The sequence below is a fragment of the Hibiscus syriacus genome, unplaced genomic scaffold (genome assembly GCF_006381635.1).
Source record: "Hibiscus syriacus cultivar Baekdansim isolate YM2019G1 unplaced genomic scaffold, ASM638163v2 tig00111098_pilon, whole genome shotgun sequence".
NCBI lineage: Eukaryota > Viridiplantae > Streptophyta > Magnoliopsida > Malvales > Malvaceae > Hibiscus > Hibiscus syriacus.
In genome coordinates this window covers 1098398-1200568 of record NW_024062983.1, presented here as the reverse complement: position 1 = coordinate 1200568, position 102171 = coordinate 1098398, and the positions used below count along the sequence as shown (strand labels likewise).

The window sequence follows — 102171 nt, the reverse complement described above, 5'->3', positions numbered from 1 at the left end:
TGTAGCGTGTTCGTTCATGTTCGTTCATTTAAATGATAAATGAATATAAACGAACGAACATAAACGAACGGATGTAAACGAACATAATAAACGAACACAAAAGAATGAACATAAACGAACACAATAAATGAACATAAACTACAACAACAATAATCACATAAAATTCATTAGTATAAGTTGTAACTTTATAGTTAATTTGTATTTAATTGTTTTGGGTTTTTTATTTGTATTTAAAATTAATTGAATTTTAAAATATTAATGGGTATCAGATTAAAATTTATTGGGTCTTAATATTTTAAATGAGTATAGAGAGATTGTGTTAAACATAAACGAACGAACATAAATGAATATAAGTGAACAAACATATTATCGAATGTTCACGAATGTAAATGAACGATTGAGTCCTATGTTCGTGTTCGTTCATTTAATTAAACGAACAAAAAATCTTTTTCGTATTCATCCGTTTAATAAATAAACGAACTTCCCGCCGAACGGTTCGTTGAACGTTCGGTTCATTTACATGCCTAACAATGACACATATTCAATAGTAAAGAGAGTGTTATTCTCTTTAGAGATCTCGAGTCAAAACAATTACGTTATCTGTATGTGTATGTCATTAATAACTAATAAAGATTTTAAACATATATTTTTTATAATTATTATAGACTATTCAAAAAAAATATTAATCTTAAAATATAATTATTGTAGCCATTTAATGATGTGATATTCTTTTGATTAATATAGAGTGTTTACATGTGGTAGTATCTGTTTTAAAACTCTTAACAATTTAATAATAAACGCTCAAATACCTTGCAATTTCTAGTGTTCAAATTTAAGAATAATAATAATTTCTTTAATTACTGAAGTAACTTGACTCGTACTAGTATAATATTTTTATTAGATTATTTATTAACCAACGAAGAAAAGTTAATTTAATGTAAACGAATGTGATTGACTCGTTAGGATTACTTATCCTTTAATTAAATCAGATTAACTCGATGGACGAGATAGTAGTGCAGAACAGTTATCAAAACTATTTATAAAAATATATAACACACATATAACGTTATTTTAATTAAATAATATCATCAGATTTATGAATATTATATGTGTTTGTTTATTTAATAAAATTATATAATTTATAGATTAAAATCCGAGGCGATGAGAAATAAGAACCATCACAATAACGACAAGAAACGATAGCATCGAAAAAGACATTGTGGACGACGAATTAATTTTGCTTTGCCGCAACAAATAAAAAGTAAAATGGGTCAATATTTTAACAAAACACCACGATTAATTAATAATGGTAAGTGGGATAAAGACCTTAACCCTAGTACGTAAGCACGTATGAAATTTAATAATTACGTGCTTCTCACTCTTACTCAAATTCCCACCATTCACCTATTAATCAAATAATTTAGGGTAAACTATACTGGTGACCACTAAACTATAATTCTTTTTCGTGTTTTGATTCAATCAATCAGACCACCTAACTATTTAAATAATTCAATCAAGTCACTAGCCGTTAATTTTTAATAGAGGTGATAATGTGACAGTTAATAAAATTGGAGTAATTATATATTTGGTCCTTGATATTCAGACATTCTATTTATTTAGTCACTATTTTAATAAAATAAAATTAACACTCCATATTGGAGGTGTCATGTGTTACTATATGATTAGAGAGTGAATTTCATTAATCTTAATATTTTAATTAAATAAATTTTTCTATCAATCAGGTGATGGTATGTGTCACCACTTCTGTAAAGAGAAAACATATTAAACTTACAAGGGAGCTTGGGGGATTCAATCTAGGGATCTTAAGGAGTCCCTAAATAGGCCTTTACCACTATGTCAAACTACCTATTTGGTTCAAAATTGCATAACATTTTATACACACAAAACATTTTATACACACTCGCATACACACACTATGGTAAGACATAAAAATGAAAATGAGTTTAAAATTTTATTTTTAATTTTATTTTTTTTATTTTATTATTTGGATTCTCTAAATAATTTTAGTATAATTTATATATTATTATTTAAAAATAATTTTAGAAAATAATTTAAATAAAATATTAAACTCATTTTTATTTTTAAGTTTTACATTAACTATAATTTAATATATATTTATATATAATATAAAATATAATTTACTTGTTAGATTTGTTTTAATATATATGTGTGAAATAACCTTAAACACAATATATAAAAAGTTGTGCAATTGTAAACCAAATAAATAGTTTGGCTTAGTGGAAAAGGCTTGTCTAGGGACTCCGGTACCTAGTTTGAATACCACCCCAAGCTCCCTTCTAAAATTAATATTTTTGTGACACATATCACCACCTGATTGGTGGGGCAAATAATTTAACTAAAATATTAAAATTAATTAAATTCAGCTTCCAATCATACAATGACATGCAACACCTTTGGATTTGAGGATTACATTTATTTAATTAAATTAAAATAATGACTAAATTAATATAATGTGTGAATATTAAGGACCAAATATAAAATTATGCCAATTTTATTAACTACCACATCATCAACTTCGTTAAAATTAACAGTAAGTGGTTTGATTGAACCATTTAAATTGTTGGGTGATATGATTGATCGAATTGAAACGTCAGTGGTCAAAATGAAAAGAGGCTATAATTTAGTGATCACCCCTGTAGTTTACCCTCCTTATTGAAGACGACAAACAATTGGTAAATTTTTAATAACCTAATTGAATTATAAAAATAAATTAGATGTGTAGATCAAATTGTACTTTATATAATTGCTGATGCAATTAAATTATAGACGAAGTTATCAAAATGTAATTAATTTTTATATAATTGTTTTTATAAATGAATAATGACATAAATTACAGTGATTTTTCACATGGCACGAGGTGGGGTATTATTGACACCAATCAACCAAAGTTTATTGTCTTAGGCAAGCTTAGTGGGGTGCATAAATGGTACAACGTGACACTGTCCAAATTTGTAATTTGATTTGTCACGATCCTGAAAATAGCCTTTGAAAATAAATAAATAAATAACTATAAAAAGAAAAGGTTTTTCTTTTGAATGAGATGACAGGCTGAGCAATAAGGTTGTAGGGAGGTGCACTAGGCAACCATGCGCTCTCGTTAGTAAAGGCCCCGCGATTACGACTATCATGTTCCTTAATGTCATTTAACTTTTGTTTTCCTTTCGAAGGAATTTGGTAAAATTATATAAATGATAATCAAATTCTGTTATATTTTTTTAAAATTAAACTTTTAAAAATTATAAGATAAATATTAAATTTATAACCCAAAGATAATGTGCAATTTGATTATAAGCAATTCCTACTACGTGAGATCATTAATAAAAAAATTACATTTCTTTTTTAATTTTAAAAATATAAAATTTAATTTTTAATTACAATTAAAAGACTAAATGAAAAATTATTTATTAATTTAATATATTATATGATCTCTTTAATAATAGTTACGATAATTACTATCATGATCCTCGTTTTGTAATTATATGTAAACTTTAATATTTATTTTAAGAATTTTAAAAGTTTAATACTTAAATAATTATTTTTTAATAGTCTAATTGATTACACTATAATATTTGTTCATAACTCTTTTAATATATTGACAAGACGTACCTGTTCAAATTTATAATATCTAGGAATAATTATATTTTCATTTATGCTAAAAACATTTGATAGATTTAAAAATATAATACTTGAATAATTATTTTAATATAATTTAATGATTATTTTATACGATTTATTCAAATGAAATTTATAAAGGAGAAAAAGGAAAATAAATCATAATAATATTTTTGGGTTGGTTTGTTCGGCCACTTGAGCCAGTTAAATCAAGTACCTTCCGTGCATAACCCAACCAAAACGTCTTTATAGTGAAATGTCCCTTGGGCATGTTTCAGTTATCGAACGTAATAAAGTAATATCTTATAATCGAGTAACAAATGTCTTCATTAGCTTATTATTTATTACACTGAAATGAATTGCATATCATTATTATTTGTTAGGAATGAAAGAGATACGATATGCGATTATGAGAGGTAGATAAGATACGCAAACTTGATTAAAATATTATTATAATGATAATTATAAGATCATAAAAATATGTTTTTCCCCCAGTTAAATTGTATTCTATTTGATTAATTTGTAATGTCAATAAAAAATACTAAACAGTGTAAAATAAAATTTTATTATCAATTCCAAAAAAAAAACAATAAAAAGAATTGCAACATATGCTAAAATCAAACCAACCATTCGTACCAAAACTTTTAATATATTTTTTAAGTTCACATCCCCTAACATAAATTTCTACGTCAGTCCATGTTACCGTTATGGCAACATTGAGAAGCTAAAATTGGACATACCTCCCTTTAAAGCGTACAAAAATCAAGTACAATTTTACAATAAAACATAGTTAGCCAAGTCTTCAATAGCTTATTTCCAGCTTTACATTGTCATTCCCCACTAAGAAATAATACTAAAAAATGATAAATAAAACTCAAACTAATTACGAGAAATTGGAACAAAAGAAGAGGAGTTTATCCCTCCAATGATACTATTGACTAAATAAATAGCCCACTTTAGGTGACGTCCCTTTTATTAATCTGAATTTAGAAGTGATTATGGTAAAATATAAGCATCAGATTGTTTGTTTATTGGAGATACTGCAGCACTCAACTCGTATTTTTGGTTAAAGCCAGCATATGCAAATATAATTAAACAATGATCAACACACTTTCTTTTCCTCTTTCTCATGGTAATTTTCTTTCTTCCTCTTTTAAATACCGATCAACGATTATTTTTTTACCGATCGTGATTCTCCGCTTAAATTAGAAAAGTGTATTAATTTTTAAATTTAGATAACATAAAGTGGAGATAAGAAAATGTTTTGTTGCGTCAGAAGTCTACATTGGTTCAATCACCCCCACTCTGATAGATTATTTTTTCTCGAATGCTCCTTTTTCTTTCTTGGGCTATAGGCTTTTCCGCCAATAAAATAATTATACTCCCCACAACACAAACTCTCTTTCTGATGTAAGCATAATTGGATCCCCAAATGATTATCCACAACACAAGTGGCATCCCCTGTTCTCTGTATGTGCGCCTGCAATCATGCATGTCCATAACCTATGTATCACTTCTATAATTGCACAAATTTAGATGTATTTGCCATACTAGATACACCCATCGATACATAAAGTTATCAAAACTTGAGTTTTGTGAATGAGAAAAAAATAATCGAGTCATGATGCGTGCGGATGCTAAGTTCAGCTTTTCTTACTCTATAAAAACCTAGTCTCCTCGCATCTTAATTGTTATCTTCCAAGGTTTTAGTCCCTTTCACCATGCAGCCTAGTGATGTTTCAGGTGTTCGATACCTTGTTCCTTCCTATCCATCCCTATATTCGCCGCATTTCGGCATGAACCAGAGCAACATATCCGTACACGAGCCGAATCGATTCTCGAACCCCATCTATAATCTCTATGCCCCTCCTCAACTTCATGAAATCAGTCCCGTGTCCTCGTGCATCAGCAGCAACTCGACTTCCGACGAAGCCGACGAGCAGCAGTTGGGCCTCATCATCGAGAGGAAGCAGAGGAGGATGATATCGAACCGAGAGTCGGCACGCAGGTCGCGTATGCGTAAACAAAGGCACCTGGACGAGCTTTGGGCGCAGGTGGTCTGGCTGAGGAATGAGAACCACCAGCTCCTAGATAAGCTGAACCATGTGTCGGAGAGCCACGAAAAGGCGCTTCAAGAGAACACGCAGCTCAAAGAGGAAGCCTCTGAACTTCGTCAGATGATTTCCGATATGCGACTGAGTCAGCCGTACAAGAGTTCAATGAACCTGGAAGATGTCGCCTTGGAACACGGTTTATCCTAAACCGGTTCAAACACAATTTTTGGTTCTTCAAGATGTAAGGAAACCAGAATAACACGTTTTGAGCATTTGAGCTTGAATATCCTCGAAGCTATTATCTTGTTTGTTCCTCCTGGATATCATACAAGTCCAAGTTGCTGCAATATATATATACACCCAATGTTTATTTCTCCACCATTTTTCTTTCATTTGCTTTGCTCTGTTCGTTGAGTTAGGGAATTATTTATCAGATCAAGAAGCTTTGGTGCCCATAAAAGTAAACTCCCCTAAACGACAAGAAAAATAATAGGAAGATTACAAATATGATAAAAGTAAACTCTAACACATTTAACTAAAATTGTTTGATCAAACATTAATTCCATCCACACTTTTCACTTTTTTATTATCAATATTTAAATATAATCATTTTTAATTCATAATATAAAATAAATTAAACTTTAGCAACTATAAAAGAAAACATATTTTAGTCAATTAAATTTGGTCCAATAATAAAGTTAAGATCTTAAGACTTTTGATGTCTTAAGTTTGAATTTTTCCGTGCAAATCATATGTGTGAATTTTCAGCCTAAAATTTATTTTAATTTAAGTTTTATTTTGATTTTTGTTTGTAATGATTAATACTTAATATTCATATATATATATTATTTATATTTGTAATTATATTTTATAATGATTAATTTTTGTGAAGTAGTCATATATGTATTATTTGTATTTGTATTTATAAAAATATTTTATTTTTTTTAAAAAATATGGATATGACATGTGTCACTTAACAAGTTTTTTATGATAGACACATAAAATTGTAACAGAGAAAACTTTAGACATCTATTTTTAATAAAAAAATTCTTTAGAAGCTAAAATATTTTTCGAGACATTCTTTATGCGCTTATTTTTATATTAAACTTTTTATTTATGATAGTGTATTAAAAAAATTTTAAGTTTGGTATTAGTATTGTCATTGATTCTGTGTAGGTAGACCGATGGTTGATGGTGTTTGGGTCGACATCGAGGTTGATAAAAGGTGATAATAATGATTTGATAATTAAGCTAATAAAATTTATAAATAATTTTTTTTATTGAATTAGTTAAAATTAAAATTAAACTAATAAAATATATAAATATTATACATTAAATATTATTATACTAAAACAAATATTATGATAATAAGTATGTTATATAGCGTGATTGAAATAAAATCAAATAAATAAAATCAAATAATAACATTGAGAGTAAATTACGTATTTAATATTTAAATTATTATTTTAATAGATAAATTTTTAATTTTTTTAAAATCATATCGTTTAGTTTTGAATGCTGTTTTAAGCTTTCTAGCTTGGGTTTTTTTTAATACCCGCTGGAGTTTTAATATGGGTTTTTACCTTCTCCATTTCTCTTCACTTTCATTTCTTCGAAATCTTGCATCTTTCTTGCCCAGATGCTCTTTTAAGCTTTCTAGCTTGGGGCTTGTTTTTTTTTTTAATACCCGTTGGAGTTTTAATATGGGTTTTTGTCTTTACTTCAAAATTTCAATCTTTATGGGGGTTTTAAATTCGTTTTTAGATGATCTAACCGTTTTTTCTGTTTGCTTTCCTGATCAGAGTCTTCCAAGTGGCGCAAATGTTGACATGCATCAAACATTTCTGGCATTGAATTCAGATCCTCTTAAAACAAGGTTAGATTTGATATACAAGCAAGCCAATGATCACGTCACGTTAGTGAAAGCAAATGCAGCTTATGCAATGCGTCTAAAGCTTGAAATTTCAAGGCAATTGAAAATATTTGATGATTTAGCTAAGAACTTCTCAGACCTTAATTCGAAACCGAGTTATAAATCCTCTTTGTTTGAGACCGATGGGAATTTAGATGAGGATGTTTTGAGGCAGTTTGAGAAAGAAGTGAAATATAGAGTGAAATTTGCTAGGTCGTTGGTAGCTGAATCTAAAGAGAATTATGATAATCAGTTGAAAATTCAGAAGTTGAAAGATACCATTTTCTCCGTTAGTGAATTGCTAGGAAAGGCCAAAAAGAACGGAGCTTTGGCGAGCTCGATTGCTGCTAAATCAAATCCTAAGAGTTTGCATTGCTTGGCAATGAGGCTTGTTGAGGAGAGAGTTGCTCACCTAGAAATGTATAAGGAAGAGTTGCCTAAGGCTGAGTTTGAGGATCCTAGTTTGTATCATTATGCTGTATTTTCAGATAATGTGATTGCGGTTTCTGTGGTCGTGAGATCTGTGGTGAAGAATGCCGAGTAGCCATGGAAACATGTGTTCCATGTGGTGACCGATAGAATGAATGTAGCTGCAATGAAAGTTTGGTTTAGAATGAGACCCGTGGAAAGGGGTGCCCATTTGGAGGTGAAGGCAGTGGAAGATTATAGCTTCTTGGATTCTTCCTACGTGCCGGTGTTAAGGCTGATTGAGTCTGCCGAGAAAATGATGGAGAATGCAACAAAAGATGGGAGTAACATGAAGTTAAAGAACCCCGTGTCTACTTCAATGTTGAATCACCTCAGATTTTATTTACCCGAAATGTACCCAAAATTGAATAAGATTTTGTTATTGGATGATGATGTCGTAGTTCAGAAGGACTTGACAGGGTTGTGGAAGATAGATCTAGCTGGAAAGGTAAATGGGGCTGTCGAGACCTGCTTTGGCTCATTTCATCGTTTCTCTCAGTATTTGAACTTTTCACATCCTCTCATTAAGGAGATGTTTAATCCTAAGGCCCGTGCTTGGGCTTTTGGGATGAATATTTTTTATCTTGATGCTTGGAGGCGAGAGAGATGCACGGAAACATATCACGAGTGGCAAAACTTGGTAAGTGTGCGATTTACTTTTTAAGTTAGCGGTGTTTGATATAATCCTAATAAATTTATTAGCAACTCGGCATGATTCCAAGAGATGATTTCTTTGGCTTTGATGGGGAAAATGATAATTATCATTTACATAACTTAACTTGAATTCGAAAATGAAAGTTTGTGCTTAGTTCTTTTAGTATTAGGTTGGGTTTTGGATGAAGATTTGAAACCATAGAAATGAAAGATGATCAAATAAAAACTTCTATAAGTAAAACTGTAAAATCAAGTTTTATACTTCAGATTTCGAGTAAACATCTCGATTACACAAATGGTAAGAATTATGGTCTGAACTGTAAAGTTTGAGAATGGACATGTGATTAACTTTCAGTGATCTTTGACAGAATGAGGATCAAACTCTATGGCAACTGGATACTCTCCCTCCTGGCCTGATCACATTATACTCTTTGACCAAATCATTAGACAAATCTTGGCATGTGCTCGGGCTTGGATACAATCCAAGCATTAGCATGGATGAGATCAAGAGTGCCTCAGTCTTTTATTATATCGGAAACATGAAACCTTGGCTAGACATAGCTATGAATCAATACAAGAACCTTTGGACTAATACGTGTATAAAGATAAGGAGTTTGTGCAGATGTGCAATTTCGGGGTCTAGGTAAGTTTGCTTGTTCATGGTGGCTTGCAATATTCCACCAGCATTTTGGATTTCATTGTTCACTAGACTACCTTCCAAAACAAAGCTCGATGGTTTCTATCATCGGTTTTCTTTATTTTTATCCCATTTATTGTAGAATAACCACCATTGATTCTTAAATTTTGCTATTCTGTCTAGGAATATTTCAAGCATGTATCGTACCGAACCAGATAGCTTATGTACACAAGGAAGCTATTCTTTTGATTAGTAAAGTCTTTTCCATTAATAGATTTGGAAACTCGAGTTCGAAATTCGCCGTGTTAATCTAATTATTGGCTGTTCAAATGTACTCCCTGCTGTTATGGTATTCCAAAGTAACTTCGAATCGATTCTGCAATTCTCAAGAGAATCCACCAGGCTTCATTAGGCTTATTAGCCAGAATAAACGAAGCCTTCCGTCCGTTCATCCAACTGAAAAAAAAAGATCCACCACAAAGTTTTTTGATCGTTTAGTAATCGAGCGAGAAGCTCTCAAGCTTCTTGTTCAATACGGCGGATGGGGTTGGCGATGTACGTAGGGTTTTCATCACCCGCCATGATCACAACAATTTTGGGCTCCATTTCAAATTGCATGGTGGCCTCCGGTTTCTCGGCTGGCTTTCGGTTTCTGTTTCATCACCATGGGAATTGTGCGACGAGTCCTTGCACGAACAAACTAGAATAACTAATGCAATAGCAGTCAGTCCTAGCATCGCCGCCATTACGCCGAAATACATCGGGATCTAAGTCTCATTCCCATCTGTATATAAACCTTCTCGGACAATCATGTCTCTCACAATAATTAATTAGTCCACATCGAAATTACTTGAGAATCGTACATGAACAAAGGGAAGGGAAGATTACAACACTCTTTTCCCAGACAATGGGAAAGGCAGTCCTCAAAATCTTTGATACCGATACTTTGGTGGCTTCGTTTAGAGTGAGCGGTCGATCGAGTTTAGTTAAAAAATTTCGAGTTACTTGTGTTGATAAATCTTATTTTGCAACTCGAAGTTGACTTGAAATTTTTTCGAGTCGAATCGAGTTTATGAAATTACAACTCGAAGTTAATCTAAGTCGAGTTTTCTCGAGTCGAGTAAAAACGCGCTCATATTCTGTAGACGTAATTGTTTGAACTCAAGATCTCAAAAGAGAACAACACTCCATTTAACGACTGAAATTTTGATGAATTTCATCATCCTAATTCTAATTTTCCTTTGGGTTCATGTTCATTTGACCCCAGGTTTGACATTAATATACAATTAGAGCCATGACTTTTTTTGATGTAATGTGGCCCCTGACTTTGTCTTTGAGCTGCAACTGGGCATCTAACTTTTTGTGGGTACAATTTGGCCCTTGAGCTAAATTTATTAAAGTTTATTAAAGTGTTGAGTAAGTTATTTATATTAAAATAATTTAATGATATTAATATAAATGATTTTATTAAAATAAGAGGTTTGACTAGAAGTAGACAAGGGACAAGACACGCAAACATGTTGAAATGTTAAGGGTAAAAAAAATCCATATATAGCCATAGTTATAAAATTAATTTTATAACTATTCTACAATTTCTTATCAAAACTTTAGAATATTATTATTATTATTATTATAGAATGTCATTTTGCTTTAGGACCAAGAAATAATATTAATTTATATATTATAAATGGTCTTAAATATATATATATATATATATATATATATATATATATATATATATATATATATATATATATATATATATATATATATATATATGATTTTAATCTGTTGTCTCTAAAATTAAAAATTCGGGCCTCCTATCAGCAGTAAACTATATGATTATTGGTGTATCATAATAAAATTTGATATTTAAAATTAGTCTAATAGTTTTTTGTTCTTTAAACTTTTTTTTAAAAAATTATCTTAATATTTAAATATGTCTGTCTCTTTTAGTATTTAAATTTTTGTTTTTATCAAATTAAATCAATTGATTTAATTTAAAGTACTACATGATAAAACCAAATCATCTTGTCATAACCATTTTTTTTGTAAAACAATTAAATATTATTTTAAAAATGATTACGACTTTATTTTGGAAAAATGGGTGATTTTGAACGGATTTGAATAAAATTGAAAAGAGTCGCCATCGACCTTTGAGTTGGGTAGGTCGAATACCTAAAAACGTCTTTTAAAAACAATTTTAAGAAAAATAATTTTATAAGACAAAAATTTGGTCTACGTTACCAAAGATTCATTTAAAACTGGTTCGGGAGTCGGTTACGTGTGGGGAAGGGTAAACACCCCACAACGCCCAAAATTGGTACTGTGTAGCTTACACAACGTCGTAAATGGTAGAAATTACAATTTGAATATGAAGTAAAAAAGATATGATCTATTTATTGAATATTTGTTAAAATAATAGAAATACTTCACTTGGTAAGAAATCTCAAGATTTGCAATCCTCCAACGGGAAAGCTATCTCATCTATTTCTTACCTATAAAGTATATCCTATCTTTGAATTACCACTAAATAATATCGTCATGAGTAGAAAATAAAATATGCTTAATTTATGTATCGTTAATATTAACATAACAACCATTAATACAATAAAAATTATGAAAAATAGAATAATAAATAAATTATGATCTATTTATTGAATATTAGTTAAAATAAATAAATAAAAAAAATCCTTTTCTCGATAAGAAATCCCGAGATTTGCAATCCTCCGCCGGGAAAGCTACCTCGTCTATTTCTTACTTGTAAAGAATATTTTCTCTTTAAATAAAAAAAATGACGAAAATTGACATAATGCATCACACTATACTTTTCCAAAGCATACATCACTCGTATTAAGATTCAATGAAGAAATAATAATAAATATTAAAATCTAAATATTAAACAATATGAACATCAAATAAATTAATCAAAAAAAATAAAATAACAATAAAATAATTTCTATAAGCTTGTAAAAGGAAGAGTTTGCATTTTTTTTATTCTGTTTGAACGTCGTATCGGATTGTACCACTTCGATCAAGTGATACTTTCCACGCCCGTTCTATAAATATGTGTTCTTGAAAATAAAATCAAATATAATGAAAATAAATGCAATTGGAAATATAAACATTTACGTTAAATTATATTAAATACATTACTTACATAATACAAATAACCATAGAATATGTAAAATACATTCATACATAAATAACTAAAATAAAGCTAAGTTAACATTACTAACCAAAATACAAACCAAATAAGCACATATGATAATTTCAGGGACCAAAATACAAAATACAGAAATTTAAAGGGCTACAATCGAAGAAACATGAGTTAAATAACTAAACTGAAATTACACAAAAACATGAAGGATAAAACAAATATTTAAACCAAATGCCAAAACAGTGACTAAAACAGAAGATGCATAAATCTGAGGGCCAAATTCGAACATCAGCTAAAATTGCACAACACATGCAAATAAGGACTAAAACGATCATTATACGAAACAAGCAACCAAAAATCTAAACACTTAGAAAATATAATACTAATCATATAGGATTAAAACGGAACAAGAAATAAATAAAGAGCTCAAAATATAAAGATGAAATTTCATTTAGGATCATATTACAGCCATTACAAAGCTAAAGGGATTTAAAATGTAGTTATCCTAAGAAAATAACAAAACACGGAAGAAATTATGAGGACCCATACTGTCATTTTCCCTTTTAACCCAGCATCCAACCCTCCCCTGTCTCAGAACGACGTCGTTTGACGTCTGAGATATACCCTTTTAAGGGTTATTATGAAACCCTAAAATCATTTCCTCTCCCCTCTCATTCCCTCAGCCGCAGACCCAACCCGTGGGAGAGAACTCTCCCTCGGCTCACCGCCATGGGAGGTGACCAAGCCTCCTGCCACCGCTAATCAGTGGCCACTAAACCGATTAACCATCCCCCCACGAACGACCTCTCCTTTGAAAACCGACCTCTAGGACCCAAACCCACAACTTATATCAACCGAAACCAACCCCCCCAAAACCAAAAAACAAAGGCTTTACCTTCAGATATGGGGCTAGCTGGGATCAAGGAAGGTCACAGCGAGGTTCACGGTGGTGGCTAGAGAATGTAAAACTTTTCTTTTTTCTCTCTTTTTTTTTTCTGTTTCGATTTTTCTCTTCGTCCCCTCTGTTTTTTTTTTCGTTTCCTTTTTTGCTTTCTTTATATTCAGTATCTGGTGAGATGATGATATCTAGAAAAAATAGGATATGGGTCTTACTGACTTTGCATGATTACCTCCCGATTTTTCGGGATTTAATCTGTTTTTTTAAATGGATTCTAGGATTTAGGCTACTGTTTTTACAAGAACCGGTTACTGTTCATGCAGGAGAACAGTCGGCGGCGACGGGACATCTCGGCTTGGTGGCTCCGGGATTGACTTACGGCTGGGAAGCTGAGGAGTTGAAGTCGGCGGCTGGAAGGGGATTAGGGTTTGAAACCCTAATTGGTTTTAGGGTTTGAAACCCTAATCTGATTTAGGGTTTGAAACCCTAATCTGATTTAGGGTTTGAAACCCTAATCTGATGGGTTGTTGGGCTCCGGGATTGGGCCAATTGGGCTTCGGGTTGTTGGGCTCCGGGATTGGGCCTTTGTAATCTGAATTGGGCTTAGGGATTAGGCCTGCAAAAATTGTAATAATAAATAATAAAATAATAAGATAACGATAATAATAATAATAATAATAACGGAAAAAAAAACCCGGACAAAAACGGGTGTTTACAGCTGCCCCTCTTTGCACATTCTTGTGTTAACAAGAATAGGGCAAAGACGACAAGAAAACACGTTTTTTGTCTGGTTCTCCTCTTTTTGGTTTTAAAAAAAATGGATAGTTTTGTTGGTGGGGACGACACTGCTCGTACGCAATGAAGAGGTCTGGTCGTCTAAGGGTGACACAGCTCCTACGTGATGAGGAAATCTGGTCATCTTTAGGAAGGGTGATAACTCGGTTCCTACGTGATGAGGACGGCTGGTTATCCTAATGTTGACACGGCTCTTACGTGATGAAGAGATCTGGTCTGGGGATGACACGGTTCATACCTGATGAAACTCTGGCCACCTAAAGGTGATAACACGGTTCCTACGTGATGAGGACGGTTGGTTATCTATGGTTGACACGGCTCATACGTGATGAAGAGATCTGGCCATCTAAAGGTGATAACACGGTTCCTACGTGATGAGGACGGCTGGTTATCTATGGTTGACACGGCTCCTACGTGATGAAGAGATCTGGCCATCTAAAGGTGATAACACGGTTCCTACGTGATGAGGACGGCTGGTTATCTATGGTTGACACGGCTCCTACGTGATGAGGAAGTCCGGTCAGTTGATGTTGATTGATTCAATGCTTCAATAAGTCTTGAAGATCCTGTAAAAATGGTTATATGCCATGATTTCATGTTATCAATATGCTCTAAGAATGATCTAAATGCATGTTTAAAGGGTTATGCTCAGTTCGTTCCTGGCATTGAGACTCTTCTCATACTCTTTAATCGAAACATGCGATATTTACGCATTTATCCATGCCTGGTTACTTTCTTGACCTCTCATTAAATATTCTTTGACTTGGTCCTTCTGATCTACCCCGAGAGAGTTTATCTTGCATCTTTGATTCTTTGGTCATTGATTGATTTTTCAGAGAAAATTCATTCAGAATGGACTCTCCTTGTTACATGCCTTTAAATTGGGACTTCTTTGCTTGGGAACAGTATGATTATGTTGAAACTGATTTCTTTGATTTAAACCCTCTTTTTCCTCAATGATTTGTTTAATGATTGATGGGAGCGTGCCTTTGCATGTGTTCTCTGGTGAACACCTGTTTCAAAATCCCCATAATCTGACACTTTTCAGAGTAAAGCATAGTAACTGATGTTGTTATTGATTAGTAATTTGGTGAATATATGCGAGGACATTGAATCAAATCCAAAGATTTCACTGAAGATAGATAATGAGAAAGTACAATCTTTTGGGACAAGAAAGCAAGTATATACAAAGAAAAACAATGGACAAATATAGTGAATATCAAATGCTGAATCCTTTTACTTCTTCACTCCAAATCTTTCTTGAAAGTTGACATGTGTTTCGAAGATTCAGATCGTACAAAAGATGTGTGAGTATGAGAGTCTTTCCCTAAACTGTTAGGCTTCCGAGGGAATCCACCATTTCAAATTCTGATTATTCGAGCCGTCCATTACGGATTTTCAACTCGAATCCTCCTTTGGTTTCAAGATGCCCATTTTGGGTTTTCATCTTGAACCCTCCTTTTTTCTTCTTTTTCATTTTTCATTTCCTTCTCTTTTTTTTTTTTTTTTTTTTTTTTAAGTGTAATATCGCTTGACCGAATCTGAATTCACGGGATTAGGCAAATCTTCTCCATCCATTTCTGTTAACACCAAAGCTCCTCCTGAGAATGCCTTTTTTACAACATAGGGACCTTCCCAGTTCGGCATCCACTTCCCTCGAAAGTCTTTTTGCATAGGTAAGATCTTTTTTAGTACCAAATCGCCTTCACGAAATTCTCGAGGTCTGACTTTCTTGTCATATGCTCGTATCATCCTTCTCTGGTACATTTGGCCATGGCAGATAGCTCTCAGCCTTTTCTCCTCAATCAAATTTAATTGATCAAACCTACTTTGTACCCAATCAGCCTCGTCTAGTTTCAACTCCATCAATACTCTCAAAGAAGGTATTTCCACCTCAATAGGTAAAACTGCTTCCATCCCATATACCAAAGAGAATGGTGTTGCCCCAGTAGATGTACGAACGGACGTGCGATAAGCAAGCAATGCAAAAGGTAATTTCTCATGCCAGTCTCTATATGTTTCAGTTGCTTTTGTGATGATCTTCTTGATGTTTTTATTCGCTGCCTCTACTGCCCCATTCATTTTTGGGCGATAAGGAGCCGAATTGTGATGTTTGATCTTTAACTTTGTGCAAACTTCCTTCATTAAATCATTGTTCAAATTCAATGCATTATCTGTGATGATCCTTTCAGGTGTTCCATATCTACAAATGATTTCTCTTTTTAGAAATCTGCACACTGCTCCTTTTGTGACATTAGCATAAGAGGCAGCTTCAACCCATTTGGTGAAGTAGTCTATAGCCACTAAGATAAAACGATGTCCATTTGAGGCCTTCGGTGAAATTGCCCCAATGACATCGATGCCCCACATTGAAAACGGCCAAGGTGCGTTCATTACATGGAGTGGTGAAGGAGGAACATGTATTTGGTTATCATGAATCTGGCATTTATGACATCTTCGAGCAAATCTGATACAATCTCCTTCCATAGTGGACCAATAATACCCAAACCTCATGATTTTTCTAACCATTGTGAATCCATTAGCATGTGTTCCACAAACTCCTTCATGGACTTCCTCAAGTATTTTCTTGGCCTCGATTCTATCCACACATCTCAAAAGCACCTGATCCTTGCCCTTTTTATACAATATATCTCCATCAAGGACATACCACATTGCTAATCTTCTTAAGGTCCGTTTATCATTCTCAGTTGCCTCCGCTGGGTATGCCCGATACTTCACATACTGGAGAATATCATAATACCATGGGAGATTATCATCCTCTTCTTCCTCTATGTTGCAACAATGAGCTGGCATTTCTCTTATACTCATCCGAATAGGCATCATTCGAGATTGATCATCGGCCTTAAACATAGCTGCCAACATAGCCAAGGCATCTGCCATTTGATTTTCTTCACGAGGAAGATATGCAAAAGAAATTTCTTCAAACTCTTTGATCAACTCCATCACTAAGTTCTTGTATTCTATCAACTTGGAGTCTCGAGTCATCCATTCCCCGCGAAGCTGATAAATAACCAGAGCAGAATCGCCGAATACTTCTAGGCTTTTAACTTTGCGCTCAATTGCAGCTTGAATACCCAAGATACATGCTTCATACTCTGCCATATTGTTAGTGCATTCAAAGGCGAGCCTACTAGTACAAGGATAATGATCTCCCTCAGGTGAAACTAGTATTGCCCCAATTCCATGTCCCACAGCATTAGAAGCGCCATCGAAGTTCATTTTCCATGTTTCATTTTTCGGAGTATCCTCTTCAGTAACAAATATACTCATCAAGTCCTCGTTCGGAAAATCAAATTTTACTGGCTCATAGTCTTCTAATGCTCTGCTTGCCAGGAAATCTGCAATAGCACTTCCTTTAACTGATTTCTGGTTCATGTAGACTATATCAAATTCGGACAACAACATTTGCCATCTCGCCATCCTTCCAGTTAGAGCCGTTGATTCCATCAGGTACTTTAACGGATCCAGTCTTGATATCAACCAGGTAGTATGATACAACAAATATTGTCTCAGCCTCTTAGTAGTCCATACTAAAGCACAACATAGCTTTCGATAGAGGAATATCGAGTCTCACAGTCAGTAAATTTCTTACTGAGATAGTAAATAGCTCGCTCTCTTCTTCCAGTTTCGTCATGTTGGGCCAACACACATCCCATTGACTTCTCAAAGACAGTCAAATATAAAATCAATGGTTTGTTTGGGATTGGTGGCATCAAGACAGGAGCAGTAATTAAGTAACTCTTAATTCTATCGAAGCATTCTTGGCAACTATCATCCCATTCTCCTGGGTTTTGCTTTCTCAGTAATCGGAATATTGGATCACATTTCTCGGTCAACTGAGAGATGAATCTGGCAATATAATTTAACCTTCCCAGAAAACCTCGTACTTCCTTTTGCGTTCTAGGGGGAGGTAATTCCAGAATTGCTTTGACTTTATCAGGATCTATTTCTATCCCATTCTCACTGACTACAAATCCCAATAACTTCCCTGAAGTAGCTCCAAATGTACACTTGGTTGGGTTAAGCTTGAGCTGGTATTTTCTTAATCTTAAAAATAGTTTCCTTAAGACTTTTACATGTTCTTCTCCAGTTTGTGATTTGGCAATCATATCATCCACGTACACTTCTATATCCCTGTGCATCATATCGTGGAACAACGTAACCATGGCTCTTTGATATGTTGCCCCGGCGTTCTTAAGTCCAAAGGGCATCACCTTGTAGCAAAACGTACCCCACATTGTCACAAAAGTTGTCTTTTCCATGTCTTCTGGGTCCATCTTAATTTGATTGTAACCTGAGAAACCATCCATGAAAGAGAAAAGAGCATGACCAGCCGTATTGTCAACCAAAGTATCGATATGTGGGAGTGGAAAATTATCTTTGGGGCTCGCTCGATTGAGATCCCGGTAGTCAACACACATCCGAACTTTGCCATCTTTCTTTGGAACTGGCACTATGTTTGCTACCCATTCAGGGTATTTGGCCACTTGTAAAAATCCAGCATCGAATTGTTTCTTCACTTCTTCCTTGATTTTTAATAGCATATCTGGTCTCATTCTTCGAAGTTTTTGCTGAACAGGCTTGCATTCCGGCTTTATTGGCAGCTTGTGCATCACAATGTCGGTTTCCAACCCCGGCATATCTTGATAAGACCAAGCAAACACATCCCTATACTCCCGAAGAAGGCTTATAAGACCATCTTTTATTTTTGGTGAGAGTGAAGTGCCAATTTAACTTCCTTTATATCCTCTTCTGTTCCCAAATTTATTGTTTCAGTTGTCTCTTTGTAGGGCAATATTTGTCTGTCTTCTTGCTCCATCATTCTAACAAGCTCAGAGTTTAACTCACATTCCTCTTCATCTTTATAACCCTCAGATTCTTCGAGACACATGTCATTTTCAAAATCAATTTGTGGTTCAAAAGTATCATTACTCGAACAGTTGATATCTGAAGACCTGCGAATCAAAAGGAGTATATTTGGCTGTGGACAAAAATTTTATCTAATATTTATCAAGAGAATAATTATCAATAAAGAATAAAGAATACTCAAGAGATGAATAAAATACTTGCTAAGATTAGAATGAAAAGAGAACACTGTTTCATTAAAGCAATGACAAATAACAATTTGTCCTTTTACAAAAGCCCTATTATATTTGGGTCAAAAGGAGACAGATTTGTTATTATGCATTACTTTGAAAAGTGCTTATAGAACACAGGGAGTTCTTCAACAGTGTAATTGTTCAAAACATAGCCAGGAGGACACGGACGGATTGATGCCAATGAGCATTCTCCAGTAGAATCATCTGTGATAACGTTGATGCTCAGGCTTCCCAATAAATCTTCAACAAATTTTATATCTTCACTATCCCATGACTGTTTCAGCGTGTCAATCACAAATCCTCCAGACACAAAAGATTTGGAGAGAGGCGGAATGACCATGGGTCCCCAAACAAGATCTTCTCCCTTTACTCTTGCCTTCCTTCTTTCTTTAAGCTTTTGTGCATCCTTGACTTTATCATGGTACGTTGGTTTGTATCCGAGACCAAAATAATTTCTTTTAGGAACTGGAGCCGATCCTTCCGTGATTCCTTGCAATTTCTTTCCCAAGCCTTTCCCTACCTTTGCTCCTCTAGCTAAGGTCTCCTTTAATTGCATCTTTGTATTTTTTGAAAGATGAGGAATGGGAATTCTTTTGCCTTCAGAAATAAAAGTAGCATTAACAAATTCCAAGGACTGGAATGAGGACTCTAGTGCATTTTCATCTACCCCTACATATGGTGCATCTGTAGTGATAGAGGCAATGATATCTTCTTCCGCTTTGATGGTCACCAGAGTCCCATCAACAATGAATCGGAGCTTTTGGTGAAGGGAGGAAGGAACTGCCCCAGCCATGTGAATCCAGGGTCTCCCTAGCAAGCAACTATAACTCGGATGAATATCCATGACAACAAAATCTACTTCAAATGTTGTAGGGCCAATTCTGAGAGGGATAATCATCTTCCCCATTATCTTGCGTTCCGTCCCATCAAATGCCCTTACAGCATTGCTACAAACCCTCATTTGTGATACATCCACAGGAAGTCTATTTAGAGTGGCGAATGGCATAACATTCAAGGCCGATCCGTTGTCAATTAATACACCTGAGACGACAACTCCTTTGCAATGAGCCGTAATGTGTAAAGCCTTGCCCCTGCCTTTTCCTTCTTCAGGTATTTCGTCATCATAAAAATAAATAAAATTATCTGCATTAATATGATTTACCATCCTGTCCACCCGTTCCACTGGTATATCCTTCCCTACAAAAGTTTCATTCAGCACTTTGATCAGAGTATTTCGATGTACTTCCGAATGCAACAGTAGAGATAACATTGAAATCCGCGCTGGGGTCTTATGAAGCTGTTCCACAATATTATACTCGCTGTGTTTCAGAAACTTTAAAAATTCCTGAGCCTCCTCAATCTTAACAGGCTCATTCAATTTATCATCAGGATCTTTAATAACCACATCTCTTGCTTTATCAGCCTTTCCAGGAGCATAGCATCTTCCACTCCTGGTGAAAAATCCAACTTCAGCAACCTCTTCCTCCTTACTCTCAGGAGTATTAATTTGGCATGTATAGTCCCAGGGAACACTCTTGTTACTCTTATAGGCAAAAGGCGCAGGGGTTTTGATCACCACCCTAGATGTTATACTTCCACTGCTGGCCTCGTAATTTGGCTTCGATATGACCAGGACAGGCTTTTTTAAATTCTTTTCAGCTTCCCTTGAATTTTCTTCAGAAGCGCAGATATATCTTTCATTCTCACTCATTCTTTCTTCATAGAACTGCAACTCCTGCTTGTTCATTAATTCTTGGACCATTTGCCTAAATTCTTGACAGTCCTGAATCTGATGACCATTTTCACCATGGTATTCACAAAAGTTCTCTATTTTTTCCATTGAGCATTCATTTCTAGGGCTCAACAACCCTCTCTCCTTTATTTGAGCATATACCCACTTCAGTGGTGTTCTTATTTCTTCAATTCTCCTTTTAACTCTCTGATTTTTCTCAATAGCGTTTATTCCCTGATTCTGATGATTTGGAAGCGGGTTTGCAGCAACACATGGTGCTTCAGAATCATTAAAGGACACCACCTTTCTCTTGATCAGATCTTCAACCACTCTTTTAAAAGCGAGACACTTTTCAATGTTATGTCCTCTGAGATTTGCATGATATTCGCATGTCTCATTTTCATTGAACCATTTTGGATAAGGTGGTTTAATTGGATCAATGAATTTTGGTGACACTACGTGAGCTTGGACTAATCCATGGAAGAGCTCGCTGTAAGTTATTGGTATGGGAGTGAACGTCATCCTTTCATTGTTATGTTCGCGCTTAGTCTCTCCTTGAGATGAAGAAGAGTTTCCCATCTTCGGCTTACTCACAGAGAAATTTACATTATTCACCTCTCCTTCTTTCCTTTTCACATAGGGTTTCTTTGCAGGAGTTTGGCTACCGACAATCTGCCCCTTCTTTAATGCTATCTCGATCATCTCTCCGCACATCACGATATCAGAGAAGCTCTTAGTTGCCACTCCTAACATATGATCAATATAAGGAGATTTTAACGTATCTATAAACATGGTTATAAACTCCCTCTCAATAAGTGGTGGGTGCACTTGAGCAGCAATATCCCTCCAGCGCTGAGCGTACTGTCGGAAGGTCTCATTATGCTTCATCTCCATATTTTGGAGAGTAACACGATCAGGCATCATATCGGTAACGTGTTGATATTGTTCTTTAAACGCATTGGCCAAATCCTTCCAAGACCCTATTTTAGCTCGGGTTAATTGGTTATACCATCTGACAGCTGACCCCGTCAAGCTGGCCTGGAAACAGTGAATTAATAGCCCATCATCCTTCACAAATCCTGTCATTCTTCGACAAAACATGGTCAAGTGAGCAACAGGACAAGTTTTTCCATCATACTTTTCAAATTCCGGCATTTGAACTTTGGTGGTAATACTAGGTCTGGCACAAGACTCAATTCCTCTGCATTCATTCCGTCTTGAGAACCCTGCTTTCCCATTTCTTTAAAAAACCCTTTGCACCAGTCCTTTAAATGCTCCGGTACTTCCGTTTTAGGTTTCTCCATTTCCTCAGGATCTACATCAATATACTCATAAGGACTGTTTTGAGGGTTAGTCGTGGCCATTTGAACCTTTACAGCTGAAGACCCTGCAGGATGTTCCACTAGCTTTTCAGGTGAGATAACTAGTCTCGGGGTAGACTCCTGCCTAGAAACTTCAACAGGGGCAGCGCTTGGTTCTTTAACTGTTTCAGTACGTAACCCAGACATCTTGGTCATCATCTCATTCATCATATTAGCCTGGCTTTGCAGGATTTGATCTATAATTGACTTTTGTGACTGATCCATCTTTGCCTGCCATTCTTGTTGTATTCTTAGTAAATCTTCTTGCATTTCTTTCTTTAATTGATCAAGCTTGGCCTCCATGGCTCTACTTCGCGTGTGATAAGGATTGGAGTTCTTACTTGCCAGAATCGTCTGTCACATAACCCTTCGGAAATTAATTTTATTGTTCTTTTAAATTCGAATGCATATTATTGGTAATGTGCTATAAATGATACATTTTATTGGTGATGCATTATAAATAATGAATATTCTTATGCATAATGAATGATGCAAGTATGAAATGCAAATAAAAGGCGTTGACCCAAGCAGTAACCATTCGGAAATACTTTCATTGGATAAAAAGTTTCACTCATTACAAAGGAGTTCTATTACATATAAGGCCTAGCCCTCAGACTCAGCTCTACAATTTCATTCATAACGGCGATGATCTCCCTTGTATATTCAGAAACCGGATTTGTGCGCAGTTGGATGATCTCCGCTCTATTGGCTAATTCATTCATGTACCGAGCCACTTCACCCATTTGAGCAATAGCTTCCCCCATCATGCGCTCGCGTTCTTCTACCAAGGATCGATAGTGCTCATATGTATTTTCCCATCCCTTATTGATGCGTTTGATTTCTTTTTCTAGACTGGTAATATGAATTCGGCATTTCTGGAGTTCACCTTTCAATTCTCTGATTTCCTTCTGGAAGGATTTGTTTTCTTCGAGAGCAACTCTTAGGTCCACTGAAGCGGGAGGAACTTGCACTTGCAGAAGGGATTGCTCGAGGTTCGATACATGACTCTTGAGCTCATCATTCATAGCTCGAGATTGGTTCATCTCATGTTCGAATCTCATCTGTAATTCTCCCATTTCTCCCGTGAGCTCATCTACTTGCTGACTTTTTGTCGAGAATCTCTGCATCCACGATCCAATCTCTGCCTGCTTTCTATCGAGGAATCGATTCCATCCCTGTCTCTCAGACCACATCTCTTCTTTCTTTTGCTTTCTTTCTTCTTCGAGCTCTAAAATTCTTCGATCTTTGTCCTCAAAGTCCTCAATTATACCGTTCATCTCAGTTTTTAACCCCTGGACTTGATTCTTTTCTTCTTCTAATTCTTTCAAGCTGACTTCTTTTTCTTCTTGGAGTTTTTGAGCTCTACGAGCCTCAGCTTTATACTGCTTGATCAATTCCTTTTTATCGGCCTCTAGTTCGCATACTTTTGCTTTTCCAGCTTCTATCTTCTTGATCTGACACTTGTTCTCAATTTCCAGACTTTTGATTCGCCGTCTTGCAGCCGCTAATTCTCTGGATCCAAGTTTCTTTCTCACTTGCTGCACCCTTTGATAATATTTTTTTAAGTCTTCTAAATCGGCTTCCACCTCCTCTTTCCGTTCTCTCATCATTATAAACTGTCTGGCATGAAATTCAGCCTCGATAGTCAACATGAAGTTTTCTCTCTCCATCTCTTCTATTTTCTTGGAATCTTTAGCCTTTTCCATTTCAAACTCAATTCTTTGGATTTCCAAATTCGAAGGGATATTTCTGATTTGTTCTTCTATCGACCTTGATCCCTCTCCAGATGTTAAAGGTATCTTATCATTTACCCTCCTGATTCTCCAGGCTTCATAATCAGGCGTCAAGATAACATCCGCTCCAACCACTTTAGTCCTAAAAGTCATCCTCCAAGAATCAGCCACATCTTTGATTTCTTTCTATAATTGCCTTCTTTAAAATCAAATTCAGCACCAGTCAACCCATGAGTCACGGGAACAAACTGTCGGGCACCGTACTGTCTCAATATCAACAAAGGAGCGTATCCCACTCCTCCCCATAGTCCCAGTAATATGATCCAGTCCAAATCTCCGCACTTGAACAAGATTTGTGTATGCATCAGCCACGGTGTTCGCCATACTATGTTTTGACTTTGTAGATTCCGGAAGAAATCAATCCATTGATCTTTCTAAGATACTTCAGGCCACTCCTTCGTAAGGTACTCAGCAACAGGAGAATAATCTTTCAAAAAACGGTTATAGTTGACCTTTTCTTCCTTCCAGAAATGGCTTCTGATCCCACAGTAAGCAATTGAGCACAACCCATAAAACGACCTCCCCCCAACCTTCTACATATATTCAAAGATCGGAAAGTTTCAGCAAGAATTGCATGGACTGGATTCACCTCTCTTCCTAACTTCTCAACCAAATCGACTACTGCCAGCTCGATCAATCCCAAACATTTTGGAAAGATTACCAAACCATATATACCCAAAGCAAATACATCTCTACGCACGTTTTCATCTACATGTGCTTCAGCTATCTTTTGTAAGTGAGACCACGGCACTCCCTCACTTTCTCCCTTGCGTTGCAAGCGATCATTCACCCATTTGTCGCTTGTGCCCGAGATCTTTGCAAGCTTTGACTTAAAGGAAGGCCCTTTTATCGACCGGGAGTAAACTTTGTCCACTTTAACGCTTGTCAAATTCAACAGAAATTGGTATTCCTCGAGGGTTGGAGTCATGTCCTCTCGGTTGAATGTGAAACAACTATAGGCCGGATTCCAAAACTGTATTATGCTTCGTATGAGAACCGGGTCTACCTTCACGTATATCAGATGAATATATCCCCATAAGTCTGCTGAAAAGCTTGCCTCTCAATAAGATTCCAACTTTCCCAAATGGTTTTCAATCCCTGAAGCTCATTCTGTTTTAAAGAAGCTGGTGTATAATCAGACAGATCCGACACGTAGTTCCCTGATAGACTATCTCCCTGCTCTTTCTGCTTGGCCTCGGACCAGTTCCTTACATCTGCTGGATTCACTTCTCTGTTTAGGAAACTCCTTTCCATCGTGAAAGTCTTTCCACTTTATCGCTACTCACAGATCAATCGCCTTTTCTAATGATATGTCTATGCAGTATGAGAAAAATAAACAAAACAAACAAAACAGTTAGTCAAAACAATTGTATAAATTTAACATAAAAATATAAGTAAAACAGGAAATAAATCTATTCTATTTATGCATTATCTACCTGAATAATATTCCTCAAAAAGGGTCCTACCCAAACATGCTCTCTACCCTCCTAAATTAATTAAATTCTAACTGCACCTAAATTCTATTTCACATGCTTTAACAGAATAAATCTATTCTACATACTCAAAAATAAATAAATAAAATAAAAAGGTTAGAGGGTTTCTCCATTGTGTACGCCTATTTTGGGTACCTATTGACGGACAGAGGTTCAGTATGACTCTACCTAGTGTGACCGTTCTATGGTTCACTATATGCATGGTTTCAGCTCTAACAGGAAACAAAGGAACTCGAATTGTCCTTGATGTCAGTGCCCCCTTGGGCTACCAAACCCTCAATCCTCACCCATTACAGGTTTCAAACGGACCGAGTTCAATTCGAGGGGATTCACTGCCTTATACCCATACGAGGAATAAATTCCTACGAAGGTATAAGGTATGTATCCCATGGGTTATTTGCTAAAACTCATACGAAGAATAAATTCTTACGAGAGTAAAGCAATTACCCTAACTAATTTGGATCGAAACTCATGTCTAGAGCTCATGTTATGCTAATGAGAGTGATGTGTGTGAGGAGAAACAAACAAACCTTTGACTCAAAAACAGGAAAAAAACACTCAACGAGAACTAAAAAAATCTGAAAAAATGAAAACAATTAAAATGTTAGTATATAAAAATCAATAAAAATTCAATACGTAGATCATAGTTTTACTAAAGATTCGAACTTATAATTTCCACCATAACGACCATATATAAGCGACCGACAGCCTGACTCTCTAGTTCCCCAGCGGAGTCGCCAAGCTGTCATAACCATTTTTTTTGTAAAACAATTAAATATTATTTTAAAAATGATTACGACTTTATTTTGGAAAAATGGGTGATTTTGAACGGATTTGAATAAAATTGAAAAGAGTCGCCATCGACCTTTGAGTTGGGTAGGTCGAATACCTAAAAACGTCTTTTAAAAACAATTTTAAGAAAAATAATTTTATAAGACAAAAATTTGGTCTACGTTACCAAAGATTCATTTAAAACTGGTTCGGGAGTCGGTTACGTGTGGGGAAGGGTAAACACCCCACAACGCCCAAAATTGGTACTGTGTAGCTTACACAACGTCGTAAATGGTAGAAATTACAATTTGAATATGAAGTAAAAAAGATATGATCTATTTATTGAATATTTGTTAAAATAATAGAAATACTTCACTTGGTAAGAAATCTCAAGATTTGCAATCCTCCAACGGGAAAGCTATCTCATCTATTTCTTACCTATAAAGTATATCCTATCTTTGAATTACCACTAAATAATATCGTCATGAGTAGAAAATAAATATGCTTAATTTATGTATCGTTAATATTAACATAACAACCATTAATACAATAAAAATTATGAAAAATAGAATAATAAATAAATTATGATCTATTTATTGAATATTAGTTAAAATAAATAAATAAAAAAAATCCTTTTCTCGATAAGAAATCCCGAGATTTGCAATCCTCCGCCGGGAAAGCTACCTCGTCTATTTCTTACTTGTAAAGAATATTTTCTCTTTAAATAAAAAAATGACGAAAATTGACATAATGCATCACACTATACTTTTCCAAAGCATACATCACTCGTATTAAGATTCAATGAAGAAATAATAATAAATATTAAAATCTAAATATTAAACAATATGAACATCAAATAAATTAATCAAAAAAATAAAATAACAATAAAATAATTTCTATAAGCTTGTAAAAGGAAGAGTTTGCATTTTTTTTATTCTGTTTGAACGTCGTATCGGATTGTACCACTTCGATCAAGTGATACTTTCCACGCCCGTTCTATAAATATGTGTTCTTGAAAATAAAATCAAATATAATGAAAATAAATGCAATTGGAAATATAAACATTTACGTTAAATTATATAAATACATTACTTACATAATACAAATAACCATAGAATATGTAAAATACATTCATACATAAATAACTAAAATAAAGCTAAGTTAACATTACTAACCAAAATACAAACCAAATAAGCACATATGATAATTTCAGGGACCAAAATACAAAATACAGAAATTTAAAGGGCTACAATCGAAGAAACATGAGTTAAATAACTAAACTGAAATTACACAAAAACATGAAGGATAAAACAAATATTTAAACCAAATGCCAAAACAGTGACTAAAACAGAAGATGCATAAATCTGAGGGCCAAATTCGAACATCAGCTAAAATTGCACAACACATGCAAATAAGGACTAAAACGATCATTATACGAAACAAGCAACCAAAAATCTAAACACTTAGAAAATATAATACTAATCATATAGGATTAAAACGGAACAAGAAATAAATAAAGAGCTCAAAATATAAAGATGAAATTTCATTTAGGATCATATTACAGCCATTACAAAGCTAAAGGGATTTAAAATGTAGTTATCCTAAGAAAATAACAAAACACGGAAGAAATTATGAGGACCCATACTGTCATTTTCCCTTTTAACCCAGCATCCAACCCTCCCCTGTCTCAGAACGACGTCGTTTGACGTCTGAGATATACCCTTTTAAGGGTTATTATGAAACCCTAAAATCATTTCCTCTCCCCTCTCATTCCCTCAGCCGCAGACCCAACCCGTGGGAGAGAACTCTCCCTCGGCTCACCGCCATGGGAGGCGACCAAGCCTCCTGCCACCGCTAATCAGTGGCCACTAAACCGATTAACCATCCCCCACGAACGACCTCTCCTTTGAAAACCGACCTCTAGGACCCAAACCCACAACTTATATCAACCGAACCAACCCCCCCAAAACCAAAAAACAAAGGCTTTACCTTCAGATATGGGGCTAGCTGGGATCAAGGAAGGTCACAGCGAGGTTCACGGTGGTGGCTAGAGAAGGTAAAACTTTTCTTTTTTCTCTCTTTTTTTTTTTTCTGTTTCGATTTTTCTCTTCGTCCCCTCTGTTTTTTTTTCGTTTCCTTTTTTGCTTTCTTTATATTCAGTATCTGGTGAGATGATGATATCTAGAAAAAATAGGATATGGGTCTTACTGACTTTGCATGATTACCTCCCGATTTTTCGGGATTTAATATGTTTTTTTAAATGGATTCTAGGATTTAGGCTACTGTTTTTACAAGAACCGGTTACTGTTCATGCAGGAGAACAGTCGGCGGCGACGGGACATCTCGGCTTGGTGGCTCCGGGATTGACTTACGGCTGGGAAGCTGAGGAGTTGAAGTCGGCGGCTGGAAGGGGATTAGGGTTTGAAACCCTAATTGGTTTTAGGGTTTGAAACCCTAATCTGATTTAGGGTTTGAAACCCTAATCTGATTTAGGGTTTGAAACCCTAATCTGATGGGTTGTTGGGCTCCGGGATTGGGCCAATTGGGCTTCGGGTTGTTGGGCTCCGGGATTTTTGAATTGGGCTTAGGGATTAGGCCTGCAAAAATTGTAATAATAAATAATAAAATAATAAGATAACGATAATAATAATAATAATAATAACGGAAAAAAAAACCCGGACAAAAACGGGTGTTTACACATCTCATTAGCTTTTTTTAGTTCTAAAAGTAAAATTTAGGATTTTGAAAAATATTCTAATAATAGTTGCATAGTCGTTTATTGTAAACTTCATGTGTTTGATACAAATTAATTGCCACAGTTGTTGCGGAAGACGACTATCGGATAGAGCAAAATCGCAACTGATAATTTGAGAAAATAAAAATGAAGATAAAAGAGACACAAAATTTACGTGGAAAACCCCTAAATAATATAAGGTAAAAACCACGGACAACGGTAGAAGAATTTCAATATGAGAAAATAGGAATTACAACTTCTCTCGATCTACCAAGGAGAAAATAATGATAATTCTCTCTTGATAAAAAGGAGAAAACAACTCTAAAAAACTCTCTAAATTCTCTCTAGTATTGGAAGAAAGCTAGATTGCTTTGGGATGGTATTGAAGCTAAATGAGATAGGGTATTTATAATTAAAACTTAAGGACTAATTTGTAAATATTCTAAATTACAATGACTAAAATTAAGATTTTACCATTCAACTTTTTCAACCAAACTTTCGGTGGAATTAAATGTTTTATTTTTTTCTTCAATTATCCACCGAAAGTGGCCATCAATTTGGCCACTTGATTTTTTGTATTTTCAACAACAATTTGAATAATCATTTTTTCTACTGTAAAGTTTAGGTCAAGGGTGGCTCTCTTAGTCCAGGTCTAGAGCATACCTAGGATCAACTGAGATTTACATAGGAATTTACATATTGCCCACAAAAAATAACGAAATTAAGATTCGAACATTTTGAATAATCATTAAAAATTCCTTGTTAACATTTGTAGTATCACACAAATTCCTTAGAAATTGGACAATATACTTAGGTAGATGTAGAAAGTGGACCAATTTTCCTTGGCAGACAAGACTGTGGGGAACATCAAACAAAAGTAAGCAAAACCCTATATTTACATTACCCTTCAAGCAATAAAATCAACAGAAACTAGTAAAAATACGAAATGTATAATTCTATTAATACAAGAAAACATACCACAAAACATAAATTACCGAATCTATGTAGCACTCTTGAAATTGAAACAAAAGCAAAATACACACACACATAAATACTTGATGAATAGAGCATTCTCAAAGTGACATGCCACGTTTGCCTCATTGATACACACGTGTAATAGCCCAGACAAAAAGTAATACTATTTAAATAAAATAAATAAAAATGGGGAGAGCTTAGGGGTATGGGGATGATTCATTTATAATATAAAGGTGAAAACTTGGTTTTGTGCGTTGTTATCATCATCACTGGTGCATCAAAAGAGAGTTCTTTTTGTTTCCTTGTCTACTTTTGAGTTGATTTAATCAGAGGATGGGAAGGCAACCGTGTTGTGATAAGGTAGGGTTGAAGAAAGGGCCATGGACAGCTGAAGAAGACAAGAAGCTTATTAACTTCATCCTCACCAATGGCCACTGCTGCTGGAGGGCTGTCCCTAAGCTTGCAGGGCTGTTAAGGTGTGGGAAGAGTTGCAGGCTGAGATGGACGAATTATCTCAGACCAGATTTGAAGAGAGGACTTTTGTCTGAATTTGAAGAGAAAATGGTGATCGATCTCCATGCTCAACTCGGCAACAGGTGAAATAAAAATCATTACTTTTTTTTTTATTTGTGAAGTTGGTTTCTTTTTTGTTTTGTTCTTTTGGGGGTTCAGTATTCGTCTTGTTCTACCACATTTTTGCAGGTGGTCTAAGATAGCTTCGCATCTCCCCGGAAGAACTGATAATGAGATCAAGAACAATTGGAATACACACATCAAAAAGAAGCTGAGGAAAATGGGGGTAGACCCTCTCACCAACAAGCCACTATCCACAGCCGAAGAATATCATCGTCCCCAACAGCAAGACCAAAAGAAACAAGATGACAAAACAATGGAACCCGAAACATCATCTTCCTTAAACTCCACAATGACTGAACCAAAGGAGGAGGAAGACCACCCAATGGTGAAAGGCGTTGATACCAATGGTTTTTACACCCATGAGGTTCCTTTGATCGAACCCCATGAAACTTTGATTCCTAATTGTGCACCATCAACGTCTTCATCCTCGCCGTCTTCTTCTTCTTGCCACTCTTCCATGTTCCTTGAAGAATTCCCTGGTTTTGAGTGGCCCTCTGATGATTACAACGCAAGCGACTTGTGGAATGATGATTTCAACATCTGGGATTTGCTTATCAATGAGGAAAGTGACAAAGGGATGGCTCTTGATCTTTCATTATCGTCTCCTCTAATGGGTTTTGATCAAGATTCTCACCCATACCAACTTTTCTGATTAGTTTCCAGTATTTTTTCCCTTTTAATTTCAATGTGGCTCTTATTTGTTGTGAAAACCATCGCTTATTTTCAGTTTCTATAATACACACACGCATGAGATGAATGGAAGAGAAGTATAAATCATTATTCATGTGATTTGAGTTCAAATTTTATCCTATTTAAATAAAAATGAAATATTGTGATGAAATTGATTTTAATGATCAATAAAATTATTTTTATGTGTACGAGTCCTATCTATTTTTTTCTCCACCAACTTATTGACTTTATTCTGATTTAAAATAGTATTCAAAATCTAAATTTTGACCTTATTCTGATTTAAAATAGTATTTAAAATTTAAAATTTTGACGTTATTTGTACAGATTAAATTTTTTATTTTTTTACTCTTTTTTGACATTATAAAATGTGCCCAAAATTCTCTTCATTTTAAAAAAATTGATTTCATACCCTCTTTAATTTCTCGATGATAAAACATATTTTTCCAAATTTCAACAATAGGGAGATGAAGAATGAAGAATCACGTTATATATCTTGATTTCATGCTAACCAAATGATTAAAAATGTAAATCAAATTGATTTGTGGTTTCACGAATTTTGAATTTTGAGTTGAGTTTCATGATTTTTAAAGTAATTTAGAAAAAATCTAAAATAATATAATGTTGAGAGACGATGAGGAGAGTTCTTAGTGTCTTAAGTGGTCAGAGAATGGTGATTTTGGTGTCGATGTGACACGAGGATGAAATTGTGAAACTTTCTTCATTGTAGGAATAATGTAAAATAAAAATGAAAATGAAAAAAAGGAGAAATAGTGTGATTGACATTTTAGAGAAAAACAATCAACTTCAATATACATGATTATCATGTCAACCTTCTATTTCTATTTAACGTCTAAATGATCAAAATAGAAGCAAAACAAAAGTTTAGTGAGTAAATTAAAAATATTTTAACTTTAGTGATCAAACTAAGAATGAAAAGAAAGTTAAATGTTAAATTTATAATTTTAAAACTTTTTTTAAAAATAATCATAGTGATTATCCAAAAAAGTAACACTTTAATTTACCACTAAAGTCACTCAATGAATTCTCGACCTTTTAACTTCAAATATAAAATTTGATACATTTAATATTTACTTTATATAAACTTATCCAGGGACCTCAATGGTTAAATTAAGTATTATTTTTTAAAAAATATTAAATTCGAATAACTACATATGCGGAGTGTATACGATGTCAATATCTTTCAAAAATTACATGTCTGCGCTGCTTGCAACACTAATGTAAAATACGTTGTTAAGGACAGTAATAATTTTTTTTTAAAACAAGGACAGTAATAATGTGTTAGGTGAAAATCGTCATCTTAGCATATAATCTCACTCCTTCCTTAATACTTCCATTTTCTTATTGGTAATTAATGTAAGTTTGTAGTTAATTTGGATTGCATTCATCACTTTCGCTTAACTTAGCTATTACTGTTTTAAAAATATTGCTTTGTCGTGTTGCCCAAAACCGTAGAATACTAGTAACAATGACAACGGTCCAACCGTATATATCATTATATAATATACACGTCAAAATCTCAAATTTAACTTCAACATTCTACACATTCATTTCATAATTCAAATATCAACCCACTTTAATCAATTCTTTCTTTCTTTTCAAGTCTATAACCCAATTTAGTACATTAATTATTAGTTTTGTTCTATTTTGATCATTTAATTATTATTTTTATTTTAAAATCATACTTAATTTTATGTTTTAGTTTCATTTTAATCACTTGTCTTTTAAAAAAAGTTAACAGTGATGCTGATGTGCAGGGCCGGCTAATAAGGGGTGCAGGGTGAGCTATTGCTGGGCCCTTTTCTTTTATTGGGCCCTAATTTCCAATATACTTTTACTTTATAACTTAGACCCTTAATTTTATTTATTCATTTTAAGGCCTATTGTTTTTTTAATTCCACTTTTTACCTTTATAATTGAGGTTCCTAATTTTTTTAATATCTATTTTTACATTTAAGGCCCTAATTTTTTTAATCTTACTTTTACATTTATAATTTAGGCCCATAATTTTTCTACCTCACTTTCTTCTTTTATAATTGAAGCCTCAATTTTTTAATATCACTTTTTACATTTATAATTGAGGCCCTAATTTTTTTTCAATCCCACTTTTTACTTTTATAATTGAGATCCCTACTTTTTCTAATCTCAGTTTCTACCTTTACAATTAAAGCCTTGATTTTTTTAATCTCACTTTTTACAATTAAAATTGAGGCTCCTAAAATTTTCAATCTCACTTTTTAGTTTTTACCTTTATAATTGAAGCTCCTAAAAAAATTATCTCACTTTTTATATTTATGTTGAGGCCCCTAATTTTTTCAATCCCACTTTTTTACCTTTAAAATCGAGGCCCCTAATATTTTTTGATCTCACTATCTATCTTTGTAGCTGAATCCCCTAATTTTTTTAATCTCAATTTTCACCTTTATAATTGAGGCCCTTAATTTTTTCAATCTCACTTTCGTTCTGTAAGGGACTATTTTTTAGTTTCGCTCAGGGTCCTAAAAATGTCTGAGATGACTCTGTTGATGTGTCACCATAAGGTAATGTCATGTCATCATTGAAAAATTTTAAAAATGGCACGCCTGTAGTTATGTTATTTTTTCAACAACAGGTGACCAAAATAAAACCAAAGCATAACGTTAAATATGATTTTGAAGCACGAATCGAGTGACCTCGGTGGTGGAGGAATTGTTGTTATTCCTTAAGGTCCCGAGTTCGAGCATTAGGAATGCTAGGGGTGTGAGTGTTCAATGTCAAATGGTTGAGAGTTATCTTTGAACAAATAATGCATTGTACTTACCCCAGATCAATAAAAAATATATGATTTTGAAAAGAATAATAGTGGAGTGACTAAAATAAAATAGAAATTACAGTTAAGATACTAAACTTGTAATTTATCCTATATTTTATATCAAACTAGGAGTGTTTGATATATTGATAGTAAATTTTTGTTTATCAAAGATTGACGATAATAAAAAAAAAAGTGAGATATGTTATGGAAAAATATGACAAATTCCATCAGAGAGGTTGGCAAAAACACCATTGGGTTGTCGACGGGGAAGGCCAAGGAACATAAAGAATCGTGGTGGTGGAACGACGAAGTCCAAACTAAGGTGAAGACAAAACAAACTTGCTTCAAGGAGTTTCTACAATGCAATGACGACGAAGAAAGGTCGAGAGCTAAACAAAGATACCAGGAGGCAAAGCGGGAAGCCAGGAAAACGGTAGCTAAAGCAAAGGATAAGGCATACGAGGAAATGTACAAGAGATTAGACACCAAGGAAGGACAAAATGGCATCTTCAGACTTGCAAAATCTAGGGAGATTAGGAAAAAGGATCTAGGTAACATTAGGTTTATTAAGGACAACAATGGTGTTCTTTTAGCGAAAGATCACGATATTAAGAGGGTTTGGGGTAGTTACTTCTTTGGCTTATTTAATGACGGTGCCTCTCCATGTAGAGATAGTATCGTTGATGGGTTAGCCGACTATCATACTACGGCCAATGACTGCCCTACAAGTAGGATTGGGTTTGAGGAAGTCAAAATGGCTCTTAGAAAGATGGGAAGGGACAAAGCTGTCGGTCCTGATCAAATTCATATCACTGTGTGGTTGGCCCTAGGAGAAGAGGGAGTTAAGTGGTTGACCAACATCTTTAATATTATTTTAGAGACTGCCAAGATGCCAGAGGAGTGGAGAGAGTCTACGGTGATACCAATCTATAAAAATAAAGGAGATCCCCAACGTTGTGGTAACTACAGAGGTATTAAACTACTCAGCCATACCATGAAGCTATGGGAAAGGGTGATAGAGGCTAGGTTGAGACAAGTTACTAGGGTTTCGGAAAACCAATTTGGCTTTATGCCAGGCAGGTCTACCACGGAGGCGATTCATCTACTTCAACGGCTTATGGAGAAATATAGGGAAAAGTCTAGAGATCTTCACATGGCGTTCATTGACCTTGAGAAGGCTTATGATAGTGTTCCCCGCGATACGATCTGGAAGACTTTAGAAACGAGACGGATCCCAACTGCTTATATTTGGGCGATTCGTGATATGTACTGTAGATCTACTACTTACGTCAGGACTACAGTTGGCGACACCGAGGCATTCCCGGTAGAAATCGGACTCCACCAGGGGTCGGATCTTAGCCCTTACATCTTCGCCTTGATTATGGACGACATCTACTGTGCGACACCAGACGGTGTACCATGGTGTATGCTTTTCGCTGACGACATTGTCCTAGTTGCTGAAACAAAATCTGAGTTGAATAGTAGACTGGCTACCTGGAAGACTGCTTTGGAAGAAAAAGGTTTAAGGATCAATATTGAAAAGACATAGTATTTATATTCAAACTTCAATGGGAACCAAAACAATGAAGATGTAGAAGTATGCATAGAAGGACACGTTCTCCTCTCAAAGGATTGTTTCAAGTACTTAGGGTCTATGATACATAAAGATGGGGGTGTAGATGATGACGTTACACACCGTATAAAGGCGGGATGGCTAAAGTGGAGGGCCGCTACTGGAGTTCTGTGTGACAAGAAGGTGCCTCTAAAACTTAAGGGAAAGTTTTATAGAATGGAAATAAGACCAGCGCTGTTGTATGGATCAGAATGTTGGGCAACCAAGAAGGATCACGTAAAGAGGATTGAGGTCGCAGAAATGAGAATGCTTCGATGGACATGTGGTAGGACTCTGTGGGATATGACGATAAACTCTGCGATTAAGATGTCCTTGGGGGTGGTGTCTGTTTCCGAAAAATTGAGGGAGGGAAGACTACGGTGGTTTGGGCATGCCCTTAGGCGACTACCGTCGGATGCGGTCAGGAGGGTAGAGTCGATTACAGTCGACGGTGCCAGAAGGAAAGGACGACCAAGGCGGAAGTGGGAAGACTGTTTGAGATCTGATTTGAGGGATTTAGCCCTTACCGAAGACATGACCTCTGATAGGAAAATATGGAGGCTAAAGACTAGGGTAGTCGAGTAGTGTGGGTCACATCTATAGGGTGTATCATCTCTGTCTTCTTTTAATGTCTTTGTAGTATTTTCTATGACTTATACTTTTTATACGTTTCTGTTATTGGTATTTATGAAGGATTAGAACTAGGCTTGCTATCGTTGACTTCTGTGTATCATTCTTCTCATGTTTCCTCTTTTAAATTTAGTCGGGTCTTATGTTTCTGTCTATATGCAGAGATTCTTTCGCAGGGATTATTATGCAGGGATTAATCCCCGTTACAGACGCACATATGATTTTAATGACTGCATATGAATACTGTTTAGCTATGTATTTATGTATTTATTTATATATGCATTGAATTTTATCTATATTTTTAATTTTCTGACTGCCAGAGGTCTTCCACGGAAGCTACTCTCAACCTGACGTTGGGGGCAGCCTACTACCCTACCTCCCCCTTACCCCATACATATGGGAATTGGGTTTTGTTGTTGTATTTATAAAAAAAATATTGATATTTAATAATTCGAATTATAAAGAGGATGAAGGCGCGTGGAGATACCCTTTTACGAATCACGATTGTCTGGTTAACAATTATATGAATGAATTACTTATCAAAAAAAAAAAAATTATATGAATGAAATGACATTGAAATGAATAGAGGTCTAATAATATAACCTTCATTTGTCCAGTCGCCGACAAGCGCGTGGAATAGCGCAACTAAACGTGCAATCAATTCATTTATAAAATTAAAAAAAAATTCGAATTCTCAAACAAATAAAATTAAGTATTAATTTTTATCTCTTCTTATTAGGCATCGTTAGTCTCTTTGTTTTCATTTTTGTGATCGGTAGTGGCATTAGCCTTGGTGCTGGTCACGTACCGTCGTTATTCATTATTTTTCTTTTGTTTCATTATAGTGTAACTTTATATTTTTCTCTTTTTTTTAAAAAAATAATTTCGCTTTTATAACACGTCTTTTTATGTCTTTATGACACGTTTTCGATCGTTTGGATGTTATTTTTGTTTATCTTTTTACGGTTAAATTTGATATCGCCACGACTAATCAAGACGGCATGTTATTTGTTACCATGTTGATCTTACATGTTTTGGACCATCGGATTGGGTTTGGGTATGCGTCTTGCGTTATGGATAGTATTTTCAAGTCACTCAATTTTGATTTGCGATTTTTCGGTGGCATTTCAATAGTTTTGTTCCCTTTTGTAGTTCGTTTGCCAATGCGATCAGATATATTCGTATCTATCCTTTATCCGAGTTTATTTGATTAGGTTTTTAACCTTTTCCTTATATAGTATTTATAATCTTAAGTAGCTAGTTTTCTCACGTTTAAAAAAATATCTCTATTATATGTCTAGTTCGATTATAAGCCTTCATTGTAATTTGAATATTTTTCTATTTTTAATAAAATTATCGACTCCAATAAAAGAAAAATTAAGTATTAGAATGAAGTTCAGAATTTAATTTATCTTTGATCAACAACTAACAGTTTAATTTATCATTTAGATCTGATTCGGCTCTACTCGAAAATACTGTCAATATCTTTTTGGGAATGGAGAGGAGGATTATGTTTTTGGAGACTATACAAATTCTTAATTGTTTTTGTGGTTTTATTACATTTAGGACGAGACACTTCACCCATTTTCCATTTGGGCTCTCTCCTTTGTTTTTTTCATCGGTCTTTGAATTAATCAACCGATTTTGCCGGCAGGTCTACCTGTATCAATCATATTACAACACATAATTTTTTTTAAAAAAAATTATATACACTTGATTTTGCTATTAATTTTAACCATATATATATATGAACCAAGCACTTGATTGATCGTCTTTTTGGAACAATCCTTTAGTTGTGTGACAGTTCCTTTATTGAAGTTCAAATTTGTGTGCATTCAAGTAAGAGAACTTTAAAAATGAAATCTAATATTACCTTCATGTCATTGATTAAATTAGTTGAAAAATGGAAACTCGTGTGCGTGTGCTTTTAGTTTAAGCTATAATGAAAAAATAAATAAATATTTAATGCATTGACTATATAGTTGTAACATAATGAAAATAAATGAATAAATACTCGGCATTTCTCCTGTTAAAGCGTGGGAAATAAAACAGGCAACAACAACATTACGAGAGCTAAATTTGCCAAGTCAATCTGCAAATTATTTAAAAGAGAAGTATAAACAGGAAGATTAATGTTTCTATTCGTACATTACATACTAAACCAAATGTGTTTGTATGAGTGTCTCTGCCTAGACCTAATAACTTGCACCTGAACTTTACAAAAAGAGAGTTAAAATTTGAAGGCAGAGCATAGGCAAGAAAACCTAAGGATTCACAAATTCCTTCCTTGATGAATCCAAGAAAGAAATTATCAATTACACATGTCCTATTCCGAGAGGACATAAAACTGGGGTTTAAGCTCATTCCATGATTGAATAAAAGCTTTAAAAAGTTCTCTTTGTTCTAGGGTCAAACCTCTAATCAAAGCTCCTGTTTAATCTCTCTATTCACACCATCCTCTTCATTGACATCCTCTACGGGACTGCTTGAGACTATAGTTCCACTGTTATACGCATCTACCAGCAGCTTTCCTATTTTCGATCTCCATTCCGACATGTCACCCTCGTTTTTTCGATCATGGACAACTCTGTCACAGTACTTGAGCATTGTTCCCAAGCCGGTATTCGGAACCCAACCATACTGCATTAACACCTTTGCCTCACCTTCACTCAAGTCTTCTCCAATCTGAACCAAAAATGAGATTAAAATACCCATGAAGAGTTATGACTAAAAAATATATGAATCGCTGACACAATTGAACACAGGCAAGAACAGAATTTCTCCTTTTAGTAATGTTAAAACTTGCCCCCTCCTCTTAAATCATACTTATGATAGTAAATTACAAATTGCTCTAAAAACAAGCAAAATTTATAAAATGAATAAATCAATTTGCTTAGATATCCAACTATTATGACCTAAACACTAGCAAGTTAGCAACCATCTAAATAAAATGAATTAATTATTACCGACAAAGGTTTGTTCTCAATCAGCGTTATCCTGCCACAGCTAGTAAGCTTCATGGCAGTCACCAATCTCATGACCTGCCAGCCAACGGGCAAGGAATCTAACAGCTCAAAAAAGTATGTTGCAAAACCATATTCTGGACGTTCAAGTACAATTCTGCATTCAAGAGAACATTAAATATTTCATCAGCCATAATAATAAATGCAAATTGCAGACTTTAAACATAATTCATGCTGAGGACCATTCACCTATGGTGCCTTTTAAAGACAAATATAAAAGATTGAAGATCTCGGCACCATCCCCATTCAACTGGCCATTTACGAAACTGCAGATAACGGGTCTGAAAGAATAGGGAAAAGAAGAAAATGTTCAAAAAATTATAAATTAAATAAGCATTTTGTGACTGAAGATAAAGAAATTCATTATAAACAGAGACATAAGACATTGACGTAGTACAAAGCTTTTTACCTGCTCCACAAGTGAGAATAGGCAAGTCAAGCAATAACTAGGTCTTGGACCCTTTGGGCATCGTATAGAGGTAAACTTAAAAAGTTGGCTTCGCTGAGCGAATAGCTGTCTCAAACATTATAGAAAGGCCAACATCAGAAGCCCCTTGGAAGGAGCATTTTCAAGCCAAAGTGGTAAACAGAAGAACTCTTGAAACCCAGAGAAATTTCAGTTTATTGGATAATTAACATCCCTGCTCCATGTTAATTGAAAAGGGCTGCAGGGAGTATTGTCTTTTTCATAGTCGAAGAGAAACTCAACATTGTCAATGGCACAAGGGGCATTTTATTAGCTAGAACCCTTATGATGCCTCAAGCATGATGTGTGTGTGTGAAAAAAAGCTTAAGAAGTATAACTATCATAATCAACTGCGGTGCAGTCTACCTCCAATATGAATGATTTCATTATGGTCCTAACTCTAATGTTGAGTGTTCCAACATGGAATAACCTAAATAGTCTAAAATAGCCTAAACAAGTAGAAAGATTACAATCAAATCCATAAAAATAAAATAAAATCTTAGAGGACTCTCTTAACAAGTGTATCCCAAATTCAGAAACTCTAGCTCCAGTTAATCAAATGAAGAGAACTTTTACTTGTTAGCTTATGCATTAATAAACCAAACACAGGCATTTAGTTTTACAACTTTTGGTAACTATCTAGACAAATTTGATACGACAGATTCTTTTGAATTAAGCATCAAAGCACATTAAAATGTGATAAAACATAACTGCAATAAATTAGTGAGAAAAACAGCAATAAAATGAATTTTCACTCTCATCACCCTTGAACCTTAGTCATTATATCTTCAAGCTCTGAGAAGCTATCTTCGCTGAATGATTCATCTATGGGATCACCATTCTCAGACTCCCCATAAAGCTTAATTTCATTAACCGACACACCTTTATCAAGCAAAACCTGCAACTGAAATATTTTAGAAACCAGAAGATGGCAATGCTGATCTGGTAGCTTCAAAGTACGTAAACAACCAGCCATTTGATATCCCCATAGAAAACAAACCCAAGTCCATAAAGAAAAAGGTATAGTAAATAAAGTACCTTGAGAAGTCCAGGTGCATCTTCTTCTAATGCTGTTGCAACCGAATCCCTACAAATTTTCACAAGCAATAGATTCCTGAGGTACCTACACAGAGACTCAATTCAAGAATTTAAAAGTGTAACTAAAAGGCACGACATATCCTACGTGGCCGTTTTCTTTCTACTCCTTCGATGGATTAACGTTGTAGGTTTGGCAAGTTCGAAAACAAAAGGGCTATCTCCAAAGGCAGCAGGCTCACTTTTCGCGGAAGAATTCAATTTAAAATCCTCAAATAATGACGGCAACTTCATCCGATCCCGTAGAAGCATATGATCCATTCCATCAGAGATGTCCTCTTCACACTTCACTGATACCATGTTATTGAAAGTGCTCCTTTCAGGATTTTGCAAGTTATTATAATGCAATGGTTCATCTTTCACTTTGACAGAAGTATCCAAAGTTGAATTGCACAGATTATTTGTAGTTGCAGATACAAAATCATCTCCATCACGCAATTTGAATTCTATTGATGTTCTCTCAGAGGTACGTATTATGTTGCTTTCTCCCATTTGATTTCCTGATTTATCAGATTCGGTCCCTACACAACCAGGCAAAATTAATATTGTTACCTCCATGAAGAATATAACTCGATGTACCAGTGGAAGAAGTTCTTCGAAGATAAGAAGCACTTCTGTTAAGTATTTCATTAAATTCATTTTCACCTGACCAGTGTTTACCATCAACATGTTGAAGCTTTTTTTTGTTCCTCCATTCATAGCATTCCAAACTAGATGAACCATTTGCTGAATAACTTGAAAGATAAGCAGCATTTCTTATAGGATTGTCATTAAATTGATTTTGAGATGTTAAACATTCGCCATCAATAGGCTGAAGCTCTTGTTTAATTCTCCTGGTAGAGTAATCTATAGTATCTTCCGTCAACCCCACAGGAGTACCCTGAGTGCCGTTGATGGATACACCATAGAGAAAAAAACAAAAAAACAAAAACAAAGTTCAGACTACCAAATAATATTATTATCCCCACAAAAAATGAAAAAGCTTATTAAACACCTACTCAATCATTGTAAAAGGAGGCAGTGGATAAAGAGGAACTAAAACAAGTGACAAAAAACAAAACAAATTTTTTCTATAAAACAGGTACTGGCCGTGTACAAGAACTAGCATGTAGTAAGCAGGTCAAGAACTCTTTGAAGACAAGCAGAGGCTTTTACATCCAACAATAAAAACAAAAGAAAATTTACCTCCAGAACAGATTTTGCCAATTCCACTAAGGCAAGAGAAGAGAAAGGAGAGTGAAAAAAAACAGATTCAACTTCTATTCCCCTTTTCATCATTGTCTCCATAGACTAGAGGTAGTGAATATGTAAAACACACAAGTACAACACATAAAAACTGAAAATGACATTTCCCACCAAAATGGTGTATAACTACTACTGTATTCTGGCATGATAATACTTCCAACTTCAGAAAAGTAGGACAAATTACCTCTACAGGTGGCCTTTCCAATTCCATAAATTTCCTGTAAATCCACACATAGATTAACAATTTTTCACCAAGGCCAAAATTCTGGAAAATAATATACAAGAACAGTGGCAAAAGGAAATTTCAAAAAGTATACCATACTAACTCAAAGCCTAACTAGAAATAAGCAAAAATCATCAGAGAGAAGCACCTTTTTAGAAGCAATTTTCTTCTTTCTTTCAATACAATATGGTCAAGTTCACCAAATGTACAGTCACTGAGCTTTTTATCCATCTTATTCACAGCTATATCACCAATACTGACAGAATTATTTGTATCACCTTTTGACAAACTCAACGGCATGTTATCAGCACAGTTAACTTTTTCAATAGGAGAAACATCTGAAGGCACAAGATTTAAAGGGGCACGCACACAGACATTGATCTCCTCCAGTTCGGAAGCATCAGCTTCACTACCTTTCAACTGGTCAGATTCACTTCCTTGGCTGTTTCCAATTATAGGCAAATATATATCTTGGCAGGAAGCTAAAACACCAGAAGTGGCAGAACTATTAGTATTACATTTTGATAAACTCCACATGACCACATCATGTTATAAAAGTCAACCTTAAAAACATCAGGAACATGTGAAGGCACTAGATTTGGAGGAAGAAAGACAATAAGCATCAGCATTAGATTCAATACCTGTCATCTTGTTCAATTGATGTCCTTGACTGTTGCCATTTATTGGCAAACCTACATCATTGAAAGAAGAGACCTGCGGAGAACCTTGAGAAACTGTAGAAGAACCAACCGGATCTTCAATAGTTGCAACTTCAAAAGCACCAGTAGTAACTTTGCAATTAGGACTATCGTTTGGCAATTGTTGATCCACCTGATCTCGGGCAGAGCAAGGAGGGAGGGAAAGTGGGCCCTGCATATGTCAACCTTCAATATATTAACATGAGAAAGAAAGTAAGACACAAGCAAACAAGAAAGATAGACAAAATATAAATACACACAAAATAGTGGCCATTTAGTATAGTTGCTAATTTGGAATTGAGATAAAATGGCAATACTCCTAGTTTTATCTTCATTTGTCATCCAACTTACAGTCGAGTTACATTTCAACTGCTGAAGATGAGCTCAGATGTACTTACACCAAGATGTCCTAATCAAAATTTGCTCTAGCTCAACAGGTCTATTGCACGTAGCATGATAAGCCATTAGATTAAATAAGCTAAACAACCAGATGAACTAAGAAGTTCCATTTTCAAGTTACCCTTTGGACTTGATATTGATCCGTACTAAGTTATGAAATTATGTCATTGGGAAATGGCAGTTATGGTACAATGCTAGATCTTTTCCTTCTTACCAACCTATCCATAACTCAAGGGACAGGGCAAGAGTGGGAAAAATAGACTATTTAGTTTCAAATGCTGGATGACTAAGGAGCACATTGAAGTTCCAATTACAATCCCAGGCACTAGAATTAGGGAGTTGGAGAAAAGGAAATGTACCTGCATACAATAAATAAAAAAGAACAACCGTACATCTCTTTCTATGGATCTTACCCCTCTTTTTATGTTCTAACATAAAAAACATCTCTTTGCATTTTTCCTCTAAGCCTAAAACGTACTCAGGTCACTCACCTCCAAAGTTGAAGACTAACATCACAAGTAAACAACAACTTGTTTTTTTAACGAATTTAAGCTTTGATAGGCATACAAGGGCAAGAAAAGTCATTTTTCTCATGTCATCCCCATTTGTTGTTTCCATTAACTAAGCAAATGTCACAATATCCCATTGCTTCAATTTATGATGTCTATATTAAAGTATCATAAGTGAAGTGAGCAAACAATTTTTGTTCACAAAGAAAAGCAAAGATGAAAGCAGCAATTAAAGCCAAGAACTCCAAAACCACGTTTCTATGCATTAAAAATATAAAGCCGATAAGAACAAATTCAACAGAACAACTAATAATTCAAAGAAATAATAATTTAAAAAAATAACCAGGAATTTGGAGGTTTCGGCTTGGTTCTCGAACGAAACGGTGGGAGAAAGTAATAATTTCCGCCTCGTTGATAAAGGAACATGTTCAAGCAACTCGTCAATTTCACCCTCCGGAACGCAAAGACTTAGACAAGCCATCGATTTCGGTTTTGGTACGGGAAAAAAGCGGGCGATAAATTGTTTATCGAATTAAAAGGGGAAAAAATTAATTCGTGGCTTCCATAAATCCAGCGTCGAAACTTTAAACTTTTTTTTTTTGGCAGGGAAGGAGAGAAGTGTGAATAGGGATGCACATAGTTCGGGTTAGGTCGGATTTTTGGTCTATTCTATTTGATCCGAGAATAATGATTCTTTTACCCGAGATCCGACCTGACCCACATGAAACAAGATTTCACCCGACCTGATTTCGACATGATATATAATTTAAAAATCTGACCTGATCGATCCGACCTGAAATAATAAAATATTATTTTTATTCAATAAAAACAGTAACTTAATTGAAAAAATAATATATAAAAGATATTATTGTAATTATTCATAAATATATAAAGTAAATTTTTTTTTTTGAGTCTGGTCGAATATTTTTCACCCTAAACTCGAATCCGACACGATCCAAACAGCATATTTAAAAAACTCGACCTACCTGACTGAACCCGAAATTTAAAAAAAGTTGACCCAATCAAATCTGATTAGGTCAAACTCCATCGGGTTCGATCCTATGTCCAACCCTATGTAAAGTTGCAAAGGTGAGATATAGTAGAATAAATTTATTGCTTAAAAATTAAATTCGTTTTACCAAGTGTTGGGCCGGGCTGTCCTTGCCTATTCGCTGTCTCGTCCAACAATTATGAGAGTATGAATATTTATATTTGACCCGAACCGGGCTTAAATTCATGTTACCATAGGTTAAAAATATAATATAAGAAAATATAAAAAATTAAAAATACTAATTATTAATAATAGATACTAAAATTTATGTTACCATGGGTTAAGCACAAATCATGCGATCTCAATGGTAGAGGAGTCGAAATTATTTTGTGATGTCCCGAGTTCGAGCATGAAGAATGCTATTATCAAGAGTGTGAACATTCAATATCAAATAATTAATAGTTATATTCGAATGAATATTATTTATACTCACAATTGAAAAAAAATCCAAGAATAATAGAATGAAAATATAAACTAAGTTAAACGGTTCAGAATCAAATACTTTAAAAGATAATTATTATTACATGGAAATCTGCTAGAGGGATATAAATGTAATATTAGATCAGCAACGGCTAAATCCAAGTACCAAAAAAGAAAAAGGATGTTGCAGTGCAGCCCTGGCCTTTGTGTTTTGTTCTTTGTTTCATAATATAAAAGTAGATTTAAGACACTGTCCATTATTTCCTGCATGCAACTGCCGTAAAATGTTGCAGATGATATCTTAGCCGTTCATCTGCTAACATGTTCTTTTACGTCACTTATGTCTTTTCTTTTGTTTTTCTACTCATCTATTTATTCCATTATTTTCCACATTTACTCTCTCTCTCTCTCTCTCTCTCTCTCTCTCTATCCTTTCTCTTATTTTCTTTCAACTGAGCCTCACATTGCCTTTCTACTCGTTTCCGGTTGTTTCCAGTTCCCTCAGATCACTCTCTTCTCTCTGGCTTCTGTTTGTTTCGTGAGAAAAATTCGAGGGTTTTTTTTTTATCTTCCTACCTATGGCCTGGCTTCATGCTTTTGTTCTTCTTCTAGCCGTTTCTCAAGCAACTGCTGATGAAGGTAAAGCTTTTTATATCCGACTCTTCCATTTACTCAATCTTTGCTTAATACTTCATTTAAAGAGATCTTACAACTGATGAGCTCGATCTCTTTTCGATCAGCTTTCTGGGTTTTCTTTTGTTCCCTTTGTTTGTTCTTCAAGTCATTTGAATGCTAGAAATCTGATGAAAATGTACTGTTTAAACGTGTTTGAGGGGAGATCTTTTGACTGTAATGAAATTCTTTTGCCTGTAATGAAATTCTTTTGCCTTTTTTACTTTGCTTTGAGGGATTTTAGTAGGTCTGAAGCATTAAATTGGGGAATAAGTGAGGACAGAAGAGAAGTTGGGGGTATTGAAAGATCATATATATATATATGTCCTACATGTCAGCTAATGAGAACGTAACTGATAACTCTTCTAAGAAGAAAGATATAAGTATATAACCGACTATAATGGGGATACTCTGTGTATAATGTGGAATCCAGCTTTGATACTGGGGACAGGGTAGATTAAAGAAATAGTTTTCCCCTCATTTTGTTCTTATTTTCCCAGTACTATTTGCATTCTTTTCCTGAATTGAATACAAGGAAAAGGAAAATGGAAACCCAAAACCTTTATCTTTAATGTAGAAAACATTGGTTGAACTGGTTTTTTTATATATTTGCCAGACTCGAAACATTTGTCGGTTTCCGGTTGAACGGATCCGGGTTTTTCATTTAATGATCAATGTAGCTCTAATATTGTTCAGCAGGGTAGATCCTAGAGGTGATTCCATTGGTTCCTTTTAGTCCCTCACTGTATTTTCTTTAAGAAAAAGAGAAATCTCGGGCAGTGGCATTTCCACTTGCCTTGGTAATGAAATAAAATGGTCAAAAGATTACTGGATCTAGGAAATGTTGCCGGCTTTGGAGTAGGGAACATACCATCATTATATATCATGTCTCAATGCTTTTGATGTAGCTACCATGCACCCATGTTTGAATAATTTTTATAGAAATGACACATGGATAAGTTTCTTTGTTGGAACTCTACTGATCATGGTGGAGTTTCTATTTTAGTGAAGTAATGTCTTGCTGGATGCATTCTATATCTGACACTTTCACTTAAGTCCGAGTAACATAGGGTTGTCACGGTGTCTTTAATTCGATACCAGAATCGGACATTCTTGTCTTATTTTAAAGCTAGTATGGATTTTTAAGGAACATGATTAATTGATTGTAAAGCGTTGATAGTAGCAGCGTATTTGCTATGTAGAGAGATCTGTTTTAACTATTTTGGTCAAATTTTGTTGTTGCAGATCCATATATTGGAGTGAATATAGGGACAGATCTATCAATCATGCCACACCCAACTCAAGTAGTTGCTCTTCTTAAAGCTCAGAAAATCCAACATGTTAGGCTGTATGATGCGGACCGAGGAATGTTAGTTGCTCTTGCAAATACTGGAATTCGAGTTATGGTTTCTGTCCCCAACGAACAACTCCTTGGCATTGGACAATCGAATTCCACTGCAGCTAATTGGGTCTCTCGGAACATCGTTGCACATTATCCAGCAACCAACATCACTGCAATTTGTGTTGGTTCCGAGGTTTTCACTGCTCTTCCTAATGCAGCACCAGTGCTCGTGAATGCCATGAAGTTTGTTCACTCTGCCCTCGTGGCATCGAATTTAGACAACCAAATCAAAGTTTCATCACCTCTTGCTTCATCTATAATCCTTGATTCTTTCCCACCTTCCCAGGCCTTTTTCAACCGGTCGTGGAATCCAGTTATGGTCCCTATGCTTAATTTCTTGCAGTCGACGGGGTCGCTTCTCATGCTTAATATATACCCTTACTATGACTATATGCAATCAAATGGTGTGATTCCACTAGACTATGCACTTTTCAAGCCTCTTCCTCCTACAAAGGAAGCGGTCGACTCTAACACACTTGTCCACTACTCCAATGTCTTTGATGCTATGGTCGATGCTACGTATTTTGCCATGGCTTTTCTGAACTTCACTAACATACCTGTTATAGTGACCGAAACTGGTTGGCCATCGAAAGGTGATTCCAAAGAACCGGATGCCACAATAGAGAACGCCAACACATACAACAGCAACTTGATCCGTCATGTGATAAACAAAACCGGAACTCCCAAGCGCCCTGGAATTGCTGTTAGCACTTACATCTACGAGCTCTATAATGAGGACCAGAAACCCGGGCCAATCTCGGAGAAGAACTGGGGTTTGTTTGATGCAAACGGTGACCCTATTTACATACTACGCTTGACAGACTCAGGGGCATTGTTAGCAAACGACACCACTAATCAAACTTATTGTACGGCAAAGGAAGGTGCTGATCCGAAGATGTTGCAGGCTGCTTTAGATTGGGCATGTGGACCAGGAAAAGTAGATTGTTCAGCATTGTTGCAGGGGAAACCATGTTATGAGCCTGATAACGTGATTGCACATGCAACTTATGCATTCGACACTTACTATCACCGTATGGGGAAGACTCCCGACGCATGCGACTTCAATGGGGTTGCAGATATTACAACAACAGATCCAAGTAAGATTAACATAGAGCATGCACACATAGATACTGATATAACAACATTATTGATTACATGAGAAGGAAACTAAAGTTTGCTTCTTTTCACAGGTCACGGTTCTTGTATTTTTCCAGGAAGGTAAAAAGAAATAACAACTTTTTACCCCTTTGGCTTAGTGTTTTTTTCACTTGTCCTTCACGTTTGATTTGTTATTTGTCGATGTATGATGCAGCCTTGGAAGGAATGGAACCATGGTAAATATAACAGCACCGTCGATGAACTCAACGAGTTCGGATTCGGGTCGGAATTTTTACAGCGGGGAAGGCTTCGGTACCGTGTTAGTGGTAATCAAAGTTATGCTGTGCAGTGTAATCTTCTTGTAGGATGCTGTGCAATTTATTTTAAGCAAAAAATTTTGAGAGTGGAGAAGTTGGGTCAATGGGAAGTTTTTCCCCTGTTATTTTAGGTTCAGGCCTATTCGGTTTTGTACAAAATGTTGAAGTGGAGGCGATTATTTCGCCAATAACTCATTAAAATCCTTAATTCTTTTGACATCATATTTAACAAATATGAACACCAGCATTACTGCATTAGCATAGCGGAGTATTTTTTTTTTCAATTAAACGAAAATAAATTTTATCAAAAAATAGGGTAAATAGCAAATTTGATAAGTGATTTTTTATATGATTCTTATTTTACTCACCGTAATTTTCAAAATTTTCAATTTACTCATTTAATTGTGCAAATTGAATTTTTTGGTCACTTTACGTATTTTTCAAAATTTTCAATTTATTCACTTAATTTTGTAGATTGAATTTTTTGATCATTTTGCTGTTAAACTTCTCATGCTGTTATGATGTGGTTTAAAAAATGGTTTTTTAATTGTTAAACGGTCGAGTGATAAAAAAACTCAATGTTTAAAGTTGAGTGAGCAAATTGAAAATTTTAAAAGTACGGTGAGTAAAATAGAAATTATATGAAAATTCAGTAATCAATTTTGTAATTTACCCATAAAAATAAATAGTCTAAATCAAATCCAAATTTAAAAACGTTTATCTCACACACGATAGGCATTAAACGAGATCGGGTCAACTAAACGAAAAAATCACCTTATAAGGTGGTCCAATTTGTATTTCAAATTCCTATTATCTTTTTATATTCGATCCGAGGAGTCTAGATTTCGGGTCCGGATCCAACCATCCGCGTGGAGTCCACCCCTACTCCTCGAAACCCTAAATATTCCCTCCTTTCGAAACCATATAAATCTCCCCATCCCCAAGCCTCTAATGCAGCCGATATCTACGGCCTCCTTCCCCAAGACCAATTCCTTTTCTCTGTATTCATGATTTGAATAGCGTCTCTCTATGATCCGCACTGTTCTCTATAACGCTAGAGGATACGAAAAGATGCGATATCAAAGGGGCAGTTTCCAGAATCTGCATTTATTAATAATATTATTAAGTTTTTTTCTAAAAAAAACGTTATAAAAATATAAATATGTGTCACTTAATAAATTTTTAACTTATTATTGTATAGGTATCTAAAAGTGTAATATAAAAAACGTTAAGTACATATTTTTAATAAAAAATTGTATAAATACTTAAAATTAACTTAGGGTATAATTTTGACACTTATTTTTGTATTAAGTTAAAATATAAACATGACATATGTCACTTATCGATTTTTTCAATGGTATTTATTATATAGACACCTAAAAGGATAACGAAAATAAAAACATTAGGCATGAGTTTTTTTTGCCCAATATCCTAAGTGAATCAATTATTTGGGGTATTAGGTTTACCTATAATTTATTTTGGAAAATACTGTAGCTTCTATAATGCACCCCTCAAATATTATTTTAATTGGTCACTGCATAGTGGGTCCTATTTATGTCATTATTTTATTGATATTTGACATGAGTCTATTAAAAAATATTTTTTTTAAAAATTAAAATTAAAAATAAAATTTTTAAATTTTAAAAAAGAAAAAAAATTAGAGTGAACTGTCACGTGTTCAATTTAAAAACACTAGTTGTTGGTCAATGGACAGACGAACAACAATATTCACTTGGAAATTGGAATATATGTTGCGTGAAATAGAAGTTCGCCGTATTATTTTTTAATTTGAAAAATCTTATTTTTAAAAAAAAATTTAATAGACTCATCACCTCAGCGTGATGAGTTATTATAATGTCAATAAAATAATGGTCGATGTGGGACCCACTACACAAGGACCAATAAAAATAATATTTGAAGGAACTTGTCACCTCGAGTACACCGTAGAAAACGTCGCATTCTCCAAAACAAAATTTGAGTATTCCCAATATCCCAAATAATTGATCCGCTTGAGGTATTAGGCCAAAAAAACTCTAAAAATGTCATATCGAAAACGTTAAACACCTATTTTTAACGAAAAATTCTTTAGACAATTATTAACTTAGGATATAATTTAAACACTTATTTTTGCATTAACCTTTCTTTTATATCCATCGGTATTTGATTTATTGATCAATTAATTCGAATCAGGTACTAAAGAGACAAAAAAACAACCCTATCAAATATGTTATTGTAAGCTTTTTTAATTATATTATTAAATCAACTTTCAAAATATTTGACGAATATATCCATTGCAGTTTTACATTAATTAAAATTTTAAAACAAAATGTATTTATCAATATCCAAAAATTAAATTTCTCCAATTCTCATGTTATATAAATATAAATTACATAATAAATGGATAATATATTTTTAATTATTTTAAGTATAATTTTTTTAATTATAGAATACAATTAATTTAAGTATAATTTTTAATTATAAAATAAAGTCGAGTTAATGGACTGAATCGACAAAATCGATCAACATTAAGTCGATTTGATTAATTCAAGCACAATTATAAGAGTCAATCAACTCAATTATTATCCAGGACAATTAATACATCAAATATCAGTTATTAAACTAAAAAAACAATGACCAAGGGTGGTTTGTAAGCAAAGAACGCAGACGCCATTACAAGCATAACAAATAATGAAGTCTTAGTAGATCAAGTTTGATTCTGATATATAATCGTACGTGTAATTCAAATAACATACAACAGTCCTACACAATAGTGGGGAGGTTCTTCACTCCAAGAGCGGATACTGCAAAATTTACTGGAATTTGGTTCTAATTCAACTCAACCAACATGTTAAGCCTAGACAGACTGAGATATGACCTCGGCCACCGGCAATGGTGCTGTTCATCTTTCAACCTCGGAATCACACCAGCTGTTGCTATCCCATCTTCTGCACATCCTCCGGTGAAAGTATTTTTATGTACCAAACGTTATTCACAAATGCCCTGCATTGTTTCATTATTCAAACAAAAATTAACCACGCTTATATACGCTTAAATGTCGAAACGATAATCGAATGAAATGTCATCAAAATGCGAGGAAAATCATCTCGAGTTCTAACTCAAACCACATGATTCGGTCTTGTGATGTAACTGTTGCAATTCCATCGTAAAGGATATGTACATGATGAAACAGTTGTTTAAAAAGCAGCTAAAAGAGATTATTGTGTTTTTCCAATTAGTTTTAAACAACTGCTGGCAAAGTTAATCAGTATCCAAAAACTACAAACGATCAGAACTTAAATTGATTTGGACTTCAGAAATCTATTTTGTAAAAACTCTTACAAGATGGAAATAAGACCAATAAAAAAAGGTCGGATAACTGAAGATATCTGTCCAACTATAAAAATGATATCATTTTTATGAGTATTCAGAGACTGATTATCAGAGACCATGTTTTGAAGTGCAATTCTAAGTTCTTCATTTGTGAATCTAATCTAACAGCAGACCATGCATGCATGTGGAGTTTGACTAAATTTATAACAATAGAAAATACTTACTCCCATGGGTCGTCTCCAAGGAGAAGAATATCATTCTCCCTATCGACAAATACAAGCTGCCAGCCTGATCCAAGAGGGTCTTCCAACTTCCCCTCAATTCCAAACATCCGAGCCAGCTCCTCTCGCAGCTCATGGTAGCTGCTGAACCTGGAGATGTCCAATGAGCGTCCCACCGACCCTGATTTATAAACCTGCAAAAATAAACGAAAACATAGATCATTGTAATCTTGAGAGAAGTATGATGAATATGAAATCCACATTAGAAGCCACTGTTCATATACCTTGACAAATGTTGGAGGTGGAGTAGGTGGGTCAACTAGCCCTGTGCCCTGCAACTCTGAGTCTTGCATGAAACCATACAGAGGATTATGGAATGAGGGATCCCCCAATGGAATTGATGGCACATCAGCTTCACTTGAAGATGGAGTGAAACCAGGCATTGAGGTGGGAAGTAGAAGGCCAAAGGAATCGTTGTTAACAACAAAATGAGTAGAATTCTGAGCATCCGTGTTACCGATATCTAGCTCTGTTATAGCGTCTTTTCCAGGAGAAACTTGTGGACCCGATGTTGAGCTAGCAAAGGCATTTACCTGTGAATGGGTATACTTTGGGGCCCAGGACTGTTGGGGTAATTGGTCAGCTAGCATTGACTGACCAGTTGTGGAGAAGTTCAAAAGATTTGCACTGCTTTCAGGACACAATGAACCCAGCATATTCAGAAGAGGGGGACCAGATTCTGAGAACTTTGCTGAGTCAAAAAATCTGGTTTCAGAAATGATGAAGGCACATTCGCCAGCTGCCTCTGCTGGAGCTGATCACTTTGAATCACGCTATGCTGTTGCTGAACCCGCTCCTCTGAGTGACTGCTTACTTCTTCTTGTCCAAGGACAGGGGGCAAGCTCCCAGTTAGAATTTGGGATTGCTGTGCCTGCATAACGTCATGTGTAACTGACTGTGAATCAGCTCGCTGCTGCTGCTGCTGCAAAAGTGAACTATGGCTGCTCGGTTGAGTGTAAGATTGCTGCAACTGCTGTCTCAGCAGATCCCCACTCACAAAGTTCTGCAATCCATTGGCTAGCATGTGTTGGTACTGCAGATTATAATCATTTCCAGGGAAACTCGGATCTAGTTTTTGCTGCATCCATGGGTATGAGCCGAAAGGCTGAAGATTCAGAGATTGCAGTCCTTGCTCTCCAGATCCCCCCCTTGGCCACATTAATCCATTAGGTATATCATCTCTGTTATCTGCAAGAACATAGCAATCACTGTGAAAAACCCAGGGAAATAGATAACAAGTAAATAGTAACAAACATATTACCATGCATCATGATCAAACTGTCCAAGTTAAGGTAAGCAGTGAAAACTAGCAGAAGGCAAATGACAATCATTTTCATTGATTTTGTTATCAATGGTGCATGAAATTGGTACAGCCTAATAGATTCTAATACTGACAGAGGATTTGAAATAATTCCAGAAGATTTATTAAACAAACTTTACCTAAAGCAACCGACAATCATAATTCCAGAGCCCCGAAAGAACAGTTTAATCAATCTTAAAGCATTAAATTTAAATTAAATGCCGAGTCTTGGAAAACGGGCTTAAGGGAATAAGCTCAGAAAGAATTACCATGCAAAGATGAGGAACCAAAATTCCAAGAGCGTTTCAATCTGAGGGGAAATAGGTATGGAGACATTGGAAATGTTGTTAAAGGCTCAATCTCCCACAATGATACCCTTGGCTGCCTCTCACCTGCTGTTGACTCATCCCAACCAACCTACACATAGTAGTGGGCAAGAAATCAAATTCAATTAAAAGGAAAAAAAGAAGAAAAAATAACTCTTTTTCATGAGCAAGTAAAAAACAAATTCAAAATCAGATGTAAAATGCCATGCATTCTAATGGGACTTAAGGTTTGATTACTACCAACTATGTAAAAACTGGAGAACAACTAGGAGATATTTTCACAAAAGCTCTTAACAGGGTCTGAATTGATTTTCTAGATAACAAGTTGGACATGATTATATATGCTCCAACTTGACGGGGGAGCGTTACATATCTGTAGGCTAAATCTTTGGATTAATATATATTGTATTTAATGTAGGTTATTACATAGTTAATGTAAGATGTTACTTTACATATTATAGAACCTTTATACTTGTTTATATACCCATAATGTTGATGAATAAAGATATGAGAAAGCGTTCTATTTCAAAATTCTACAGGCTACAACTAAATCCTTCTAAGGGCGATGTGTATTTGATTGACATGTCTCAAGCTACTTTACAACAAGTGCATGAGGTCACACGGTTTGCAATAGTGAAATTACCTGGGCAATATTTAGGAGGGGTACTCGATAGGCAGTTCAAAAGGGCAATAGTACTGAAATGATGGTTATAGATAGAATAAAAGAAACAGTTCGGGCTAAGCTTTTCAATGAAAAGATAACCATGAATGATAGGTTAAATAACAAGCCTAGTATAGTTTGTGGAATTTGCTGTCATGTAAAAGTTCTGTGATGGGCAGTGATCACTGATGTATTTTTGTAGTAGATTATTGCTTACTGGACAATGAATGAAACTTATCCCAAAAAAATAGAATATGCCACCATATCATCGCAAACAATAAGAAATATGTCGTGCACCATCTATTAAGTGATCCATGAATAAATATGTTAAAATTTACCTTCACAGACCGCCAATGGGAATTTGGCCAGCGAACGGGATCCAAACTACTTATTCCTGTTATTGTACCCATATACCTAGAAAAGGAGAAGTTTGGCATTTACATATGAACAAATATATGGTGCAATATAAAAACTTCTGTGCAGCATTATTGAGAGCAATGCATTAAGACTACACTTTCAATAGCAAGCTTACAACAAACTTCAGCTGGGAAACAAAAATCAACAGCGCGGGAGTGTGACAGAAAAGAGAACAAAGTTGGCAAAAAAATAACTCAATCGCTCCTATTTGGCATAAAAATACTAAAAGTCTTATAATAGAAAAGTTAAAACCTTGACCTTTTATCCTGAAATTCAAATAAATAATAAAAATGTGGCATGGAATAGTAAAAAGTATGGTGCAATAGCCGAAGTTTTATGAACTGTCACTCTAGTTCTACTAAACCTAATAAAATCCAACCATTTTTAAGGTAAAAAAAATTAAAAAGAAAAAGTTTCAAATACTAAAACAAGGACCCCACTTCTTTATCATGAACTTTTCACCTAATAATTGTAATCAAGCATAAAACAGTTTCACTTCAATATATACACAAGTTATTTGACACCATATCAAAAATTCAGCAAAAAGTTGTCATTAAAATATTTAGATGGGCTTTCAAGAACAAGAATCCGATAAACAGAAGCAATTCATAGAATCTCATGGGGTGATGCAATAAAATAATATTAAATGAACCATTAATAACAATAATACCTACGAACACTTGATTCTTCTGTCTCAAAAAGCATCCTAAAACGCATCCCAACTGAGATGCGTGTGTGGAAAACAGCTTTGACATATTTTGAAAAGGGTATCACAAAATCAGATGAGCTGGCCCTGCATATTATAAAAACAACTTTGTTAACAGATAAGACATAAAGAATAAATCAGAGCTAAGAAATCATCACCACCTCGGATTATAAAATACTGTAAAGCAGCTATTAGTAGCAGCAGCATGAGCTGCAGCAGCAAGTAGTCCAATGTGCATGCTATCACTAGATAAAACAGATGATGGCATTACAGTTTGTGGGCGAGCGGCGCGGCGAATTCCCAAAAGAAGCTGGTTCTTTTCATTCCTAATGACAAAAATTGACAATATATGGTAATAATGCTATGTGCCATTTAAAAAATATTTAGCAGCGTGATTAGGAAAAAGAAGAATATGAATACCAAATAAACAGAACAGAATCCCCTGCAACAAGTCTCTTGGCACTAACAAACACACTCCAGCCTGTAGTAAGAAGGTGGCGTTTCGGCTGTCCTGCAAGTCAGGTGACACCACATCAACTTAAATAGAAAATCAATAGTTGCAGTCTCAGATGGATGGTTTTAGTGTCCAACAAAAGAAAATCTAATTTGTTACTAAAATGGTTGTCTAAAGCAGATTATAAAAAGACCGTCCAACCATAGTTCCCTTAACTACAGGCACAAAAAGAATCATTATAGCAAATATCAAGTGAATAGACTGAAGTCGCATGCCCGAATATATAAAATATATTAGTCAATCAACTCAGAACAAAATCTAGGATATGTAAACCTCGGTTGATATTCTTTTGTGTTTAGAGGTTCATTTAGTAATTGTTGGTTCCCACTCCTAAACCCTGCTGAGATAAACCACTTAGTTACAAGGTTTTCATTATTTATGGAGAAACTGGTTCTAATTACACAATAAACATTGCACTGATAAAGAAGTGGCAGTAACTTCCATATTCTCTTAAAGCATGCATCATACAACTTTAACTTGAACATTGATCTTCTGAGTCTGTCCACATCTTATTGACCTATGGCTTCGATGCTTCTCAAGTTGATGTTTCAACAATATGAGCTAAAAAAGCAACCTATCAGTCTTCTTTTTTGTGAATCATTACCATGATTTCACACAAGATCCAATTTGATTTCTGTGCCAAAGTGTCTAAGTTAGCTTAGGGCCAAGTTGAAATGCAGCAAAGGCACTGTACCTCTGGAACAAAGATAACCATAGAACTAAGGAGATAAAAGTGACTTAAAACTATATGCACCAGGCACTTTGAAAAACTTAAATACAATGTAAGTTGCATAGTAGACGACGAATATGACTCAGTTAACTCCCTTTTTTGAACTATTTGGTACTATTAACCAAAATCAAAGAAAATTTCATTAAACACGAACACAGATACAAGCCCGATGTCCCATTTACACCAATAATTAACTTGTAAAGAAAAAAGGAAACTATTTATTTCTATAAATGTTGGAAAAGGGAGGTGGGTTGGAGGGTTTAGGAGAAAAGAAAGACTATAAGCTATGAGAATCCTTTGATTGAAGCAGCAGTTGAAACTAACCTCTAAATATATGTCTAAATTTCCACTCAACGTCATGTAGATCCCTCGCAATAAGTTCCTGAGCTGGTGGCTGTTGCGAGAAGTCCTGCAAACAAAGAACAAACACGTCAGCACTAAGAAACTGGCATGAAGGTAGAAGATATACAAGTCATAGATTACCAGTGGTGGGAAGACTTTTTCGGCAGAGCGACGTGGAACAGAAAAACCACCATGGGTACTAGTATCACTTGCTGTCAGTGTCTTATAGAAATAATTGGTTGGCTGCTTGCTTGGAATCCCCAACTCCATAGGAAGAAATGTCTCTTTCTGCTCTTCCTGTATGGCAAAAGAGAAAAACATATAAAACGAACCCAAAACTGTATATTGAAGTGAAGAAGAAAGCAATGCTTCTTACAGGTGTCAAAGGCTGCAGTGACATTTGGGCGTATACTTCATCTGTCTCAACATCAGCCTGAAATCATAACACATGCATAAGCAATGTTTGAACTCTTTAGACACTGAATGACTGAAAATTTAGATATAAAAGGGAAAGAACTTACATGCATGGTGACTTTGTGGAGCTGACATATCAACTGAGGCGGCAAGTTGGGGTAATTTGGAATGTGGGTGTCGACCTCCTTGTTAGTGGTGGCAGCTACCTGAAAATTGATCACATTTTCCATTATGTTTGGAACTAAAAAACGTCGGTTATGAACAGGGAAGAAAAAGAGAAGCATTTGATTGCGTGTAAAAAAGACCTGCTCGCTATGACCCTGAGGAAAGTAGACGACACGGGTCCCCGCAGTGGGTAGACAAACCAGTGGGCCGGCGCAGGCATGCCATAACTCAGAGTTCAGGCACTTGTTTTCCCCTAATAATCATTGACCATTCATTATAATTTGAATAGATGAAGAAATATGAACAAATAAATCCATTTATGTGCACCTGTAACAAGATTTAGATACATGAAAAAAGTATCATACTTTTAAAAACTTTGAACAGAAAGAATACCTTCATTAGCCTGCTGCTGACCCTGTCCTGACGTTGAAAGCTTCATATCAAACTTAGTTTCTGGTTCGAAAGAAGATAATTCTAAATTAAAGTAAGAAACCCAACAAATCACAACCTTTCACTCGTACTGCAATCATTGCACATGAAATGGCAAAACCCCTAAAACTGTTTTTAAAAAAGCAAACCCCATTTTAGATCTTAAGCTCGGGAAGTGGAGGGAGGAGGAGGAGATGACAGAGTTTCCTCTTCTTCTTCCATCACAACACCATGGGTCTAGGGTAAGGGGCTTTTTTCTTAAATCACTACAAAACTCAGCCAAAACAACTAAAAAAGAGAAAAGGGAAGGGAAGAAAGTGGTTTTTATAGGGGAGTGGACCACCAAAAACTGAAAGCTGAAGCAGCAGGAAGTATTGAGAGAGAGAGAGAGAGAGTTTAAAGATGTTGGAGGAGAGACAATCTGGGCCGCTGGTTCATCCGTACGGAAGGATCCTGGGCGTCTATGGGGTGGTGTGATACGACAGCAGAGCATGTGCGACCATCCTCCAGTGGTCGCTGTCACAAGTACCGATTGATAGCGCTCCATTATAGTTTTAATAGGGTGGAGTTACCAACAGGTGCAGTAGTGAAATAAATAAAAAGAAAAATTCAAAGATTAAATAGGGAAAACTATTGTCAGAAACAGGGAATATAATTATTAATTCTACTTTGACTTTGGGTAAACAAAAGTCCATCACTTTTCTCTTATCACAAAATCAAGTTATTATTTTTAAAAATATGGTAGTAAAAGTTATCATTATACTATTATTGGAATGTTAACAAGTTAAATTGACAGTTTAAATATACGATGAATTTAGGGGAAGGAAACTAGAAAAGCCTCGGTGGTACAACGTTGTTGGTCGCAATAGTGGAAATGTAGGGGTTTCAAAGGCATTTAATGCCTACAAGAACTATATATTCAAATTTTATCAATGTTTGGTGCCAACATTTGCATATGCTTGCTGTCCATCATCTTATTATATCAATGGGTGGAAATGCCCTTAGAAAGTTTGTTACCCTTCACGCTAAATCATTACTTTAACATCCATCAATATATTTTTAGATGTTCACAGTTGCCACACAAGATTGTTGGGGATGAAAATTGTTCTCCGAATTGAGGATGCATACAAACGTCTTTGGGTTGGAACCATACATGTTTCTTTGAAGAAACCAAGTCGTAATTCGATTCGGTCCGACTTTTAAAAGATAAATAAACATGTATGAATATAAAATTTAAAATTATAATAGTCGTGATAAGAGAAAAAGTAAATGAGGTTGATGATATATATCAGCTGCAAGCAACAGAGTTCAAGTTAATCGAACATCCAAAACACATCAAACCCCCATGGTATAATACGAACACACAATAGATAGTGAAGCACAATAGAGAGAGGCGTTTGCAAAGTCAATATGATGGTCGAAGGCGAAGCAGACTGATTCCGAATGAAATAGTGCAGATCTTGAGCCCAACCAATGCCAAGAACCCAAATTTCCTGCACAATCATGTCCATAACTTTTGTTCCTATCAATAATTGTATTGTAACATCTTCAATCAAGAAACATGACCTACTGGTACTAAAATGGGAAAAAGAAGTGGAAAGGAATGAAATACCCGAGATTGAGACGGTTACTGGGATCACCGGTGGCATAGCCGGTGAAGTAGAAATAACGGGCGACGATGTAGAAGAGTCCCAGGGCAGCAGAGACGCGAGGATGGCCCATCCCTCCCAAAATAACCAATACGAAGAGCATAGGCATCATCTCCAGCGAATTCTGGTGCCCTCTCTGCAATCATTCCTATATGAGTAAATGAAAGCCAAAATGAGGCAGGCAAAGGCGAAGTAAGCAAAAAACCTGAACACAGTTGAAGAGGTTGGCATCTTTGTTATCAGATTCGAGAGCGTACAGAGTCGGGTAAAAGACCTTATACCGCTTGCGAGCTTTCCCAACTTGGATAGACATCCACAGGTTGAGGAAGCTGTAAAGAACCACCACTATCACCACATATCCAAATTCATCTCCTAACACCTCCATCTCTCCTCTGCTTCTAATCTTTTCTTTCACTGCCCTTTCCCAGTTATTATATTAACCCTCCAATCGCTCACTGCTCCCTCTTTGTTTTCTAATCTGTGGGAATTCTCGACTTTCTCGCCAAGTAAACAAGACATCTAGGCTAAAACAAAAGCCACCCACTTGGTTTTTTACGTTCTCATATGCACTCAGCATTCAAAACCCACAGCCAGCACATAAAAATATTACTAAAAAGCATATATTATATCGTTAATCAATTCCATCGTCATTGTAGTTGTAGCATAAATAATCATAGTGGGTGAGACTGAAAAAAAGATGGATTATAAAATGATCCAAAATTTGGTTAAAAGATACAAAAAAAAAAAAACCCTCCGGATTTCTTGGTTCTGTTCTTCCAGACCTATTTTTACCGGTTCTTAGTTTTTCAATTCAACCTGTAAAATTAAACTGTTAAATCAACCAGTTTTGAATTCCGTCCGTTCCAGTTTTTCGAAGAACTAAATTGTACTAGCAGGGATAGAAGAGAGAAATGCAATGGAGTGAATTCCGAAACAACGAGTCTTACACAGGCAAATGCTTTCACACTGCAAATCCAATGTTACATTGAAACAAAACGCCAAGGACCTCAGTTCCCTTATTCACGTATGTTCAAGAAGCTAAGCCGGTACACTGATTAAGGTATGATAGAAATGAACCAACAGAAAGAAAAAAAATATTTATTGAAGACTCAAGTCCACCACTCACTTCTTTAGTAGCGTCGCGCTGCATTGTGCCATTATTTTTGATGCCCTAGTAATTGAATCAGTCATGTAGAAATTCTCAACAGCAGCCTTGAATGGTGTCGAGTATATCTTCTGAGTACAGTCGAGACTCAATGTTGATCCAAAAGAAGCCGCCTCTATCTCATCAGTGCGGAGTAGGTTCGGTGCCACAGTGCTCATCCTGGATCGTATGGATGCTAATGTATCATAAGGTAAACGAATTCCTGCAACCTCAGAGAGAGCTCGAATGATCTTCCAATCATCCCTAGCATCACCCACTGTAGGGACTGCAGGCAATGTTTGCTGGGCACACCCTTCTGTATTTTCATATGTGCCCTCCTTCTCGCTGAATGCTGCTGAAGGAAGAATTACATTGGCACGATACACGCTTCGGTCTCCATGGTGCCCCTGGTACACCACAAAAGCATCCTCTGGCACTTCTTCCAAGTTCAAATCATCAGCACCCATAAGATACAAGAATTTTGCAGACTCAACGCTGTTGCTGGATTCTGGCACAAGTCCAAGGTCAAGGGCTGCAGCCTGGGAAGCATTGAGAAGTAAAACATTGAATCCATTCCAGTCAGGTCTGATGACATTCCCCTTCTTTGCAATGGCTTCAACAGCGGCAAAAATTGCATCTTTGTCGTCCCTCTCAAATATCCCAGCACCAACAATGATGGCTGGGTTTTTGGCATTTGTGATGGCTGAAGAAAAAGGATGACAACCTTCGGCAATCTCAAGAATTGTTTGTGGCCCAGTGCCAAGATGCTGGCAATCATAGTTGAAGTCTGTTGGAGGACCAATGTATCCAACTTTAGCCTTTGATGCCCGAACCATCTTATGAATTCTGGCATTAACCATAGCAGCTTCAACCCTTGGCTGAAGATTAACATGAAATTAAATGATTATTAGGCTGAATATTAACATGAAATTATATGATAATTATACTTTTTACTTGATATACATCCACACTCTTCACACATTTTATTCTTCTCGCAACAGTATCCTTTTTCCTTACTTGATTAGTCCTCTTCGACTTTATGTTTTCAACTTGGAATCCTGGGCTCTCTCGATAGCCATTTTTTTACTCTCTAACCCCCTTTGGTGTATATCATAGATCTTTTGTTCTCAACAGAAAAAATTCAAAGAATGCATGGAGCAAGCATCCAAAAAAGTAATCATTCAATTTAGAAGAAACATGGAACACCTATCATGGGAACGAGTTGGACAACTAATTGCTTACTATGTAAAGAGAACGTGGATAAAAGATATTGAGACGTTCAAAAAGAATACATGCAAGATGTACAGAATATAAGGATTTGGGCAGATAAAGCATTACCTGGGTACCAATCAAAAGGAATACATCAGCCTTCTCAAGCCCAGCAATACTGCTATTCATGAGATATCTATATCTTAGATCAGCATTAGGGTTTGAACCAGTTCCTTCGCACCACACATTATTTGATCCCATGTTGTTTAACAAATCTTTCAGTGCCATCATGGATTCAGCATCAGAAAGTTTACCAGCAACTCCAACAATTTCCTCTGGTTTAACCTTAAGGGCAACCTCCGCAACAATAGCCAATGCATCATGCCAGCTCACAGCCTTAAAGCGCCCATTAGCATCACGAATCATGGGATCATTTAGCCTCTGTCTCTTCAATCCATCATAACAGAAGCGAGTTTTATCTGATATCCATTCTTCATTTATATCCTAAAAAGGTCAGCGAAACAGGCAAAAGTTATTTATCTTATCAAGCAGATCATCGTTCTTTTTTCACCCCAAAATCTTACTTGGACAGGTGAAAAGATGCATCAAGAAACATTTCAATGATTAATGAATGTTAACCAGATAGGGATAGCACCAGTAGGAAAATATAATCAGCTTTGAAAGAACAACTTTCCTTCAAATTTTAAACATTGAAGTTTCAGCAATTTATGATAAGAAAATTTAGTTACTTCGAATCTTGCACAAATTGGAAGAGACCATTCAATCATTATTACCAAAATGAAACAAGGCATAAGAGAAAAGTCTACAATTTAAGAACTAGCACAAAAGAAATCAACATCTTTGTGAGGCTGCATTTCATAACAGAAATGATACAGGTCATAGAGTCACTTGAAGTCACAAGATCAAAACAAAATGAGAACTAGCACAAAAGCAGCTTACATATAATTCATTGCTTCGTGGGCATCACATAAAAGACTCCTAGAAATGAGTGTACCATAAGCAGCTTACAAAAATTTACACTTACCTCATTTAAACGTGGAAGGATACGCATAACCTCCGGACCTCTGCTATCAATCCGAATGTTGGATCCAACCGCATCAGTCACATCAATGGTCTCCGTTCCTTTCATTTCCCAGTTTCGGGCCTTAAATGCAAAGGGTTTTGAGGTAAGGGCTCCAACAGGGCATATATCAATTACATTTCCAGAAAGTTCACTTGTCATAAGCTTTTCAACATAAGTCCCAATTTCTTCTCCACTACCACGACCTAACATGCCAAGATCCTGAACTCCAGCAACTTCTGTTGCAAACCTGACACACCTGATGAAACCAAAAAAAAAATTAGTTGCCTCAAAGTCCGACTATAGAATGAGAAGAAAATTGCTTATGGATATTTCTCAAATAAAAAAATCCTGAAACAATCAAAAGGCACTGGCCAAAGAATGGGTTAAAGAAGAAGGTGCAAATTTTAGCTTGATACTCGAAAAAGAAAGAACAGTAAAGAGGCCCTGGAAGATCTATTTATGAACCAAACTACCAAAGAGCCCAAACAAAACTTCATTTGGCTTCATTGAGGTGTCTCCCACAAAAAATGCCACTAAGCATTTTCCAGGTAATAATGTGATATCCTTTATCAAGGGCATAATTTTTGTGCGCAAAGGTTTAGAACTTAGACTGAGATGTGTAATTATAGAAGAACGACATCAGTATATCATAGAAAAGCAAAGAAAATTCACACTAGAAATTGTATAGGTCCACTTAATCACAATCTGATATAAACCATTCAAAGTGTGGGACAACACATGATTAAAAAGGTGGTGGACATACATCAGCAATATTAGTGACAATGATACAACTATCATTCAAGTGGAAGCACTCATCCTTTGGATTCAAATCTTAATAGATTAAAAATATAAAGAAATAAAGCAGTTGGAGATATTGTTAGATTTATTTCAGACCTTGTGCACTGAATGCACCGAGTCATGACAGTCTTCACCAAAGGTCCAAGATTCTTGTCAACAACAGATCTCTTCATTTCAGTAAAACGGCCACGATCAGATCCAAATGCCATAGACTGATCCTGGAGATCACATTCTCCACCCTGATCACAGATTGGGCAATCCAGTGGATGGTTCATCAGCAAAAATTCCATTACTCCTTCCCGTGCCTTCTTTGCCAATGGTGTATCCGTCTTAATCTTCATTCCTATGTTATAGTCCCAGGAAAATTAGAGAACAAAATAAATAAATTAATTAATCAATAAATAAAAGTTTTCATAAATCAGAACCAAATCAACATAAAACAAAAAATATACACTTATTTCAGAAGCAGCACAACTCCCTAACAGATAAATTGTTTAAAATGACAGGCACTATCGCCTTGAAAGATCAGTTTCACACGAGAATTATTCGTATGCCGAGGGCCGCCCGAGGCCACTATTGCTAGAAAATTAAGAAAAAAAAGAAATTAACATATACGAATTTTGAAAGAGATATAATAATTGAATCTTACTGTAATGAATCGTAGCGCTGTATCTTTCCTAACATCAAAAGGACAAATAAAAACATTAAGAAACGTTGAAGCAAATTAAAAGTATCGGATTAAATTGATAGCCTAATCGAAATCATTAAATACACCTAAATATATTATAAGCCTGTATAAAAGAAACCAAATTTGTTCATCCATAAAGGTCAAATTCAAACAGATGAATGAACTTAGCTAAAATGAAAAAATAACAAGCATGGAACCAATAGGCTCACCTGGGAGGGCGGGCATGGCGCAGGAGGCGACGGGCTTGGGGGATTTTTCAACCTCGACAAGGCACATACGGCAGTTCCCCGCGATCGAAAGTCGGCTATGATAACAAAACCTAGGAATGTCAACTCCAGCGATCTCGCAGGCCTGAAGCACAGTCATGCCTTTAGGGATTTTCACTGGGAATCCATCTACGAACACCTCCATGGAATCATCAGGGTTCGTGAACTCGACCCGGGCACCGCCCACGGGTTTCTTCGGGGGAGGCGGAGTGGGTTCGGGCTGCGCTGCTGCGGCGGCCGATGAGGCATCGGGGGATTGGAGGCCGGGTTTGGTAACGATGGGTCGGAATCGAGAGTATTGAGAAGAGAGAATCCTGGAGGATTTAAGAGTTCTTGAAGCTAACGACCCTAAACCCATTTCTAGGTACGAATAGATCTCTGAGCTGAGAACAGTGGCGAGAGATTTTTATTGGCACTCAAATGAAAATGAAGGGCATGTGATTCCCCACGAATCGGGTTTCAAGTTGACCCGTTTTTCGTATCCATGGTCTGTAATTGGTGCTTGTATACGGCGTCGTATTGGTGTACGAAAATTGTAAGAGCCTGTATATATTTTGATAATCAATAAAACCCAAAAGAAAATCCAAATGCTTTTGTTAATATTACTTAAATATAATATTATTTATGATCTTTCATATTAGCTTAAGGCTTAATTCCCAAACAAGTGCCCAAATTATCATTTTTTTCAAATAAGTGCCTACTGTTTTTTTGTCCATCAAGGTGTCTAACGTTATAAATGTTAATTTTTTAAGTGTTCAGGTCGTCAATGCCGTTAGTTTTTCTCATTATGTGACACGTGTCAACACTTGATAATTTTAAAAGTTTTATATAAAATTTTAAAAAATAAAATATATATATTTTTAAAAAGAAAAAATATAAAATTTAAAATAACTCCTATGAAATCGTGATCGATTAACGATTAATTGACCACAAATCGACGTTTTAAATCTCACAAAACTTAAGATGAAAATCGTGATCCCACTCGATTTCGACGGTTAATCGGCACAATTACGATGACATATAACTAGGATGATGTTAATGACTATGTTGGTGAAGGCGCATATGGTGTATTAAGGTTAGGATTTAGTATTTTGGGTTGTTTTATTATATAAGAATAGTTAGGGTCTTTTTTTTATAAACACAATAATGTTTTTAATGTTTTTTATATAAAAGAAAATAAAATTATCAGGTGTTGAAACATGACATTTAACGGGAAAACTAACGGCGTTGACGATCTGTGCACCTAAAAGGGCAATGTTTGTAACATTAGATACCTGAATAGATAAAAAAACGTAGACACTTATTTTTAGCAAAAATGACATGGTTTGGACACTTTTGACAAAAAAGGCATAGTTTGAACACTTATTTGAGAATTAAGCCTTAGCTTAACCACCGTTACTTTCTTCATCACAATCCATGCTTAAACATTAAAGCAAGTTGAAAGCAAAAACTTCAACCCCTATAAATTTATTTCCTCCTTTTCAAAGGGTAATATAATTTATTTTTTAGGGGGTTAAATCCATTGACTAGCCAATTACTAGCAGGCTAAAGTAGGTTTTGCTTCAATTTTTATTTTGCTTTTCCTTATAATTTTTTCAATTTTTAATCGAGCAAAATACATTTAAGAAATGACAAATGATGTAAAAGATAATATATTTTTTATTTCCTTTCTACATAAAGATTGTCGAATCACATAAATTAAATAAGAATAAATTATTTTGGATATAAGATAAATAAGCTTTATAGCTGGAAGGGCTTCAAATCTAAGGATCTCGAGCACAGTCTAAACACTTAATCAATGGGATAAGTTGAGAATTCATTATTCAGGGACCAAAGTTAAAAATATATCCAACTTTTAGAGGTAAGACATGTATTTAACCCTTTATTTTATTAGTGAAACTAAGGGAAAAACAGTCATCTCCTAGTCGATACCCTGCATTTTTCCTGAACTTTAAGACAAACTCGTACACTTTTTCAGGGTCCGCCATTACTCTCCCTTGCAAACACCGCTTCATCCAACCGGAGAACTTGGGACACTCGTCCGCCACCGTAAACCCGCCGATCTTCTCGAGCGCCAAGAACCAACAGGTCAGAGGAATTGCTATAATGTCAACGAATCCGAACGTGGCACCATTGAGGTAATCCTTGTCCCCCAAGGCACCTTCTAGCTGCTTCAATATCTCTATGAACTTCGTTTTCGCTTCCACCGGTACCTCCCCTTTGCTTCTCCGTATATTCCCAATTGCATCAAATACCTTTTTCTCAATACTCAATATAATCGGACCAGGTGTCGTCGATGAAGTTAACGATGACAGTGGACTCACACAAGGGTTTACCGTCGTGCAGAAACACGGGGACTTTGTTGTAGATGGGGTTGGAGTCGAGCAACAACTCGCTTTTGCCGCCGGTACAAGTCCTCGGATCGAGCTCGTATTGAAGGCCTTTCTCGTTCAACGCAATCTTCACCCTCATGCCTCTCTCGTATTGAATTTATAAAAGTATTGAATTTATAAAATTTAAAGGATGAAAATATATTTTTAATAAAAAATATAAAAAATTTAAATATATAATAATTTTAAATTTTTAAAAGGTTTAGTACCTCAACCACCCCTCAGTCAAAATTCCCCTTTGTTCTAAACAATAACAACCAGCTTAAATTTTCCAGCTTCCATGGCTTCCAATTCAAAAATCCCAAAATCAAAATTCCCCTTTGTTCTAAACAAGAACAACCAGCTTAAATTTCCCAGCTTCCATGGTTTCCATTTCGTTTAACTGAATTCCCTAATTTGAGTATTTTTTTAAAGAAGAATCGAACTAAGGAATCTTTGTTCATCGCACTTAGCAGTTTAAGTTTACAAAGAGAATCTCGAATGGATTTCAAAACAGAAAAACACTTGCTTCTTATTGGGCACAATGAATGATACGGATCACAAACAATTTGAGTACTTTTTATTTTCCACAAAAGATCAAGGCGGATTGAAATTAGTTTAGGATCAATAAGAAATTTGAAAACTCAAATATCACTTAAAAATTAACTAATCCCAGAAAAAATGGTTCAATAATTGGAAAAAAAACCCAAAAAAGGAAAACATATGACTTTTACAAGGTTGAGAAACAAACGAAAAACAAGAACAGGGGCTTCAAATTCAGAACCTAGAGATAAGTTTACAAAATCCAAAGATATTAAACATGAAAATTTACACGAGAGAGAGAGAGAGAGAGAGAGAGAGAGAAGAGAAGGAAATTAACCAGAAGTTTTGAAGAGAAAAAGAGTGAGAAGGAATTTAAAACAAGGTTTGAATCTTAAGACGTCTTCAAGTCGAAAGGATTGAGTTAAAGAAAAGGAAATTGAAGGGTGGAAAATTGATGAAAATGGAAGCTTGTAGTCTGGAGGTATGTGGAGAAGAGTATCTTCCATGGAAAATGTTGGCAAAGAAAATGTAGACAAAAAAATAAAATAAAAAATTGAAGAAGAAGAAAAGAAAATGTGGTCGGCGATGTTGCTAGATCTACGATGATCGGCTATGTATTCGAGTAATCGAAGGTCGGATTCATGACGAGGAGCACAAGACGATTTTGCTAATGTATTTTGGGTCCCGAACGGTGGTCAGCGTCGACAATCGGCGCGGTAGTCACCGGCGGTCAAAGGTGGCCGGTGATTGACCGATGGAGCAATCATACCTGAGAGTGGAGGGCACAGGTGAAAGGCTTAGTGAAGAAAAGAAATTCAGAAAAAAGTACGAGGGAGGAAACTTAAAATAGTATATATACATTTTCCAAAACTACGTAGTTTTGGAAAATAGAAGAAAGAAAAGAAGAAATTATAATTTTAGTCCTCTAACGTGGAAACAAAATCACAATTTTAGTTCTATAATGTGAAAATAATTGGCGTCCACTTATGTAGAAATTAAAGATTCAGTTAATTAAAACGATAGATATTGATGAAATTAAATGATTTCGAGAATAAAATTAATGTAAAAATGTAATAAGAGTAAAATTGATAAATTCGATTAACTACAAAGATAATTGTGACCCTTAAACATACAATTTAATACCAAATGTATTACACAACTTAAAAGAATGATACATTAAGGTCGGTAATAGAATAAAACACAATTTATCAAGGTTATTTCTCATTCATAATTTAGAAAAATAAATTTAAAAATATAGATATTCAATAGATACATTCGAATGAGAATTCAAGACATGTATTCCTCATTTTTTTCTTTATTATATATAAGAAGTTAATCTTTAACATTAGATTGAATCATTTCATAAAAATCTTAATTAATATATTTATTAATAGATTAAATACACGTCGTACTTTTTTTCTATCCGTTAGTCTATCCCATTGAATTTTCTTAAAAGCCTTTATATATATCTTACGATAAAAAACGAAAATTCTACAATCAATATTTTTTCCGAACAGAAATTGTCAATATTATTACATGTAAAAGATGTATCAAACACCCAGAAGAAGTTCAACAGGCTAACAAACAAAAGCAAAACAGCTGAAGAACAAAAACAAAGGCAAAAGAAAAAAAATAAAACCCGATAACTAAAGAAAAAACGATTAACACTTCAAATTCTTGCTGAAGAAGTAGAAAAAACGGTGATACGCTCAGCTGCAAGGAACCAAATAAAAAACTCAAGCCTTCAAGCACTGGCCCAACCATGAGAGTCATCTCTCTCCTTCCCAACGTTGTGATGTGTGAAACACAAAGAGCACGAGAGAAGACAAGATGTTAATATATATGAAATTGAATATTCATACCGTTATTATATATGAAATTTTAATATGTTTAATAATTATTGTTATGTATTCATATATACCCAATACATAAATAAATAAAGTTGGTGACGGAACACAGATACAACACGGGACAAACCCATGAAACGTTTTTGCCGCTTAATAAATGAGAGAGATAGGAACTTTGCAATCCTAGTCATTAACATGTCAACTTGCCTACAATTTATCCTTTTAGTCACCTACTTGTCAGTTTCCCTTATACTCTTATGACATCATTAACATTTAATATATTAATTTTTAATAATAAAACTTTAATAAAATTATTACTAGTATAGTAATTTTTTTTCTATATATTCCCACCTTGTTTCACGCTTTTATTATTATAAATTTTCTTTTAAGACCAAAACTTCTCTGTTGTCCGGTCCTCCCTTCTATGGCAACAAAGTTTCTCTCGCCAAAGCTCCTCAACACCCTCCCTCCATTCACCAGGTTTCTTAGCTCTGCCTCCACCGCCTCCATCGCCGCCGTTTCACCCCTCAATTTCGACGAAAAGCCTGAACCCAATGACGCCGAAAAACAGCTGACTGAACCTACCACCGCCACCACAAACCTCGACCTTTCTGATCATCAAAAGCTTTTCGCCTCGGTTTCGACCTTGAAACTCCTACGTTCATCGGCCACCCTCGGGTTGGCTTCCAATGAGCGTTTCATCGATTTCGGCATGTGGGTTATGAATTCCAGACTCATGGAAACAAGTTTGGTACGTGATGCTATATTAAAAACCGTAAAACATACCTTCTTTCAACAATTTTGCGCAGGTGAAACCACCGAGGAGGCGGCCGACTGCGTTAGGAGAGTACACGACAGCGGTTTCAGAGGGATGCTCGTTTACGCGGTCGAGCATACAGAAGATAACGCCGGTTGTGATCGGAATTTGGAAGGGTTTATAAAGAGTGTTGAACTCTCCAAGTCACTTCCACCTTCATCTGTAAGGGTTCTTATCCTCATTGATTATTGTCCCAACACGTAAACCTCTCGGGTTTTAAAGATATATTCCCCCTAAAACCATTATTATTAGTATTATACATATATTAAATACGTATATCAAACTTGAATACATTTTAAAATCTGGCACTTACCGATTATTCGAAGTCTTTCCATTGTATGAGACTTTTTTTTAGCTTTATGTGCATGTACGTGAGCTTAAATGGTGGAGCGTTTCCCGAGGATTCAGTCTTAGACTGTTTTTGGTGTTTTGTGATGGAGAAAGCGGTGCATTAGTGAAAAGGATCGGCTGTTGTTTTGACAGCTGCCTTGCTAGTGACAGCAGACAAAACGCTAAACAAGTTGTCCGACTAAACATGTGTTCATTTATTCAGGTGAGCTTTGTCATAGCAAAGATTACTGCAATTTGCCCCATCGGCCTGCTAAGGAGGGTTAGTGACTTGCTGAGGTGGCAATACAAGGACCCTTCTTTTAATCTCCCATGGAAGCTCAACACTTTACCCATTTTCTCAGATTCCAGTGCTTTATACCACACGCTCGAAAAGCCAGCACCATTGGCATCACAAGAGGAGTTAGACCTTCACTTGGCTCACCAGAGACTTCTTAAACTCTGCCAAAAGTGTATTCAAGATAATGTGCCTCTCACAATTGATGCCGAGGACACATCGATACAACCTGCCATTGATTACTTTACATATTCCTCGGCAATCATGTATAACCGAGATGATAAACCTATCGTTTACTGTACGATTCAAGCATACTTGAAAGATGCAAGAGAGAGGCTGTTTATGGCAACAAAAACTGCAGAAAGTTTGGGGATCCCTATGGGGTTCAAACTAGTAAGGGGTGCTTATATGTCTAGTGAAAGCAATTTGGCCTCATTGTTAGGCTACGATTCCCCGATTCACAACAGCATTGGGGAGACGCATGCATGCTACAATGACTGTGCTTCTTTTATGCTCGAGAGGATTGCTGATGGCTATGGTGCAGTTGTTCTTGCTACTCATAATATTGAGTCAGGTAATGTACTTTTTCATCCCTGATGAGATTTGAGACACAGGATTGATTTAACAGGTCGATGAATGATTAACAGGGCAACTGGTGGCATCAAAAGCATGTGATCTAGGGATCCGAAAGGGAAACCAAAAGCTAGAATTTGCTCAGCTATATGGAATGTCTGAAGCACTTTCTTTTGGTTTGAAAAATGCAGGGTTTCAAGTTAGCAAGTATTTACCATATGGACCTGTAGATATGGTAGTGCCATACCTCCTAAGGAGGGCTGAAGAGAACAGAGGACTGCTATCGACTTCAAGCCTTGATAGAATACTCATGGGGTAAGTTTTTTTAGCCAGGGAGAGAGAAGATTCAATAGAACTGTAAAGTGATATGATACTGATCACTCTTTTCTATCCGGCTTATCTAATTACATGCAGGAAAGAGTTGATGAGAAGACAAAAGAAGCTGCAATTTACTAAGTCAAAGATGGCATCTCCAAGTAGCATCAAGGTAGAAATAGGCACAGAATGAAAGTTTTAACCAAGTGGTTAAACAATGGCTTTCATTTCAGGATGGCTACTTTTGTCTTATCAGATGGTAATTTCCACCAATAATGTAGATAAATAAATGTAACATTTGGTGATGTATCTGCCATATCAATGGAATTTTGCTCTTTGAAATCTCATATCAGTATGTGCATGTATTATGATGAAGCCTATGATCAAATTAAGTGCATATCAAAGTCATAGCCAAGTTGGAGTCCAATCAATTGGTAACCACTAGTGTGATTATGACTAGTAGCTCAAGCAATTCCTATATGGAAAAACGACAGTGCGATATGAAAATCAACCACTCACCAATGGATGTAACTAAACACAAGGTTTTTGAAGATTACATTATCTCTACCCACTTTAGTTGATTTGGATTCCATTTCATGCATCTGGTGTGCTTATGTCTAGCTACTCAAGGGAATTCTTCCCAGGCCAACCCTGAACTTGGAAAAATTAGCTACAGATTTATGGCTTTACGTTTTGCCGGTGCAACTCACACCAAAAATTAGCTTTAGATTTATGGCTTTACGTTTGCCGGAGTAACTCGCACCTTTTCCTTGAAATTATAGTAAATAGCTATTACAAATTTCAGACTGCAATTTTACAAGTTGAACAATAATATGGTAGCAGAGGTCAACGTTCACATCTCACGTCTTAGTTCTATTTATAGTTTAATCAAGGTTTTCAATATTGGATTTATCAGTTGTTGCAGCAGGCCTCAAGAACGAATATAAACACATTACTAATCACACCCTCTGTTTCATTTAAATCCTAAATAGAAATATGGGAATTAAGGATTATTTTTGACAACAACAAAGTATCAGGTCATTGCATGACAAAAGCCACTGCAGACTATCATGTTTTGGTAAAGTGACTAACAAGCTCAATAATCAAACTTTTGGATCATCTCCACAGGCTAAATATCAGTGTGATCAAAGCCATTTACCTAATACACATCAATAGGACTGATTTCTGAGGAGTTATGAGGCCATTATTAGGATATCTGGATGTTAATACCTAAATCATAAGAGGCAAAGCAGCGCCTAATTCATCATTTCCAATAGACATCTCCTCCACGAAAAGGTTTAACAAAAAAAAAACTGTTTTCAGGTTCATATAACCAAAGAATAACAGTATAAGCACTGAGAAAGTAGCACTTATCAGCTTAAGGTTTGATAGCCCAAAGGCCCTTGTAAACCATCCTGTCTTGGATCACTCCTTCCCATTAAGTAGGGTACCCATGGGAAAAGTTTCCCAAGCTCCTTGCCTATTATACTAGGCTGTCTATCATTAATCCCAAATTTAGCTCTCTCAACAGCTTCCATTATATCTTCCCTTGTCACTGTTTCACCACCTACAGGAACAACCACAGCGAGACAAAAAGTTCAGCTTTGTTCTCAACATTAATAATGTTTTAATCTAACAGGCCAATGGAATTAGTGGAACCGGTTAAACCAAAAACTGGACCCCTCACTGGTTCAGCAAACGATCTGGTTATTAGAAATTTTGGGAGTGGGGTAGGTGGGTTTGCTTTTACAATGCTCAACACGAACTTAAAAAGGAAAAGGAGAAAACGTAACCAGCGGTAGAGGCAATGCAATCTGAAACCAGATGGAGCTATGTATCAGCTTCTCACCTCTACGAGCAGCAAGTAAAGCAGCTTCATTGACAATGTTTGCAAGATCAGCACCTACAAAACCCGGGGTCAGTGAAGCAACCAACTCAGAAATAAGTTGTGGGTCTTCTTCTAGAGAAACTCCTCTCAAATGTACAGCCAAAATCTTTCTCCGTCCCTCCTCATTTGGTTCTCCCACCAATACTTTCCTTGAGAAGCGACCAGGGCGACAAAGGGCTGGATCCAGTGCTTCTGGCCTATTAGTTGCCCCAATAACAACCACTTTCATGTCTGACTCAAATCCATCCATTTCAGTCAGCAACTGCAGCAACAAAATAGGATTTTAAAAGCCCGTTAATAGCAGGAGAGAATCCAAAATTTTCGAATTCTGTATTTGGTTTAAATTTTCAAAAAAGAAACAAGAACAAAACTTGAGAAAAACCCATGGATAGATCCTTCAAATTAAATAAGAATTTATAGGACCTTTTTTGTTGTTGCAAAAATATGGTTTGATTGTAAAGGGCAATCTTTACACAGAAGTGATAAAATGTTTATTGAAGTCCCAATTTGATCATAATAATATAAGTAAAACGCAGATATGCAATGCAAATAGGGTAGGAATAGGATGTTAAATTGCCTGGTTTAATGTTTGGTCTCGTTCATCATTGAAGCTTCTACCACGCTTCCCTCCAACTGCATCAAGTTCATCAATAAATATAATCGATGGGGCAGATTTCCTAGCCACGTTGAAAAGATCTCGAATTCGAGCTGCTCCTCTTCCAACAAATAATTCAACAAATTCACTAGCTGATACACTAAAGAAAGGAACTCCTGCTTCTCCAGCTACTGCACGAGCTAGTAATGTCTTCCCTGTTCCTGGTGGACCCACTAGCAACACACCTCTAGGTAATTTTGCTCCCAGTTTTTGGTAGTTTACAGAGCCCTGAAGACATGAAACGATCTACAGAAGGGATTTGTGTCAGCAGAGAGGGACAGAAAATTACTTCATTACTCATGAGAGATTAAGTAAACCTAGTTTGTAATAGCTATAGGGGACATTGTCTCTATTAAGACAACAAACACCCCCTAGAGAATATAGCAGTCGAACTACAAAGAGCTAAGTGATCTAAGATATATGCATCAACATTTGTTATTAGTTGTGAACACTTCCAGGACAATAAATTAATTCAAACAAGAGAAAGTACCAGAAAGGACACCCTTCTAGCAAAAGCCTAATGCATGGCATACGAATTTGTTAAACCAAATAACTTGGTTTTGGGCTTACGAAAAGTATTTACAGCCAAAAAATTGTTAGCAGTATCATCGATGAATTCAAATGCCTTCCAAAGGAAATAAAACCAAGACAAGGAGATCACAAATGAAAGCTATGGTAACATCCTGGTTGGTTTACTACCTTCTTGAGACTATATCACACATGGAAACAATTTGAATAAATTCTAGAAAATAAGCAAAATTCTATCCTCATCATGATGTGGCCAGCATATGAATGTCTTGACATAGGATATGAAACAGAAGGGGAAAGAAGAAAAGAAATTACATTCATTTTGTGGAAATTGAGAAGTTCTTACCTCCATAAGCTCCACCTTAGCAGTATCAACTCCCTCCACATCATCAAACCCAACAACCTGATTATTCGGTCGCCGCTTCTTTGCTGGGCTATTTGCAGCTGAAAGTTGACGATACAGAAGCCACATCAAAGGCATTAAAGGAATCCACAAGGATATAATAGTTATTAAAGTACTCCTCATTGCCATTAGAACTGATTGTGGTGCTGAGCTATAAGTTGTTCCCTTTTCTCGCATCAAACTAAGAAGAAACTTTTCATCATGATCAATTTTTCTTGTCAAATACATCCACGGAGAAGTAGAAGTTTTAGGTTTTGAAAACCTCTTCAATAGACCTTGGTTTTGCAATTGTCTACCATCCTCTCTTGCAACCATATCAGTTAGGTTTTCTGTTGAATCGTTCCTTGCCGATGATTCTTCTTCCGATTGAGTATTTTCATCACTTTTAGAATCCATGTTGAAATATATACGACGAGAACCCTCTTCAAGCAAAACCTTTGTCACGGAACTACTCTGAAGGCTTGTTATAAACTCCGAGTACGGAACAATCTTAGGAGATGGCACTGCAGTTAATTTCAAGAACAAATAGCACATTCCCAACACTAGAGTTATCGTGCTGTAAAGACTAACCCTTCTTATATTCTTTCTTAAAAACACAGCTACATCATTTAACATCGACCTAACTGAGAGTCTCTTCATTCTTCTCGTTAATAACCGTAACCGGGGACGCAATCTTACTGAAAATATCTTTCTCACACGGCTACTTCCTCCTTTTCCAAATTGGGTTTCCTTATCTCCACTATTCCCCTTCATCAATAACCCATTGGGTGCCTTGCAACAAACTCGAAAACCCAATGAAGGAACCTCATTGCTTCTTCCATTACTAATAAACCTAGAGCTATTATCACCAGAAAAGAACAAGTTCTGGGTTTTGCAGTGGTTATAGCTATATATACCAAGTGAAGGAAAGCAAACTGAAGTATAAGAAAAGCCAGTATATCTCCTAATAGACTTGGTTTTCCCACTATCAATAACCAAGTTTCCTTCACTAACAAAACACCCATAATTGCACACAATACTAAAACAAGCCATGAGTATTTGCAAATCAACAACAATACTTTGGGAAGAGAAAAAACAACAACAAAAGCTACATAGATAGATATCGGGAAATTGGTAGGCTTTAAGCCAGAGAAAAGTTTTACTTCTTACCTGGGTTTATAATACATGGGATGAAACTGACGAATGATAATGAATGAGGGGAAGGCTACTTTATCTTCCAATTTTCTTTTCTAATTATATCTGCTGGGATTTAAGAATTGAAAACGAAGATCTGACCGTCCTAAAACATTGGCTGGATTGATCAGATAAATATGGCGTTTTTGTGGCCCAAAACTAGCAGCGGTACAATGAATAAATTATCTAATCCAAGATCTAATAAATGACTTTCAATTGAATTATTTCATTTAAATATTCAGGGTTTACGCGTATTTTTGATATTAATGATGTGTAAATTAATCACAAAATTAAAAAAAATATTATAATCATTGAAATAAGACCATATAATACTAGGAAATATTAAATCTAACCAAGAAATTCGTACTAAGATATATACAAACAGATCTTATCGCATCGACAAATGTGATCAAACTATTGAAAGAGCACCGACAAACAACAAATCAGACTCGAGCGACGTGAAAAGTTATCCACGAACACAAATTGTGTATCCAAATCCAATATGAGGGTCCAAAGCAAGGAATATCACAATATATCAGATAAGCGCCATCTTGATCAGTCGTGACGATGTCAAATCAATCCTTAGAAAAAAAGATAAATGAAAAACGACCAAAGAATCGAGAAACATGTAAAAAAACATTAGAAAATGTGTCATAAATATAGATGACAACGTATAACATAGACAAATTTATTAAAAAAAAGAACAAAAGAAAATAAAGATACAATATAGAAAAGAAAAAGAAAATAAAAAATATCGACGATCGACAATCAACATTAAAATCCGCCTATCAACAAAGACGAAAAAGAAAAGAGATGAGCGGCACACAACGAGAGAAAACTAATATTAATATAAATAATTTATTTTAGTGGTTTAATTTTAACTTTAAATAATTATATTTTATATATCATTTATTTCAGTGAGTTGATTTAGAATTTTTTTTAAAAGTATATTATTGCGCAAAACTAATATTGATAAATTATTAATATAAATATAAATGTGAAACTTATTTTTTTAATTTATTTATCGATATAAAATGAATGTATTTTAATACCTAATCCAGATAAAAAAATAAAGTAATGATAGACAATAGAAGTAGATACATTGACATACAAAAGTAAAAAGATTCCTTAAAAAATTATTTTTACATAAGTTAAGATAAAAAAGAATATATATATAATTCATCCTCTCAAGTAAAAATAAATAAAAATTAATAGAAGGAATGATTAAAAAGCAAAAAATAGTGATCAAAGATTACACAATACGGTGAGCAGCAAAACCTGATTCCGTGATGTTTCAAGTCTTCAAATCTTACCCAAAACTTGAGAGTTAAGGTAAAGGCATTATCCCCTTCAAAACTTTGATGCCATCTTGAGTGTTCGGGTACCATTGAAGTTGTCCGGCGTGTTACGGGTATAAGGTGCTATGGTCCCTATGCTCTTGACTCCGGCTGCTCGGATTCCCGTGCTCTCGGCTCCTCCAACTATCCTGACTACCGTATTCTCGACTTCTCCAACTGCTTTGAGTGTGATTAAAGAAACTAGAACTGTAGTCTTGACTGCCAAAAGCTAATCTCTGAAACAATCTGATTTCAGCAGATTGTTATGCCGAATAAAAAACTCCACTTTGGTCGGGTCTCATTCCATTCGTGATATCCGATGAATCGTCTAATGAGTCTAGAACTCTCACTACCTGAGAAGTAGACGTCCAAGAAGTTCTTCCGTGAGCCAAACATTATAATAAACGAAGTTACTGCACTACTAAAACATATTTACCTGGCTCATTCTTGGTCTTTTAGCAGCTGAATGCCGCACACAAGCGGCAGCTGCCTTGATCATTCGAAACATCTCATGTTTCACATAACTGTTTCCCAGTCTTGGATCCACCAACTCTTCGAAGTTCTCATGTTCGATTGCTTCAGCGAACAATGGTCGAGCCCAAGTAACAAAATTTGGATCATTTTAAAACGTTTGGCATTGGAACATTGCCATGGGTTCCATTGCATTAGAGAAAGAAATGATCAAGGTAATAACGACTAGGTGAAGCACTTTTGGAAACATTTGTTTGAAGCTACACTGGATTTCAGATTTTATTGGAAAAATCGAAAAATTCAAGATTATTCGATCATCGTAAGATTTAAAGAAAAGCTAAATCTTTGAAGAAGTCCGAGCAAAGCACATCAAACCTTTCTATAACACAAACCTAGTTGCGTAGACTTACCCATTCAACCAGCTCTCATCACCTTGGGGCTGAGTATCATCAACAGGCTTGCGCCCAGTAACTAGCTCCAGGAGCACAACACCAAAGGAATAAACATCGGATTTTTCTGTTAACTTGCCACTTGTTGCATACTCTGGAGCCATATATCTAAGAAAGAATAAATTCATTAATCAGAACACCTGAATATGATAATTTGATTACGATACATTACATGTTTGCTTACCAAGTAAAAAAGACAACAAAAAGCATAGTGCACAGTCGAACGGAGCATCACATCCCAAAATAACTGGATATTAAACGTTTCGAATCACAACAATGTGCTTTAAATATATCAAAGTGATAATATGCCATTTAAAATAGGACCTTAGGTGTTAGCTTTACGCCGGGAATTTTTAAACCGACAAAAGAAAGTACAAGGATTATGCTTATGCAATACGGGGACAACAAAATCATGTATAAGCACATGCAAGTTTAGTTCCACTAGATGTATCACAAAACGACATATTTTCTTACCCCGAAGGTTCCCATCACTAGAGTGGTCACATTAGTATTTGAATCCAATGCCAACTTCGCAAGTCCAAAATCTGAAACCTATGATGGAGACATGAATTGAGGGGCAGAACCTAAAGTGCAAAAAAGGGAAATTATAATAGTGAAGAAAAAAAGAAAACCCCAATATAGGTACTAAGAATAGCACAGTGAGAAAATGTTTGTAATACGAATTTAATGCAGAAAATTTATAGTTGACAATAGATGATTTGGCACTACCTTCAAAATCCCCCAAGGCAATTCAAGTTCAAATTAATGGTGTTCACAAAAGTATAGACTACGGAATGGCATACCTGAGCCTTGAAATTGTTGTCAAGAAGAATGTTTGATGACTTGATATCCCTGTGAATGATGTGAGGATGGCCTGATTGAAGCAATAAAATTTCTAAGAGATCTTGCATAAGAAGTTACAACAAGAATGATGTAATGATGGAATATATCATAGGAAGAGCATAGAAAACCTGGGTCTATATGTTATTTAAACTCTACTGTTTACTTAATTCATAAATTTCAAGGTTTGAAGCATATAGGGCAAATAAAAGAAAGAAGAACAAGTAGATTACAGTCTTCATGGAGGTAAGCTATCCCACGAGCTGCTCCTGCAGCAACTTTTACTCGTACAGCCCAGTCCATAACTGGCCGGCTTCTACCTGCAAAATTCCATAAAAGTGCATTGAATTAGAACATTACCGTATGTCAAAGAGAACCACAAAGAATAGATTTCATGTTTCTGTCCTCATCTTAGATTCAATGTGTAGGTGGATACTGAGTTTTTTTTTTCATAGTTGGAGGGTCATATTGATTGAAAAAAAAGGACGAGAGCCATATTGGGTTTTTTGAAAATTCGGGGGACCTTGGGTGCTTTTTTTTTTGCCAAAAAAGAAAGACAGCCTTTTTCTATGGAGGGAATTGGTAGAGGTAGAGGGAGAGAGAGACCGCAAATGGTGCAAAGGAAACGTGGGGGCAACTTGGAGCCTTCAGCCTATGCTCAAAATCAAGTCTTTTCATCACATGATCGCCAAGCACCCTAAAATTCTGCATACGCAACGTTTCCTTACGTTTAAGATTTACTAATGAGTTCTCCTTATTAGGCTGGCATTAAATAAATTTCATAAATTTTAACTTAATTACGTCTAAATGATTTTTTTATTAAACTATTATAAAGTAGTATTTGTTTTAAATACTTTCAACCATTGACAATGAAAGCTCAATCATCATACAACAGTCGCTAATATTTAAACCTGTGACATCTACTTGGCAACAGTAATTTGTAGGCACTCCGAACCATGAACTACCCCGTACGCTCTGCAGTCCAAACCCGACAATCATCAATTAGATATTTTGTACGGGGATACTAGGAATTTGCAAAGCCTCGTTCTCAACAAACACCGAACGAATTAATTTTTCCTTCCATTCCATTGAGATTGGATCAATTAAGTCCGTCACATAATTAATCTCCGGATCAATCGAAGATTCAATTCGCCTTGGTCTTCTGTTTGGAAGCCAGAAATCATTCCAAACCGAGATGGAATTACCCGAGCCCACTCTCCACCTCAGACCCATCTCCAGCAACCCTCTCGTACTCCATATGCTCCTTCAGACATAAGACGGATTCGAACCCAAGTTTGCATTAAAAAAGTCTCCACTCGGAAAATATTTAACTTTTAGCAGCCTTGCCATTAAGGAGCTCGGATTGTTCAACATTCTCCACTCTTGCTTGGCTAACAGAGCCATATAAAACTTCGACATATCTCGAAACCCCAAATCTCCTTGATCTTTTGGTCTGCAAAGAGTCTTCCACAAACACCAGTGAATCCTCTTCCCACTCTTAGAGTTAGGCCACCAAAATCGAGCCATGATAAGTTCAATTTCAATGCACAAGCTCTTAGAAAGTAAAAAGCAATACATAGCATAAAGGGGTAATGCTTGAAGCACCGCTTTAATAAAAACTTCCTTACCTCCCTGAGATAACACCTTAACGCTCCAAGAGCTAATACGTGCATTAAATCTGTCCCGAATATGAGCAAAAGCTCCTCTTTTGTTACGGCCAACTATTGCAGGAAGCCCCAAGTACATCTTCGGATCCGTTGAATTCGAAAACCCAAAGATACGTCTTACATCATCCCGATTACCATCAATCACATTCGAACTGAAGAAGACTCCCGATTTGTCGAAATTGATGACTTGGCCAGAACTTACCCCTTAAATGTGAAACACTTCCATTAACCTACTTATTTAAATTTTAATTAGTTGAATTTCGTATTTGTTCAATTTAGTCCTTAAAATTATATTTGCATATGAATTTGGCCCATTCTTATTTCTTATTTATATTTTTGTACTTGGCCCATAACTTTTTAAATGTGTCATTTAGTTATTTTCTATATTAATTTCAACCTCACATTTTAAAATTATTTCGATATAGTCTCTCATCAATGTGTGTTGTTTAATTTATTTAAAATTTTATTTGTAATTTCATATTTGTTCAATTTAATCCTTAAATTTATATTTTTATAAAAATTGATCCATGGTTATTTATATTTTTAGTAATTTACAATAAATCATATACAATTACAAATTGCAATTCAACGTTCACGAAAGGTGAAAAATAATTAATCCAAAAATAAAAATGACCCGACCTAAACTCAATCCTTATCTGGTAAAGATCCGACCTGAATTTTATCTGTCAATGATGTGACCAGATCTGAACGGGATCCGACTGAAGTTAATTTGAACCCGAATTAACCTGGTGTTTAACTACTCTAGACCTGAATTGTTTTGACCTGAACTGACATCGATTCAAATTGAAATTAACCCGACCTAAACTCGAACTGAATATGACATCAAATTAACCTGAAAATGACCCGAACTGATTTGACCTGGATCCGAGTCGGACCATCAAATTGACTTGACATGACCTGTATCTGATTTTACTTGACCTGATAGGATCTGACTAAAACTTGAACTATTACCTTATTTTACCTCCATAGTTTCAAGGAAGTTAGTAACTGGTTGACCTGGATCCGAGTCGGACCATCAAATTGACTTGACATGACCTGTATCTGATTTTACTTAACCTGATAGGATCTGACTGAAACTTGAACTATTACCTTATGTTACCTCCATAGTTACTGGAATCCTTGATTTCATGGAAGTCCAAAAAATAGACTACCATTACAAGGTCCTCAGCAGAGGCTGAATATAAAAGCATGACGAATACTACAGCAGAAATAGTTTGGTTGTAGGGACTACCATGTGAGCTTGGGATTGAAACTAGACAACATGTCATGTTATATAGCGATAGTAAGGATGCATTACAAATTGTAGCAAATCTTGCTTTTCATGAGTTAACCAAACATATCGAGATCGATTGTCACTTCATTAGAGAAAAGATACATAAAGGATTAATCAAAACTGAACATATAAGTTCTGGTGAGCAGCTTGTGGACGTATTAACTAAAGCACTTGGAGTTCAACAACACAGTAGGCCGGTGTCCAAGTTGGGGATAAAAGACATTTTTCATCCTCCAACTTCAGGGGAGTGTAGAAAGTAATTACCTGATTAGATGAATCTGTTATAAAGTTTGTTAATTTGTTAGATTTCATTCAGTATTCATGGTAAGATAGTTGCTTTCTATTTCACTTCTATTTTCCATTTATATATATATTATACGAACATAAAATGATTGCCTATGGTTTTCTTAATTAATTATTTGATCAGACTAATAATGTCCACTTAAATAAATTCAGTTATATCATATTTGAAATGTCTTAAACTTTCTGGTTTCTTTCCGTGCTAATACCGAGCCCCTTCGTTTATACAGGAAGTATTTGGAAGATCCTTGTGTGTGGGTAGAATCAAACACGACGACCTTGAACATACTCTCTTCACATGCTGAGATTAGAGTTGGCTTCCTTCTAATCGTTTCGTTACTCTCGTCAGTTGCTTAACTAGACATTTTTCCTATTTTGGTTTATTTTACCATTCAGCCATTCCACCTCCTATGACCATTCTAATTTGCTTAAATTTTGTAGGTTGCAACGTAATATCACACAAATTTTCATGTACTGGCAGGTCCGTAATGCTTCTTTCTTCTCTAACTTTATTTTTCATTTTTTTTTGTTTATTAGCTTTCTGTTCGGCCTTTGTCTGGAAGTTAGTGATAGGCTGATACAGAAACAGAACTATTTACCCAGTTTACATATTTAGAAAGAACGAGTGGGGAAAAAGGAATGAATTAATGTGTTCTCGCTTCCTTGGTCCCTTTTCCCCATCTTTTGCAGCTTTTGAAGCTTATGTACATGCTTCGGTTAGTTCCGGATACCACCAAAGTTTTGGGGCAAAGATTGTGAGGACGGCTAATCCTCTTGTCCAGCGTTATGTGCCATTTTTGGACGCTCCAGTATCCACAATTCTGCGATGGTGGTTCAGGTAGTAGCCGAAAACAGGTGATAGATAGATCAACATGAACCATTGGTTCAGTTAACAGTTGAAAAATATTGATAAACATGAAGCCTACATGTGCTTTTGTTAGAAAAATATTGATAAAGATTGGACTTCGTCGCCATTGTATTGGTGGTAGTTATATGACAAGGAGGATCGTAATAAAGATGCTAAAGCAAACGCACTGCCTTCCCTGAAATCACGCAATTGTCGTGGTAACTAGTATTTTCTAAAAAAGCATCGTCCTTTTCTTTTCTTTTTATTCGCGTCCAAAGCTCAAAAAGTTTGATCCTATCCATGAAAATAGATTGCATTTCAATTTTTCTTGAAAGGAAAAGACGGGTTCACATTTTCCAGGAAGTGGGTCTCCTTTGCTCTCTCAGTCGTGGAACAAAAAAGGAAAACGAAAAAGAAAACCCTGTACTGCGCTGGCGACGACCAAGACCAAGACCAAGACAAAAAAAATATCACTTCTTTCATGTCAGTGTAAACATGATACATGTGTTGCCGTTAAAGAACCGCGGAATAGAGGGTAAATCATTTAAATGGTCAATAAAGTTTTAGGCCAATGCATGTCATTATCTATTTTATCAAGAAAATGAATAAAAACCAATATTTCTAGTTAAGATTTAAGTAAGTTGTTTGCGTAAAATATCTAATGCTCAATCATATTTATTACGTGATTGAGAATGATTATTAAAAAATTATTTGATACACATGTGCAAATTTTGGTCCACACAAACTTATATATTTTAATATCACGTTTTTTATTTAGTGTTTAGTATGTAGGAATTTAAGCTTTAAGGTTTAGAATTTAGGGTTTATGTTTAAAATTTATAATTTAAGATTAAGGTTCAAATGAATATGAGTGTGTTTTATAGATTTTAGTATAGGGTTAGGATTTGTACAACTTGCATAACAAAAACAATACATTAATATGATAATTTTTTTATAATCTTAAATAAATAATTAAAACCCACGATTATGAAGAATAAATTGATATTCAATAATACATATATAATTTTATAACTTCACTCGTAATCATTATTAATAAAATTATTAAAAAAAGTATGTTTGTGGATATTTACTTCCTCGCTCTTTCCAAGTGGATCATTTCCCCCAAATGTTGGTAGTATTATAAGAATAGAAGGATAAGCTTCTTTCTTTCTTTTTTATTTTTTTTAATTTCAATATGCCTATAAATATAGATGAGAAGGGAGAAGTTAAGCACAAAATAAGAGTAGCTACTCCCCCCCCCCCCCAAAAGAATGAATGCTTTTCCCATCATTTGCATCCTCTTCTTATCCTTCATCCTTCCCTTTTCTATAACTCAAGAAGTTCATCATGGTAACATAATTTGTTTCTATTTCACTTTTATTTTCCTTTTATGATATGATTTAACTTTGCAGTATGTATATTTTATGAACTTCAATCATAAGTTTCTTAAATTTTATTAAAGCAAATACTGCAAACATAAACAAATAATATATACTATTAAATACATGATACATGGTATTCACCCACTTTTAAATAACATGAATATGTAAATTTTTTGTATTTATTGTTGTTTCGGAGTTCATATTTCTGATTTCAATGACACGTAAATTTTTGTTTGATGTAGTGGAACAAAGCGGGCGTTATAGGGGTATTCCTCCGAGAAGACCAGGGCCACAACATCCGACTAGATTTGCATCATGCTTTCATAACGGAAGCCCTGTGGAATGCTACAGATCCCCACCACCACCGTCCACGATGGCAACGGCAGTGACAAGGAAGACTATTATTATTGTCGGACGACGCAAATGCCCTTGCCATCAGCATCATTGAAGCTTTATTATTTCTGCCTAGTTTTATTGTGTGTTACTACTGTGTTCACTAATGATCCCTAATAGGGTGGGATTGAGGTGTGTGTTTGGAGAGTGCTTTTATTTCATGTTTTTTGTAATGTTTTTAGTATATGTATAATTAATGGGATTGAGGTGTGTGTTTGGAGAGTGCTTTTATGTCAGTTTTTTTTTATGTTTTAGTATATGTATAATTATTTAATTATAGTTTTGGTTACTTTTCTTCTACGTATATTTCACATTTTTAAAATCTTTAAATAGTATAAGATTAAAAATAAATAAAGAATATATAAACTAAATTTATAATTAATGTATCTAGTACAAAATTAATAGTAGAATTTAATTTAATAATTTAACGATGTCGGTTGAACATGGATCAAACTTGTAAATTTTAGATAATATAAGATTAAGCATACTATATTCAAATATTATAAGATCCAAAACTGTAATTTTTTTTTTATAAAATTTAAACTTGATCAAAAACTTAAAATAAACCTATATTGACTCAAATTTTAATTATGTAACACCTTGAATCTCATGTCAGTGATTCGGGTCAACCCGAGACCCATATTTTAGAGACCAAAAGACATGTTAAAAATAGTTGGACCAAGTTTAATGATAGCGGGCTTGAGCTGGGCCCAAGGAGTTAAGTGATGGGGATGATTTGAGTTAAGAGAAGAGGTGCTGAAAGTGCAATTTACCCGTTGCTTATTTCAAAAGCTGAAAATCCCCTTTCTATTATATGTTTTATGTGAACCACACCCTTAAACACTCACCAAACACTCTTCCTTTCATCTCATCTTTCTTCTCTTCTCATTCCTCCCTCAAGTGAAGAATCCAAGGATTTTAAGCTTAGTTGAGTTTAGTAAAGGTAAGTATGGTAATCTTCAACCATAGAGGTTCAATTTAAGCCCCATATCTCAAGTTTTTCAATTAGTTCCAAAAATGGGGGTTTTTAGAGGTTTAAGAGAGTTTATGGATTGTAGCTTGTTTTTAGTAGATTTAAGCTATAGGAAGTATTCTTAACTTTAATCCAACCATCTAGCCAAACTAGTAATCCATTTTTCTTACCTTTGATTAGTGAAAGAAGTGGGAGAGCTCAAGAACAAGAGGAAAAGAGAAGTTGTCTCTTGGGTGATTTGATGACATTTCTAGCAGCCAAGAATTAGAGGTAACACATTTATAATCTTTTCATACCATTTGTGGGTCACTAGGAATGCATTTTAGCTAATAGTTGAGTTGAAGCATGTTAAATAGTATTCATGGTAAATTATATGCTTTAGTGTTATAACATGTTTCAAAGCCTTCTTTATGACCCCTTAATATCACATAAAACTCTAATAATGATAGGAACCTCAGTAGGACATTTTGGGTGGTTTAAAGAGTCAATTTTGTGCTTAAGTAAGGCATGTTTAGGGAGTATCAGTACTAGAAGAACAATACCGACATTGTTCTTAAGATGTTATACTGTAAAGGGGTTTTTGAGTTAGAAGTATCGATACTTAAACAATGGGTATCGATACTGTAGGTGAGGTATTGATACTCGTAGGATGGTATTGATACTGGGATAACTTAGCAGATCCCAATAGCCATTTTTTGTACCGATACTCATGGGAGTATTATCGATACTCTCAGCAGTGTATCGATACTAACGTATTTTTTCAAGCATCGAACTCAATTTTAGTATCGATACCTCAGATGATATCGATGCCATAGTTTGTGAGTATCGATACTGGACTAGCAGTATCGATACCAATCACCTATTTTTCAACTTGATTTAGCCTTAAGGTAACGATACCCAAAGGTGAGTATCGATACCCTCGTTCATTTTTTGGCAAGAAACCCAAGAGATTTGAAAAGGTAAATGTGGTTTCCCAAAAGGGCTAATTATTTCCAAATAAGACTACAAGTGATAACCAAAATAATGTCTAATTACATTAGAAACGAGATACATTAAGGTGACATAAAACTAGCCTTGTTTGAATACCCGAGAAATGATCAGGACACCCGAATTACTTTAGAAGTAATGCTAGTATTGAATAATAGAATCAGTTCGGATATCCTTAGGTAGTGCGCAAGGCACTTTAAACTGACTAAATAGGGCGTAAGGTTCGACATTCGCAAGGGGTGGGTTAGTCGAGAGTGTTGTGTCTGATGTAGAGATTCCAGGCCACATTCTTAATAGACTAGAGGGGTATGTGAGCTCCAAGATGCAGAACCCTCAACCGCACCATGATGTCTACCATAGAGTAGAGAGTGCAGTATACGAGTATACTCACTATTGCACTAGACTTGATAGCTTGAGCATTCTATTGAATACATTTAGTATTATTTAGTGTTAGTGTGACACTGGGCTAGTTAGCTTAGCGTTTGGAATTTGTTTCCTTATGCATGTTAGTAGAGGGGCAGTTGGGGAGCCTTTTGCTCAGTGGAGATCCAAACTGAGTACAACAGAGTACGTCTCGAGTTCTTTTTTAGAGGGCATGTATATTTGTAGATTTTTTTTGTATAATCGAGTCGTAACTTATTTTAAAGCGATGGTCTATATATTTTGATTTATTGTTTGGGAGCTCCTGATGTAAATCATTTTATTAAATTATGGTGATTTATTTTATTAAGAGTATTTGCAAATAATCGTTTTAAATGAGCAAATAAAGAATTTTTTTGGTTAGACACTCTGGTGGTTCCATGTAGCATTCTGATCGGTCAATTGTGTGTCGTACTATTTTAGGGTGTTAAAAATTACACCGATACAGATCTTAATCGAAAGTAACTTGAATTGAAAGTATCTCAAATAAAAAATAATTTGGACCGAAAACAATTCAAATTTAATCCTTATTTTTTCTTGAAAGGAAATATGGGGTCACATTTTCTAGGATGCGGGAGGAGGGGACTCCTTATCTCATTTGCTGTCTCTCAGTCTTTAAATATTTATCTTTTAAATCAGGTTACAATAAAAAAGGAAAACGGAATAGACAACCTTGTATCGGCGACGACCCATTCTTCTTTAAAAGAAAAAAAAAACTTCTTTTCTTTTCAGTTTATATATGATACATGTGTTGCCGTTAAATATACATATGAGGAATAAGGCTAAGCGTAATTAATTAGATGTCAGAAACTAAACACTAGCTCTCACCCAAAACACTACTATTAACGTCGGCATGCAACGCAATCTCGATTTCAACATGCGGCTGCTGAAAAGTATGAACACTAATGAGGTGATTCCACACTCTTTCTAAGCGGGTCATTTCCCCTATCATGAGTAGTATTATTAGCATGGATCCATACTAAGGTGGTCACACGTCTACTTTAAAAGTTATTTATGGATTCGTTATTAAAAAATATTTTTAGTTTTGCTGGTAGAGTTATAAGAACAAAATAATATCTATTTAAGTTGAAATGGTAAAATGTGTATATATCTTTTTGAACATTTTAAATTAAAAGATATTATTATATGTTTAGATTTAAATATTAAAAGATATGTATTTTGAGTAAATCTCTCATAAAAATTCTTTATAAATACTAAATTAACCTTCTAAGTTCAGAATTCAAGCATTTCAGAAATCTTGAAAATTATTCTCTACTTCTCTAGTTTTTTTGTGATAGACAAAGGTAAATGATAGTTCGTGATCTCAACAATTGTTCTATTGTATGTTGATTACTTAGTTGTTGTATCCTGAGAAACAGACGACCAACGATCTCGAGCACTAAGGAGTGACAAAAAATATATCTTAAGGAAATTGTGTAGAAACAGATCTCAACTCATTTTAGATCAATAGATCAATCAAATAAAAGAGTATTTTTTTCTATATATTTTTATTTAATTTTTAAGGAGTTTAATTTATTTTATTTCATTTTCTCAGGTTCAATTTTGTGTCTGTTTTGTATTACTATTTTAAACCTCTAAAAAGAGTAGTACTACATTTTACTAATGAGTTCGCTTTTATATTATTTTATTTCGGTTTTTGTTTTATATATGTATAATTATTTAATTATATATTTGGTTGCTTTCAATCTATGTAGATTTCACATTTTAAAGTTTCGGTATTAATTTGAAATGTATAAGATTAAAAATATCAAATTAAAGAATATGAATCAAGTTTATAATAAACGTATGATACAAAAGTTAATAGTAAGATTGAACTTAGTAAATTTAATGAAGTGGTTTAAATATGAATGGATCAAAATTTTAAATTTTAAACAATATAAGATTAAAAGGATATTAGTGGTAAAAGGGAATGTTGTTCTCTTTAAAGAGTTTAGGTTCGAGTAATTACGTCTGTAGAGTATGTGTATTATTAGTGGTTAAAAATATTTTGAAAAATATCATCTTATAATCACTCAAATTATTAAAAATTAAAATGAAAAAAAATTAAAATATTATAAATCCTAAACCAATAACTTCTTTATACAATATTTAAACCATTTAAAATTTTCAAATTTCTATATCGAAGATATTATGCACTCAAGAAAACTTAAATATATATTTTTAAGTTAGGATAATTATATCAATTAAATTAAAATTCAATTGATAAATAAATTCATAACTTACTCATAATGGAATTTAATAATAAATAAATAAAACCTTGCATTGGGGTGACCAAGACAATGGAAACCAACTAGCTAAGTCTTCTTTAAAAGACCCAAAGATCACATCTTCAATGTGATATGCGACACAACTCAATGTGCGCAACAGTCGTATTGTTGACCGTGCATAAACTTTACTCTTGTTAAGAAACTGACTCAAGCAATTTTATGGAATTTTTTGTTACTTATTTATGAAATTTCTCATAGAAAATGAGTTTATAATATGAAAATATTTTGACTTATAATTAACATAAATTTGATTTTGCCTCCTTAACCAGGACTGGTCTTTATCGTTTCGTTATTTTACCCAGAGTGCAAGAGAGTGGTCCAACGATCCTTTGGGTGGTCCCAAGTTCGCGCTCCGAGTTGGAATCGTGATGGAGTTGTCACTGATTGTTTTTGAATTAAGTAGATCGGGCATCTATTTTCCATTTTCTGGGTCTGCGTTTTACCAGAGAATTATCGGATTCGGGAGTCGTTTACGATCGAGGAAAATGAGCACCCTCAAATCACCCTTTCGACACCACACAATTATCTTGTTGTCTTAATCGCGAAAATTAGAAATTTAAATAAGAATTTAAATTCAATTTGAATTGCTTACCTTTAATAATTGTTTGAGATTTAATTGGATTCCCTAAAAAAATAAAATTAAAATTAAGAAAGAAAGAAAGTAAATGAAAAATAATGAAAATAAATAAATGTCTATGTGATCGCCATTTTTTTGGGCCTTAAACCAAAACCCAGGTAGCCCTAAACCAACCTAAATACAAGTCATTCAGCTTAAACTCGAGCCCAATCAAAGCCTAAACTCGGGCCAAATACTACCCAACTAGGGTTTCTAAAACCCTAATCTACCACAATCATCACTGGCAGTCACCGTCATTAGAGCTAGCCAGATCTACTGTCACAGGAGCCAACCAAGTCTGCCGCCCATCTCCACCAGTCGGCTGCCACCAACCGAAGCCCTGCAGTGTCAGATTACCCAAATCAACACACAAACATAAATTCACAGCAAACATTTTTTATGTCCGAAAATCAGATATGTAAAATGGGTTATATACAAGCCCAAGTAAAACAATGTAACATGGGCTCCCTCCAATTTCGAAAGGCAATAAAAAATCAACATTTTATATATTTTGTTTTATTATTTTTTCCACTAAAACGTAAAAACTAAAAAAATGGGGAAAAGAGAGTGCTTACATTCGACCGGAGCCTCACCGACGACGGGGTCTTCTTCGGCCAATCCGAATGGTGAGGAGGATCGCCTTGAGGAGGGAAACAACAAACTTGGAAATCAGGTAGATCCAACGATGGAGATGGGAGATCAGAGCCCGGGAAAGTCGAAGAGTCTCGACCCTTTTTACGGGTTTAGAGGTCGTTTCGTGCGAAACCGAGCCCAGATCAACGACGGGGAAATCGAGACGAGCCTCCTGGTGAATTTTGGTGGCCAAAGGCCACCAGCGACGGCACAACGGCCTGGACGATGACACGATGGTCGAATTCCTAGAGAGAAGACTAATTTTTTTTTTAAAACAAAATAAATGAAATAAATAAAAGAAAAAGAAAAAGTTTGCTTTTAAAGAAAAAATTTGGGGAAAATTGCTCTTAAGTCCCCCAACATTTTACATGTTTTTACAAATTGGTATTGTGCAGGGAACTGTTTCATAATTTACCCATTTTAGTTTGTGCTTTGTAATTTTTGGTATAATTATTGTTTTAGGAAAAAATATTGTTTAGTCCCCTTATGTTAGATGTGTTTTCGCATTTTGGTCAGTGGACATCCCTTTTCTAATTTATTCCACCTTTTAACATTCAATTTTTTTTTTAATTTAGTCACTGTTTACTTCTGATTTAGCTACTGTTATTTTATTTTATGCATTTTGGTCATTGTCTATTTCCGATTTAGCTACTATTTTTTATTTTGTTATATTTTAGTCCCCATCTAGATCACTTTTATTTTAGGTTTAGTCCCTAAGTTAGGAGAATTCTTAATTTGGTCATCGCTCTTGCTCGATGTTTCAATTTAATTATCAAATTTTAAAATTAATTTAGATTAGTATTAAAACAGATATTTTAGTTAGATTTCAATCTAGTCTTTTAATTTAGGAAATAATTTGAGTTGGCCCTCGCCTAAATGCTCGAGGGACTATCTCAGTTATTCGATTCAATAATTGGTTTAAAAATAAGAAATAAATAACATTAGAGCCTATAATTTTAGGTTTATACCCCTAAGTCATTTAATTTCATAATCTGACACCTTAAGCTGGGAAAAGCCTTTAATTTACCTTAGATTAATTAGGATTAATAAAAAATTGTTTGATTACATTTTATTTTTAAACCAAAGGCAATGTTCACTCATTAGGAAATTAATGATACATCTCCTGTAAGTATACTCAGGGGGTGACTACTGGTGATTCTCGAAATAGGTCGACATCCTTTTTAAAACCACATCATGTTTTTTGAAATAGAGACAATATTCAGTTATTAGGCACAATATCTGATCTCCCGCATTTATGCTAGGAGGCGAACACTATTGACATTAATAAACGAATACTCTTTTCAACTTTTTGCATCCGTAATGATTTTTATATTAAAAAAGATCAAATTCAAAGTTTTTGATTTTAAATATAGGGTAATCAACTAGGTACCAATTTTTTGGCACTTGTGGGGGTGCTAATCCTTCCCCACACGTAATCGACTCATGAACCTGATTTTTGGATTTTCTCAAACCTTGAAACTTGGCATTTTGATAAAAATAAAATGTTTTATTAAAATCACCCGATTTTTATATGGCCCAATCGCACCTAAAATTATTGGTAGTGACTCCTCACATTTCGAAAACCCTTTAAAAAAAACCCTGAGTCGGTATCAGTCTTTCCCCGCCCGCGCGAAAAATGACATCGTTATCTTGGCGACTCTGCTAGGGACGTTTTGTTTTTTAAACAACTTGAGTGTTGAGCCACGAGTTGGTTACCATATATTTAGGATTTTGGAAATTATGAGTTCGATCTTATTTAATTTGTAGTTTATTATGTTATTTCAAAACAAATATTTTCTCTCTGATTAATGGTTACACTTATGTGAATATTTAATATTGTTGCATATCATAGCTTTAAACCCGAGCTCCACCCCGGTTTACCTAAGTAGGAGAAATGTCACACCTCACGAGGAGAATTGGGCTTCCATGTGTGGGTCTGATAAAGTATCTCTGGAAAACATCCTAAGTTGCCTATCCATATATCAGATCCGAGGTACGATTTTAATGATGTGATCCCCTGAGCCGAATCTGATTCGCAAGTCTATAATGGCCAGAATCGAAATAAACCTTAGCAGGTTATAAAGATGGCTTGGGAACCCTTTGCTAGAAACCAACCTCATGTAGAGAATTTAGTAAACCTACCCCGCTAGAGCCATGTGGATAGCCTAGGAGAATTAGAATGCATACGGTTAGGACTCTTGATTGCCTTTGTATACTTATTTTTCAATCTCAACTTTGAGCCGTATTTAATTATTTTTGCAAAGATCACATTTCTTTAACTAATCATTTCAACTAACTTGACTCTTTTTGTACTGTTTTTACTAACATTGATTTCCTTTCATCTGGTCTTGTGCTTTGTTGCATTTTTGCATAAACATGACATATCCTTCAAAGGTATCGATCCCTTAAATAACTGATCTTTTAGAAGGTTCTTGAAAAACAATTCCACATCAATGCCTTTCACTGGGATCAGTAGAATGTCGAAGATGCTCTACATAGATTGAGTAGCGTCAAGAGAGAGTCTACCTACTAAGGAGACAAGCCATATATCTACCTGCTGAGATAACAAGGTGGAATCGAGAAGATTTGACGCTAAAACTAACAACTGAAGATCACGAACCAGCTCAAAAGACTTCTAAAAGTAGGAGATGAAGTAGAAGCTTTGAAGACGATGCAATACTTAGATGCTCGCAGGAGATGGACAACTTACAGATTGACCAGATTTTTACTTCCCCAGTGCACCGAGACATTGTTGATTTTTCAAGAATTGTAAGGAACATTTATTTTTTGGGATCAATTCCTTGTTGTATTTGCATCTCGCATTTTCCACTCCCATTTTTGCATCTTTGCATTTGCATGTGTATCTTTGCATCTTTGGATTAGTATATATACATTGTACATTACATATTATACATTACATGATATACATTGCATCTCAACGTGCATTAATCACGGATCCTGAGAGTAACTCGAGGAGAATCTTGTGATAAAAGTTTTGACGTAAGATGAAGTCACCCCATTCATACCAAAAAAGGACTGAGAGCTATGGACGTAATGTTATCACCGTCTGAAGTTCAAGGTGCATCACTAAGACTTGTGGGGCATTGAAACACAAGGTTCATAATTTAATCGATTTAGGGGAATGTACATTCAATGAATGATGGGGCTTTCTGATGCAAACCGAGAAAAATCATTGCAGCCACTAGAAACTTTTGATACACTCACATATTGTCTTGTTTGAATTTATTTTCTTTCTTTTTTTGTTAAAAGGTTTGTAAGTCACTTGACAATTAAACATATTAAATAAAATACTACCTTCTAAGTTTATGAGCAGTGAGTAATTTTCAAAATTGGAATTCTTTAAGTATCCACTGGATTAAAAGCTCTTTCAAAAAATCAGAGTTATAGATCTTTGACAAAATGGCAAGATTGAAAACTAATAAGACAAGGACCCTTGACTTACCCCAGATGATATGTTCTAATACCATACCCTTCTCTTATAGGGACCAATATAACATTCTCCTCTCATGAGGAAATGATAAAGAGGCTTGACATTCAGGTATAAATAGGAGCGGATAACGTGGGGCATCTCTATGTATGACATTGCAAAATTGCCTAAACTACACTTCTGTCGAAGACGTTCAGTGATGATACTAATCATTGCAAATGGAATGACAGAGTTAACAAATTTAGTTTAGGTCAGTTGTTTGGGAACATAACTCTAAATGTGGGATTTCCTGACCATCAAAGACACCTAGACTATAACATGTTCTTCTCGATGAGCTAAAGAAATTATAAATCTGAATACTCAAAAGGTTAATAAATTATTATTATAGATTATACAATAATGCTGAGTTATTCCACTAAATCAATTGATTATAAAGGAAACTCAAAAGCCCTGGCTTTATGAATAGATTGTATTTAAACCATGACATTACTCGGATACTCAGTAGTTCAGATTTTTCTCACTGCGATTGTCAAGTCGAAGATTTTGTGATGAGACGAACCCTTCAGCTAGCCCAATAAAGACGATTATAATAAAGTTGAATTCAGCTAGTCAAACAATGGAAAATTAAATCAAATTTATTTAATAACGAGTGTCTGTAAAATGGACTAAGGGAGTTGAGGAACGCATGTTATAGTCAACCTCACACAAGCACTCAATAATTTCATATTTAGATTGATATCCCTACACTACCTCTACTAAAGGGAGTCTATTAAGCTTGAACAAATGAAAGATTTCAGAGAACTGAAATAGAAGTGTTCTAGAAGTCTAGCAGTTGATTATGTTAGTTGCATCATTTTGTCTGCATCTGATTAAAATGTCAAGCTAAAAAAAGAGGGGCATATCGTAAGGTTCACAAGGACCGAAAAAGAAAGGACATATTGGATGGCTAAAACCTTAGAAAATTTAAGGAGCTAACCTGAAACAACCCATCAATTTTGACAATTGTTAAAGATGTATAACTTTGAAAGATTAAAAGAGTTGTTGATTCTTTTGATATTTAGTGAACTCTTGTTCTATGATTTGCTTCAATTGTGAGCCTAAAAGAAGAACATTTTTCTTCAACAAACTTTTCATATTTTGAAAATCAAAAGAAAGAAATTTTTTTCAAACAGGACAATCTCTCTGGATAGTGTATCTTGGAAATTGACAAAAGTCTCTCAGGCCTAGAATCTCAGAATTAGAAATTGGGGCAAAGAATTTGAATGTTAAGGAGCAAGAAAAGTGGATTTTTGGGAAAAAAATGTGATTGTACACTTCAATGTGGGAAAAGAATGAAGACGAACAGATAAAGAAGAGAACCAAGATTGCTTGAGCACCTCTTCACTACCCTTAGTCGAGAAAACATGCATTGACATTCACATACATGATTTTGCAGCATTGCATCAAACATCTTTCATCTTATACAATACAAACTTTAATTTTCCCTCTCACGAGGGTACCAATAAAATTTCTCTTGAAATTCTGTCTTTTTCAAGGATATTTTCTCCTCTCGTGAGGACATCCATAATAATTACATTCAAATACACATTTTATACATCTTTTAGGAAAACGTGAGATTAAAAGACAATAGGACGTCCTCAGCAAGAGGGAACACTCATCTTCGAATTCAATATTTTCAAAATAAAAATTGTCTCGCTTGAGACAGTCTCATTTAATACAGAAATTTTATCTCACTTGAGATTGTTTTTCTTAAAACAAGATTCATCTCCCTTGACATAGTTTCACTCGAAGCAAAAATTTTATCTTGGTTGAGATAGTTTCACTTAGTACGAAGATTTATCTCACTTGAGATTGTTTTTCTTAAAACAAATTTTATCTTGGTTGAGATAGTTTCACTTAGTACGAAGATTTATCTCACTTGAGATTGTTTTTCTTAAAACAAGATTTTATCTCGCTTGAGATTGTTTCACTCGAAACAGAAGATTTATCTCACTTGATATTGTTTTTCTTTAAACAAATTTTATCTTGCTTGAGATAGTTTCACACGAAATAGAAGATTTATCTCACTTGAGATTGTTTCTCTTAAAACAAGATTCATCTCGCTTGAGATAGTTTCACTCGAAACATAAATTTTATCTCCCTTGAGATTGTTTTTCTTAAAACAAGATTCATCTTGCTTGAGATAGTTTCACCCAAAGCAAAAATTTTATCTCGTTTGAGATAGTTTCACTCGAAACAGAAGATTTATCTCACTTGAGATCTTTTTTCTTAAAACAAATTTTATCTCGCTTGAGATAATTTTCACTCGAAACAGAAGATTTATCTCACTTGATATTATTTTTCTTAAAACAAATTTTATCTTGCTTGAGATAGTTTCACTCAAAACAGAAGATTTATCTCACTTGAGATTATTTTTCTTAAAACAAGATTCATCTCGCTTGAGATAGTTTCACTCGAAACAGAAATTTTATCTTACTTGAGATTGTTTTTCTTAAAACAAGATTCATCTCGGTTGAGAATTTTTTCACTCGAAACAGAAATTTTATCTCACTTGAGAGTGTTTTTCTTAAAACAAACTTTGTCTCGCTTGAGACAGTTTTTACTCGAAACATTTCATTTTACTCAAGATTGTTTTTGTAAAAACAAATTTCATCTCGCTTGAGAAGGTTTCCCTTGAAATATAAAATTTGAAATTGTTTCACATGAAACAAGAAGTTTAACTCACTTGAGATTGTTTTTCTTAAAACAAACTACGCCTCACTTGAGGGATTAACATTTCTTATTGCTAGATTTACGACATTTTGAATCAGTGATGCCTCACTCGAGGGATTAATATTACCTTGGCTTGATTTACGTCATTTCAAATCAGTGACGCCTTACTCGAGGGACCAACATTTCCAGTTGAGAATTCATAATGAAGAACTTGTTCGACCTATTGCTCGATTCATGGCATTTCGAATCAGCAACACCTGTCTCAAGGGACCATCATTTACAGTTGAAAGTCCATGATGAGAAGAACCCGCAGCTTGAAGAATAGAGATTGAGCAAAAAATGGCGCTCTATTCTCTTTGCTTCATTCATGTTTCATAGAAGTGAGCAAAGAGGGGAAGTTGTGGTCGCCATTTTTTCTGGCCTCAAACTGAAACTCAGGCAGCCCTAAACCAACCTAAATACAAGTCATTCAGCCCAAACCTGGGGCCCAATCAAAGCCCAAACTCTGCCTTATCATACCTAACTAAGGTTTCTAAAACCCTAATATACCACAGTCATCACCAGATGCCACTGTCACTAGAGCCAGCAAGTTCTACCGCCACTAGAGCCAACCAAGTCTACCGCCCATTTCCACCAGTTGGTTGCCACCATTTCTGCCACCAACCGAAGCCCTCAGTGTCAGATTACCCAAATCAATACACAAACACAAATCCACACACAAATGTTTTCTATGTAATCATTTCATGTCAAAAAATAGGCAAAAAAGATATGTAAAATGGGTTCTATATAAACCCGAGTAAAACAATGCAACAGGGGATCCCTCCAATTTCGAAAAGGTAATAAAAATCAGCATTTTATATATTTTTTTATTATTTTCCCACTAAAACGTATAAACTAAAAAAAGGGGAAAAGAGAGTGCTTACATTTGATCGGAGCCTTATTGACGAACGGGGGTTTTTTCGGCCAATCCGAATGGTGAGGAGGAGCGTCTTGAAGAGGGGAGAAAAATACTTAGAAATCAGGTTGATCCAACTGTGGAGCTGGGAGATCATAGCCTAGGAAAGCTGAAGAGTCTCAGCCTTTTTTACGGAGTTGGAGGCCGTTTCGTGCGAAACCGAGCACATATCGATGATGGAGAGGTCGAGACGAGCCTCTTGGTGAATTTTGGTGGCCAAAGGCCATAGGCAGTGTCAGCGACGCGACGTCGGACGGTGACACGATAACCGAATTCCTAGAGAGAAGCTAGATATTCTCTCTCTAAATTTTTTTAAAAACAAAATAAATGAAATAGATAAAACAAAAAGAAAAAGTTTGTTTTTATAGAAAAATTTTGAGGAAAATTGCTCTTAAGTCCCCCAACGTTTCGTATGTTTTTACAAAATGTTCATGTATATAGAAGTGTTTCATAATTTACCCATTTCCGTTTGTGCTTTGTAGTTTTTAGTATAATTACTATTTAGTCCCCTACTTTATGCGTATTTTTGCGAATTAGTCACATGTAGGGTTTTTTGTGATTTACCCCCTTTTTGTGCATGTTACATATTTTTAGGAAAAATTGTTATTTAGTCCCCATATGTTAGCCGTGTTTTTGTATTTTGGTCACTGGACCTCTCTTTTCTAATTTATTGCACCTTTTATCATTTAGTTTTATTTTATTTTAATTTAGTCATTGTTTACTTCTGATTTAGCTACTGTTATTTTATTTTGTGCATTTTGTTCATTCCATGTTTCCGATTTAGCAAATGTTTTTTTTATTTTGTTATATTTTAGTCCCCATCTAGATCACTTTTATTTTAGGTTTAGTCCCTAAATTAGGAGAATTCTTAATTTGGTAATCGCTCTTGCTCGAGGTTCCAATTTAATTATTCAAATTTTAAAATTAATTTATATTAAAGCCCATATTTTATTTAGATTTTAATCTAGTCTTTTAATTTAGGGAATAATTCGAGTTGGCCCTTGCCTAAATTGCTCGAGGGACTATCTCGGTTATTCGATTCAATAATTGGTTTAAAAATAAGATATCAATAACATTAGAGCCTATAGTTTTAGGTTTATACCCCTAGGTCATTTAATTTCATAATCTGACACCTTAAGCTAGAAAAAGCCTTTAATTTACCTTAGCTTAATTAGGATTAATAAAAATTTGTTTGATTACATTTTATTTTTAAACCTAATGCAATATTCACTCATTAGGGAATTAATGGTACATCTCCTACAAGTATGCTCAAGGGGTAAATACTGGTGATTCTCGAAATAGGTCGACATCCTTTTCAAAATCACATCATGTTTACTGAAATCGAGGCAATATTTGGTTATTAGGCACAATAGTTGATCTCCCGTATTTATGCTAGGGGGCAAATGCTATTGGCATTAATAAACGAGTATCATTTTCAACTTTTTGCATCCGTAATGATTTTTAAATTAAAAAGATCGAATTCAAAGTTTTCAATTTTAAATATAGGGTAATCAACTAGGTACCAATTTTTGAGCACTTGTGGGGGTCCTAATCATTCCCCACGCGTAACTGACTCCCGAACCTAATTTTTTGATTTTCACAAACCTTGAAACTTAGCATTTTGATAAAAATAAAATATTTTATTAAAATCACCTGATTTTTATGGTGTCCTTGTAGATGCTCGATTTGTCAGGGGATTCTATTTTCATTTGCGTTTATATATATATATATATATATATTATTAATTAGTGATATATATTATTGGTATAATATATATATATATATATATATATATATAACATGTTACAGGCCTATATAACAAAATAATTAAAAATGACCCAATAAGCATACCTAAACCTGAAATGGCCCTGCTGAAGCAAGCCTGAATCCATAGTGGCCTAAGAGTTTAGGGTTTAGGAAACCCTAACTACATTAAGCCTCTAGCATCATCTGATTGGACAAGATCTGAAATATAATATCAAAGTAGATTAGGATTAACCCTTAACCCATGCGCAGCTGAATACCAACTGTTGGATATGATTTTAGATCCAATGACCCATATGCTAAAGTAATTAGGGTTTACCCTAATGCACCCAATAACTGTCGATACATAGCAGTCGTTGGATCCGATCAGCGATCCAACGACCCAGCTTTACCCGAAGATATCTGACCATCCAGATTTGCTCGTGCATCACACGCGCGCATCTCTAGATGCTTCACGCGCCTGTACTTGGTCTCTTTGTCACGTCGTCCAACCACTTCAAGGTGAAATCACGAGAAATCCGAGGCATTAAATGCCCCGACTGGTCAGTTATTCCCACCAACTTATATGCAAAGGGGAACAACACACTAAAAAGTTAGAAGCAAAAAACAGTAGTCAAAAGAGGAAAAAATTAGGAAAAAAACATTTTATCATATATGTAACTGGGTATATAACCCGAGAAATTTATGTAAAAATCATTGGCTTTCGAATAGAAAAAAAGAACTTAGATTCAAAGCAATATTACAGTCTTTCAAAGGTATCTCTATCTTTTGCATGCCTTTTTTCTTTCAATCATCTGTAATTTTCGAAGTAACATAGCAAAATAAAAGGGAAAGGGTCATTTTTTTTCTTACCTTAGTTACAAACCCTTCGTCATATAAAGGAAAAGAGTTCTCTTCTAGGAGTTTGGGGCCACCGGAAGTCCAAAGGTGGGACTTTTCTGCTGCTAGGAGTCTTTGCTTGTTTTAAAAAGGGTACTTGGGGTTAAGTGTTTAGACAAAA

The 102171-nt window shown here is 35.1% G+C and overlaps 9 protein-coding genes, 2 long non-coding RNA genes and 2 pseudogenes across 13 annotated transcripts; 7 read left to right on the top strand and 6 right to left on the bottom strand.

Moving 5' to 3' along the window:
- The first annotated feature begins 5307 nt into the window (after positions 1-5307).
- On the top strand, positions 5308-6057 carry LOC120153108 (basic leucine zipper 43-like). The gene has a single exon (XM_039165107.1). The coding sequence runs from the start codon at positions 5376-5378 to the stop codon at positions 5913-5915; it is 540 nt and encodes a 179-aa protein (XP_039021038.1). The 5' UTR covers positions 5308-5375; the 3' UTR covers positions 5916-6057.
- A 1353-nt stretch (positions 6058-7410) lies between these two features.
- Positions 7411-9701, top strand: LOC120153102 (annotated as a pseudogene).
- Positions 9702-30541: 20840 nt separating this feature from the next.
- LOC120153054 (transcription factor MYB20-like) lies at positions 30542-31499 on the top strand. Its single transcript, XM_039165071.1, has 2 exons — positions 30542-30807; positions 30914-31499. Exons 1-2 carry the CDS (start codon positions 30545-30547, stop codon positions 31497-31499), a joined length of 849 nt encoding a protein of 282 aa, XP_039021002.1. The 5' UTR covers positions 30542-30544.
- A 7172-nt stretch (positions 31500-38671) lies between these two features.
- LOC120153119 lies at positions 38672-44821 on the bottom strand. Of its 2 annotated transcripts, XM_039165117.1 has the most exons (13): positions 44590-44821; positions 43282-43510; positions 42789-43122; positions 42602-42635; positions 41974-42052; positions 41818-41898; positions 41261-41693; positions 41116-41164; positions 40850-40975; positions 40021-40125; positions 39801-39892; positions 39555-39708; positions 38672-39273 (listed from the first exon to the last, which is right to left on the bottom strand). In XM_039165117.1, exons 1-13 carry the CDS (start codon positions 44725-44727, stop codon positions 39010-39012), a joined length of 2118 nt encoding a protein of 705 aa, XP_039021048.1. In that variant the 5' UTR covers positions 44728-44821; the 3' UTR covers positions 38672-39009. The 2 variants fall into 2 exon arrangements, with proteins under 2 accessions (XP_039021048.1, XP_039021047.1); XM_039165116.1 differs by having other exon boundaries at positions 41818-42052.
- A 1317-nt stretch (positions 44822-46138) lies between these two features.
- Positions 46139-49367, top strand: LOC120153121 (glucan endo-1,3-beta-glucosidase 2-like). The gene is made up of 4 exons (XM_039165118.1): positions 46139-46356; positions 47635-48888; positions 48982-49009; positions 49104-49367. The coding sequence occupies exons 1-4, from the start codon at positions 46296-46298 to the stop codon at positions 49252-49254; spliced, it is 1494 nt and encodes a 497-aa protein (XP_039021049.1). The 5' UTR covers positions 46139-46295; the 3' UTR covers positions 49255-49367.
- A 2514-nt stretch (positions 49368-51881) lies between these two features.
- LOC120153118 (auxin response factor 8-like) lies at positions 51882-59371 on the bottom strand. The gene is given in 15 exon segments (XM_039165115.1): positions 51882-52206; positions 52761-52951; positions 53042-53514; positions 53517-54005; positions 54387-54534; positions 55443-55518; positions 56192-56314; positions 56389-56553; positions 56648-56738; positions 57796-57880; positions 57955-58110; positions 58190-58246; positions 58335-58433; positions 58533-58645; positions 58786-59371. Coding segments are annotated over 15 exon segments (2379 nt in total). The 5' UTR covers positions 58832-59371; the 3' UTR covers positions 51882-52139.
- Positions 59372-60211: 840 nt separating this feature from the next.
- LOC120153113 (microsomal glutathione S-transferase 3-like) lies at positions 60212-60894 on the bottom strand. The gene is made up of 3 exons (XM_039165112.1): positions 60676-60894; positions 60434-60606; positions 60212-60314 (listed from the first exon to the last, which is right to left on the bottom strand). The coding sequence occupies exons 1-3, from the start codon at positions 60853-60855 to the stop codon at positions 60227-60229; spliced, it is 441 nt and encodes a 146-aa protein (XP_039021043.1). The 5' UTR covers positions 60856-60894; the 3' UTR covers positions 60212-60226.
- Positions 60895-61371: 477 nt separating this feature from the next.
- On the bottom strand, positions 61372-66093 carry LOC120153112 (NADH dehydrogenase [ubiquinone] iron-sulfur protein 1, mitochondrial-like). Its single transcript, XM_039165110.1, has 5 exons — positions 65603-66093; positions 64802-65048; positions 63869-64163; positions 62953-63327; positions 61372-62492 (listed from the first exon to the last, which is right to left on the bottom strand). Exons 1-5 carry the CDS (start codon positions 66015-66017, stop codon positions 61593-61595), a joined length of 2232 nt encoding a protein of 743 aa, XP_039021041.1. The 5' UTR covers positions 66018-66093; the 3' UTR covers positions 61372-61592.
- A 1440-nt stretch (positions 66094-67533) lies between these two features.
- On the bottom strand, positions 67534-68131 carry LOC120153053 (annotated as a pseudogene).
- A 2654-nt stretch (positions 68132-70785) lies between these two features.
- On the top strand, positions 70786-73095 carry LOC120153059 (proline dehydrogenase 2, mitochondrial-like). The gene is made up of 4 exons (XM_039165076.1): positions 70786-71397; positions 71789-72434; positions 72508-72748; positions 72848-73095. Exons 1-4 carry the CDS (start codon positions 70843-70845, stop codon positions 72939-72941), a joined length of 1536 nt encoding a protein of 511 aa, XP_039021007.1. The 5' UTR covers positions 70786-70842; the 3' UTR covers positions 72942-73095.
- A 941-nt stretch (positions 73096-74036) lies between these two features.
- LOC120153058 (probable inactive ATP-dependent zinc metalloprotease FTSHI 3, chloroplastic) lies at positions 74037-77423 on the bottom strand. Of its 2 annotated transcripts, none has more exons than XM_039165075.1 (4): positions 76166-77423; positions 75214-75537; positions 74598-74898; positions 74037-74315 (listed from the first exon to the last, which is right to left on the bottom strand). In XM_039165075.1, the coding sequence occupies exons 1-4, from the start codon at positions 77252-77254 to the stop codon at positions 74122-74124; spliced, it is 1908 nt and encodes a 635-aa protein (XP_039021006.1). In that variant the 5' UTR covers positions 77255-77423; the 3' UTR covers positions 74037-74121. The 2 variants fall into 2 exon arrangements, with proteins under 2 accessions (XP_039021006.1, XP_039021004.1); XM_039165073.1 differs by having other exon boundaries at positions 75214-75534; positions 76163-77421.
- Positions 77424-83981: 6558 nt separating this feature from the next.
- On the top strand, positions 83982-84688 carry LOC120153060. The gene is made up of 3 exons (XR_005518755.1): positions 83982-84097; positions 84195-84234; positions 84444-84688. It is a non-coding gene; the product is annotated as an uncharacterized LOC120153060 (long non-coding RNA).
- Positions 84689-85848: 1160 nt separating this feature from the next.
- On the top strand, positions 85849-86675 carry LOC120153122. Its single transcript, XR_005518762.1, has 2 exons — positions 85849-85950; positions 86225-86675. It is a non-coding gene; the product is annotated as an uncharacterized LOC120153122 (long non-coding RNA).
- Positions 86676-102171: the final 15496 nt, after the last annotated feature.

Coding starts and splice junctions, on each gene's coding strand:
- LOC120153108 (XM_039165107.1), top strand. CDS start 5,376: ATGCAGCCTAGTGATGTTTCAGGTGTTCGATACCTTGTTCCTTCCTAT.
- LOC120153054 (XM_039165071.1), top strand. CDS start 30,545: ATGGGAAGGCAACCGTGTTGTGATAAGGTAGGGTTGAAGAAAGGGCCA. Junction 30,808..30,913: donor CATGCTCAACTCGGCAACAG/GTGAAATAAAAA, acceptor ACATTTTTGCAG/GTGGTCTAAGATAGCTTCGC.
- LOC120153119 (XM_039165116.1), bottom strand. CDS start 44,727: ATGGCTTGTCTAAGTCTTTGCGTTCCGGAGGGTGAAATTGACGAGTTG. Junction 43,123..43,281: donor TCAATTGAACAAGATGACAG/GTATTGAATCTA, acceptor CTGGTGTTTTAG/CTTCCTGCCAAGATATATAT. Junction 39,709..39,800: donor GTCTTTAAAAGGCACCATAG/GTGAATGGTCCT, acceptor TCTTGAATGCAG/AATTGTACTTGAACGTCCAG.
- LOC120153121 (XM_039165118.1), top strand. CDS start 46,296: ATGGCCTGGCTTCATGCTTTTGTTCTTCTTCTAGCCGTTTCTCAAGCA. Junction 46,357..47,634: donor TCAAGCAACTGCTGATGAAG/GTAAAGCTTTTT, acceptor TTGTTGTTGCAG/ATCCATATATTGGAGTGAAT. Junction 49,010..49,103: donor TCTTGTATTTTTCCAGGAAG/GTAAAAAGAAAT, acceptor TGTATGATGCAG/CCTTGGAAGGAATGGAACCA.
- LOC120153113 (XM_039165112.1), bottom strand. CDS start 60,855: ATGGAGGTGTTAGGAGATGAATTTGGATATGTGGTGATAGTGGTGGTT. Junction 60,607..60,675: donor ACCTCTTCAACTGTGTTCAG/GTTTTTTGCTTA, acceptor GAATGATTGCAG/AGAGGGCACCAGAATTCGCT. Junction 60,315..60,433: donor AGTAACCGTCTCAATCTCGG/GTATTTCATTCC, acceptor ATGATTGTGCAG/GAAATTTGGGTTCTTGGCAT.
- LOC120153112 (XM_039165110.1), bottom strand. CDS start 66,017: ATGGGTTTAGGGTCGTTAGCTTCAAGAACTCTTAAATCCTCCAGGATT. Junction 65,049..65,602: donor CGCCATGCCCGCCCTCCCAG/GTGAGCCTATTG, acceptor ACTATAACATAG/GAATGAAGATTAAGACGGAT. Junction 62,493..62,952: donor TCCTTTTGATTGGTACCCAG/GTAATGCTTTAT, acceptor GTTAATCTTCAG/CCAAGGGTTGAAGCTGCTAT.
- LOC120153059 (XM_039165076.1), top strand. CDS start 70,843: ATGGCAACAAAGTTTCTCTCGCCAAAGCTCCTCAACACCCTCCCTCCA. Junction 71,398..71,788: donor AGTCACTTCCACCTTCATCT/GTAAGGGTTCTT, acceptor TCATTTATTCAG/GTGAGCTTTGTCATAGCAAA. Junction 72,749..72,847: donor CTTGATAGAATACTCATGGG/GTAAGTTTTTTT, acceptor AATTACATGCAG/GAAAGAGTTGATGAGAAGAC.
- LOC120153058 (XM_039165075.1), bottom strand. CDS start 77,254: ATGGCTTGTTTTAGTATTGTGTGCAATTATGGGTGTTTTGTTAGTGAA. Junction 74,899..75,213: donor GAGACCAAACATTAAACCAG/GCAATTTAACAT, acceptor TTGTTGCTGCAG/TTGCTGACTGAAATGGATGG. Junction 74,316..74,597: donor TTTACTTGCTGCTCGTAGAG/GTGAGAAGCTGA, acceptor TTGTTCCTGTAG/GTGGTGAAACAGTGACAAGG.